The sequence below is a fragment of the Heterocephalus glaber genome, unplaced genomic scaffold (assembly GCF_053883595.1).
Source record: "Heterocephalus glaber isolate CG9 unplaced genomic scaffold, H.glaber_assembly_v1.0 deba00000470, whole genome shotgun sequence".
Classification (NCBI taxonomy): Eukaryota; Metazoa; Chordata; class Mammalia; order Rodentia; family Bathyergidae; genus Heterocephalus; species Heterocephalus glaber.
The window spans coordinates 11,454,344-11,581,024 of record NW_028258145.1 but is presented as its reverse complement, the minus strand read 5'-3'; the positions used below and the strand labels follow the sequence as shown (position 1 = coordinate 11,581,024).

Here is a 126,681-nt window from a genome sequence, read left to right as displayed (position 1 = left end):
AGAGGTAAAGCCCTGCAGAGTCCTGTCTGTCTGAGGCATTCCCTGTGGCCATAGAGCACAGCCTCCCTGCACACCTGGTCACAGCAACCCAGTCTTCCCATCAGCAGCCGCAGGTTCATGGGCTTGTCTTTAACATGCACTGTCTGTCTTTCAAAAAGCCTTGTGAAAATTAGACTTCTCCGAGTGCACAGAGACCATGTTCTCCCGACCTCACCCGGGACTGGCCCGTGGGCAGTGTTGTTATTCTTTTCATTCTTGGAATGGAGGTCACTTTGATGGGGAGAGATTTCTGCTCATTGTTTCCTTAGCTGGTGCTTCCTGGGTAGTTACCCGTTTCTTTGAGAAACTATTCACAAGGCTTTTGTTGGGACTCTTTTTTTTTTTTTTTTTTTTTTTTTGTACTTGGGATCTAACTCGGGTCCTTGTGCTTGCAAGGCAGGTGGTGGAACCACTGAGCTAAGTCCCCGGCCCAGTTGGGACTCTTTTTGTGAACTGTCCATTCATATTTTTGGCCTGTTTTTCTACTGGGATATTTATATTTTTCTTAGTTTATAAAAGTTTTCTATGTATTGTACACAATGATGTATCTACCTGTATATATTGTTCCTTAACTATCATTTGTCTCTTGGTTTTTGTATTTTTCACTTCTAGAATCCTAAATATTATTTGAAAATACATTTAAATATATCTTTTCCTTCCCTACCTTGTTTAGAAAAAAATAAGTATCTTCCAGAACTTAAATTGTACATATAATAATACCTGGATTTTCTATTAATATTTCTATTGTTTAATTAAAAAAATTAATTTAGGTCTTAAACCCAGTTGGAATTTATTGTCACATGTAGTATAAAATAGCATTCTTACTTAATTTTCTTTCATTTGGATTTGCAATATTGCTAGTGTAATGTATTAAATGATTCATTTTTCAAGGATTAAATTTAGCACCAATTTAAACATATCAGGTTCATCCATATTTAAATTTTTTTTCAATTCATGTACTTATTCCTGTGCCAACACCACAATTGCTATGGGTGAATAATGTGACATCTGGGAAGACAAAGGTCTTCCTTGGTTTCTTTTTCAGGAGGGAGAGGACGGATTGTGTGATGGCCTCAGGACTGTCACAATTCATCCACACAAGAGCCTAAAACCTCACTGGATGCCAGGTGAATGACATCTTTCTACTAAAAAAAAAATCAGATACCAACAAATCTCTCATTGTGGAAAATAAACAAGCACATAAATAAGCACAACCCTACTGGAAAAGGCTGGGGGAAGGATGGAGGGCCCACCTGCCTTGGAGCCTGTTCTCTGGGCTGCATCTCAGCTGTCAGATAGACCAGGAAGCAACTGGGAACAAAGGAAGGGACTTCTGGGACTAGATCCACCTTTAGGGGTAGACACTGGTCCAGGACCAGGATGTCCAGGATTGAACACAACAGGAAAAGGTAACCACATGACAGAGTTATACACAGCAAACTCACGGCATGGTCCCAGTAGTTTTCCACAACCCTTGGCTGACCCCAACTCTAATTGCCATGGGCATTGACTACACAGATTTGGCCTCTGTGAGCTCTGGACGCCATGACATTTCCTCCAAAGTTCATAAAAGGTAAAAAACTCCACCACTTGACAGAGGGGCTGACTCAAGCTGTTCACTGGCAGGAGTCACACCTCAGACCAAACCCACTATCCCATCCCAAGCACTAAGGCTTAAAACCCTCAGCACAGAGCCCCCTTGGGCTATGAGCTCTTCTCACTGGCCTGCTCCTACTCTGTGGGGGTGGATCTTGTCTTTTCTCTTTCAAATCAATCACTGATCCTACTGCAACCCTTGGGTGTCCTGCTCAATTCCTTGTTTAGGACATCAAGAACCTGGACAAGACCCCCACCCAGTAACAGGCTCACAGCCATCTGTCCTGTGTGTATCTGGTTCTTGCTTTCTTCCTTCCCTTCCTGAATTCTGTCTCCCATGAACTACTCCCAGTCAGAGAGCCAGAGTGAAGATGATGTGTACAAAGAAAACCCAAGAACAGTAACTAAAACCATGGGATCTGATGGAGGTGACAGGGTGTGGTCATGGGATACACACACCCATGTCTATTGTGTGTGTAGGTACACGCACACATCAACACACAATGTACATATTTGACCAAGTAACTTTCTTGATGCTAGCACCAAAGAGAAAAGTTGGAAAACAAAGGCCTAAAATTTTTCTTTCATTACTGATTGCACAAAATTTCTCTCTACCTGAGGTCTTGTCTTTTTTTTGGTACCAGGGATCGAACTCAAGGACCTTGCGCTTGTGCGGCAGGTGGCAGAACCACTGAGCTAAATCCCCAGCTGAGGTCTTGTCTTTGAGACAGTCTTACTATTTAGCCCAGGCTGGTCTTGAACTCATGATCTTCCTGCCTCAGCCTTGTAGGTGCTGTTTGTACCATCACACCTGGTTTGCAACAACAGTTATCATAAAATTAATCAAATGTGTTTATATCAATATAATAAATATTGGACAAAAAGTTGTAGCTCACTGGCAGGCAGAGCACTTGTATCTCAGTCCATCTCTCCTTTCAGATCTATTAATACTTCATTTACTGTGATCCTGTGCTCTGAGGTTGGTGCATTTACATCCTTTGATGAATTTATCCCTATATCATCATACAGTGACATTCTTTCCCTCTTTTTGTAATTTTTTATTTAAAGCCTGTTTCATCTGATGAAAGTATGGCTCTTCCAGTGCTTTGATTTCCATTTGTGAAGAATAACTTTTTCTATCTGTTCGTTTTTAGCCTACCTGTGTCCTCAGAAGTGAGGTAGGTCTCTTGTAGCCTATGGTTGGGTCTTTAAAAAAAAAGATTCCCCCACTCAAAGCCTTTTTATTGGAAATTTAAATTCACTTGTGATCTAAACAATTATTACTTTGTAGCTACTTAGTATGGTCATTTTGTTAATTGTTTTCTGTTCCTTTGTAGATTCTTTGTTTCTCTTGGTCTTTGGGGTTTTGTCAATTTCTGTAGTAGTGTGCTTGGAATCTTTTCTTTGTATCTTTGTGTATCTACTGAAGTTTTTCCTTTGTGGGTATCATGAAGCATGGAAAAAGCTTCTTAGAGGAATAGCAGGGTATTTATATCTGAGAACAATTTAGCGTCTATCATTTGTATAAACTGTACTTTTACTACCCCCTTTATTTTTTCTTGACAAATTTTGTATCTTTTAGTTTTTGTCCCTTAAAATAATTCAAAACTTTAAAGAATTTTGTCTTTAAAAAATTCATTAATTTTATTGGTACATTTTAGGTATACAATATGCTAACATTCATTATTGGGAATTTGTACCTTTACATAATATATCTTGGTTTTTATTTTTTTCCCCATTCCCCTGCCCTCCCTTCAACCCCTCCACTCTCCCTATTTACAAAGACTTTGTTTTCATTTTTTTCTTTTCTCATATTTATTCCTTTCCCTTCTTTCCTTTTCCCTACCCCTTCCACTTTGGACCTCTTCTTCCTATTTCACATTATCTATTCTACATTTTGATCCTTATTTACACTTTCAGCTTCTCACACCAGAGAAACTATTCAATATTTATACATGTGTGTCCTGTTTATTTCACTTAAGAGTATGGCCTCAATGTGCATCCACTTAGCTATAAATGTCTGTAGTTTCTCTTTCTTTTTGGCGGAGTAGTACTCCATTTTATTAAAAAAAATCTTTATCCAACCTCCAGTTGATGGGAAATTGGGCTGTTTCCAAGTTTTAGCTATTACAAACTGTGCTGCTATGAACATGGGTGCACATATATCACTGTAGTATGATTCTTTTAATTCTTTTGGGAAGATACTCAGCAGAGGAATAGCTGGGTCAAATGGGACCTCTAATCCTAAATTTTTGAGGTATCTCTATACTGATTTCCACAGGGGTTACACCAGTCTACACTCCCACGAACAGTGGAGAAGGGATTCTCTTTCCCCACACCCCCATCAGCATTTATTATTGGTTGATTTCTTTTCTTTTTTTTTTTTTTTTTGCGGAACCAGGGATCGAACTCAGGACCTTGTGCTTTCCAGGAAGGCGCTGGTGCCACTGAGCTAAATCTCTGGCCCAGGTTATTGGTTGATTTCTTTTTCTTTTTTTTGGGGTACCTGGATCGAACTCAGGACCTTGTGCTTTTGAGGCAGACGCTGGAACCACTGAGTTAAATCCCCAGCCCCTGGTTGATTTCTTGATAGCAGTCATTCTTTCTGGGGTGAGGTGGAATCTCAGCATTGTTTGCATTTGCATCTCTTGAATGACCAGTGATGTTGAACATTTTTTCATATATTTATTTGCTGTTTCTAATTCTTTGTCTGAGAAATGTCTGTTCATTTCAGATGGCCATTTTTGGATTGGGTCTTTAAATTTGGGAGGTCTGATTTTTTAAAGTTCTTTATATAATCTAGATAGTAGACCTTTGTCTGAGGAACAGCTGGTAAAATTTTTTTTCCCACATTGTGGGTTGTGGTTTCTCTTCCTGAGCAGAAGCTTTTTAGAAAGACGAGATCCCAGTTGTTGATTCTTTGTGCTAGTTCACATGTGACTGAAGCTTTGTTCATGAAATCTTTTCCTATTCCAATGTCTTCAAGAGTTCTACCTAACCTCTCTTATAGCCAGTTTAGTATTTCTGTTTTAATATTTAGATCTTTAATCCATTTTGATTTTAGTTTAGTGCACAGTGAGAGATATGGGTCTAGTTTTTTTTTTTTTGCATTAAATTCTTTTATTGGTACATTGTAGGCATACAACACAGTTACATTTCTCATTGGGAATTGTACCTTTACATAATGCATCTTGGTTCTTATTTTTTCCCCATTCCTAGCCTTCCCTTCACGCCCTCCACCCTTCCCTATTTACAAAGACTTTATTTCCATTTTTTCCATTTCTCATCATTTTTTCCTTTCCCTTCTTTCCTTTCCCCCACCCCTCCCACTACCCCTACCCCTTTGGACCTTTTCTTCCTATTTTACATTATCGATTATTCATTCTAATCATTGGTACATTTTAGGTATACAATATAATGACATTCATCATTGGAAATTTTCACCTTTACAGAGTCTCTCTTGGTTCTTATTTTTCACCTTTGCCCAGCCCTCCCTTCAACCCCTACATTCCTCCCTATTTAAAAGATTTTGTTCCTATTTTTCCATTTTCTCATATTAAGCCCATTCCCTTCTATCCTTTCCCCTAGCCCTCCCACTTCCTTCCCCTTTGCCCCTTTTCTTCCTATTTCGCATGACCTATTATACATTTAGTCCTTATTTACACTTTCAGTTTCTCACACCAGAGAAACTATGCAGTATATGTGTCCTATTTATTTCACAAGAGTATCGCCTCAATGTGCATCCACTTAGCTATAAATGTCTCTAATTTCTCATTTTTTATGGCTGAGTAGTATTCTATTAGATAAAAAAACCACATTTTCTTTTTCCAGTCTCCAGTTGATGGGCATTTGGGCTGTTTCCAAGTTTTAGCTATTACAAACTGTGCTGCTATGAACATGGGTGCACATATATCACCGTGGTATGAGTCTTTTAATTCTTTGGGAAGATCCCCAGCAGTGGAATAGTGGGGTCAAATGGGACTTCCAGTTCTAGTTCTTTGAGGCATCTCCATACTGATTTCCACAGTGCTTGCACCAGTCTACACTCCCACCAGCAGTGGAGCAGGGTTCCTCTTTCCCCACAGCCCCGCCAGCATTTGTTATTGGTTGATTTCATGATAGCAGCCATTCTTTCTGGAGTGAAGTGGAATCTCAGGGTTGTTTTCATTTGCATCTCTCGAATGACCAGTGACATTGAACATTTTTTCATGTATTTCTTTGCTATTTCTACTTCTTTATCTGAGAAATGTCTGTTCATTTCAGATGCCCATTTTTGGATTGGGTCTTTAAATTTGGGAAGTCTGATCTTTTTAAGTTCTTTATAGATTCGAGATAGTAGACCTTTGTCTGAGGAAGAGCAGGTGAAGGTTTTTTCCCACACTGTGGGTTGTCTCGTCACACTGCTGGTGGTTTCTCTTGCTGTGCAGAAGCTTTTTAATAAGAAGAGATCCCATTGTTGATTGTTTGTGCTAGTTCACAGGCAACTGAGGTTTTGTTCATAAAATCTTTTCCTACACTGATGTCTTCAAGGGTTCTACCTAACCTCTGTTCCAACTGGTTCAGAGTTTCTATTTTAATATTTAGATCTTTAATCCATTTTGATTTTAGTTTAGTGAATGGTGAGAGATACAGGTCTAGTTTTAATCTTTGGCAAGTTGAAGCCCAATTTTTCTAGCACTATTTATTAAAGAGGCTATCTTTCCTCCAGTGAGGGTGTTTGGCTCCTTTGTCAAAGATGAGATGGCTGAGTGTGTCTGGCATTGTTTCTGCATCTTCTAATCTGTTCCACTGGTCCTCAGGTCTGTTTCTTTGCCAGTACCATGCTGTTTTTATCACCATAGCTTTGTAGTATAGTTGCAGGTTGGGGATTGTGATACCTCCTGCCATGTCTCTGTTACCTAGAATTGCTTTTGCTATTCTGGGTCTCTTCTTGTTCCAAATGAATTTTTGGATTGTTTTCTTGAGGTCTATGAAGTATGCTGCTGGGATCTCAATTGGAATTGCATTAAATCTATATAGCAGTTTTGGAAGTATGGCCATTTTCACTATATTAATCCTTTCTACCCAGGAGCAGGGAATGTCTGTCCATTTTCTGATATCATCTTCAATCTCTCTTTTCAGAGTGCCATAGTTTTCAGAGAAGAGGTCTTTGATTCCTTTCATTAGGATGATTCCTAGGTATTTCAGTTTTTTGGATGCTATTGTGAAAGGAATTATTTGCCCTATTTCTCTCTCAGTGAGTCTGTCATTGGTGTAGAGGAAAGCTATTGATTTTTGTGTGTTGACCTTGTAACCAGCTACTTGACTGAATTTGGTTATTAAGTCTAGAAGACTTTTGGTGGAGTTCTTGGGGTCTTCTATATAGAGTATCATGTCATCTGCAAATAATGACAATTGGACTTCTTCATTACCTGTCTTTATTCCTTTTATTTCTTTCTCTTGTCTAATTGCTGTGGCTAATGTTTCCAGAACTATATTGAACAAGAGTGGTGATAGTGGACATCCTTGTCTTGTTCCTGATTTTAGTGTGAAGGATTTCAATTTTTGACCATATAGTATGATATTAGCTGTTAGGTTTTCATAGATGGCTTCTATGAGTTTGAGGTAGAGACCATCTATTCCAATTTTTTGTAGGGTTTTTATCATAAATGCATGTTGGATTTTGTCAAATGCTTTTTCTTCATCTATGGAGATAATCATATGGTTTTTGTCCTTGGCTCTATTGATATAGTGTATTACATTGATTGATTTTTGTATATTGTACCATCCCTGCATCCCTGGGATGAATCCCACTTGATCAGGGTGTATGATCTTCTTGATGATCTTCTGCATTCTGTTTGCCAGTATCTTATTAAGGATTTTTGCATCTATGTTCATTAGTGAGATTGGCCTATAGTTCTCTTTTTCAGTTGGGTCTTTCCCTGCTTTGGGGATCAAGGTGATGCTTGCTTCCAGGAATGAATTTGGGAGTACTGCTTCCCTTTCAATTTCATTGAAGAGTTTAAAGAGTAGTGGCACTAGTTCCTCTCTAAATGTCTTGTAGAATTCAACAATGAAGCCATCAGGGCCTGGTCTTTTCTTAGTTGATAAGATTTAAATTACATTTTGAATTTCATTGGTTGATATTGGGTTGTTTAGCATTTTTAGGTCTTCTTTGTTCAACTTTGGTAATTTATATGTATCTAGGAATCTGTCCATTCTGTGTTTTCCATCTTATTGGCATATAGGTTCTGGAAGTAGGTATTGATGATCATCTGGATTTCTGCTGGGTCTGTTGTAATTTCACCCTTTTCATTCCTAATTGCATGGATTTGGGCCTTTTCTTTCCTTTTTCTGATAAAGTTTGCTAAGGGTTTGTCAATTTTGTTGATTCTTTCGAAGTACCAACTCTTGGCTTCATTAATTTTTTTGTATTGTTCTCTTAGTCTCCATTGCATTGATTTCTCCTTTGATCTTTATAATTTCCTCCCTTGTATGAGCTTTGGGTTTGTCCTGCTTTTCTTTTTCTAGAAGCTTGAGGTTCAGCATCAGGTTGTTTAACTGGGCTCATTCTGTTTTCCTAATATGCATATTCATTGCTATGAATTTCCCTCATAAGACTGCTTTCATTGTATCCCATAGATTCCAATATGTTGTACTGTCATTGTCATTTAATTGAAGGAACTGTCTGATTTCTTCTTTAATTTCCTCTGTGACCCATTGGTTATTCAGAAGTGTGTTGTTCAATTTCCATGTGTTTATGAAAATTTTCCAGTTTCTTTTGCTATGGATCTCCAATTTCATCCCACTATGGTCTGATAATATACAGGGGATAACTTCGATTCCTTTGCACTTACTTAAACATGTTCTATGTGTGACTATGTGGTCTATTTCGGAGAATGACCCGTGTGCAGGTGAGAAGAATGTGTATTCTGATTTTGTGGGGTGGAACATGTTGTAAGTTAAAAACGGAGCGGAGTTGTGGGAGGACGCCCGAGGTTGTGACTGCGGGGCTCAGACTGTCCCCAAACGGGAGTTTCCAGACTGATTTATAGGCTGGCCGTTAATATCAGCCTTAGATTTACATTCCCTAGCCCAATGAATTCCTTTTTTACGTCTTGGACAGACGCCAGGGGGTTTTCGATTTCGCAGCTTGCCCGCAATGAAAGGCAGGGAAGGACAAAGGTGCTTAACGTGTCCAATCTGTTCGCAATTAAAACACTTTGGAGAGGGTTGATTTTTCTGTAAAGCAGAAGCAAAGGTCTCAGCCATGGCTTGGAACCTATGAGTGTCAGAAGTAATGTCCTGACAATCTTTAATATAATCCCAAACAGTTCCAGAATCTTTTATCGGGGCTATGGCCTTTTTGCATTCAGTATTGGCATTTTCAAAAGTGATTACCTTTTCTATTTGAGCACACACTTCATCTCCTGTAATTGTTCTTTGTAGGACTTTTGCAAGCCCGGCAATGAATTCAGTATAGGGTTTATTAGGTCCTTGAATTATTTTAGTAAAGGATCCAGCTGGCTCACCATCAGGTCGGACCTGGACCCAAGCCTTCAGACATATTTCCCTTAATTGTTCACGAATTTCTGGAGGCATATTAGCAATGTTATTAGGATTAGCCCATCCCCCATCGCCACGCAACATATCGAAAGTGATTGCGCGGACCTTAGCATTTTGATTAACAGCATTTTGTTGTGCCTTTTCACGAGCAAGCTCAGCCCACCACATAGAAAATTGTAAATATTCTGCAGGACACAACAAGGAACGGGCGAGTATAGCCCAGTCTTGAGGGGCCCAATTATCAAAATGACAAGCTAGACCAGAAAGAGCCTCGATCACAAAAGGGGATTGGGGACCATACAAAGATACGGCTTTTTTCATTCGTCCAATGTCGTCAATAGGAAGAGCTTCATATCTATTTTGAACCCCAGGGGGTCTAATAATAGGAAAAGCAAAAAGAGGATCCTCATCCTCGGTATCTGAATGCTCTTTTAAATTTAATCGAGACAAAAGAGAAACCAAATTCAGCCAGCGCGAAGATCGGCTTTTTACATTTGTTTTCTCCGAGGGTCAATAACTTACCTTGGGGAGTGTCTCTTCACTATCAGAGGTAAAAGAATCCTCCACAACCGGGGCAGACGGGAGTGGGGAAGCAATTTTGGTTTGTAAAACCTCAGCCTGTACTTGTTTAATCTTAGTTTTTTGTTCCTCAGGTAACTCATATTCATAAATGGATTGTCGAGCTGTGTCTTTTTAAGTTTTAAGAGGAACCCTCTCATCCTGATAGGGAGTAAGAACAGCCTTTACAATGGCCCATAAAGCCCAGAAATCTACAGGGATATTTTTACATTGGAGATAGGCTCGCTCCACATTTTGTTTAACTCTATGCCATACCTCCATATCAAAAGTACCTTCATCAGGAAACCAAGGATTATATTTCAATACAACACTCAAACAATGATCAATACGTTCTTGAGACATTTTTATTCCTTGCTGTTTCAAAAGGCAGTGAATTAAAGTAGAAAAGGGAGTAGACTTACCTTGTCCCATGACCCTGTGATATGTACTAACCTCAATAGGCGATAAGGCTGAAGTGCCCAAATTTTCAGGTATCGGGGTTCTCCACTCGCAGGGACCACTCTCCATGTCCCTGTTCGGGCGCCAATTGTTCGGCCTCGAGAAGATAGGGGCCGAACAACAGGAACACTCTGTAAACATCTGTTCAGTTCATTTATTCAAGAGTTCGATTGAGTTCTAGTATTTCATTACTTATTTTTTCTCCAGCTGATCTCTTTGTGACAGTGGGGTGTTGAGGTCCCCCACTACTATTGTATTAGTGCATATATGACTTTTCATGTCCATTAGTATTTGTTTTATATAGTTGGGTGCACTAGTGTTTGGTGCATAGATATTTATGATTGTCATCTTTTCCTCTTGGATTGTTCCCTTTGCAAGGATATAGTGTCCTTCTTTGTCTCTCTTAATCAGTGTTGGTTTGAAATCTACTTTATCTGCAAAGGGGATAGCTACTCCTGCTTTTTTTTGGGTTCCCGTTGCATGGAATATTGTTTTCCACCCTTGAACTTTCAGTCTATGAGTTTCCTTTTGAATCAAGTGTGTTTCTTGTATGCAGCATATCATTGGATTTTGCTTCTTGACCCATTCTGCCAGTCTATTTCTTTTGATTGGTGAATTGAGACCATTAACATTGATGGTTATAAGTGAAATGTATTGCCTTATCATTGTCATGACTTTTTCTTTTTGTTGGATTCTCCCCCTTTACATTTAATTTCTTGTCATGGCTAATTGGTTCATTCTGCTGTGCTTCCTGGGGTTGGAATCCTTATTTTCTGTTCCTAGAATATTGTCTAAAATTTTTTGGAGTGCTGGTTTGGTATTCATGAAGTTCCTAAGGTGCTCTTTGTCATGAAAGTATCTTATTTCTCCATCCATTTTGAAAGATAGTTTTGCAGGGTACATCAGTGTGGGTTGGAGGCTGTTTTCCTTTAGGGCTTGGAATATGTCACTCCAAGCTCTTCTTGCATTAATAGTTTGTGTTGAGAAGTCTGCTGTGATTCTGATGGGCTTTCCTTTGTATGTGATTTGTTTCTTTTCTTTAACTGCTTGTAGAACTTTGTTCTTCTGTTGAGTTTCTGGAATCTTAACAATTATATGCCTATGTGTAGATTTTTTTTTTGATCAAGGCTAGTTGCAGTCCTATATGCCTCACTTATCTGTATGTCAAGCTCTTTTCCCCTGCTTGGGAAGTTTTCTGCCATTACTTCTGTGAACAGTTTTTTTAATGTCATCTCCACTCTCTCCTGTTTCTTCACTGACTCCAATCAGTCTTTTGTTGTTCTTCTTTGCACTGTCTAGCCGCTGCTGGATTGATTTCTTGTGGTCCCTTACAATTTTGAAGCAATTTTTCTTTTCCTGGTCACTAATTGCAGTCTTATCTTCTATATCTGAAATTCTGTCCTCACATTGGCTCATTCTGCTGTGTAGACTTTCAATGGAGTTTTTGATCTCCTGGAAATCTATTTGCATCTGTTTTATGGATTCCATTTGTTTCCTATGTTGGGATTCCATCATGTTCCTCAGCTCCTCTCTAAATTTATTAATCATGTCTTGCACTAGGGGCACAATTTCTCCTTTTATCTGAGAAATTATTTCTGATTTCATTTTTTCCAGACCCTCTTTTGTTGCCAGTTCAGGGAGTCCAGGTTGTTGGTTGAGTATCAGAGTGTTCCATCTCATTTCCCTTTGGGGTTGCTGTAGATGATCTGGAAGTCTGGTTTTAAGACTTGTTTACATGTCTTCTCATTTCAACCTGGGGGAGTGGTGCTGTTGGCACCCACGCTGGTCACCTCCTCTGAGCTGGGAGCAGTGGGACTGTGGCTTAGAAGCCCCTTCTTCTGGGCTGGGTGTGGCAGGATGAATGGTGGCCTGGAAGGCCTTTCCTTTGAGCTGGGAGCGGCGGGATGGACTCCAGCCCAGAAGCCCAGTGGGATGGATGGCAGCCTGGAAGCTCCTTCCTCTGGGCTGGGAGCAGCGGGATGGATGGTAGTCCAGAAACCCCTTCCTCTAGGCTGTGAGCGGCAGAATGGATGGCAGCCCGGAAGCCCCTTCCTCTGAGCTCTGGTCTTTATATTTTTGAAGAGTGTTTAAAAGAATATAAAGCAAAATAAAAACAAAGGAAAATATGCAACAAACACTATATGTGCTCTGCAGTGTTTAAAATTTGTACCCTGTGCTCTCTGCATAAAATACTTCCTGATTCCTGCCTTAGGACATGTCATCCTGATATTTTTTTCCCCTAGATTAAAAAAAAAATGTCACCCAAATGTACTTGTCCCTTTTAATATTCAATAGAGTTGTGAAGTAGCAGTTTGGATACTACAGGGATACATTGAACTCTTCTTGTGATTTTGGGACACTGGCAAGATGTTTGAAGGAATGCACCTGCCTTAGACTTGAGCTAAACCCAGATGAATCTGTTCCTTTGTCTCTAGGAGAAGTTGCAGATGGCACTGGTAACTAGCATTTTCCTGGCCTCTGCCTCTTATAGTGAACAGTGATGCTTTCCCAACCTGGCCACTAGCTTTGTGTCAGACCCCTTCACAGCCCTCCACTGCCCCACTTCACCTTCCCCATGCCTCTCTGGCTCTGTCGAGGCTCTTCTGGTCTCTCTGCAGGTGACACTGGTCTGTCTTTGGCCCCTGACTGTGCTGTGCCTCTAGACTCTTGCCCCAAGGCTTCTTAGCCGCACCTGGGTACATTCACACTCAAAGGGTAAACCTTGGCCCATGGTGTCAACCTAGTACCTGAAGTATCCCACTTTGCTTCCTCTGAGGGGCAGCCTGATACGCTTTCAGGGTGGCTCCTGCAGGGCTGCTTGGGAGCCCTGCCATTATGGGCCCGTGAACCTCTCTGTGTCACCAAAGTGGCCCCTGCCTTCTGTTTCATGGGGTGGTACTTCTTTTTTGCTTGTTTGTTTTTTTTTGATACTGGGGATTGAACTCCAGACCTTGTGCTTGCAAGACAGGCAGTGGAACCACTGAGCTAAATCCCTGGCCCTTGGGTGGTACTTCTAATAACAATAGTTCATGTGCTTTCTATGTTAGAAACCCAGGCTCGGAGAGCAATGGAGGAAAAAGAGAGGATCCACTTCTTTGTTCTGGAATCAATCCAGCTCCTTGAAGTTTGGTGTGAGAACATTTGAGATATGGACCCTAATTTTTCCACATGCCATATGCCTGGGAATAGTTCACTATGCTAAACTTGAAATGTGTTGCTTTTTCCTGACATAATCCCTGAGGTCAAGAAATGAGAAAAACAAGTTAACCTCAGCCTAATCCAAATGAATCAACCATGTTACTGCCACTGTTTTTCCTGCCCTTTTTGGGAAATGTGTGGCCTGTTTCTCATATGGTTACTGAAGGACCATCTGTGATTATGAGAGAGAAGACCATCCCTCCATATGGAATTGGGCAACTATGGGTAAACTGTGTTATTAGGCAACTATGGGTTATTAGGTAACTATGCTCTTTGTAGAATGTACCCGAGTAGTGTGACAACTTCTATAATCTGTCACCAAAGGAGCTTAATGGACTCAGAAAGTCCTGCCAAAACTTGCCCCCGCCACCCCGCTGCTCTGCTTTGTTTAAATCCTGCTTGCTATATTCCTAGAGAAACTCCAATGAAAGTAAGTCTAGATGTAAAAAGAAGTGTATAGAGAAGCACAAATTTCTGTTTGGGGCTCTGACTGACAGGAGTCATTTGCTGAGCTGCCGCTTTTTGTTTCTATCTTCACGTTAAAAGTTGTCTGTGCAGGGGTCCTCACAGTTTCTTGTGTCAATTATGCTGCATAGTCCTGTTCCCTGCTCAAAGGAATCCTGATATGCTGGACTACTCAGATTTCTTCTCTCAAGAATTTGGACTTGGGTTCAGTTTCCACCTGCTGATAGCTCAGATAAGAACATACTTGTACTAAAGCTGAATTCATCTTTTTATAAACCAATGAATAGTTGGTATTACATTTTGCTTTGAGGATATACATTTTTGCTACTCTTCCGTTAAAAATTTTCCCAGGTGCGTTTCTTCAAACACCCTGCCCGTGTCCCAAAATCACAAGAAGAATTCAATGTCTCCCTCTAGTGTCCAAAGTGCTACTTCACAACTCACATTTGGGTTACATGGTAAGGTTTTTTTTCAAATTGTATTGTTACTATTAAAGAGACTTTCTGTTGAAGAATACCAAGCAGAAAAATAATCAGGACTAATTATAAGGATCCAACTTGATTAATTGAAAAATCCCTTATAATCGGGCACACAAATTAAGAAAAAGGAGGACTTCTGGGAAAATGGTGGAGTAGTAAAGAGCAACAAATCAGCCTCTCCAAGATTTGGAATCCAGACACTGGAAAATAACAATTTGGGGAAGAAAAGAAGGAGGGAGGTGGATCCCTGGAATCTAGAAAGGAGCTGATGGTAAAAGTGGAGCCTGCAGAGAAACTGAAGAGACAGACTTCAATGCAGAAAAAGGAAGTAGCAATCTGTATTTTCTCCCTGTCTCCTGGCTCCTGGCTCATGAGAAAGGGAGATTGAATGTACAGAGACACAGTGAAAGTGGGCAACTCCAGATGCTTTCAGGGAGAAATGCACCAGAGGAATGGAGCAGTGGATGCCTTGCACTACAACAGCTGGAGAATGGCTCCAGTTCAGTATCTGCCATGTCCCCTGGAGAGGGTGCTGGGTCGGAAACCATTTTAGGGAGGGGCCAACTGAACCTGGAACTCAGAGCAGCCTCAGGGCTCCCATGTTAAATTCCCAAGGTGACTAAGTAAGGGATAACCATGGGAGATATGCATGTTCAAGGAGCTGTGGCCAGGCCTGTAACAGTCAGCCAGCCAGAGTGTTATGAGCTAAACAACTCAGGTGCCATCCTCATGTCCAGAGGTTCAGCCTGAATTTTCCTGGTGATCCTTTGACCCACCCACCATCACTCAACCCAACAAGCCTGTGCATTTTGCCTCACCTCTGCACCCTACACCCTTCTCTTCCAACAAGTGGCCCCTCTCTCCTGACCCTAAATTAGCTCCAACTCTCCTCCATCTTCCTGGCAAGGGAAGCTCTATACCTTGCCTCTGACTTGGAAACTTTTTTGACCAGAAGGTCCTGTAAAGCATATTGAAGCTTGGAGCACTCATCCATCCCAATATGGACCAGGACTCAGCTCCCACATGGTGTCTGATAAAGGTAACTGTCCTGACAGCCAACCACAAGGGATTCTGTAGATCCAGCTAGGGTGGCCAATGTGGCTGGGTCAGGACATGCAGCCTTCAGCATCTGGGCCCATGTGCTTGGCGCTTTGAGGCCCTCAGATCACATGGCACAGAGCCTCCTTCCAGTCAGCAGCCATCTTACCTCACAGCATTTCCACAGCAACCTGAGGTCCCCCTATCCTCTGGAGCTCACCAGGTGGAGATTCAGCCCTCCACCCACTTCAACAGCACCCCAATCTGTGATTTTGCCTTTAGGGACACAATTTTGAGCATAGAGGTCAGCTGTCCACAGACAGTGATGACCCTTCTGCTGTCTCTATAAAAGAAAACCCATATGGCATCTACTCTGAAGTGAGGGCTGCTGGGCGCCATTGGCAAAGGCAGGGCCTGGGCTTTGGTTTCCAGTCACTGTTTCTCTCAGAATAGGATGAAGAGGCTGCATGGGCCTGAGTAAGAATGGATGAGGATGAATGTGTGCTTCTTTAGGGCATCATGAGATTAGCTGCACATTGTATTTTAATGTGTATATATTGACGATTGAACACTTTGCAAAATTAAAAAAAGTTTATGCATCGATATGTAAGAAAGGTATATGGAGTTATTAAAATATATATTTGTGATTCTCTTATATAAAAACTATTAAATTATCTTATATTAATACACTGAAATACTGTAAACTAAAAAATATAGGTTTCTTATATAGGAATAAATCTTGTATAGCAGTATGTAAAACCAGTATTTTTTTTTCATTAAGTTCATTGGTACATTTTAGGTATACAATACAGTTACATTCATCATGGGGAACTCGTACTTTTACATGATGTATCTTGGTTCTTATTTTTTCCCCATTCCCCTGGCCTCCCTTCAACCCCTCTACCCCTCTCTATTTACAAAGACTTTGTTTCCATTTTTTCCTTTTCTCATATTTTTTCTTTTCCTTCTTTCCTTTCCCCTATTTCCTTTCACTTCCCCTATCCCTTTATACACTTTCTTCCTATTTCACATTATCAATTATTCATTTTGATCCTTATTTACACTTTCAGTTTCTCACACCAGAAAAACTATTCCATATTTGCACATGAAAACCAGTATTTTGTATATTAAACTATTAATATGGCTCACTCTAGGTTCAACTCTGTTCAGGAGAGAGGTCTGTTGACATCTGTGGGTAGACAAAAGTAATTGGCTGCCTAGATGTAAATAATAAACCCACAGGACATTTTTGTTGAGCCAGCCCTCATGGTTCCTGGCTGGCCTCTGGAATCTCCCTGCTGTGCCTGATCAAAGTCTTTGTCAAGTCAGTCAACCATGAAGAATATTCTAGATCCAAAGAGAACTGACTGGAAGTGACTAGGTCAGCACCTGAGACAACTTGCCTGGCCCCCAGACGTCTTTAGACAGACTTGGCTCGGCCCTGTCCCCACAGCCTGGTTCAGTGTTACCTAGTACATTTTCAGAATTGCTCCTCCTCATCTGAAATTCTACCTTATGAAGGTCACCCCTGCCCCTGAGGCCATGCATGGTGATCTCCCTCTGGGGCAGGAAAGTTGGTTTTTATACTGAGGAATTGAGGAAAATTGAGAATTTGAGAATTGAGGAAAGAGAAGCTAGCTCCGCACAGAGAACTGTCACTCTGTCTCTTCCTGTTAAAGTCACCTGCCCAGGTAGGTGCCTCCAATAAGGACTGTGTCCAGTGCTCCTGAAGCACCTCCCTGGCTTGGACTGGCCCCATTCATGTCAGCAGAGATGAGGGGGCTCATGGGCCCTGGCCAGGATGGATGAGGGTGATGGAGTCCAGATGGGGCAATGTTCATATAAGATGTGTTCATATTTGTTTACTCATGAACTGGAACTTGTAGATCGATACATTTGTATAAGACAGCAATAGGGATTCACAAAATATGTTTGTTTGTAATTGTTCATATGTGTGGTCACATAAGAATGTTGCTATGATGAAGCCCCCAGAGAGATGGATGGAGATTCTCAGGAAGAGTTAATGCAAGGTTTTGTGTATGTTTGTATGGAGGGGTGAGCCTATGGTTAATTACTTTCCACCAACAGAAATACTGACATCTCTTTGAGGTCTGTGAGGATCAAACATGGCTGTTTGCCAAGTCGGCCCAAAGTGTCAGCACAGCACAGAGGACCTAGGAGAAATCAGGATTCTCCAGTGACCTGGAGGTGGGGTCCTGGTGGCCCAGCCTGGCGCTCCCCAAGGCTTTCTGCTGTAAGTGTCACAAGCCTGACCTGGTCCCCACATGCAACAAGCAGGCACCTCAGTCTGTGGCACTCCTCACCCTCCAGCAGTGGGAAAGGCCCAGCTGCCTCCTCTGACCTGGGAATGCTCATCAGTCACTCACTTTCTGGCCCTGAGGTTTTGTGAGCAGACTAAGTAGTTTCAGAAGTGTCCCAGGTCTCAGACATCAGCTCCCCAGCTGTGTCCTACCACAGTGACAAGGCAGACAGGCCTGAGGGGTCTTCTAGATCTAGGTAGGGATTCCAGGAGCTTGGCAGACCAGGAAGGTGTAGGTGGAGCATGTTGGTGACGTGCTTGTCTTCAGACAACTGACTTTAGACATACACAGTGCAGCCCTGTGTCCCTGCAGGACCCATCTTATGTCACTTGTGGCCACAATGCCTCCTAGGAAACCTGAGGCCCCTGTCACCTGCATTCCAGTGGAATCAGCCCCATTCCATGGGTATCCCCTTCGGAATGAGAGGCCAGATCCCAGAGCATGACGTTACCCTGGTTGTGTCCTGGTAGAGGGCTCTGGATTTGGGCCCTTCCGGTCAGTGGAAGAAGAAGGCTCCTTGAGCCCTGGTAAAGGCCTTGGACAAGGCGCATGTGGCAGGAAATAGGGCTTTCTTTAGTTAGGAAGATAGTCATAGTCTGTTTCATCCCAGTTTTTTATTGATAAGTTTATGTTTTGTGATATTTAAAAATATGTGTAGTGTGATAGATATGTATGTAGATTTATTAAAATACATATTTGTGTAGGTATTGATTCATGTGTTAAATTGACTTAAGGGCTTTTCTTTTTGTTTATATGATGAATCACTCAGACCTCAGATAGAGAGAGATACAAGTGTAATGGAGTAAGTTCCAGGATTGTGTGTAGGTGCATACATTAGGGGTCTGTGTATGTCTGTGTTCCACCACGTGTGTGTTGTCACCTGTGTGTAGATGTCACCAAGCATCAGACAAGGTTATAACGTGTGATCAAAATACAGGATGAGTGTTTAAATTCAAGACCTTTCTTATAGTAAAGACACATGGCCACTAATTCCACTCAGAATCTTCCCCACTGCTTAGCGCACCTGGAAGTGAGCATAAATGACACATTTGTCCCATTGCTCTTGCCACTTTCTGAAGTAGTGCTGAAGTCATTGCAAGAAAACAGATGGAAATGGAGATCATTATGTTGAGTGGAGTAAGCCAGACTTGGAAGGAAAACTATCACAGGTTCTCCCTAATGTGGACATCCATATGATGACAGGAGAATAGGAGGGAGACTATTATTAGACAGCAGGAAGAATAAGAGGAAGGGGAGGGCCCTGGGGGTGAGCAACAGAGGAACAAAGAGAGGACAGAGAATCTTGGGAACCAGGACCTGAGGATGCCAGGCACCAATACACGTTCAAGTCCAGTAAGAGCCTGGCAGAGCCCATACCTAGTGTATTCACAGCTGCACCCAGGGAGGGAGGTGTGGGAAGAGAGCAGCTTCTGTAACCACTTCTGACCCAGAGCTCAGCACCCTGTGGGCTGCAGGGCAGAGGGGGCTTCCTGGAGATCCTGGCCTCTGCTTCAGGAGACCCTGCAGGCCCCTCCTAAGTCTAAGTGCCTGCGACTCCCCTTCTTCCCTCTAACAGGTCAGACCTATCTTTTCTGTAAATAGGAGTTTAGATTTTTCCTCCAATCTACTACTTGGCTCCTGTTCATAACCATTAACAAATGAGAGTCAACATTAAAACTTAATTATGCAAAGCTTAATTTGTCACTTCTCAGTGTCTGCAGTGACAAGAGTTTCTCTTATTGCCCTAAAAATTGCTGTCTCCATGGTCCAGCTTGCAGTATGTGGGCTCCTGGATAATTAGTTCTGTCTGTGCAGGGCATTCTCTCCCCATCCTCTCCTGGCTGGAACGCGCTCAGTGGGAGATGTGGTTCAGGCAGCAGTGAAGTTGAAGACAAAAGTGATGATTCTGTACTATTTTCTCATTTTGTTATGTGTTTGAGACTATCAGAGATATTTACCTTGCAATGTGTAACAGTCTTGGAAGTATGTGCTGATGAGAGGAATTCCATAGTTCTGGGACAAAATTTTAATAAATTTGTTTCTTTTCACAAACGCTCTTTTTTTTTTGGTACCAGGGATCGAACTCAGGACCTTGCGCTTGCAAGGCAGGCACCGGAACCACTGAGCTAAATCCCCAGCCCATCACAAACACTCTTGTAAATGATCTCCCTGCCGTCTCTGGCTGGTGATGTTTTATAGTCCCACAGTCACACATGAGACACATTCAGAGGGAATCCACGGTTGCCTTCCCAAGAATCAAGCTTCCGAATTCACAGTGTGGAGAATTCTGGACACAAAGTGTGATGCTAAGGTTAAATTTTCTTGCCTACTGCCTCAGATGTTAAAGGTTGTATGTCCTCAGAGAAGAACTCGTGGAAAACATGACCAGTTTGGTGGAGAAAGTTTGACGCTGGACCTCTCTTAGCTCTCCACGGCTGTGACAAAATGCCTGGGAGTGATCCACTCAGAGAGGAAGGATTAATTCTGGATCATGGCTTCAAAGGTTTCAGTCCATGTTCAGAGGGCTCTGTTGTTTTCAGGCCTGTGGTGAGACAAGAAACCAAAACCTGTCAGGGAAGCACTGAGTCCTTTAGCTCCAGGCATGGCTTCTGAGCTGGGAGCTCCACAGGGTCTGGGCCCCCTGCTGCTGAGTCTTCCGCACCTCTGGGCTGGGCTGGCTCTGCTTACTGCCTGCATCTCTGCTGGGCAGGGGTTCCATGTTACTGGCATTTTCGACTCCCAGGAGTCTCCACCATAGCTTGGCTGCTCTCCTACAGTGACCCACATGGGCCTCTCAGGGGTTCAGGCAGGGTCTCTGATCCCCAGTGATGGTGGGTTGGGGTCAGAGATCACACAGTGGTTGGCTTGAGTCAGGGTAACCTGTTTGTTAAATTCACAAAATGAACATTGTATAATTTATGTGGTTGAACAGAGTAAATAGAACAGGAAATTATTCCCTAGGGACATCTTTCATAACTCTAAAAATTAAAGCTAGAGGAATCCATGAGAAATAAGTAAAACTGAAGTTGTGTTAGGGATGCTTAAATTAGTAGTTCTCAAAGGCTAATGAGTATAGTCAGGATTTAAGGCCCTGTTTCCAATGTCTTCAGGAAAGAATTCACCCCCCCCAACCTTTTTCTGCTTTAAATGGCCTTCATAACTTAGGCACTTTTGTGGGTCATTCATTAAAGGCTAACCAAGTGTTGATAACAAAGACTACTTATGTTTTAAAGTTGGTCTGTTGCAGCGTTCTTATGGTACTTTTAAAAATAAAATTTAACAAGGAGGTTAAATGCTAACCTCTTTGCTTCCTTCTAATTAAAAAAAAATTGTTTCTTTAAACAAGTTGAATTTCACCTGCAAACACACAGAAACTTAATCACGTGTGACTGATGGCTAAAATCAACATTTTAGATTCATCATGGGGACTCTATTCATTCTATTTAACACATCTCACTGTAAACATATACTAACAAAAATAACCAGAAAAATAAAACTACCTTTTATTCTTCTCGAAAAACAAAATCAACATTTTAAGGTAAATGCAGCTCACAACTTGAAGTGAAGAAACACAGCTTTGTACAACTAATGATTGAACAAGTGTAGATGTGTGTAACAAAAAGAATAAAACATGCAATGAAGTCCGAGGTCAACAACAGGACAGACAATGCCTCTTCCTTGGCATACCCCATCCTCCACCCTGGACAGAGGTTCAGTCTCGTGATTACGAGACACAGAACAAGGACAGGTGGCTCCACTCACCGTTCATGTTTGAGTGATCATTGCTGTTTTCTGTATTGAGTCCACAGCATTTGTGAGCTCAGAGCCCCTGAGTCAAGGGCCAACCTGAGCTCACTGTTGCAGCACACTGAAATCTTTGCAAGCAGTTACAAAATCAACTCACAAAAATCAGTAGTGTCCTATACACCAACAAGGAATTTGTGGAGAAAGAAATTAGGAAAACAGTTCCATTGACAACAGCTTCAAAGAAAAAAAATACTCAGGAATTAATCTAAACAAGGAAGCAGAAGATCCATAAGGAAAATTGTAGTGCTCTGAAAATGGAGATTGAAGAAGATAACCGAAAATGGATGCCTGCTTCGAAAGCACAAGGTCCCCAGTACAAAAAAAAAAAAAAAAAAAGGAAAGATATCCCCTGTTCCTAGACAGGCATAATCAATATTGTCAGATGACTATATCACCAAAAATGATACCTAGATTTTATAAAACTCCAATCAAAATAACAGTTCCTCTTTTTTCCACTCATTTTCCTATTGTGCTGTGTTCATCCTGTACAAACAAAACAGTCCTTCAGGAGTAGTACCCTGTGTTGCCAGAGGAGCCAAGCTGTAATCTTGGCAGCAATGAAGGGAACACTGTGGAGCTTCTCCTGAGCTTGGTGTGAGGCCAGACGAAGCCAGGGTGATCCTGAGCAGTGTGTGCAGGGTCGATCTGCTCTGGGCACTGCTCTAGTGCTCCCTGTGTGTGAAGTGGCTTAATCCTCCCAACTGGCCAAAGAGTGGCTTACCACAACACCAGCCGGAAGTGGAGTGGCAGAGTCCTGTGATCCCTGATGTACTCACGGAGAGGCTGAGGCACAGGAGAGAGAGAAGCTCCCCAAGGTCTAGGGCGGTATGTGGGGCGGCAGCCATGAGCCCAGCTATGGCTTCTCAATTAGGAGTGAAGTCTTAGAAGGAGAGAAACGTGATGGACTTGGTCAGCAAAGTAACTGCAGGTGTGGGTTGGCAAAGTTACCAGGGGGCCTTGGAAGGCACAGGATCCTCAGATACTGTCATGATTTTCAGAAGGAATTCTGTACATTTCTAAATGTAGGGTCTGAGCAGTAGAATGTATAAAGGGAAGATCAAAATCAGTGACTGGGAGGAAACAGAAGCCAAATAAGCAGACATTTGATGAAGAAACAGGTGAAGGGTGCAAGACCAGCAGTGCTGGCGCCATGTGCTCCCCACCCAGTTCTTCTGACAGGCACAGGTGTGTGTCCCATGTCCCACTAACTCCAGCTTTCTTTTCCTGGCAACACAGAGAGCCCCCCCCTCCCTGTGCATGCACATGCATGCATGTGTGCATGGACACATACACATACACTCGCTTATGCATGCAGGCATATGTACACACGGGCACACACACACATCGTAAAATGAATGGGGACTTCATAATTTGCCAAAGGCTGAGTGAGTTCTAGAAATGGACTTTCTGCTGCTGAGTTCTGGAGACAGGATGGTAGCTGAGCTAGGGGTACCTTGAGTAGGACCCTACCTCTCCCAGGTTGTCACTGGGCTGAGGAAGGATGGCTGGCTCTTGGGGCACCCTCCATGCCCTGCTTGTCTACGTCCTTCCTGGCTTCCTACAGAAGAAAGCAGCTCCCCTCAGGGACAGTGGCACTGCAGCATGGGCGGCAGCTGGGCAGACCATAGGCCTCCAGGGCAGCACATCTAGGTACTGGTGCAAAGTCCTCCGGGGCACTGAGCCAGCCCGACACAGGTCCTGCCTATCCTGTCCATGTGACTTTAAAAGGTCTGACAGACAGGAGCTTCCTGCCTGCATGGCTGGCTCACAGTGTTCCCAGGACTCCACTCTGGGCTCTCATCATCCAATGTTGGTTGGGTCCAGTGCAGCTCCCTGCATTCCTGAGCCTCCAGGTAAGGTCCACCAGCTTTGGCCAGGCTCCCCTATGGTCTCCCACTGGGGTACAAGGTAGCACGGGGAAAAGGTCCACATGGAACATAGAAAATGACCTTAAGGTTTATATTTAGGGGTAGAATTCTCTTTATGGGGTTCTCTGGTGAGAACACTTAACATCTACACCCTTGGTGATTTTCAAGGTACAATGTGATATCAGCTACAGTTGTCATGTTGTACAGTAGATTTCCTCAACTTACTCCTCTTGCCTACTGAAATTTTGGATCCTTTGACTGACATCTCCTATGCTCCCCATAACGATCATGCTTCTGTGAGCTCAGCTTGTGATTCCACCTGTGAGCAAGATCCTGTGTGTTGATGTCTCTGTGCTTGCTGGCCCCACTTATCACAGACTTGGAGAAGCTTCCATGCTTATTGGTGCTGACTGAGGATGAAGTCGTAGCATCTGGCATCTGGGACACCTGGAGGCAGTAAAGGCCAGCTCATTGTAGGAGCCCCGAGGTCCCCACAGTCACCAACATGACCACATTATAAGTCTCAGTTATTTGTATGTTAAGTTCTTTTCCTATGTTTGGAATGTTTTCTGCTATTACTTCTCTAAATAGGCTTTTTATGATATTTGTGTTGTCTTCTGATTTTTCACTAATTCCAATTGATATTGATTAATCTTTGCATACTCTATCAGCTGTTGGGTCCATTTTTCATGTTTGCTTCTTGTTTTTAAGGTATCTTTCATTAACTGATCACCATCAACAACCCTGTCTTGTAGGTCTAACACCCTGTCCTCACTTTGGTCACTTTTGCTGCCCATACTTTCAATAGAATTTTTAATGTCATAGATTTCTGTGTGGAACTTTTTTATGGATACTTCTTTTCTATACTGGGCATTTGTGTTTCGCATTCTTTCTTTAGCTCTGCTTAGTTGTTTATTAGTATCTTTTGTAGACTTACCAATTATTTATTTTGTTAGGGTCATTTGTTTTAGTTATCTCCTCTTTGAACTCAATGAGCACCTCAGTGATCTGTTTTGTTACCTACATTGTTATCTTTTTAGATATTTTGGCTGTGTGGCTTTTGATTTCCTCCCTCTTGATATCCCCCCTGGCTTGGCTCTGGGATAGTGGGAAGTTTGAGAGGAATTTTGTTGTCTTGTCTTCTCATATTTCTATTTTTTATTCTGCTGAGATTTGCAGGTTGATTATATTGGGTAGCTTTGTTGGTAGAGTGGAGACTTCTTAATTTAATGTTTACTTTTCAGAGATATCCTCTGGGCATGGCTATTGGGCTTTGCCTCTGTTCTAGGATCTAACCACATCTGCCTATTTGGGGGGGGTAGATTGCAGGTCATTTGGCCCAGTAACCAATTGTATGGGAAGAAATCATATTGTTCTTTAAGATGCCCAGGCAATGTAGATATTATCATACAGAGAAAACTAGTTGATAGCAATAAATATGTCACCTTGGCTCTAGTAGTAAAATCAGCAACAACAATAGCATCAAATACAAACTGCATATTGACAAACCCTAAGAGCCAATAATGTACCACATGTACCCAAAGAAAAGTGATGTACGATTACATTATAAGGACTAAGACACACTAGATTTTTTTTTGTTAAATTCTTTTATTGGTACATTTTAGGTATACAACACAATTACATTTCTCATTGGGAATTGTATCTTTACATAATGCATCTTGGTTCTTATTTTTTCCCCATTCCTAGCCCTCCCTTCACACCCTCCACCCTTCCCTATTTACAAAGACTTTATTTCCATTTCTCATCATTTTCCCTTTCCCTTCTTTCCTTTCCCCTGCTCCTCCCACTACCCCTTCCCCTTTGGACCTTTTCTTCCTACTTTACATTATCAATTATTCATTCTAATCATTGGTACATTTTAGGTATACAATATAATGACATTCATCATTGGAAATTTGCACCTTTACATAATCTCTCTTGGTTCTTATTTTTCACCCTTTCCCAGCCTTCTCTTCAACCTCTCCATTCCTCCCTATATACAAAGATTTTGTTCCTATTTTTCCATTTTCTCATATTAATCCCATTCCCTTTTATCCTTTCCCCTAGCCCTCCCACTTCCTTCCCCTTTGCCCCTTTTCTTCCTATTTCACATGACCTACTATACATTTTAGTCCTTATTTACACTTTCAGTTTCTCACACCAGAGAAACTATTTGGTATTTACACATGTGTGTCCTATTTATTTTACTTAAGAGTATTGCCTCAATGTGCATCCACTTAGCTATAAATGTCTCTAATTTCTCATTTTTTATGGCTGAGTAGTACTCCATTTTATAAAAAAACCCACGTTTTCTTTATCCAGTCTCCAGTTGATGGGCATTTGGGCTTTTCCAAGTTTTAGCTATAACAAACTGTGCTACTGTGAACATGGATGCACATATAACACTGTGGTATGATTCTTTTAATTCTTTGGGGAAGATCCCCAGCAGTGGAATAGCAGGGTCAAATGGGACTTCCAGTCCTAGTTCTTTGAGGTATCTCCATACTGATTTCCACAGTGCTTGCACCAGTCTACACTCCCACCAGCATTGGAGCAGGGTTCCTCTTTCCCCACAGCCCCAGAAGCATTTGTTATTGGTTGACTTCATGATAGCAGCCATTCTTTCTGGAATGAGGTGGAATCTCAGCATTGTTTTCATTTGCATCTCTCGAATGATCAGTGATGTTGAACATTTTTTCATATGTTTATTTGCTATTTCTACTTCTTTGTCTGAGAAATGTCTGTTCATTTCAGATGCCCATTTTCGGATTGGGTCTTTAAATTGGGAGGTCTGATCTTTTTAAGTTCTTTATAGATTTGAGATAGTAGACTTTTGTTGAGGAAGAGCAGGCGAAGATTTTTTTCCCACATTGTGGGTTGTCTCTTCACACTGCTGGTGGTTTCTCTTGCTGTGCAGAAGCTTTTTAATAAGAAGAGATCCCACTTGTTGATTGTTTGTGCTAGTTCACGGGCAACTGAGGTTTTGTTCATAAAATCTTTTCCTACACTGATGTCTTCAAGGGTTCTACCTAACCTCTGTTCAGAGTTTCTATTTTAATATTTAGATCTTTAATCCATTTTGATTTTAGTTTAGTGCATGGTGAGAGATATAGGTCTAGTTTTAATCTTTGGCAAGTTGAAGCCCAATTTTTCCAGCACCATTTATTAAAGAGGCTATCTTTCCTCCAGTGAGAGTGTTTGGCTTCTTTGTCGAAGGTGAGATGGCTGAGTGTGTTTGGCATTGTTTCTGCATCTTCTAATCTGTTCCACTGGTCCTCAAGCCTGTTTCTTTGGCAGTACCATGCTGTTTTTATCACCATAGCTTTGTAGTATAGTTGCAGGTTGGGGATTGTGATGCCCTCTGCCATGTCTCTGTTACCTAGAATTGCTTTTGCTATTCTGGGTCTCTTCTTGTTCCAAATGAATGTTTGGATAGTTTTCTCAAGGTCCATGAAGTATGCTGCTGGGATCTCAATTGGAATTGGATTAAATCTATATAGCAGTTTTGGAAGAACGGCCATTTTCACTATATTGATCCTTCCTACCCAGGAGCAGGGGATGTCTGTTCCTTTTCTGATATCATCTTCAATCTCTCTTTTCAGAGTTCTAGAGTTTTCAGAGAAGAGGTCTTTGATTTCTTTCATTAGATTGATTCCTAGGTATTTCAGTTTTTTGGATGCTATTGTGAAAGGAATTATTTGCCCTATTCCTCTCTCAGTGAGTCTGTCATTGGTGTAGAGGAAAGCTATTGATGTTTGTGTGTTGACCCTGTATTCAGCTATGTTACTGAATTTGGTTATTAAGTCTAGAAGACTTTTGGTGGAGTTCTTGGGGTCTTCTATATAGAATATCATGGCATCTGCAAATAATGACAATTTGACTTCTTCATTTCCTATCTTTATTCCTTTTATTTCTTTCTCTTGTCTAATTGCCATGACTAATGTTTCCAGAACTCTCTGAACTGGCAACAAAAGAGGATATGGGAAAAATGAAATCAGAAATAATTACTCAGATAACAACAAAGATTTTGCTCATGGTGCAAGACATGATTAATAAATCTAGAGAGGACACAGATTAAAAAAATAGGGGATCTGAGGAAGGTGATGGAATCCCAACACAGGAAACAAGTGGAATCCATAAAACAGATGCAAACAAATTTCCAGGAGATTAAAAACTCCATTGAAAGTCTGCACAGCACAATGAACCAATGTGAGGATAGAATTTCAGACATAGAAGAAAAGATTGCAATTAGTGACTAGGAAAAGAAAAATTGCTTTAAAATTGTAAAGGAATACGAGAAATCAATCCAGCAGCTGCTAGATGATGCAAAGAAGAATAACATAAGACTGATTGGAGTCAATGAAGAAACAGGAGAGAGTGCAGATGACATAAAAAAACTGTTCACAGAAGTGATGGCAGAAAACTTCCCAAGCAAGGGAAAAGAACTTGACATACAGATAAGTGAGGCATGTAGGACTCCAACTAGCCTTAATCAAAAAAAATGTACACATAGGCATATTATAGGATTCCAGAAATCCAACAGAAGAAAAAAATTCTACAAGCAGTGAGGGAAAAGAAACAAATCACTGACAAAGGAAAGCCCATCAGAATCACAGCAGACTTGTCATCACAAGGCTTTAAAAGATTACAAGATTGAATTATACACTTATTAGGGAGATGAAGTTAAAAGGTTAAAAGCCTTGTCATGACTTTTTCTTTTTGTTGGATTCTCCCCCTTTGCGTTTAGTTTGTCACACCCAATGGATTCATTCTGCTGGGTTTCCTGGGGTTGTGATACTCATTGTCTTTTCCTAGGGTATTGTCTAAAATTTTTTGGAGTGCTGGTTTGATATTCATGATGTTCCTGAGGTGCTCTTTATCATGAAAGTGTCTTATTTCTCCATCAATTTTGAAAGATAGTTTTGCAGGGTCCATCAATCTGGGTTGGAGGCTGTTTTCCTTCAGGGCTTGAAATACATCACTCCAAGCTCTTCTTGCCTTGAGGGTTTGCATTGAGAAGTCTGCTGTGATTCTGATGGGCTTTCCTTTGTATGTGATTTGTTTCTTTTCTCTCATTGCTTGTAAAATTTTGTTCTTCTGTTGGATTTCTGGAATCCTATTATATACCTATGCGTACATTTTTTTTGATTTAGGCTAGTTGGAGTCCTACATGCCTCACTTATCTGTATGTCAAGTTCTTTTCCCTTGCTTGGGAAGTTTTCTGCCATCACTCCTGTGAACAGTTTTTTTATGTCATCTGCACTCTCTCCTCTTTCTTCATTAACTCCAATCACTCTTATGTTATTCTTCTTTGCATCATCTAGCAGCTGCTGGACTGATTTCCCATGTTCCCTTACAATTTTAAAGCAATTTTTCTTTTCCTAGTCACTAATTGCAATCTTACCTTCTATCCTCACATTGGTTCATTCTGCTGTGCAGACTTTTGATGGAGTTTTTAATCTCTTGGAAATCTGTTTGTATCTGTTTTGTGGATTCCATTTGTTTCTTGTGTTGGGATTCCATCATGTTCCTCAGATCCTCTATTTTTTTTTTTATCTGTGCCCTCTCTAGATTTATTAATCATGTCTTGCACCATGAGCAAAATCTTTACTGTTTTCTGAGTAATTATTTCTGATTTCATTTTTCCCATATCCTCTTTTGTTTCCAGTTCAGAGAGTCCAGGTTGTTGAGTATCAGAGTGTTCCATCTCATTTCCCTTTGGGGTTACTGTAGGTGATCTGGAAGTCTGTTTTTGAGGCTTGTTTATGTGTTTCCTCATTTCCACGGGGGAGGGGGTGCTTCTGGCACCCCTGTGGCTCACCTTCTCTGCCCTAGGAGCTTGGGATGGCAGTGGGGTAGCTCCCTTCTGGGTGCTGGGACTGGCTGAGCGTCTCTGCCCTCCGAGGTTAATTTTTTATATACAGATATCAGATGTTCTAATGCTGTTTGCTGAAAACACTATCTCTTCCTCAGCTCTTGAATTGAGTTTATATTCTATAAAATGCAAATGCTAAATAATCTTTCAAAACTCAGTGGACCATATATGTGTGGTTCTATTTCTAGATTCTCTGTTTTATTCAAATGATCTATGTCTTTCCTTACACCAACACTGCCTTGATTATTGTAGCTTTAGAAGAAGTCTTAAAATTAGGTACTAAACGTCTTCCAACACTTTTTTTTTTTAACTTTTCTAGGTCCTTTGTACTCCTACATAACTTAAATTTCAATATCCAATTCTTCATTTATAGCAAGTATACATAGACCTGAATTTTTATATATACCTTGTGTTTTGTAATCCTGCTAAATTCAAATACAAGTTCTAGAGGCTCCTAGAGATTTCTTAGTATTTTCTCTGTAGATGATCATTTCATCTACATATAAAGATTTTGATTCTGCCATGCCAATCTTATCGTAGTTGTGTCATTTTATTGCCAGACTATTTTGCTGGGGGCTAGGTTTCAAAGTTTAATGGACAGATAAAGAGTAAGCATATCTGCCCTTGTTCCCCACCTTAAGGAGAAATCCTTGTATCTTCTCCATTCATATAAGGCATTTTCACTGGAAGTATGGAGTACATGTCTTTAATCTGTTGAGAAGGTCCTGTTCTATTTCTAATCTCCTGATACCGTTTACCATGAACAGCTGTAGAATTTAGCCCAATACTTTTTCTCCAACTACTGACAGGATCATATGGCTTTTTCCTTTCCTCTGTTAAAATGATGACTTTTGGGGGTGGATCTTCCAATGCTGAACCAACACTGCCATCCCTATAACAAAACCACTTTCTACATACTGCCAGATCTGACTTCTAATAGTTTGTTTTGTTAAACAAATTTCTATCTATGTTCATACTTTTTTCTTTTATTATCTTTATCCAGTTTTAGGATTAGCACAATGTTGAGTTCCTAAAATGAGAGGAGAAATGTTCCTTCTTTTTTCTGCCTTAATAGTTTGATATAATTTATCAGATAAAATATTTATGAGCCTGCTGTTGTCATATAGGTAGGTTTTCAAGCTAGGAATATACTTTCTTTAATAGGTGCTATTCAAATTTTATATTTCCTCCAGAGTTAGCTTCATTAATTTGTCTTCCAAGCTACTTCTTAGAAGTTGTCAAATTTATTTCAAAACAGATTTTTGAAATATGCTTTCTATATCCTTTTAAATTCTATAAAATCTGTGGTAATGTCTCCTAGATCTTGATATTATAATTTAAAAAATGTATAACTGATGTTGTGTAACAGGAAGTAAAGGTCTAAAGGAGCAGGGGACATGGGAGGGGTAGGGGAAAGGAAAAAAGGGGAAAGAAAAAACTTTGAGAAAAGGAAAAAATTGGAAACAGTTCCTCTCTAAATGTCTTGTACAATTCAACATTGAAGCCATCAGGGCCCGGGCTTTTCTTAGTTGATAAGTTTTTAATTACATTTCCAATTTCATTGGTTGATATTGGGTTGTTCAGAATTTTTAGGTCTTCATTCAACTTTGGTAATTCATATGTATCTAGGAATCTGTCCATTTCTTCTGTTTTGTCCATCTTATTGAAGTATAGTTTCTGGAAGTAGGTATTAATGATCCTCTGGATTTCTGCTGGGTCTGTTGTCATTTCACCCTTTTCATTCCTAATTGCATGGCTTTGGGCCTTTTCTTTCCTTTTCATGACAAGGTTGGCTAAGGGTTTGTCAATTTTGTTGATTCTTTCAAAGAACCAACTCTTGGCTTCATTGATTTTATGTATCGTTCTCTTAGTCTCCATTGCATTGATTTCTCCTCTGATCTTTATAACTTCCTCCCTTTTATGAGCTCTGGGGTTGTCCTGCTCTTCTTTTTCTAGAAGCTTGAGGTTCAACATTAGGTTGTTTAATTGGGCTCGTTCTGTTTTCCTAATATGCATATTCACTGCTATGAATTTCCCTCATAAGACAGCTTTCATTGTGTCCCAGAGATTCTGATATGTTGTATTGTCATTGTCATTTACTTGAAGGAGCTGTCTGATTTCTTATTTAATTTCCTCTGTGACCCATTGGTTATTCAGAAGTGTGTTGTTGAATTTCCACGTGTTTATGAAATTTTTTGAGTTTCTTTTGCTATGGATCTCCAATTTCATCACACTATGGTCTGATAATATACAGGGGATAGCTTCAGTTCCTTTGCACTTACTTAAACATGTTCTATGTGTGAGTATGTGGTCTGTTTTGGAGAATGACCCATGTGCAGGTGAGAAGAATGTGTATTCTGATTTTGTGGGGTGGAAGACTCTGTGAACATCTGTTCAGTTCATTTGTTCAAGAGTTTGATTGAATTCTAGTATTTCATTATATATTTTTTGTCTAGTTGATCTATCTATTTGTGACAGTGGGGTGTTGAGGTCCCCCACTACAATTGTATTAGTGCATATATGACTTTTCATGTCCATTAGTATTTGTTTTATATAGTTGGATGCACTAGTGTTTGGTGCACAAATATTTATGATTGTTATCTCTTCCTCTTGGATTGTACCCTTTACAAGGATGTAGTGTCCTTCTTCGTCTCTCTTAATCAGTGTTGGTTTGAAATCTACTTGATCTGAAAAGAGGATAGCTACTCCTGCTTTTTTTTGGGTTCCTGTGGCATGGAGTATTGTTTTCGACTCTTTAACTTTCAGTCTATGAGTTTCCTTTTGAATTAAGTGTGTTTCTTGTATGCAGCATATTGTTGGATTTTGCTTCTGGATCCATTCTGCCGGTCTATTTTGTTTGATTGGTGAATTGAGACCATTAACATTGATGGTTATAACTGAAACATATTGACTTGTCATTGCCATGACTTTTTCTTTTTGTTGGGTTCTCCCCCTTTACATTTAATTTCTTGTCATGCCAGATGGGTTCATTCTGCTTTGCTTCCTGGGGTTGTGATCCTCAATGTCTGTTCCTAGGATATTGTGTGAAATTTTTTTGGAGTGCTGGTTTGGTATTCACAACGTTCCTAAGTTGCTCTTTGTCATGAAAGTGTCTTATTTCTCCATCAATTTTGAAAGATAGTTTTGCAGGGTACATCAGTCTGAGTTGGCGGCTGTTTTCTTTTAGGGCTTGGAATGTGTCACTCCAAGCTCTTCTTGCCTTGATGGTTTGTGTTGAGAAGTCTGCTGTGATTCTGATGGGCTTTCCTTTGTATGTGATTTGTTTCTTTTCTCTGACTGCTTGTAGAACTTTGTTCTTCTGTTGAGTTTCTGGAATCTTAACAATTATATGCCTATGTGTAGATTTTTTGATCAAGGCTATTTGGAGTCCTATATGCCTCACTTATCTGTATGTGAAGTTCTTTCCCCCTGCTTGGGAAGTTTTCTGCCATTACTTCTGTGAACAGTTTTTTTAATGTCATCTCTACTCTCTCCAGTTCTTCACTGACTCCAATCAGTCTTATGTTATTCTTCTTTGCATCATCTAGCAGCTGGTGGATTGATTTCTTGTGGTCCCTTACAATTTTGAAGCAATTTTTCTTTTCCTGGTCACTAATTGTAATCTTATCTTCTATATCTGAAATTCTGTCCTCACATTGGCTTGTTCTGCTGTGTAGACTTTGAATGGAGTTTTTGATTTCCTGGAAATCTATTTGCATCTGTTTTATGGATTCCATTTGTTTCTTATGTTGGGATTCCATCATGTTCCTGAACTCCTCTCTAGATTTATTAATCATGTCTTGCACTAGGGGCACAATTTCTCCTGTTATCTGAGAAATTATTTCTGATTTCATTTTTTCCAAATCTCCTTTTGTTGCCAGTTCAGTGGGTCCAGGTCATTGAGTATCAGAGTGTTCCATCTCATTTCCCTTTGGGGTTGCTGTAGGTGATCTGGAAGTCTGTTTTTGAGACTTGTTTATGTGTGTTCTCATTTTGACTGGGGGGCGGGGGGGTGCTGTTGGCGCCAGTGTGAATCTCCTCCTCTGAGCTGGGAGAGGTGGGACAGGGGCCAGGAGCGCTGGTAGGGATGGTGGCCCAGAAGCCCCTTCCTCTGGGCAGGGAGTGGCGGGACAGAAGGCGTCCCAAAAGCCCTTTCCTCTGGGCTGGGAGCAGCGGGAGTGATGGTGGCCAGGAAGCCCCTTCCTCTGGACCAGGAGCAGTGGGACAGTGGCTCAGAAGCCCCTACCTCTGGCCCAGATGCAGTGGGACAGATGGCAGCCTGGAAGCCCCTTCCTCTGGGCCAAGTGGCAGGAGGGATCAATTGACCTGCAGTAAATATCTAGTCAACTGAACAACATTAGCTCCACTATCAATAAAGCAGTGTTCAATCAAATAAGATATAATGAACTATTTATAGAATCATAAAGCTTAATGGTTATATTAATAAGGATAGAAATTTGAAGGAATGGTTGTATAAAAAAAAGAATTTGAATAATTTAGTGATGGAATATGAGAAGTTAGTATAAGTGAGATAGAGCCTTATATTAAGAAGTAAATTAGGGGCCAGGGATTTAGCTCAGTGGTTTCACCACCTGCTATGCAAGCACAAAGACCCGAGTTCAATCCCTGGTACCAAAAAAAAAAAAAAAAAAAGATTTTGGGCCGGGGATTTAGCTCAGTGGTTTTGCCGCCTGCTGTGCAAGCGCAAGGACCCGAGTTTGATACCCGGTACCAAAAAAAAAAAAAAGATTCAGAAGTAAATTAGGAATATTGGATAAAAGTAACAGAAAAAACCAATAAGGAAAAGGAGAAATAAAAAATGGAGAGTAAGCTATGAAAAAGAGGAAAAAATGATATGGGAACAAATTAAGAAGAAAGTGAGAAAGAAAAAATAAAAAATGACCAAATCAAATAAACAATGATCATTTAAAAAATGGAAAAAGAAAATAGAAGGTAAAACATGAAACACAACCAAAAAAGAAAAAAAAAATAGAAGAGAAAAAAAAATGGCTCCAAATTTTTTCTGTAATTTCAAATGTGTGGCTTCCTTCCCAGGCCTACTGTCCTGGAATAACATGGATTCAATACAGACTGATATATTTATTTATTTATTTATTTCCATTAAGTTTATTTGTACATTTTAGGTATAAAATATAGTTACATTCATCATTGTGATCTTGTACCTTTACATTATGTATCTTGGTTCTTATTTTTTCCCCATTTCCCTTCCTTCCCTTCATCCCCTCCACCCTTCCCTATTTACAAAGTCTTTGCTTCCATTTTTTTCCTTTTCTCATATTTTTTCTTTTCCCTTTGTTCCCTCTCCTTACTCCTCCCACTTCCTCTACTCCTTCAGAACTTTTCTTCCTATTACACAATATCAATTGTACATTAAAAAAATTACAATATCAAGATGTAGAGGACATTACCACAGATTTTACAGAATTTAAAAGGATAAAGAAAGTATATTACAAAAATCTTTTTTGAAACAAATTTGACAACTTCTAAGAAGCACCTTGGAAGACAAATTAATGAAAATGACTCTGGAGGAAATATAAAATTTGAATAGCACCTATTAGAGAAAGTATATTCCTAGCTTGAAAACCTACCTAAATGACAACAACAGGCTCATATACATTTTAGCTGATAAATTATATCAAACATTTAAAGCAGAAAAAAGAAGGAACACTTCTCCCCTCATTTTAGGAACTCAACATTGTGCTAATCCTAAAACTGGATAAAGATAATAGGAGAAAAAATATGAACATAGATAGAAATTTGTTTAACAAAACAAACTATTAGAAGTCAGATCTGGCAGTATGTAGAAAGTGGTTTTGTTATAAGGATGGCAGTGTTGGTTCAGCATTGGAAGATCCACCCCCAAAAGTCATCATTTTAACAGAGGAAAGGAAAAAGCCATATGATCCTGTCAGTAGTTGGAGAAAAAGTATTGGACTAAATTCTACAGCTGTTCATGGTAAAAGCTATCAGGAGACTAGAAGTAGAACAGAATCTTCTCAACAGCTAAAAGACATATACTCCATACTTCCAGTGAAAATGCCTTATATGAATGGAGAAGATACAATGTTTTCTCCTTAAGGTGGGGAACAAAGGCAGATATGCCTACTCTTCATCTGTCCATTAAACTTTGAAACCTAGTCCCCAGCAAAATAGTCTGGCAATAAAATGACACAATTAGGATAGGATTGGCAAGGTAGAAGTAAAATCTTTATATGTAGATGAAATGATCATATCCACAGAGAAAATACTAAGAAATCTCTAGGAGCCTCTAGAACTTGTATTTGAATTTAACCAGATTAGAAAACACAAGGTATATATAAAAATTCAGGTCCATGTATACTTGCTACAAATGAAAAATTGGATATTGAAATTTAATTGTTATGTAGGTGTACAAAGGACCCAGAAAAGTAAAAGGAAAAAAAAACAGTGTTGGAAGATTTTTAGTACCTAATTTTAAGACTTCCTCTAAAGCTACAGTAATCAAGGCAGTGTTGGTGTAAGGAAAGACATAGAGATCATTGGAATAAAACAGAGAATCTAGGACTAGAACCACACATGTATGGTCCAATAAGTTTTGAAAGATTATTTAACATTAACATTTTATAGAATATAAACTCGTTTCAAGATCAGAGGAAAAGATAGTGTTTTCAGCAAATGGCACTAGAACACCTGGTATCTGCATATAAAAAATTAATCTCAACCCTTTATTTCCATACATAAAAATAACTTGAAAGGATCTATGAACCTGAATATGAAAGATTAAAAGTATAAAACTTTAAGAAGAAATTATAAGGGAAAATGTTTATGAATTTAGGGTAGGGAAGAACTTCCTAGGATACAAAAAACATGATGTATAAAAGAAAAAAATTGATAAATGAACTTTAGAACTTTAAATGACATCGTTCAAATGAAAAGTAGTCCTTACTCAGACCATATTTACAATATATATAACCTATGACCAGACTATATAAAGAACGCTTACAGCTCATTAATAGACAATCCAATGAAAAAGTAGATACAGGAAAATGATAAATAGCCAGTACAGCTCAAGGAAAGGTGTGCAACACTAGAATCAGAAAAATACTAATCAGTACAATAACAAGATTGAATTATACACTCATTAGGGGGATGAAGTTAAAAGTTCTTAAAGTCTTGTCATGACTTTTCCTTTTGTTGGATTCTCCCCCTTTGCGTTTAATTTGTCATGCCCAATGGATTCATTCTGCTGGGCTTCCTTCGGTTGTGATCCTCCTTGTCTTTTCCTAGGATATTGTCTAAAATTTTTGGAGTGCTGGTTTGGTATTCATGAAATTCCTAAGGTGCTCTTTATCATGAAAGTATATTATTTCTCCATCAATTTTGAGAAAGTTTTGCAGGGTACATCAATCTGGGTTGGAAGCTATTTTCCTTTAGGGCTTGAAATATGTGACTCCAAGCTCCTCTTGCCTTGAGGGTTTGCACTGAGAAGTCTGCTGTGATTCTGATGGCCATTCCTTTGTATGTGAGGTGTTTCTTTTCTCTCAGTGCTTGTAGAATTTTGTTCTTCTGTTGGGTTTCTGGAATCCTAACTATTATATATGTGTAGATTTTTTCTTTGATGAAGACTAGTTGGAGTCCGATATGCCCCACTTATCTGTACATCAAGTTCTTTTCCCCTCCTTGGGAAGTTTTCTGCCATCACTTCTGTGAACAGATTTTTTATGTCATCTGCACCCTCTCCTGTTTCTTCATTGACTCCAATCAGTCTTATGTTATTCTTCTTTGCATTGTCTAGCAGCTGCTGGATAGGTTTCTCATGGTCCCTTACAATTCTGAAGCAATTTTTCTTTTCCTGGTCACTAATTGCAATCTTTTCTTCTATATCTGAAATTCTGTCCTCACATTGGCTCATTCTGCTGTGTAGACTTTCAATGGAGTTTTTAATCTTCTGGAAATCTATTTGCATCTGTTCTATGGATTCCATTTGTTTGCTGTGTTGGGATTCCATCACGTTCCTCAGGTCCTCTATTTTTTTAAATCTGTGTCCTCTCTAGATTTATTTATCATGTCTTGCACTATGGGCACAATCTCTGCTGTTATCTGAGAAATTATTTCTGATTTCATTTTTGCCAGATCCTCTTTTGTTGCCAGTTCAGGGAGTCCAGTTGCTTTGAGTATCAGATTTTTTCATCTCATTTCCTTTTGGGGTTGCTGTAGGTGATCCAGAAGTCTGTTTTTGAGGCTTGTTTACGTGTCTGCTCATTTCCATGGGTGGGGGGGTTGTGCTGCTGGCATCCGCGTGGCTCACCTCCTCTGCCCTGGGAGCAGTGGAATGGTGGTCCATGACTATGTAATATTAAAACAAGGATTATTACTATAAATAAAAGAAAATATTTCATAAGAAAGAGGTCAATTCATTAAGATAAAAAAATCCTAAATGTTTATATACCTAGTAACAAAGTATCCAAATATTTAAAGTAAACACCATAAAAATTGAAAGGAAAAATGAATACTTCCACAATTTTCATAAAGATTTCAATACTTTTCATTCAGTAATGCCAAAACAAGTAGACCAAAAAATTAGTAAGTATACAGAGCATTCTATCCCACAGCACCAGACTCTACATATTGTTCAAGTGTACATGGAACATTTAAAATATAGACAGTAATATAGAGATTGAAACAACTTCTCAAATCTAAAAGGATTGAAATTATTCAGAACGTGTTCTTTGGCTACAACAAAGTTAAATTAAAAATCGTTCATAGAAAAATATACAGGTATCCAAAAATATATGGAAATTAAACAAGAAAATTGTAAATAGCATGTGACTCTCTAGGAAATTAGAAATACCACAAATTGAATCATGAAAGCACAGCACATTAGAATTTCTGAAAGGTAAATAAGTAGAACCCAAAGAGAATTTTTTTCTATAAAATTTTACTCCGAGTGTGTGTATGTGTTGTGTATGAAAGACTTAAATCATCTAATTGTCCAACTTTAGAAACTCAAAAGAATAGAGAAAATTAAACCCAATTTGGAAACTTCTTCAACATAATAAGAGACATCTATGAAAAATTCGTATGATTTAATCATTTAGTGGTAAAAATCACAGCTGTGGAAAATACAAAGAACTTTAACAAAAACTAACATAATGAGTAAATTTACAAGGTCACAAAAGGATACACAATTAATGTGCAAAATTATTGTTTTTAATATTCTTTTCTGTTTTTTTTTGTACCAGGGATTGAACTCAGGACCTTGGGCTTGTGAGGCAGTCATCAGAACTACTGAGCTAAATCCCCAGGGTTGTTTTTAATATTCTTGCGACAAATAATTGCAACTTGAATTTCTAAAATAGATAAAGAAATAGCATCTGAAAACATGGAATACTAAGAAATAAATTTAACAAAATCCTTTCATGAATACACTACTGGGAGAAATTTTAAGACAGAAGCATACCACTTCCATGATCAAAAGAATTTTGTTAAGGTATCAGTTCTTCCAAAAGTGATCGACAGATTCAGTGTAACCCCAATCACAAACTAGAAAACTGATTCTGAGTTTTTTTTGAAAACAAAATTGTCCTAGAATAGATATAATATTTTGATACAGTAAAATGAAGCTGGAGGCATTGCAGTATCTGATTTTAAGGTGTATTTAGTTTTGGCATCCTCAACCATACAGTGTTGGCTAAGGGTAGACAGAGAGGCTAGAGTCTTATACCAAACACAAAAATGTTAAGGTGAGGTGCATCAGAAACTTCAACACAAAAACTAAACTTATAAAACTTATAGGAATATTCATACAAGAATATCTTCAAACCTTAGATAGGTCAACACTTTTTAAATAAAAAAAACTACAAAAGAAAATTTTGATAAAATGGACTTCATCAAAATTAAATTCCATTCTTCTAGAAACCCCATTAACAAAATAGAAAAATATGTTTAACCTGACTTAAACATTACACAATGTACATATGTATCAAACATCACATGATACCCATTAATATGTATAACTGTTCTTTTATGATAGTAATTAGTTTAAACAATAAATATGAATAATTTTAAAAGAAAATAGATATTGCAAAGACTGAGAGAAAAATTCAAAATACATATATTTGACACACACACATATATATGTTACAAATAAAAAACCCTCAGTTTTTATTTTTATTTATTTTTCTGGTACTGGGGATTGAACTCAGGACCTTGTGCTTGCAAGGTAGGTGTGGCACCACTGAGTTAAATCCCTGGCCCAACTTAGTTTTTAAAAAGTGTCCAAAAGGTATAAAAAACTCATCCAAAAAACTATACTAATAAGCAGTAAGCACAGAAGAAGGTGCTCAACATCATTCATCATAGAAACTTGTAAATGAAAACTGTGATGAAATTGCAACCCCATACCTATTAAATGGTCAAAAGACTGAAATGCTATGAGTTGGTAGGAAAATGAAGCAATTGAAGCTGCCACCTCAGGGTGGGGAAGTGAATGGTTCACTAACTGTGAAAGCAGTTCAATCATGTCTTATAAAGTTAAACATCCCTTTACCATACATACTCCCAGCACCTCCACTCCCTAAAGGTTTATCCAAGAAAATTACAATATATGTTTACCCAAAACATGTATATGAATGTTCCTTGCAGCTTTATTCAAATAGCACAAAACCAGGATACATCCTAAATTTCTGTCAGTTATATGAATGAATAAGCAAATGCAGTACCTCCATCAAACCAAGAACAGTAAGGCTGGGGAATTAGCTCAGTGGTTCTGCCACCAGCCTCACAAGCGCAAGGTCCCGAGTTTGATCCCCAGTGCCAAAAAACCCCCCAAAACCCAAAACAAAAACCAAAAAAACCCCACACAACTAAATACAGTAGTTCTCAGCAATAAAAAGAAATGAACAAAAACACACGATAATGTGGAAAACCCTGAAATCATTGTAATGCCTGAAAGAAATAAGTCACATGAATACAAACCATTACATGAAACTGTTACATTTGCATGATATTGTAGAGTGTGTAGGATTAATTCACGTTGACAGGAAATAGGTCAGTGGTTGCTGGTGGCTGGAAGTGGAGAAGACAATCTAGAAGAGACAAGAGCCTCCGACTGGGGCCACGGGTGTGGTTTCATGGCTGCCAAAATTCATCAAACTACATATTTAAAATTGGTCAATTCTATTCCAAATAACATTTTCCGCAAGGAAGCTACTTTCAAAGTGTCTCTCAGTCTATAATATTGGTAAAAGTAAAAGCAAAGAAAAACTTATTTACCAGTATTGAAGACAACTTTTGTTTTCCATCTCCTACCCCAAAAAGAAGTTATTAAGAAAAAGAATGTAGAGCAATTATAGTTCTTCCTAGTTTACGAGGAAAGTTCTTCTTTACACAAGATCTAGCTATTAAATAGAGGGTGGGATTAGAAAATTTATGATTTGTAGTCCGCAACAAAAATTAGATCAGGCAGGATCACTAGTGGATCCTGATATAATTAGATGAAATCAGGGAAACTGGCTAGTCACATGGTATCAAAATGCCACCATACAGTCCAATTCCTAGCAGCAAATGAAATGTGTGCTTTTACAGTGTGAATTCTGGTGCTCACATAATAAATCAGTGATCACACTTTGAATCCCTCATAGTGAGGCCATCAGACATAACATAGCTCTTGGATGATGAAAAATAGTATATGTGCTGCTGAAGCAAGCAAAGCATGATGAAAAATAAAGGGCAGAGCATCCCCTGAGGAGTCTTCTTGCCAAGGATATCTTAGCTGATCCTAATCAAAGCCTGAGTTCCAGAGTACAGAAAGGAGAGGGGAGAGGAGAGAGGAGTCAGTGGACATACTACAGGGAAATACTCAGACACCCAGAGAGCAGGGCACTCTATGAGACAGTTGGCCATTTGTTCAGAGCTCAACATCCCAGAGGGAGAATATGAAAGCATGAGCTCAGGCTGGGGGAGATGAACTTTGATTGGGGGAAAAGCTGTAAATGACAGTACATAGAGCAATTGGAGAAAATTCAGTATAAACTCAGTACTTTATGATAATAAGGAGTCACTGTAAATTAGATGGGATGAGAATCATGTGGGAAAGATGGTGGGAGTGGGCCATTTGGGGAGATGCATGCTGGTGATGTAGAAATGGTGTGTTGTCAGAAAGTTACCTAAAATGGTTCAGTCAGACAGGGGAGAAGATGGGTGATAGACTAGACCAGGAAGATGGAAGATTGACAAATAGAGACACAGACATAGATCTGAGATAGATGAGAAGATGATAATAGATGGTACATTAGATAGTTAATTGATAGGTACACAGTTACAAACAGACTCATAGATGCAAACAGATTCATAGATACAAACAGATTCATTGATACATGGATTCATTCATAGACTGATTGATAAATACAGGCATAGTTTTGAAAAGATCAGAAGGTGATAATAGAAGATACATTAAATAGATGATCAGTAATATATTTGAGACATTAAGAGAAAAGATGATAAATGATAGGATTAGACAGATACATATTCATAGATACATAGATACATAAATGCATAGAAAGATAGATATGGTAGATTAGAAAGAAACAGGTGACACATTAGCAGGTAGATACAGATGATAGACTGGACAGACAGATGACAGATAGATGATAGATATATACTGTATATATGAGATAGTAGAGATAATAAAGTTAATAGGGTAAAATACTGTTAAAGCTTGAAATATTTGAAAGCTCTTTGTGCTTTGTTTTCATGTTTTCTCTATACTTAAAAGACATTTCTAGGTAAATGGATGCACCTTGAGAACATACTCTTAAGTGTAATAAATTGAATACACATGTGTAAATATTGCATTGTCTCTCTGGTGTGAGAAATGAAAGTGAAAATAAGGACCAATAAATAATTAATATTGTGAAATAGGAAGAAATTTCATTCAAAATTATACAGAATGTGAGATACTTTGTCAATACTTGAAATGTTTTATGCAAAAAGGTATAATATTATTAGGAAATGAGCTGAGAGATAGATTAACAAATAAAAATATATTCTTTTAAGATCATGATACACAATATACTTACCATGGTTATTCTCTAATAATTTTAGTAATGAAAATTATTTTTTCATGGAACACCTTTTATATTTTCTTTATTAATAACTACTTGTAATACATTAAATAAAAAATTTTTAAAAAAGCTGTCCTATGGTAGACATAATTCTAGATTGGTCCCTGAAGAAATTCCGCCCTAATTTTTAGATCTATGACAATAATGAGCTATGATGTCTGTGATATGTTATCTTATTTAGCAAAGAGATTTTGGAGAAGTGAAGTTACTAATCAGGAAAAAAAACCCTTTTGTAACAAGTGTTGGGAAAAGTGCTCCAAGTCCTACAGCAGGAAATTCTGCAGCACCTCACACTAAGGGAAGGTGCAGTTTTACAGAAGTTTCCTTTTCTGCTCTCTACATGAGTCTACTTTCAAAGCATTGTCTCATGTTACTGCTTTCTGCACAATATGCAGTCACTTAGGATGAAAAGCCACTGACTATGATGAAAGGAATATTTCTACTGTTTTCAGGTACAACCTGGATGTGTGAGATTCTAGACATGATTCAAAATGACGGTGATGAGGTAAAATGCAGACGCACCATTTCCTCAGAAAGAGTTCCCTTCCTTGAACTGAAATTTCCCCGTAAGGAGAGATCTGGTAAGCAGAACAGGATTGGACAGCTTGGACCATGACCTGCCAGGGCCATGCACCATGTTTTGTCCAGGACCCCAGGGCTGGCTTGACTGCCCTCTATCTTCCCCAGGTCAACTTTTCCTGAGTCAAGGAGTCCAGCCCTGGGTGTGGGCCCAGAGCTTCTGGTGCTCCTGGCTTGTGGCCTTTGGCTTCTAAATGAGTTCATCTTTCCATTTCCTCTCTCTCTTCCCTGGTCGACTGATGGAGAGGACCCTCTCTTCTTTCCTGCTCCCTATTTGAATCAGTGATATGAACCACTTTTCTGAGTGATAAGAAGAAATAGAGACTCTTCCCTGTATTTCTAGGTTTGGAGAAAGCTCTTGCGATGCCCTCTCTGAGAATTGTGGCCACACACATTCCTTCACACTTGCTGCCGCAGTTTTTCTGGAAGCAGAACTGCAAGGTAAGGGTGCTGGTTTTCCACACTTCTCATGGCTTTCAAGGGAATGATGTGAGTGAGGTTGTCTTGCAAAGTAATGTGAGTTATTTTTCTTAAAATCAAGGATGACATACATTGAAATCTTGTCCACCTGTGTCTTCGGTTTCTCTGTCTCCTCTGAGTCGTTTCACAATGGCTCCTTGGTCAGTTTCTCCAGAAACAGAATCTGTGTTGATGCAAATCAGAGCATGGATGAGGCTGAAGGGAAAGGAAACTTCTTGCTTTGTTCTGCCACTTGCTAGAAGGTGTTCTGGCCTCAGAGGGGAACATGTAGGATCTGCCCTCAACAAGTCTTCCAGATCTCCAAAATCTACACAACAAGCCATGTTAAAAACTTGCATCACTTTCATTGTCCCTGTCCCCATAGCTGATCTCTAAGAAAGTCCAGTTGACCCTTGAGCAACTTTCATATCTCCACATTGCACCACCTCACCTTCCACTGTACCCATTGGGCACTTTTCTTTTGTGAAAGAGAAAGATAATCAAGATCCATGTAAACTAAGTTATGGCACAGGGCTGGCAGAAGTATAGATCAAAAGATGTCCCACTATGAGTTAGACATGCCTGATATTCCTTGGTTTACTGTTGATAAGGAACTTCAAAGATTCAGGGAAATGGGAATGCCTGAGGTAGGACTGTGGAGGTATATTGCTGGCCTTGCTAGATAAAAGCAAATTTTTTTCTGGTGGTCCTTATGAATATGTATGGAGCAGACATTTGTCAAATCAATAGCTGCATGCCAATTACCAGGAGATGTGTTAATCTGCTCAAGCAAGGAAATTGCATCTGGTGCAGCAGTTACAAATGGGGTCATCATTTGATTCAGTTTATAGTAATCCATTGTCATTCTCCAAAACCCATCCATCTTCTGCACAGGTCACATAAGAGAATTAAATTGGGATGTGATTAAATTGGGATTAAATTAATTTCATCTTTCAAGTCCTAGATAGTGGCAGTAATCTTTACAAGTCCTCCCGGGATGTGATATTGTTTTTGGTTTACTATTTTCCCAGATGAAGCCAACTCTAGTGGCTTCCATTTGATCTTATCAGCCATGATACTCCTTCACCCTACAGGTTATGGAACCAATGTGAGGATTCTGCCAAATACTAAGTATATCTATCCCAATTATGCATTCTGGAACTGGGAAAATAACTACAGGATGGATTTGGGGACCTACTGGATGCATTGTGTGTCAGACCTTTGCTAAAACTCCACTGATTACCTGACCTTCACAGGCCTATAGTTCTTACTGGAGGGCCACATAGCTGTTTTGGACCCCCTGGAACCAGCATTAGTTCAGGACCAGTATCCAGTAGTTTCTGAAATGTCTGATCATTTTCCTTCCCACAGTGTACAGTTACCCTGGTAAAAGGCCTTATATCCCTTTGGGGAAGGATTAGAGAAAGACTGACAGTATAACTTTTTGGTAGTATACCAGGGTCTTTCCTCAAGAGGACCCACACATCCCTTCATTCAAGGGGTTCTGGGTTTGTAAACTGGTTCAAATCTGGGAATGGTTGAGGGGCCATGATTCTCTGTTGCTATGATTTGAGGTAGATTTGTGCTCATTTCTTCTTAAACCTTTCCAATTATATAAATCTAATAAAAATTTAATAGACTTCCTGCCTATTTAACTCTTGGGAACACCATATGGCTAATTAGCCAACACCCAGGTCTACATATGTCAGACCATAATGATCATTTCTCTGCTTCTGCTATCCATTATGATAAGTATGTGGACCTTATGTTTGGTGGTTGAGTGCTTCCACTTGACCCCAGAAACTCTGGAATCCAATTAAACCCATTGCCCTTGAGTTTTCCTATTGACTTTGGTGCCCACTGTAAGGTCTGGCATAGAGAGGAGAGCAGTGATGGGGTCTTCAGGGATGCTGGTATTCCCCTTATGAATCTGTTTTTCAAGGTGTTGGTGAAGGGCACATTTTCCATATTGTTCCATTGTAGAAAATTAAGTTTAACATGACAAATCCACTCTAGCATTCCCATTTCCCTAAATCTTTGAATCTCCTTATCAACAGTAAACCAAAGAATATCAGGGATATCTAACTCATTTATAGTGGGCCATCTTTTGATCTATACTTCTGCCAACCAGCCAAATAAACTATTAAAACTCCTTTAACTCCACTAGCTACAACATTAAATTTTGGAATCTTTATTTAACTGGCCCATATAGGCAAACTCAACCTAATCCAGGTGTATGTTTTTGCCACCATTATCCCACACCCGTACATGTTTCTCAAGACTCTGCTTACTGGAGTTAGAAAACTCAAGAAGTTCTTTGGGAGTATAATGGACTTCATCACAGATCACATTGTGTACCTCACTTTTAGGAGCTTTCTGAGCTTTGAGCATAGTTATAGGCTGTGTTAGATACTTTTCTCTCATTGCTGAGATAAAATAACCAGCACCCAAAGGTAAAGGAGAAAGGGTTTATTTAGCTCACAATTTGTAGAGGTTTCAGTCCATAATCAGCTGGCCCCAAGGCAGAATGGCACATGGCAGAGGGGCATTGCAGAAGAGAAACAGTTCATGGTATCCACACTGTAGCAAAAGCAACAAGGAAAACTTAATCACATTTTTCTGACCCTTGTTTCTTATTCTGACCACTGGGATTAGGGTGATGCCAAACCATCACTCATACATAGTGGTTTAGAAACCACACACCCTTGATCCCAGCGCCACACATTCTAGATTCAGCCATCTACCAAACAGCCCTACTTCATTTGCATAAGGTTTTGGGGCGATATCTAAACACAAGCCACAACATAGGCCGAGAGGCAAAAATGAGTGGTGAGGGTGTGTCCTAAGGAGTGTCAGCATTATAATGTGTAGTGATTGTACCAGGTAACACAGGATTAGTTTCCTTAGGTACCAGAGAAGAGGTCAACACCATAGGGAGTATGTAGGGATGGGTGATTCCACCACTGTAGGTGGGGAAGACTCTTCCTCTGGCAAAATAGTTTTATTATGATTTAGGAACTCAAGATCCCCAGGGTTGTCAGGATTCTCCCAAACACCTGCATCCTAATGTATGGGATCCCATTTTTCTCCAATCAGCACCCTCACTTTTACTTTAGATAGTCTTCAAGGCTGAGTGCTAAATTTATGCTGCATTTCAGTCAACCGAATCATGAGGGCCTGTGTTTGAGTTTCTGCAATCAGCCCTGTGATTAAAGGAGAGAAGATTCTATTTCAGGAAAACTGGGGATACTTTATGTATGTTTGAATCTTTAAGCTCATTATTTTCCTTAAAATTTAGAAGATTTCATGTTTTTTCATGTTTGGAGCTCATGATTTTCTTTTACTAGTTTGTCCAGAGATGCTAAGAGCAACCAGGAAGTATCATTATATTTCTTGCTCTGACAAAAATATTCAAAAGTGTATATAGAGCCACTAAATACTTTTCATCTCACAAGTGGTGAATTAATATAATCAAATGGATTTACTTTGTGTATTACTTTAAGCAGTTCACACCATGGACTATCAGTTCTCCATACATTATCACATGAGAGATCATGGTAGCTTTATGTCTCATCAAACTAGAGAGCTGACTACAGGACCCACTAAAAGCATTTAAAAATTCATCCTTGCAATTCTGTTTCTCTAGAGCCACTCTTGGTACCAAATTCTGTTTCAGTTAGAATTCAGTGGAGGAATAGATTTAATATAAAACGTATTTATGTATGATTTACAAGATGGGCTTAAGAAGACCACCTTCAGAGTCAGGTGTGGAAGAATGCAAAAGGGCTACCTATGTGATGAAGAATTGGAGAAGTCCATAAAAATGCAAAGACTTGAACCTCACTTCAGAGCCCCATGAAAGTCCATATCAGGAAGCCAAAGGGTCTACATTAGAAGGCTGAAGAGTCTGTGCTAGAAGCCTGGAGATAAATATCCAAAAATGATGGCAAAGAGTGGAACTCCTCCAAAGAAGCAGAAACAAGACTTCCTTTTTCTTTCCCCTTTTATCTCATTCAGGGTATCAGTCTATTGGTTGCTGCCATCACCTAGGGTAAGTGTTCCCTTTTGAGCAAATCAGTCATCCACCAGAACAGTGCTAAACCAACCTGCTAGCCATTTCCTGTTTAAATTGGTGCCACAATTAAGTATCATACTCCTCCACATTCTTGAGCTCTCAGTGCCTTCCTCACTCAGGGAAGGAGAGCACCACTGCTCTCTTTAGCCAAGTCTACCACTGGGTAGAGTTCAGTAAGATGACATGTAGGAAGATACTTTCTCCTTCCCCAGTTCTTCTCCAAATGGGAACTGGAAAATTCTTTTTTTTTTTTTTCTTTTGAGACAGGGTCTCATTTTGTCGTTCAGGCTGGTCCTGAACTCATTATGTAGCCCAGGCTGGGCTCGAACTTGTGGCAATCCTGCCTCAGTCTCCTGAGTGCTAGGATTACAGGCTTGTGCCACCACACCTGGCTGGGAGCTGGGAAAGTCTTATTCTCCTGTTCAGACATGGCTGAGACTCCTTCCCTAATGCCCCAGAATCTCCAGTACTTTCATCCCATGGAGCTGCTCAGCAAGTCCTACCCATTTCAGCCACGAATTTCACTCATCTTTCCCAGGGTCAGTGACAATGCTAAGGATGGGCACTTGCTGTTGTTTTTGGACTCCCTTTGGGCATCAGAGTTGCAGGGTCAGATAGGCTCCATTTATCTCTTCGGTATCTTAACTAGTTGATTGATAATGTAAGAAGCACACATACATATTGAGAGAAGTGCTATACAATAAGACAGGCCCTTGCCTTGCCTCCATTTTTCCCCCCCACAATATGTTTTGTTTTGGAAATGTAAGTTTGTGCTGCTGGGCTCCTGCCCACTGTATCAAAGTGGTTTATGGCTGCTTGAACTCTGTGACCTTTCAGGAATGTTCTGTTAAACTCTGCTCCCTCACAGGAAGGTTCTGTTAAATTCCGCCCCCTAGGAATGTTCTATAACTCCTCCCCTCTGCTTCAGGAATATTCTGTAACTCCACCCCCTGTTTCATTGAGCATGCTCACACAGCATGTGTTTCAGGAATATTCTGTAACTCTGTCCTCTGCTTCAGGTATGTTATGTAACTCTGCCCCCTGCTTCAATGAGCATGCTTACATGGCATACGTTTCAGAAATGTTCTGTAACTCCACCCCCTGCTTCATTGAACATGCTAGCCTACCCTGTAGATCCTTATATAAGGAGGCTCTCATTTCTGGTAGAGTGCTCAGACTCCTCTGAACCCACCAGGGCTTGCCGGTGTAATAAAGGTTTTTTTCCACTCTTCTACTGACCATCTGATTCTCAAGTCTTCAGATTATGAGAGATGTGTCCCAGAGCTACTACACTGAGCTGTAAAACTCAGCTGTGTCTCAGGCTGTGGCACTTGGCCCCAACACTGAGCTGAAACACTTGGCGATAGCACTGAGCTGCTCTGCTCTGCCCTGCCACAACAGTATAAACTATGGTTGCTGCATCAGATAGCTTCTTGAGCATTTCCCCTCTTCTTATTGTGCCTCTTCTGGCCTCTCTTCTGCTTGGTTTCAGATCATCTATGTGGCCTGAAATCCTAAAGACTGCCTGATGTCCTACTACCACTTCCACAGGATGACCTCCCTGCTGCAGGATCCTGAGAGGTGGGAGGACTTCTGTGAGGACTTCATGTCTGGAAAGTGGAAGTGGAAACTGACTTCCTGGTGCACTGTCTTCTGCAGCTTCCTTGGTAGAATCTCAATGGAGGATCTGGAGTCTGGAGGAGAATGGTGGTGAATGGTGCTGAATTCCATCCTGAGTGACCAGATCCGGTCTTGGAGATGCAGAGCTGGGGAGGTCAGGTAGAAGGGACTTTTCTCCAAAGCTGGATGTAAACATAAGGCCAGGTTATCTGAGGGTGTCAGGGTGAAGCAAAGGTTAAAAAGCCTCAAATCCTGGATGTGACTTTCAATCAAATTCAAAAATAAAAGGAGGAGACTTATTTCCCATCAAAGACAAGGGCAGGGCATGAGACAGGCTCCTGCTAGCTCGGTCTAACACCATTTCTGAACAGCAGTCACAAGAGTCACACACAACTCACAACAGAGTGACTTCCTCATAGGTTATGTAGTCTTGTCCCCATCACTGAGTGACATGAGACTGTGTTCATGCAGAGAAGGTTTCAGAGCTTTAGAGCCAGAGGGAGAGGAAGTGAGGGAAAGAAAAGGAGCCAGCTTCTGCCTGACTCCTGTCCAGCCTTGCCTTATGTAGCTTTATGTGCCCACAGGGCTGGTTTATAGGGCTCCATTATTCTACCAAACACTAAGCATGTGTTTCTGTGGGGATTTTGTACACGTGGTAAACATCTACAGTGGATGTTAGCATGGGACACTGCCGTCCATAACATGGGGGCCTCCTCCAGGCAGTTGAAGGTCTTAACAGCAAAAGCTGAGGTGTCCCAGGGAAGAAGGAATTCTGCTTCAAGACCAAACATAAATCCTACCTGAGTTTCAGCCTGACTTAAATCTTTTATTTGCCAGGCCTCACAATTGCAAAACCCAATTCATCAAAATAAATCATATATGTGCATGTATAGATCTGTGTACACACACACACATGCACACACTTGCACACACTACTGGTTCTCTTGTTGGTTCTGCATCTCTCCATAACCCTTAACATCCCATGGGTCAGTCTGCAGGCCACAGACCAGGCATCCAACCAACTTCATGCACACATCCACACTTATTGACTCCAAAGAGCATTTCACCTACTGCTGTGTGGTCTGTGAATTTCACCTCTAGGCAATGATGGACATTTTCCCCCTTCAGACAATGCTTGATGCATATCTCCTTCATAAGATGCTCCCAGCCTTGCAGACCCTTGATAGAGGTTCCTGCTGTGTTTGTGACAACTTCCTAGGACCAAGCCACAGGGCCACCCAGAGGTCCCATCTATCAGGGATGCAAGCAAGCCTGTGATAGACTAGAAACATGGTCTGGGCTCCTTTGGGTTTCCATCCATTTCCATAACAACAAGTGGGAGGAACACTGATCTGTTGTTTACTCCACAGACAAAACCCTCAAGTGATAATAAAAGTTCTGTAGGGCACCTCTCTTTCTGTGGCTGCCATACCCCTGCCAGGCCTGCACCCTTACTGTGGGGTAAGAGCCCCAGGAGGACCCAAGGACCTGGCTGCCTAGTCAGAGGTTGAATCTGGAAGTGAGGATTGCTTACAGGGAATAGGGGAAGAGTTTTGGCCCTTCAGTGGTTGAAGGTGATTCCCAAGGCACTGTATTTGTGGCTAAGATCACATACAGTAAGTTTCTTACGTGAATCACTGCTTCCAACTTAAGGTTGAACAGCATTTTTCAGGGGAAAATTATTTCCCTATTCCTCAGGAAAGTGAATAAAAGTTACTGAAGCTTATTGCAAAGGAACCCAAAATGACCTCCGTGCCTCTGGCCATGGCACTGTGGACTAATAGTGCCCCTGCCTCTTTCAGTGGCTTATAGGTCCTGGTATGACCATGTGAAAGGGTGGTGGGAAGCAAAGAACAAACACCAGATCCTCTACCTTTTCTATGAGGACTTGAAGAAGTTAAGGGGTGCTGAGCACCAGGGGTCAGCCGGCAGAGCCTTTTGACGGTGCTGTTCTGCAGATTGCTTTGAGCTGTCTTAGTCTTTTCCTCCATCTGCTAAGGCCAATTTTCTCTTGGTTAGAATCCAAAACCTGAGATCTGCAAGATCCTGAAGTTTTTGGGGAAAACTCTGTCAGAGGACACCATAAACAAGATCATCCACGACACCTCCTTTGATATGATGAAGGAAAATCCCTTCACCAATTGAACCACTCTTCCATCCTACATTTTCAATTACACCACCTCTCCATTCCTGAGGAAAGGTTGGTGACCTATCTTCTGTCTAATGCAACTCTACACACTATTCTGCCTTGTAAGTCAAAACAACAGTAAACTTCATTTTAAGGAAGAAATGGTCCCATTCAAAGTAGAACTTTGTTCCCTCCTCACCTGCAGCACGGTAAAACCTAAAGCCACTGGTTCTCAAAGTCCAGCATAACCAGAGCCCCAGAGGACTTCCTGACAGCCCCTCCTGAGAGCTGACTCAGTAGGTCAGAGAGGGTCCAAGGATATGCATTTTAATCAATTCTCAGGTGATGCTGGCACTTCCAGCCTCTTTAAGAACAGAGTCCATTGTAAATTTGAAAATGCAATTCAACCTTGCCTTGTCTTGAAGTCTCTTGCCTTCTCCGGGTGCCCTGGAAATGCTTTTCTTTGGCCCATTACTGGTTTTGTTCAGAGCTCTAGTCCACCACTTAGCACATGGCTGTGTAATTATTTGCCATCATGACTATCTCCACAGTACATCTTTAACTTAGAAAATATTGTGACCAGTTTTGTGCACTAGTGCCTAGCAGAGAACCTCATACCTCAGAGGAAAAAATGAGCATCTGTGTAGAGACAGTGAATGACTGGGGGAATCTTCATGTTAGCAGGACAGACAGACAGAGAAATAGGCAAAGTTAAAGGCAAGAAGCATGCAGGGAGCTCTTCTAGTGGGTACCAAACACCATTCCACCACCCTGAACCAAAATCATCTTCAAAAGCCCAGATGCATTGAGTCCATTCCTAAAGATTCTAATCTGTTGGTTGTGAGTTAGAACCTGGAATTCTATGTTATTATCAAACATTGGATGAGTTTTCTTGCAGAGAGGTGGGCAGTGGGTAGATATAAAGCAGTTGGAAAATTTAGAGGAATGGTCCATTTGTTTTGCATAGGTTAAACTACCAGATACAATCATTTGAAGATCACTGGGATCCAAACAACATTTATGAGGAACTAAGTGTCATTAATTTCACCCACCCTCACTCAACTGCTTTGTAAAGACAAATCACTGTGCCTCAGGGAACCAATGTAAGTAGAGTGAAGAAGTCCATTATAGTAACTACTTGTAGACTGTGGGTGAGGTGTATCAGAGTCCTCAGTGGACAGAAAGTAGAGCAGTCCAACCCAGTGAGTCATTTGAAAGAGAATTTGAAAGAGAAAGCCTGAGTTTGCCATGTATTTTGTGATTTAAAGGTCAGGGGTAGAAGTGTCCATTGTTAGGTAGTTGAGATGGATTAGATGGGATAGTTAGATAGTTAGATGGATTGGGAAGAGAAATTATCTACGGTGGGGCGGTCAGGTGGAGTAGCTTAGATACCATCCATGTTGGAAAGGTCAGATGCAATAGGGCATATGTATTACCCATGGTGGTAAAATCAGAATGGAATGGACCTGGATGTCATCTATATTGGGAAGGTCAGATGGAGTAAGGCTTAGGTACCATCCATGTTGAGATGGTTAGATGGAGTGGGCCTAGGTGCCATTCACAGTGGGAAGGTCAGATGGAGTGGAGCTGAAGGACCAACCATGTTGAGAAGGTAGGTGGAAAGGGGTGAGCATCTGTTCGTGAATTTCTTTGCTGTCCTTCAGGAATTCCTGGAGACTGGAAGAACCATTTTACTGTGGCTATGAATGAGAACTTTGATAAGCACTATAAGAAGAAAATGGCAGGAACCATGCTGACCTTTCGCACAGAAATCTGAGAAGGAAAAAAGGAGTCTATGCCAATTACCTGCTTGCTGGTCTATGCTGAGTGTCCTGCCTACTACTCTATGCCAGGTATCCTAACTAGCAGTCCACACTAAATACCCTGCCTGCTCCTCTGTGCTGAATACTCTGCCTGCTCATCTATGGAGGAAGAGCTGAAAGCAAAGCTTATTAGCAGTCAATATTTCTCTCCCAGGTACTCAGCTAATCTGGTATAGTGCTAAAACATGATTAATTACCAGTCATCCTGTTACTGTACTAAAGTATGAGAAGTGAAGAGCTACAGTTGGGCATCATGGGATTTTTGAAAATACAAGAATACTTGATTGCATGCTACAAATAAAGGAAAGAGAAGCAATTATATGATGTGTTCACACATGTAATCTAACATGGAGACCACACAGAAGTAAGAGACAAATGTCACAAGCTCCATTATTGAGAGCATAGGCCCTGCTGAGGCATGCAGCATTTATGTACGGACAGTCATTGATGGTAGCATCCACTATGGGCAGGAAAAGCAGGCTTATGACTCCCCTCCTCCCACAGGCACATTAAGTAGCTCCTATTACCCAGGCCTCCATCCTCTTTCCAAATAATGGCTTCTGTCCCACCTCTTATCAACACATAATTTCTAGAGAAACACTTAGTACAAAGATAGAAAGTCTGACAATCACCACCCTTAGTGGTGTCAGAACCTCTGGCCAGGCTGATTAGGAAGGAACACATGCACAGAGCAGTTCACAAAGTCCTGCACATGGACCCATTGCTGAGTTCTGTCTTCAGTTCCTCTTGGGGGAACTCTCTGCAGTTTCTGATAGGACAGCCAGGACCTGAGGTCAGGCTTTCAATATGATTTTTTAATCTCCTGGATTTCTAATTGAAATCTTTACATGCACTCTAATTGTTTGGTGACCTGATCATTCATGGTTTGTATTGTTTCTGTTTAGCTTTCTATTAGTGTCTTCTGCCCTTGATCTTAGCCAAAAGGCCAAGAAGTGATCTATTAGTATCTTCTGAAGCTCCTGCATCTTTTTGGTAATTACTTATATTATATATTTTGTTCTATCTTCTCTAATCCTGCTGAGTATCTCTGAGCTGTTTTCTAGCCTTCACTGCTAAGCTTTCGAGTAATTCTTCTATGTAGCTTATACCATTCTGACTCTTGGTGCCCCCTGAATTGGCTTCAGAGGAGTTGGGGCTTTTGGGAGGCATTTTATTACTTTTTCTTCCCATGTTTCTATTGTTTTTGTTCATTTATTTGTTTATTTAGTTTTGTGGTGAGGCTTGTGGGTGCTTATAGTCTAAAGACTTTGATGCTCATTTAGAGATCTCCTCAGTTGCTTTTCAGTGATGTACTGTGGACATGGCTAATTATAATACTTTTCCACAGTCCCAAGATTTGACCACTTTTGTTATGAAAGTGTAGTTATTTTTTGATATAGTGTAGTTAGTCCAGTGACCAAGTTCTCTGGCAATGTGCTCTAGTATTGTTAATGTTTCAAAGGCAGTCTGAGTGTTGGGTTACAGAGAAATAATGACAAATATGTCACCTTGTTAACATCAAGTGAAACAGCTAAGAAGTATTGCCTGAGATAAATTAGATGTTAACATACCATAAGAACCAGTTTATGTACCACCCTTATTTCTATAGAAGAAACCGTTGATTATGATGTAAACATTAAAGCAACCCGGGTATTGACTTGCAGCTGAAATGTGCTAAATGCAACAGCTATATCTCTGCTAATGGTAGAAAAGAATTCAACGTAATTTTACAGAGTTAACTGCCAAAAGATTAATGCAGTTTTATGGTTATACTGTTCAAGATTTAGGGTTTGGGAATGGGGAAATCAAAAGGAAAACTTTGGAAGCTTAAACTCTATTATATGAGGAGAAGAGAGAAGTGGTACAAAGAATCTTATTGGGGAGTAGAAGGATGTCTATATAATTGGGTAAAAGTATGACAAAGTACTGTGAAGAAATAGAAGATAAAGGAAAAGAGGAACAAAAGAGAAAGAAATTATACAGAGAGTAAAAGTAAGAGAGAAGTAATTGAGGGGAGAATATTTAAAAGGGAGAAGAGAAAAAAATAGAGAAATAAAAAAAGAAAACAGATTAGAAGCAAGGCTGAAGGACTAAGGAAGATTATCCAAGCATTAGGAAACTGGTGAAGAAGACAGGAGGTAGGAAAGAAGAAACAAAAAAAGAACAACAAACAAACAAACAAACAACCTAAATCCAATGTTCACACTCTCAATAAAACATAAAAGCAAACAATCAAAAATAAAAGCAACTGAAAAAAAAGAAATTTCGCTGTGATTTCATGCCTTTGGTTATCTTCTGGGCTCTACAGTTTTGTGGCAGTGTCCAATTCCAGGCACAACTTGCTTTTACAAGTAGACAAAAGAAGTAGTCAGAGCCCAGATCATTGCTGAGTACCACCAGCAAGCAGGCAGTAGGATTAGGGTGAGTTGCTGGTTCTGGGACTTTCAAATCCACAGAAGTTCAGGCCTCTGGTCATGGGGGAGGTGCCTGAATTGTTTAGCTTAGAACAGTCTCTAAGTGTCTCTTGCTGGCCTGACCATAGCTCCCTGACCATAGCTCCCTGACCATAAATGTCTCCTGTGGTTGTCCCTCACTTAGTCACTGTGGGAGTTTAACACTGGGAGCCTTGAGATGAAGCCAACCAATGACTACTCTGAGTCTCAGGTTCAGTTGGTCCCTTCCTAGTGGCATCTGATCCAGTTGGCATCTGACTAGGCAACCTCTCCAAGGAATATGGCAGATACTTAATCTGGAGCCAGTCTCCAGATGTTATTGTGCACAGAATTTGCTGCTGCATTCCACTGGTATGTTTCTCCCTTGAAGGCCTCTAGGTGAATGTCACCTACATTCACTTGTGTCTCTGTAGATTTGATCTTCCTTTCTCATGAGCCAAAAGGCAGGAATCATGGAATAAGGCGCATTGACATTTCCTCTTTCTGTATTGTGTTCTGTCTCTTCAATTTCTCTATAGGCTCCAATTTTCCTTTCAGATCCTTCCTAGGTCCCAGGGATCCACCTCCCTCCTTTTCTTTCCCAAGTTGTTATTCGCCAGGGTCTGGATTCTGAATCTTAGAGAGGCTGATTTGTTGCTGCTTACTGCTCTGCCATCTTCCCAGAAGTCCTCCTACAGCCTTTGGTATAAATTAATTTGGAAATGTTTGGAATGCAGGCTAGTGAAGCTTTACATGGGTGATTCTAGTCAGAGTTCAAAAGTCTATAATGCTGATAGGAATGTGGACAGTAAAGACCATGCTCAGGAGGTTTCAGTTCAGAACTAGTACTCCACTGGCAATACTAGTACTCCAAACTAGAGGGCATGTGTGTTACATATTGGTAGAAAACTTGTCCACATTTTGCCCATGTACTGGTACTTTGAGACTGGACTTGTTGATCTTGCACAAAAAATTTCAAGGTAGCCCAATGTTCAGGCTGTGGCATGGATACTGGTAGGTACTTTTTAGCCATATTTATAGTGAGAATCAGGAGCAAAAAGAGCCAAAGGTGTGAAAGTTTGCAGTTTCATTAAGAAAGGAGGAGACTGCAATTTTGTGGAGTGTAAAGATCAAGTACTTTGCCTCAGGACAATAGGAATGATGACTTGAAGACATCTCAGGAATTGGTTATACTCCACCCATCACTGGCTGAAGGGTGTAAAAGGGTAAACTCCCTTGAAATACTTTCCTTTCAGGAGAAATGTTGCCCAGGAGACCTCCTCTTTCACAGCTATCTAGGGAAGTTATCCTTTATTTCAGACATCTAGGCACTCTGACATCTCTGGAGCCATCATCTAAGGGGGCCATGCTATTCCTTGAGCTGGTGGAAGACTTTGGCATCATCCATGTGATGCTGACTTTTCAGGTTTACAAAATACAAGAGTTGGGTCAAGGAGGTTTCCACCGAGATTTCAGAAGGCGGCCCAGGAGACCAGGCAGTGTGTGTGTCTGAGAGAGCAGTGTGTGAATTTGTGAGAGTGAAGCCAAAGGTGCATTGAGACCTCAGGCAGTTGGGGAAATGAGGAATGTGAAACATCTGCTGAGCAAAGCCACAGGTAGTGAGCAGAGCCACTTGAGAGAAAGGCCATGTGGACTGCAACTAGCCAGGCCATGGGGTGTAGCCGCTTAAGCTTAAGGAACTCACATCTTGCAACCACCTGCCCCAGGTGCTGGGTATGTATGGGTATACATCTACAGGATTTAGTGTTTGCCCTGCTCCATGTCCATTTCTTTCTATTATTCCATTCCCCCATCCCCCCATTTTTTTTTGGTACTGGGAATTGAACTCAAGACCTTGTGCTTGCAAGGCAGGTGTGGCACCACTGAGCTAAATCCCCAGGCCCCATTTCTCCCTTTCTGATTGGTAATGTTTACCTCATGCCATTGTGTGTTTGAAATATTTAATTTTTTAAAAAGAGGTTCAGAGTTCTGCGTTTCTCTTGAGTCTCAGAGGAGACTTTGGATTTGGAATTTTCAGCAATGCTGCAACCGCTAAGACTGGTGACTCTTAGAGATGGATTAAATGCATTTTGCATAATGAGATGGACATGAGCCTTTTCTGGGCCAGGGGTGGAATGTTGTGGTTTAGATCTGAAATGTCCCATAAAAGTCTCATCTATTGAGAGATGGGCTTGGAAGGTGATTGGTCATGGGATACTATACTCACCAGTGGATTCATCTGTTGATGAGTTCAGTACCAGAATGTGCTGTTAGGAGGTATGGCCTGGTTGGAAATGGGTCACTGAGGTTGTGACCTGGAGTGGTGTGTTCTTGTCCTTGGCTCTTCTCTTCTCTGTTTTCTGCCTGCCATGGGTTGAACAGCTTTTCTCTGGCATGCTCTTCTATCATGGTCTTTCTGCCTTGAACCAGTCAAGCACAGATTGAATCCACTGGAAACTGTGAGCCAATTTAAACCTCTCCTCCTTAAATGTGGGTGGCAGGTGTTTTGTCCCAGTGATAGAAAAGTGACTAAGTCACCCTGATTTTCCTTTTCTAGTCCTGCCCCCTTCTTCCTCTGCCTTCAAGGCAGTCACTATTATGATTCTAACACAGTAGATCACATTATTTTTCTTTGAACTTTTAATATGATCCTGGTTTTTATATTCTTTTGTATCTGCCATCTTTCATTGGATTTGTTCCTGTGATTGAGCCAAGGTTTTGAATGCAGTTGTATATCATCCTTTCTGATTGATTAATAGAATTCCACAGCATAAACAAATCATACAGACACTCCTCATTTAATGACCAAGTTCTGTTCCCATGACTAGATTGGTGAATGAATTAGTTGTTAAATGAGGAATTGTATATAATTCAGACAAAGAAACTGTCAAAGGAAACTAACTTGATGAATTTGCTTTTATTTGGATAATTCTTACATGCAGTACTATCATGTATAACAGATCATAAAACTACAGTACTGTGCTGTACAGTACAATCAGCAAAAATTACATGTACTATACTGTAGAAGAGGCCTCCATAAGGCCACATTGCTGCTCATGTTTCTGTAAATCCAAATGTAGATTTTAAGTTCAAGTGGTGAGTTGCAAGTCCAAACAGCACACCTAGGTTGTATGTCCAGAGTTGTTACACAGATAGGCTGTTAAATGAGGAATATCTGTACAGTGGACCCTCAAGTTATGACTGGGTTGACATAAGAACAACTTGAGTTATAACTGGAATGTTAGTTTTAACTTATGATCAAAGTCTTGAGTTATGACCTGAATGCTGGCCACTTGTGCTTCCAGATGGTCTCAGACACAGATTTAACATTTAAAAAAGTTCTGAAAGGAACATTACAACATCCTTTCCTGTGTAAGGTTAATTGAGAAATCCCGGGCCAATGTCTCTCTAAGGACACTGAGATCTGCCTGTATACAGGAGAGAGACTTTGAAGGTTGTGTAGAGCCTGAGCCTTCACTTGACCAACTTGAGTTACAAACAGCCCTTGTGAACAAATTGAGCTCATAAATCAAGGATCTACTGTACTTTGTTTTTTTTTCTGCATTTAGCTGTTGAAGGGCATTTGGTTACTTTCTAATTTTAGGCCATCAGAAAGTACTGTTGTGCACATTCTGGTATATGTGGCTTCTGTGAACATATGTGAATGATTTTATTGGATTGGCACAGATGGTTAGAGGACATGAGTTACATGCAGCTTTAGTAGCCATTATCATAAGGCTAGGCCAGTTTATAAACCCTGAAGCAATGTACAAGAGCCTTGTTATAGTGTCTTTCCATTGTATCCTTTCTTGTGGTTGTCTAATTGTGCTATGTTGAGGTTCTGATTTTATTTCCACAATAACTAATGAAGTCAAGCACCTTTTCAATGTTGAAATTCATTTTTTGTTTTTCCTACTTGTTGATTTGTACACATTCTTTATATATTCTGGATGCAAATTCATTATGAGTTATAATTATTGCAAATATGTTCAACTCCACAAGTCTAAGATTTTACTATTTTAATTGTCCTTTGACAGATCAATTGTGGTCTGATTTGTCAGTACATCTTTAAAGACTAGAGTTCTTCTGTCCTGCATAAGAACTCTTTGCTTCTTCTGAGATTATGAGGATGTTCTCCTACATTTCTCCTAATACAGTATTACCTCTCTTCATGACTCCTTCTGTTCATGAACAATTCTGTTTGCAAAGAGAAGCATTCAGCAGAATTTTGCTTCTGTTTGTGAACTCCACATCTGGTGATGAACATGACTGTGGCCATCTTCTCCACACAAACACCAACAAAGCCATCTTCCCCAGATCTGTGGAAAGAATTAAGTTCATGAATTGAGGCACTGCTGTAGTTTAATTGCTTCACTTTTCAGATTCAGGACTCCTGTACATCTAGAATTTAATTTTTATTCATTTGTAAAGCAGGAGTCAATGCTTATTTTCTTCCATACGTATATCCAATCTTCCAAGAATTATTTGAAGAGACCATTCTTTCCTTATCGCACTACCATTTATCTCTATCACAAGTCTAAAGGTCTATTTCTGGATTTTATATTTTAGTCTGCTAGTCAACTTTCTTTTTTTAAAACTAAATATTAAATTTTAATCTGCTGGAAGATAAAGTAAGTTAGGTTTGTACTAGTTTATATTCCCAGCATCAAAGAAGAAGGGTTACTTTTTCTCCTGCAGCCTTGACAGCATTTGTTGTTACCTGATTTCTTGACGGCCATTCTTTCTGCAGTAAGACGGAATCTTAGTATTGTTTTCACTTGTGTTTCTCTAATGGCCAGAGATGTTGAACACTTTTTCATGTATTTATTGACCATCTGTACTTCTGAGAAGTGTCTGTTCATTTCAGTTGCCCATTTTTTAGACAGGATCTTTTATTTTGGGGGGGGGTCTTGTGTTTTTGAGTTCTTTATATATTCTAGATATTAGTCCTCTGTGCAAGAAATAGCTGGCAAAAAATTTTCCCCATTTTGTAGGTTGTTTCTTCACTCTGTTGGTTGTTTCTTTTACTGTGCAGAAGCTTTTTCATTTGATGTGATCCCATTTGTTGATTCTTGGTGTTATGTCTTGTGCCACAGAGGTTCTCTCCAGAAAGTCCTTGCCTAGGCCTATGTCTTCAAGAGCTGTACCTCTAAAGAAAACTTCAGGAATATGTGGTTTACAAGAGAGATCTATAAAGCATTTTGTGAGAGCCAACCTGACTCCATTTGTATAAAGTAGAGTAATTCCAGGTTATCAACTTCCCCTTCCCTCTTGGGAGTCCCCTCAGTTAATGCCTCAATTTTCTTTTTTATGACTTAGATTATATAATCTTTTTTTTTTTTTTTTGGTACCAGGGATTGAACTCAGAACCTTGTGCTTGAGAGGCAGGCAGAGGAACCACTGAGTTGAATCCCCAGCCAGAGTATACAATCTTAATTACTATAGCTTTAGAATAGATCTTGATATCTGGTAGGATAAGTCTTTGGCATAATTCTTCATAATTATCTTGACTATTTTGGGCTTTTTGCATCTTCACAGAAAATTTAGAATCATGTTGATAAGTTGCACACATATACACAGTTTTTCTGGGGATTGGGTTGGGATTCCATACATAGAACTTGGAATCTCTATGTTAATTTGGCAAGAATTTAAATTTTTGCATATCAAGTCTTCCAAAACACAAACACGAAGTATTCTTCTATTCAAATTTCTTTAATTTATAACAATAATATTATAGGGATATCTTACATGATAGCTTTTGTTTGATTTATTTCTGGATATTTACTATATTTTTTTATAAATGAAAAGTAAGGTTTATTTGTCTTGAAACAGTTTGAACGTTATAGGCTTTTCTTATTAAAATAGAAACTTTCTCCCTTTTTATTAGTATATGTTTGTGATACATAAAGCATTCATCATGGGAAATGGTTGCATGTACATATCACATCTTGAGCATTTTTACTTCTCCCCTCCCTCTTCTCTCCCTCCATCCTCAGATGCCCTTCCCATCTCCACAAAGTCTATCTCCATTTCCTAAACTAGAAACTTAAAAACATTAAAATATAAGTTCTGAGCCACTTGTCTGAGAGAACTTTCATGTTATAATCAGAGGCCTTACCTTGGGCGGGTGTTTGTGGGCAAGGAGGGAAGAATGAGTCATCCTGTGTGTGTGTGTGTGTGGGGGGGCATGGTCCACACATCTCCTTCCACTGCCCCATGTGTTTCCAAGTGCTCCAAGAAGATTTCTGAATTTGTATTTTTGGTTTCTGAAATGTGTATTCATTCTATGTAGTTTTGGCTTCCAAGAATACAATTACTTGTGTGTGTGGACTTGTTTTAGAACCCTTTTACATGTATATATTAATTGTAATAATGGATATAAATTCTTTTGGATTTTCTACACATATAATTGCTTCAAATAATGATGGATTTATTTTTTTTCTCACTTATAACTTTTATTTTTTCATTTTATTCACATAGTTTCATCTTCCATATCCAAGCCCAGGAAATCTTTCTGAAGTGGGTGTCACAGTTGGGATCTGGACTAACCCCCAGGGCTCTTAGTTGAAGGTGTAGTCCCAGCCTGTGGTGCTACTGGGAGGGCATGGAGCCTTTAGGAAATGGCCTGGTGGGAGGAAGCAAGGTCATTGGAGGTGTGCCCAGTTGAAGGAAGTGAGGTCACTGGGGATGTGCCTAGCAGGAGGAAGTGACATCTTTGGGGGATGTATCCTTGAAGGGAATATGGGTACCCAGTTGTTCCTGTCTTTCTCTGCTTCCTGGCTGTCATGAGATGAAGAACTTTCCTCTCCCAGTGTTTTCATCATGTCTTGCTGCCTCACTTGCTTGTCACAGGTCCAAAAGAAAGGGGTCAATGACAATGGACTAAAAGCTCTGAAGCCAGGAGCCAAAATTTGCCTTTTCTCCATGTGTTCATTCTTTTAGGTATTTGTTATAATGACAAAAAGGATGATAGGCATTCTTGTCTTGACTTCAATCTCAATCTTTCACCAGTAGAGACTAAAAATGAAACTTAAATAATATCTACCAATTTAAGTAAGTTTCCTTGTGTTCACAATTTGGTGAGGTTCTTTTAAAAAAATCAATAATAAACATTGAATTTTATCCCAAGTTTTCTCTTCATCTATAATAATTGATATTTAAATGTTGTTGGATTTGTTCATTAATTTAAAAAGGGTTTCTAACATTAGCCATAGCAATTAGACAAGAGGAAGAAACAAAAGGAATAAAGATAGGAAAGGAAGAAGTGAAACTGTCAATATTTGCTGATGATATGATACTTTACATAGAAGACCCCCAAAACTCAGTCAAACGTCTTCTAGACCTAAATGACAGATTCAGTAGAGTAGCTGGATACAAGGTTAACACTCAAAAAACAATAGCCTTTTTATATGCAAATAGCAGACCCATTGAGATAGAAATTCGGGAAATAATTCCTTTTACAATAGCATCCAAAAAAATGAAATAGCTAGGAATCAACCTAACAAAGGAAGCAAAAGAACTCTACACTGAAAACTACAGCATTCTGAAGAAGGAGATTGAAGAGGATATAAGAAAATGGAGAGATATCCCTTGTTCCTGGGTAGGAAGAACCAATATAGTGAAAATGGCCATACTTCCAAAACTACTATATAGATTCAATGCAATGCCAATTGAAATTCCAACAATATACTTCACAGAACTAGAGAAAACAATCCAAAAATTCATTTGGAAACAGAAGAAACCTAGAATAGCAAAAGCAATTCTAGGAAACAGAGACATGGCTGGGGGCATCACAATCCCCAACTTGAAACTCTACTACAAAGCTACTGTGATAAAAACAGCATGGTACTGGGAAAGAAACAGACCCGAATATCAGTGGAATAGATTAGAAGATGCAGAAACAACTCCAGACATACTCAGTCACCTTCTCTTTGACAAGGGAGCCAACCACCCTCATTGGAGGAAAGATAGCCTATTTAATAAATGGTGTTGGAAAAACTGGATTTCAACCTGTTAGAAATTAAAACTAGACCCATACCTATCACCATGCACTAAACTAAGATTGAAGTGGATTAAAGATCTAAATATTAAGTCAGAAACACTAAACTTTCTGGAAGATAAGTTAGGTAGAACTCTTGATGACATTGGCATAGGAAAAGACTTTATGAACAAATCTTCAGTAGCACAGGAGCTAGCACAAAGAATCAACAACTGGGATCTCATCATATTAAAAAGCTTCTGCACTGCAAGAGAAACTACCAACAGAGCTAAGAGACAACCTACAATGTGGGAAGTAATATTTAGCAGCTGTAGCTCAGACAAAGGTCTACTATCAAGAATATATAAAGAACTGCAAAAAATCAGACCTCCCAAATTCAAAGACCCAATTCAAAAATGGGCATCCAAAATGAACAGACATTTCTCAGACAAAGAAGTAAAAACAGCAAGTAAATATATGAAAAAACATTCAACATCACTGGTCATTCGAGAGATGCAGATGAAAACAACACTGAGATTCCACCTCACCCCACAAAGAATGGCTGCTATCAAGAAATCAACCAATAACAAATGCTGGTGGGGGTGTGGAGAGAAAGGAACCCTTCTCTATTGTTGGTGGGAATGGAGATTGGTGCAACCATTGTGGAAATCAGTATGGCAATACCTCAAAGAACTAAGACTACAGGTCCCATTTGACCCAGCTATTCCCCTACTGGGAATCTTCCTCAATTAAAAGTATCATACCACAGCGATATATGTGCACCCATGTTAATAGCAGCACAGTTTGTAATAGCTAAAGCTTGGAAACAGCCCAAGTGCCCATCGACTGGAAACTGGATAAAGATGTGGTTTTTCTATAAAATGGAGTACTACTCAGCCATAAGGAATGAGAAACTAGAGACATTTATAGCTAAATGGATGCATATTGACGGCATGCTCTTAAGTGAAATAAATAGGACATACATGTAAATATCGAATAGTTTCTCTAGTGTGAGAAATTGAAAGTTTAAATAAGGATGAAAACAATTAAAATGAATAATTGAAAATTTGAAATAAGAAAAGGACCAAGAGTTAGGGGATGATGGGAGGGGAAGGGGAAAGGGAAGAAGGAAAAGGAAAAATTATGAGAAAGAAAAAAAATGGAATCAAACTCTGTGTAAATAGGGAAGGATGGAGGGGGTAAAGGGTGCACAGGTAATGGGAGAAAAAATAAAAACTAAGATGCATCATGTTGTGGTACAAACACCCAATGATAAATGTAAATGTATTTTATACCTAAAATGTACCAATAAATATATATATTAAAAAAAAGATACCCTAAATGACAACTGGTTGGGGCAGATTTAGTGACCATTTAAGACATAATAAAATATATATTGAGCTGGATAATCCATTTAGAATATTTTTCATTCCAAATAATTGCTTGGACAATGTATATGTATATAATTTCAGAAACAAATACGTTTCTAAATTTTGTCATAATTTGTTATTGCAGGTTGTGTGGAAAACTAAAATTTGGTTATGGTTTCTTGTTTTCTGTATTTCAGAAGCTGGAAAGTGAGTATTCCAAATATTAAGCTAGGAACTCATTGATAAACTCCTTAATCATGTTTTTCATACGTAACTTTTGTGCTTAACATGCTAATTCTAGGACCATTGCTTATTTCATTGTCTGTGAATGAAATATTCTTGAGGATGAGGGGAATTTCCTGCACACAAGTGAGAATGTATGCCAAACTTTCATCTCTGCTTCATAAAACTAAAGGCTGGAAAGCTATGTGCCCAGATATGATTCCAACCCAAATGTTAGCATTTTGAACTATTTATCTGACACTCTATTATGTTTGTAATTACAAAAGTAGAATTAATTTTCTGGCTTAAAATTTTCTTTTCTTTTATTAAATTTTATATATGTAGGTACACGTAGACTATTTACAGGTGAGGTTTCTGAACCAATCAATTTTTATTCTTTCTATTGGTTAAAAATACTCAAACATAGATAACTTAGAATGAAGAATCTGGGAAAATTACTCATTTGTTTGACTTCTTGGGAGAAATTGCACCTCATGGAATGAGAAGAAGGTAAAAAGTACTGAGGATAATATATAAAAATAAAGTGAGCTGCCAGCATCAACCTTCCAGTTTATATTAGTTAAGCTTTCATTTTATAAAGTATTTTCTGAGGAACAATTTTCTCTAGGAAACTTCAAAAACAAATAATGAACAAATAGAAATCAAAACAAGACAAAAAGATGTTATGGTCAAATCAATTTTCAGAAACTGCACATTAAATTTCCCATTAGAGATTCAAACATAAGAAGGTCACATTAGAAGGTCTCGAAAGCCTGGCAGAAAAGAAACTCACATTGCTTTAACTCAACATTTTCCAAATATTTTATCATCATGGAACACCTTTTTCTTATAACAACTATTAATATCTTGAGGCACAAATGTTTCTCTGGAAACTTGGGAAATGCTCAGAGACAGCAAAAATGTCTTAATATCCTGAGTACTTAAAAGTAACTCTTCCATAATGAACCTTCATGGATTCTGATTATTTAGGAACACATTTATTTTAAAGTTGTCAAAATTTTACCCCTGGAGTATAAAAGTATTGACTGAAATTATTATGCATGCAGAGCAACCCAAGAGAATACTTTTAACAAGTGCAATTAAGTCAGATGCATGAATTAATTTCAAACAACAAACTATTTTTGGAAAAGGAGCATTTTGAAAAAGAAATGTCAAATATATCATAGTAACTTTAACTAATAAGTATCCTAGATTGATTCTGGGAAATATAATAGATTTGTAAGAAAATTTAGACCACCCACTTTAAATCAGTAAGAGATATGTGTGGTTTAGCTTTGCCTAAAGAACCTGTGGCTTTTTCTTAGATACTCTAATGGAGTGATAGTTAGAATTAAAATGTTCAGGTACACAAACATTGGGACTTCATTTCAATAATTATTTAATTCATACTGATTAGCATTTATTGAGTGGCTGCCATGTGCCATTTCTCTGTGCTCGGTTTTATTTCCCGTGCTTGTTTGACTTTCCATTCGCTCATTTCATCCTGATGTCAATGCCCAGAGTAGTTACTTTAGGCATAGGGAAGAAAGCTGGACTAATTGGCTTGAAAGAGTCATAGTTAATAAATAGTAGAGTGAAAATACAGACCCAGGTGTTTCTGCACCACTTCCAGGGCGGGGTACGCAGGGTCATTTTATTGCTCTAAAAATCCCATCACATGAGAAGTCTCTGGGCATTGTTGCTTAGAATGTGTGTTCCAGAGACAAACTGACTATTTGAAAATCACATGTCCATGGTTCTAGTTTCTCTATTATCCCAACTTCGGGTCAATTCTATACTCAGCTTTGTAAGAACCAATACTATTCAGAGCTGAGCCATATATTAAATTATAAATAATTCTTATTGTAAAAATAAAATAAAATAAAAAAGGTTTCTTTTATATATAAAAGAGATGACCAATAATTTTCATTCTTTAAATAGCTTTGCCCAGGTTTCATATAAAAGTTATGTTAGCCTTATGGAATAAGCTGTGAAGACCCTCTCCTCTTTTCTTTGTGATTTTATGTTTACAAGATGCTATTTTTTCTTTAAGTGTCATAAAAAGTCATCATTGAAAACTTCAGGGGTTTCGATCCCTGGCACACACAAAAAAAGAAAACTTCAGGGTTGGTATATATATAGAAAAACTTTTCAGGAGCAGATTCAATGAAGGACATAACACCAATTTTGTCATAAAGGCACAGAAATATGGATGTATAATACTCACATTTATTACTTAGAATATTTCCACTGTTGAACTATAAATTTTAATTTTATGAGTTTTATTATATAAATAATGGGTACTTAACAGAAAAAAATAAAATAAAGTATTAAGTTTTTAATATTTTTAAAAATTTATATATTAATTGGTACATTTTAGGTATACAATACATTTACATTTATCATTGGGTGTTTGTACCTGAACATGATGTATCTTAGTTCTTATTTTTTTCCCCATTACCTACATGCCCTTCACCCCCAACACCCTTCCCTATTTACATAGACTTTGTTTCCATTTTTTTTTCTTTCTCATACTTTTTCCTTTTCCCCTTCCCCTCCCACCACCCCTCCACCTTTGGACCTTTTCCTATTTCAAATTATCAATTATTTGTTTTAATCATTTTCATCTTTATTTACACTTTCAGTTTCTCAGACTAGAGATACTATTCAGTATTTACACATGTGTGTCCTATTTATTTCACTTAAGAGTATGGCCTCAATATGCATCCGTTTAGCTGTAAATGACTCTAGTTTCTCATTCTTTATGGCTGAGTAGTACTCCATTTTATAGAAAAACTACATCTTCTTTATCCAGTTTCCAGTTGAGGGGCACTTGGGCTGTTTCCAAACCTTAGCTATTACAAACTGTGTCGCTATAAACATGGGCGCACATATATCGCTGTGGTATGATTCTTTTAATTCTTTGGGGTAAATTTTTAATATTTATTGAGTTCATAAAAAAGCATCACAGTTTTCAACATCAACTGTTTTTTGGTGTATAAAGTCTAAAAAATAACAGAAATGAATTCCTATATGAACTACAATGAAAATACCAATAGAACGCTACAAGAAAATCTTGACTTCAATTATCACACCTAAGGCAGTCTTCACATATGACAATAGCATGTTCTATACACATGTATCACTTACACTCACAGCACATGTATTTTGTTTTCCTGGTGTTTTTGTAGGACATACTTGACATCTTGCTGGTCTTACTGTTTTGTCAGGAGGTTCTTATTATATTATACAATGTGTAGTTAGCAGGAAGATAAAATAAAGTATTAAATTATTAATATGTATTGCATGAATTATTAATGTGTATTGCATGTTTAGAATAAACATCAACATTTTTTCCATTAAGTTTATTGGTACATGTTAGGTATTCAATACAGTCACACTCATCCTTGGGATCTTGTACCTTTACATGATGCATCTTGGTTCTTATTTTTTTCCCCATTCCCCTGCCTTCCTTTCACCTCCTCCACCCTTCCCTATTTACAGACTTTGTTTCCATTTTTTTCCTTTTCTCATATTTTTTTCTTTTCCCTTCTTTCCTTTCCCCTACCCCTCTCACTTCCTCTACTCCTTTAGACCTTTTCTTCCTATTTCACAATATCAAGTATACATTTTGATCCTTATTTACACTTTTAGTTTTTCACACCAGAGAAACCATTCAGTATTTACACATGTGTGTCCTATTTATTTCACTTAAGAGTATGGCCTCAATGTGCATCCACTTAGCTATTAATGTTTCTAGTTTGTCATTCTTTATGGCTGAGTAGTACTCCATATTATATAAAAAAACCACATCTTCTTTATCCAGTCTCCAGTTGATGGGCAATTGGGCTGTTTCCAAGCTTTAGCTATTACAAACTGTTGCCGCTATAAACATGAGTGCACATATATCATTGTGGTATGATTCTTTTAATTCTTTTGGGAAGATACCCAGCAGAGAAATAGCTGGGTTAAATGGGACTTTTAATCCTAGTTGTTTGAGGTATCTGCATATTGATTTCCACAGTAGTTGCACCAGACTGCACTCCCACCAACAGTGAAGAAGGGTTCCTTTCTCCCCACACCCTGCTACCATTTGTTATTTGTTGATTACTTGATAGTGGCCATTCTTTCTGGGGTGAGGTGGAATCTCAGTGTTGTTTTCATCTGCATCTCTCAAATGACCAGTGGTGTTGAATGTTTTTTCATATATTTATTTGCTGCTTTTACTTCTTTGTCTGAGAAATGTCTGTTCATTTTGGATGCCCATTTTTGAATTGGGTCTTTATATTTGGGGCAGTGTCTGATTTTTTAAAGTTCTTTGTATATTCTAGATAGTAGACCTTTGTCTGAGGAACAGCTGGCAAAATTTTTTCCCACATTGTAGGTTGTCTCTTAGCTCTGTTGGTAGTTTCTCTTGCAGTGCAGAAGCTTTTTAATGAGATGAGATCCCAGTTGTTGATTGTTTGTGCTAGTTCCCGTGGTACTGAGGATTTGTTCATAAAGTCTTTTCCTATGCCAATGTCTTCTAGAGTTCTACCTAACTTATCTTCCCACAAGTTTAGTATTTCTGTTTTAATATTTAGATCTTTAATCCACTTCAACATCAACATTTTCATATCAGCTATTTACTTGCTTAGAAAACCTAAAAGATAACATCATAAATAAATACCTATGTGAACTATGATGTAAATAGAAACAAAAATCTACCACAGAAATAATCTTTGCTTTAATTGTCACACTCAAGGCCATCTTCACACATGACAACTGCACGTTCCATGCACACATCTTGCTTACACTGACAGCACATGTGTTTACTTTCCTTTCCTGTGTGGCAGGCTATTCTTGTCACTTCTTTTGTGTTTCTCTTTTGTCAGGAGCTTCCTACTCTATTGTACAATGTGCACTTAGTAGGAAAAGAAGATATCAATAGACTAAAACATCAAATATGTAATGAGTGCTTAGAATAGACATCAATATTTTCACATCAACTGTTTACTTGCTTACAAAACCTAAATGATAACATCAGAAATAAAAACCTATGTGAACTACAATGTAAATACAAACAAATGTCTACCACAGAAATTATGTTTGTTTCAACTGTCACATCCAAGGCAGTCTTCACACATGAAAACTGCATGTTTCATACACAAGTATCAGTTACACTGATAGCACATGTTTTATTTTCCTGTCCTTTTTTGTAAGGCACAGTTGACATCTTTTTTGCTTTCCTGTTGTAGTAGGTCTTTTGGATGGTGTGCCTGCCTGTTCACCTGTCAGCTCACCAGTGTGCTCCACGATTTTTTTTTGCATAGTTCCCTGGGAAGTAACATTTTGTTTTTTCTCTGTTGTAAATGATCTCTTATGATTTCCAGTCTCAAACCTCTCAGAAAATCTCTCTGTGGTATTTTGCACTTGTTATTTTCTTTGTACACTATGAAACTATGTATGCCACACATGTTTAAGATCAAGTAAAAGACAACCATTGGCCAATGCTTTGTGTTTCAAGTGACATCATAGATGCCATATAACTCATCAACAACATCTATTCCACTTTTGGTTTTGTTGTAGAAAGTTACCATCTCAGGCTTCTGTTTGTTGAGGTTTCTCTATCAATATTTCCATCATGGTGCAATGTTAGCATCAGCAGTACCACTTTGATTTTCTTGGCCATATACAAAGCCAATGTTATATCTTTCTAAAATCCAAAGATTGTACTAAACAATTCTCTGTTTTGAAATTGCAACATTTCATTTGGAATTTTGGCTTTGTTCTGTGTATAGTTCCTAGTCTGGTCAATTTGTACTCTGTTAGCAAAAGTAACATCAATTGGAAACTGGTAAACCAATCGTTGAATGTCACATTCTGATTAATTTGGGAGATGGGAACAACAAGTCTGTTAACATCATTCAGTTTATTACTATACAAATAAGTACCTGGTAGCTGAGTTCTGGGATACATTGCTAATTTGAAAATATAATAAGTCTTCACATCTCCAAGGGCATACATTTTTATGGCATTTTTTTATCCATCACTTTTCCATAAGTCTTTTACATTTCTGTGATTACCATGAGAATCCCTGCCAAGTACAGCAGACCCATGAATGCTTTCAGTTCAGCTAGTGAAGTGTCATAATACATACATTTTTGAAAATGGCTATTGGTACATACAGAATGTTTTACTTGTATTTCACCCTTTATGTATTTCACAACATCTTGTAGCATTTCATCTGTTACAATTTCTACATTTTTTTTTTTTTTTTTGTTACCAGGGATTGAACTCAGGACCTTGCACCTGCAAAGCAGGCGGCAGAACCACTGAACTAAATCCCCGGCCCCATTACAATTTCTAATACGAATAGCAGTACAGGCACTCTGTCCAATAGGTTTCACCCCTGCCAAGATTCTCACTGTAGTTTTGGACCTAGTTCTAATAATGGATCATTCCATTGGTTGTGTAAATTTTTTCCAACATTTTGACTGGTCAAATATGTGCTTACATTGCTGTTTTCCTTGTAATCTGAATCAAGAAGGTCTGCATTTCCTGTGTCTGTATCAGTTGATTCTTGCTCCATTTCACTGTCACAGGAACTTTGGCTCACATGGCCAATGTCAAAGTCATTATCATCTTCATCCTCCATGCATCAGTAATCTGTTGATTGACTTTTGACCTCTCAAACTTGCAAATCTAGTTCTTCATAGTCCATTATACAGAATTGGGCTACTTCTTCCAGAAAAAAACTTAAAAAAAACCCTAATCCTAAATATAGAAATTTAGCAATGTGCACTTTGTAAGTAAAACTCACCTGTTGCTGTTTTGGAGCTCCTGTATACACCTTGCTGTTTGTCTGCCAAATGAGTGAGTGCACAGATGGGTTTTCTGCTTTCCATAGATGCAGCTACTGTGAGTCACACTCACATTCCATTATAATAAATGTTTTGATAACAGAAAAGTGGTGTGGGTGTATTTTAGCCCCTGTGATGCTCAGGTAAACACATGTAAAACCTGTTAGATGCAGCATTATGTGGATAAAAATCCCAGTTTGACACTTTTGCACAAGTGTACATACCTTGCCATTCATTTATCATACCAAATGAGTAAGCACAAAGATTGCTTCCTGTATCCTCTAGGTGCAACTACTGAGATGCACAGCTGGCTACTATTGTGCTAAAATACAACTTTATAGTAGAAAAGTGTGGGATGGGTTGTTGTAACCTAATGTTATGCTCTTTGGGATTATTAAACAGGAAAATTCAGACTTTGCATTTCTTCTTGACCTTTCTTTCCACTGCAAAGCTACAGTAATCATGGTTGTATGATGTAGGCATCAAGAAGAACAAACAGACAAGGAAACAGAATAAAAAAATCCACAAACAGACCACACCCCTGGTGAGGTTTATGAAAAGAATTTTATCCATTTAAATTGTACCCATTTAACCTGTTTGGGTTTCTCAGAAGAAGCTTCTCCTCTACACTGTGTATGTACTCATTTGATTTATGTTTGAATTCCACTCTCCACTTCCCCGGACATCACAAGATGGTGGAAGCAGCAGCCTCACGTGCCTGTTACCCTGGTGGTACCCATGGACTCAGCTCCACAGTGTTCTTGGCCTGGCTGGCAGTAGGCCAGTCCCCCATGCAGGAACAGAAGAGGCCCCTGAGGGCCTAGATTCTTGGCAGCTTCCCAGTGGCCTCAGATTCCTCTTTCTTGGTGTCATGTGGTCTGGAACATGGCTGAAGAAAGTCCTCGTGGGGCCAAGGACTTGCCAATTGGCACAAGAGACCTTAGCTCCACATTCCAGGTCTCATGGCAGCACATCTGGCAGCAAGGTCAGATTCACATGGGAACTCCTAGCTATCAGGTAGCCTGGGACATGTGGCTTTCCTTTTCCAAACTCTTCAGCCAGGAACAGAGTGACATGGAGGGGCAAAGAGCCATTCCAAGATGCGTAATCTTTCTGCCTTTTGCCTACAAAATGGGCAGAGGAATGCTTACTTTTTATCTTATCCAATTTACAAGAGATGCAGAAGCTTATCCAGAATGATTAAAGAATTCTTATTTTCTGGCAGAAGAGACCAAATTACCGACTCCTCCATCAAATCAATTATTCACTAAATAACTGGATCAACCACACAGCTAAAGACAATTGGAGTTTAGAACTTCAGACACTGGAGCTTAGATTTTGCTAAGGGTGGGACAGAGTGAGGTCAGAGTGAGGTGCCTGGATTCTGGAGGGGCAGCTCAGAGGGGGTGAGACATCAGGGAAGAGAAGAATAGCAGGGCACTGGGAGGAGGAGCAGGAAGAGCTCACAGGGACTTTTGCACGTTGACCATTGGTTGTATTTTGCGGCATGAAAGACAGTGAGGAAAGACATCACCATCTGGGGCACAGGGCCTTGTTTGAGCACATCTCAATCCAGGCTTGCAATCTGCAATAAACACTCACAGAAGTGCAGCTCACAGACAAAGGAGCACATAGCCTGTGGTGTGCAGATGTTTGCACAGCTGGCACATCTGCAGGGCAACACACGTCACCAAAGTCTAGCAGCCTCCAGCCCCAAAGTGAAGCTACTGTTCTGGATTTTCACATTGTAGGTAGAGTTCTAGTTTTGAGCTGGAGGCAAATGGACAGATGGGTGATAAGTTTCATGTTTGGCTTCTTTCACCCAGTTCACATGTGGAGATTCAGTGATGTTGTGTTTACTTATAGCCTGCTCATTCTTATTGCTACACTATATCCCATGGTGTGGCTTTGCCACAGTGTAGTTATTCTGTCTGTGCAAACTGGCTTGTGATCTGTTTTAATTTACTGCCTCCTACAGGAGTGCTCCAGAGCGCTCACAAACGTTGCCCTATAATTGAGGGCACATGGTATTCATGATAGAGTTAGTTTTGGCCCTTCCACTCTAACAGAATAGCACAGATTGGGCAGTTTAGAGACAATAGGATTTTATTTGGCCAGAAAGTCCAAGACTGCGGAGCTTTGTCTGGTGGAGGTCTCCCTGCTGCATCCTAGCAAGGCCTACAGCAGCTCCTAGCAAGAACACCTCCTAGCTCCAGCCCTTCCTTGCTTAGCTGTGCATGGGATGCCTGGGAGCCCTCGTGGCCCACACTGAGCCCCTCCTCCAACACTACTGAGGTTTCCAAAACATGAACTTGGGGGCCTACTCAAGCCCCAGCAAGGGCACTGGTAGGTATGAAAGTGCTGGTTGCAGGACAGGTGGATTTCTGCCCTAGGGGTCTGGCCCATTTCCCACAGTGGTTAATCACTCCCCCTGCCCCCTAATTTTGAGAAACTGGTATTTTTCATCTTTTTCATTTTGACCATTTTGTGGGTGGTGATGATGTTTCATGGTGCTAGGGATGTGCTTTGCATGCATGAAGTCCTGAGTTCAAGCCCCAGCATGCATACATAAATAATAGGTAAATAACTTTAAAAAGTAAATAAATGCAAGCTGCTGTTTCTGTTTTCTGCTCTTTAACAGTTGTGAGTAAAGCTCAGGCTGGAAAGTCTTCATTTCTGTGATCTTTCTGACAGTTCAGGCCTCTGTGACAACCCCTTCTCTGCCCCCAGCATGGAGGAAAGAGGCCTGGGATGCCTGCTGGGAACTTGAGGTTGGGCCCAGGGGTTGCCAATGGAAGGCTTTACTTCCAGTGAGCCTTTACAGTCCTCAGTATAATGAAAAATATCTTTTTCTGCCTGTCTTGGGCTCACTGGCCCCAGAAAGGTTTACCAGAGGAAAGCAGACTGCCATCCTGTGCAGCATATGTCACACAGGAGGACACTCAGGGCGGGACCAAGTGTGGCCCACTCAGCATCTATCAATGGGTTTGTAGCCAGGACCCATGTGTTAGTTTTCTCTCATTGCTGAGACAAAATACCCAACGTCCAAAGTTAAAGTAGAAAGGGTTTATTCAGCTCACATTTTGTAGAGATTTCAGTCCATAATCAACTGGCTCCAAAGCAGGCATGGGAAACAGGCATCACAGAAGAGAAATAACACGGCATGCACAAAGTAGCAAAAGCAACAAGGTGACCTTAATAGCATCTTTCTGCCCCTTTTATCCCATCCAGACTACTGGGTTTAGGGTGGTGTCAAACCAATCATTCCCCTGTAGTGGTTTAGTGACCACACACCCTTAATCTCAGGACCACACATTCCAGTTTCAGTCACTTCTGAAAAAGACTGCATGAGGCTTTGGGGGGACATCAAGACACAAGCCATAACAACAGGAAGGGGGTTCAGGCTTCAGGGAAGCAGACAGGGGGAGCTAGTGGTAGAGGCTAGTGTGTAGGGTCTCCTCTGGGCCCACGTCTGTCCATCACATGGAAGAACACCTCCTGGGCAGGCTCTTAGGGAAGTTCTCTTTCTCCTGGCTCCCACTGTGGTGCAGTGAGTCTTCATTCTGCACCCGTTGAGTCTCTGCCTCCAGCTTAGAATGATCCTTACACCAAAGAGGCACAAATATCGGAGAATCCTGGCACCTCAGATGTAAGTCCAATTCCAGAAGGGTAAGGTACTACTGTGTGACAAATCATTGAGCTCCCATTGTGCCAGAGTCCTGGGAATCCTGGAGTCACCTTGCTTCTTAGCTGGTACTGTCTTAGGGACTTGGGGACCGGCAAATTTCCACCAAGCCACCCAGAGGCCTCTACATTTAACAATGTTCCTTGTCATGTTATTTGATGGTGAAATTAAAATGACTTTGATGCCTAAGTGTGGGAAATGGTAGAATTCAGCTATCTAGTTATAAGAATAGATCACAAGAAGTTTGTTAACTAAGAGAATTAAGTCTTTTCTGGGAAATTCCACAAGTCTGTTTGTTAAAAGAATGCTAGAAAACTTTGAGACCTTGTAAAAGTCTCACAGGAGAAAAACAGGTTTTCCTAGTTTTCTTATTTACCATTTTCCAGGATCAGAGGACCGTGACCCAGTGACTCTATTGGTGGTAAGAGAGATACGACTCACTATGCACATCAGTGATGTTTATGGTGGGCCAGTGGGCTTGATTTTTGGCTAAAGTTGTCCTGCTCTCTTGATATTATCTGATAAGAAGAGGGCTGCAGTGTGCTCTTTTTTGTATGTGATTGGTGAATGGAAACAGGGGACTTGTAAATTCACCTGTAGCTTTTATGAGTCACTTAAAGTCACTGGTTATCATCAGAGGTTAAAATCAGAAAGACAATAGCCAGAATAACTAAGCTGCTTTCCTACATGTATAAAAGCCTTGCTTCTTCCCTTTGTGATTGTTGAGCAGTGCCAGAGGAATTAAACTGCTGTTCATCCCCCAGGCTGTCTCCTTTTCTTTCTTTAAAAGTCAGCACTTTCTGGGGTTCCAGGTCTCCCTCAAGAGAGAACAATGACACCTAAGAATTTAGGCAATTTGAGAGAAGATGGGCCAGTCCCAGCACCCAGAAGGAAGCTCCCCCACTGCCATCCCACTCTCCTAGGGCAGAGAAGGTGGGCCAGTCCCAGCACCAGGAAGGAAGCTCCCCCACCACCACCCCACACTCCTAGGGCAGAGAAGGTGAGCCATGCAGGTGCCAGAAGCACACTCTCCCACCCCCATGGAAATGAGAAGACATGTAAACAAGCCTCAAAAACAGACTTCCAGATCACCTACAATAACCCCAAAGGGAAACGTGATGGAACAATCTGATACTCAACCACCTGGACTCTCTGAACTGGAAACAAAAGAGGATATGGGAAAAATGAAATCAGAAATAATTACTCAGATAACAGCAAAGAATGTGCTTATAGTGCAAGACATGATTAATAAATCTAGAGAGGACACAGATAAAAAAAATAGAGCATCTGAGGAACATGATGGAATCCCAACATAGGAAACAAATGGAATCCATAAAACAGATGTAACCAGATTTCCAGGAGATTAAAAACTCCATCAAAAGTCTGCACAGCAGAATGAACCAATGTGAGGATAGAATTTCACATATAGAAGATAAGAGTGCAATTAGTGAGGAGGAAAAGAAAAATTGCTTTAAAATTGTAAGGGAACATGAGAAATCAATCCAGCAGCTGCTAGATGATGCAAAGAAGAATGACATAAGACTGATTGGAGTCAATGAAAAAAGAGGAGAGAGTACAGATGACACAAAAAACTGTTCACAGAAGTGATGGCAGAAAACTTCCCAAGGAGGGGAAAAGAACTTGACATACAGATAAGTGAGGCATATAAGACTCCAACTAGCCTTGATCAAAAAAAATCTACAAATAGGCGTATAATAGGATTCCAGAAATCCAACAGAAGAACAAAATTCTACAAGCAGTGAGAGAAAAGAAACAAATCACATACAAAGGAAAGCCCATCAGAATCACAGCAGACTTCTCAATGCAAACCCTAAAGGCAAGAAGAGCTTGGACTGATGTATTTTAGGAAAACAGCCTCCAACCCAGATTGATGGACCCTGCAAAACTATCTTTCAAAATGGATGGAGAAATAAGATACTTTCATGATAAAGGGCACCTCAGGAACTTCATGAATACCCAACTGGCACTCCAAAAAATTTTAGTCAATACCCTAGGAAAGTACAATGAGGATCACAACCCCAGGAAACCCAACAGAATGAATCCATTGGGTGTGACAGATTAAATGCAAAGGGGGAGAATCCAACAAAAAGAAAAAGTCATGACAAGGCTTTAAGAACTTTTAACTTCATCTCCCTAATGAGTGTATAATTCAATTTTGTTATTGTACTGATTAGTATTTTTCTGATTCTAGAGTTGCACACCTTTCCTTGTGCTGTACTGGTTATCATCTTTTTATGTCTACTTTTTAATTGGGTTGTCTATTAATGAGCTGTAAGAGTTCTTTATATATTCTGGTCATAGGTTATATGCATTGTAAATATGGTCTGTTTAAGGACTACTTTTCATTTTAATGATGTTGTTTAAAGTTCTAAATTTTGATGGAATCTCATTTATGATTTTTTTCCTTTATACATCATTTTTTTTTTATCCCAGGTACTTCTTGCCTACCCTAAATTCATAAACATTTTCCCTTATAATTTCTTCTTAAAGTTTTATACTTTTAGGCTTTCATATTTAGGTTTATAGATCCCTTCAAGTTATTTTCATGTATGGAAATAAAGGGTTGAGGTTAATTTTTTATATACAGAATAAAAAAGAATTTAGGCAATTTTTCCCACATGTTGAGTGGGCAGGACCCATGAAGGGTCAGCTCCTCTCCCAGGGCTCATTTTGTTGCACAGGTAGGGATGGGAAGTGTGACCAGCTGGGGTCAGGCTTGGGGGCAGAAGATGGATTCTCCAGGTGAGGGACCTCTCCTTCCTTACTGATGGATCTCATTCCTGGAACCCCCCAGACCAGCTCCCATGAATTCCCAGGGCTAACGTCTTCCTAGTTCCCCATCAGCTGCCCTGGGTGGAGTTGTGCCCTGCAATTGTGAATATGCCTAGGTTTCAGTGTGCATCTTGAATACTAAGCCCAGCCACATGCCAGGGCTGTTCTCCCAACCTTGGCCTGATGCTGGTACCAGACCCTTGTCCCCCTGGCCCGGCCCTATGGGTTTCTACCTTAACTCCCTCCCACCTTCTCCGAGCTCTTTACCTGGTCTTTTGTAAGAACTTCATTTTGGGGTAAAACTATAATTCTGTGCTATAAATTATAGGATCATACTCAGTCAGATTTGATACTCATCATGGTCAAGGGTCCTAGGTTTGGGATCAGACTAACTTGATTTTGCATCTTGATTCTGCTTCTCCTCCCATGAATGACCTTGGTGTGGAAAAGCTCTTCTTTGTGTATCATCTGTTGCCTATTGTGAGCCTGTTAGTAAAGAATGCCTTATGGTGTTACAGTGAGGATTAAATGATGATAAATGCAGAGGCCTTATCATAGTGTCAGGTGTAGAAGAAGCATTTTACAAATGTCACTTGTTATTTTGATGACTATGTCACCTCTTCTAAGCCAGACACTGGAAGCTGCATCCCGAGAAGCCATGGCCTGCAGTTTGTCTTCCCTTCCTGCTCAGCATGGGCAGAGCAGCTGGCTAGCTGCAAAGCATCCTCCATTTAGGAGCAGCCTGCCTTTGTTCACTTGCACTGGCTGCATCTGACAACCCTGGCCAACCAGGCAGATCCCAGTGCATGGTGGAGGAGCAGTGTCATTCGGTGTGAAGTCTTTCCTGGGACACGAGCTCTGGAGAAAGCCCAGAGCTTTGGGGCCGCTGGTGCAGAATCCTCATCTCACCATTGCTGTGGTTTGGATAAGTATCCCCCAATCCCACTGTGGAAGGCCCAATCCCACTGTGGAAGGCTCAATCCAAGCCTAGGTGCTACTAGGGGAGGAGTCTTTGGGAGGGGTCCCAATGGGGGGAGGTCAGGTCACAGGGTCCTCAGTGGAAGCTGGCATCCATCTGGCCTCTTCCTCTTTCTGGCTGCTCTGCATTGTGCTCCCCACAGGCCCCCAAGACCATGGACTGAACCTCTGAAACCATGACTCAAAATGCAACTTCTCCCTTATATGTTGATCAGCACCTGAGCACTGTCTTAGGAAACTTGTTCTATGTGCTTCTTAATGCCAGGAAATAGCTATTATTCATTTCTTAAAGCTTTTATTTTATACCAAATAGCAAGTGAATAACCAAGAGAATATGGCTCAATATATAGCAGACAGGCTAATGTTTGATTAATAATCAGATTCACATTGGAAGTATATTTAGAAGACCTGTCCTTGCAGAATTTTGCCCAGATTCCTTGTAAATATTGAATTTCTTTTTTATTGGTATATGTCTGCAATATATAATATTTTCATTTGCTTTGAAGAGTTGATATATATATGTATATATATAAAATCATAATAATTTTTCATACTTTTCTCCCTGCCCCCCCATCCTCTTCATTTCCAAAAAGAAGTCTACCTTCTTGTTTCCTACCATCTCTCCTTTATTTTACTCTTAAATTTATTTATCTCTTTGGTCTCTAATATAATAGAAACCACATGATAGTTAAATTTCTGTGTCTGATTTATTTCATCCAACATTATGATCTCAAGATCTATTCATTTTCTTGCAAATCACATGAATCCATCCTTCTTCGTGGCTGAATAATATTCCACTGTGTAGAAAAACCACATTTTCATCATTCATTCACCTGTTGCTGGATTTCTAGGCTGTTTTCATTATTTATCTATTGTGAGTAATGTTGCTATAAATGTGGGTATGTGTACATCAGTATGATATGATGAATTTAACTCTTTGGGGAATACACCCAGGAGTCATACATCTGGGTCAAATGGAATGTCTTTTAGTTTTTGAAGAATCTCCATACTGATGTCCACAGTGGTTGTACTAGTTTACATTTCCACCAACAATGTAGGAGGGTTCCTAGCCAACATTTGCTGATTTTGGAGCCCTTGATGACAGCCATTCTGCCCAGAGTAAGGTGGAATTTCTGAGTTGTTTTGGTTTACATTTCCCTGGTGGCCAAAGGTGCTGAACATTTTTCATGTCTATTTCAGCCATTTGTACTTCCTTGGAGAACAGCCAATTCATTTCCATTGCCCATTTTTTTTTTATTGGGTCATTTATTTTTTGTGGTTTAATTTTTGGAAGTTCTTTATATAATTCTAGATATTAGTCATCTATTGGAAGAGTAGCTGGCAAAAAGTTTTTCCCTATTCTTCAGGTTGTCTCTTTGCTCTGTTTCCTTCACCGCACAGAAGCTTTTTAATTTGATGCTACACTATTTGTTAATTCTTGACCTTTTTTATGCTGATGGAGTTCTGTTCAGGAAATCCTGGGCCCAGTTTCATTCTTCTGCACACACAGATGACCAGTTTTCCCAGCACCATTTGGTAAAGAGGCTAGTTTTTTCTCCAGCATACATTTTTGGTTCCTTTGTCAAAGACCAGTCGGCTGAAAGGAGGGCGGGTCATTTCTGTGCCTTCTGTTCTATTCTGTTGGTCCACCTGTCTCTATTTCTGCCAGTGCCATACTGTTTCTGTCACTGTAGCTTTGTAGTATAGCTTGAAGTCTGGGGTTGGGATTTCTCCTGCTGTGCTGTTTTTGGCCTAGGATTGTTTTGCTATTGTTGGTCTCTTCTGGTTCTATATAAATGGTTAGATTGTTTTTTCTAGTACTGGAAAGAATGTTGTTGGTATTTTAATAGGAATTTTATATATTGCTTTTGGCAATCTGGGCATTTTAAAGATACTGATTCTGCCTATCCAGGAACAGGGCTATCTTTCATTTTCTAACATCCTCTTCAATCCCTTTTTTCACAGTACTACAGTTTTTGTTATAAGGGTCTTTCACCTCCCACTTATATGACTTTTAAAGGTATTTGAATGGGATTGTTTTTCTGATTTCTTTCTTGTGAGTTCATTGTTGGTGCACAGGAATGTTATTGATTTTTGTTTGTATCCTGTCATGTTGCTGAATTTATGGTGAGTTTTTTGGGTCTTCTATGTAAAGGATCATTTCATGTGCAAACCAAGATAATTGATTTCTTTCTGTTCTATTTTCATATCTCTTTTACTTCTCTCTTTTGCCAGATTGCTCTGGCTAAAGATTTGTGTACTGTATTGAGCAGAAGTGGTGAGAATGGCTCAGTCCCAAGTACCACAAAAACAGAAACAAAACTCAAAATTTCCAAATGGCTGCTACCAATTTTAAATCAAATCTATATGTAAATCTATGTAGACAATATTTACATATTTAATAACCTATAGATATTAATAGAAATGTATATATAAGTACACTAAGAAGAAGTACAACTAGTATACTCAGAAATACTAGTCCCGCAGTGGAATTATGGATGACTTTAAAATTTTTCTATTTTCTAGATTTCTAAATTTTCTCCAGATACCTAATTTTACACATAATGCTTTGTTTCTGGGACTGAACCCAGGGTCTTGCAGGTGCTATACAAACAGTCCATCCCTGTGCTATCCCTCCTGTGGTGCTTAGTTTAAATAATTTTCTAAAGTGTGATTTTAATTATTTTATGGTATTGCATTATTTTAGTTATGATCTATTAAGCAATTCTCTACTTAAAAAATTATAAGCAGCACTTTAACAAGCCCACTAGTTAGTTATATCTTTAGAATAAATTTATGAAAATGTAATTAATGAATTAATAGTGTTATAAGGATTATTTATTTTTTAAAAAGTTTCCATCATAGCTGGGCATAGTGGCACATATTTTTAATCCTAGGAGGTTGAGGCAGGAGAATCATCTCAAGTTTGAGGCCAGCCTACATAGTGAGTTCAAGCTCAGCCTGAAGTACTTAGTGAGACCCTGTCTCAAAAAACAAAACAAAAACGTTTCCATTGTTTTAGTCATAATTTGTTAACCCATTCTCTGTTTTAAGAAATTTGTAGGAAGTACTCTACCAAACCCCTTAATTTTAGAATATAATTCCATGTGTGATGCATTCCTGGAACTGTCATTCGTTAGACATGTAACTCCAGGGTTAAAGAGTGAGTGGAGTGTGCACCCTAAGCCCTATCTGTTGATGCAAGAGCACTGCCCTTGTTTCATCTGCATTCATCGCAAATACTTTCATATGCACTGGCGATGAAAGGTGTCAGAAGATGTGAGAACTTGACAGATTGTTCCAGGCAGAATGTTTTCTTCCTGACAGAAGGCTTGCTCCCCATGCCTGTCTGCACTGTTGAATGGGGGGGAGGGCGCCTGTTCTGTTTGACTTCACCCCTCTTGAAGTCTTGAATGGTCACAACCTGTGAGGCAGAGGACAGAAGGCTCTCGCCCTGGCCTTCCCAGTGTGTCTGTCATGGTGCAGATGAGGGGTCTAACTGTGTGGCTTTTAAACCCCAGAACACACGAATGTAAATAGTTTTGAGGGAGCTCTCTCTTCTCCTACTAATACCACTCACAAGTTACCAGGTCAGTAGCATTCTTGCAAGTATTGATTTTCGATGGCCATAGACCCATTCCTGTGCACCTGCCTGGTAGGGAGAAATGGTGCATAGCTTGGTCATTGAGTTTGCTATTGTCCTTTTTACCATTATTACCTTAGAGCATCTGAAGGTTGAGCTAGAGAACAGCATTAAAATCAATGCCAGAAAAAGAATTCCTGCCGTACCTTAGGTTTTACAATATTAGAAGAATCTAGACTGCTCCCTCCTTCCGGGGAGGATGCCTGATAACAGAGGGTGTGCAGCCAGCTAGGTCCCTGGAGACTGCTGATCCCTGGGGGCTATCAGAGGGAGGGAGGCTTTATTGCTGGAGTCGTCTTTGGAAAGGAGCAGTTTTGAGACTGGGCTCCTCTCCTGCTCCTCCTTCCCCCTTTCTTCCTCTTCCTTCTTCCATTTCTGGCCTTATTCTCTTGTTTCCTACTTTTCTCCTACTTCTTTTATCTTTTCTTCCTTTCCCCTTTTTCTTTGTTGCAGTTTTAGATGTATGACAAAAGTAATACATGTTAATTATAAAAAGTTAAAAAATATAGAAAACCATAAAGATAAAATTACCAAAATATCTATAATCCTATTTCACAGATGAATGCTTGATGTTTGGTGGGAAAGCATTGCACATGGGTGTGTGTGCATGGGGCATGTGTGTGTCATTAACCAAGGTGACCATCGCTGCCTTCTGAAGAATAAGAACCATCAAAAAGGTATTTATTTTTATTTTTTTGTAATCCAGGAGACAGAAGCCCAGGGTGCTCTAACACTGCACTACATCCCCAGCACTTTTTATTTCTTAACTTGAGGTCAAGCAGCTTATTCTTGAGTAGTAATTGTCTTTTAAGATATAGTAAATGGAAAGCACTCTTGTTCTTTATAAAAATGAGCCAGGCACAGAAAGACAAATGCTGTATTTTCTTACTCATTCATGGAAGCTGAACATGCAGGTCTATTTAGAAGAGAGTAGTGATTAGCAAAGGCAGGAGGGTGTAGGGGGAGAGGGAGGGGGAGTCAGACATCGGGTCCCCAAGGGACACACAGACAGGAGAAATATGCTTTAGTGTTCAGCATGGTGGAGGGACTATAGTAGGCAACAACTTTTATATATTTCATAAAGAATTAAAGGAGAGGAGTTGAAAGGTTCCAAACACAAATACCAATAAATGCTAAAGGAGAAAGAAAGGCTAATTACCCCGATTTAAACATTATTATATTATGGGTATATTATATGTTAGTAGATGTTTCCAATTATCACACACCATACCCCATAAATATGTACAAATATCCAACTAACAATAAATAATAAAATATATATATAAATAAATTTTAAAAATTGACTCAATTTCAGAAGCTGTTCCCTGGGGGTGCCTTGGGTGTTCCTGTGGTGGAGCTGGGGCAGGGAGCTTGTGTGTGGGAAGACGGCTCTGTGCCCCTTTAGTCCCTCCCCTGTCCCCACCGTATGGTATGGCTGAGGGAAAGGTGCGAGGGAGCAGTAGGTGGCTGAGGGTATGTGCAATATGTCCGGAGAGGTTTGCTTAGAGCCTCCCTGGAGCCACCAAAACCACTCTTAGCTGCTGGAGCCCCTGTGTCCCCAGGAGGCTGCCCAGGACAGTGTTACCTCCACTGGGAAGGAGGCCCCCACAGGACACAGGGCAACCACCTCCCTGGCCCTGCAGGGTCCCTTGGGAGCCTGGGTCTGCACTGGGCGCTGCCCTTGGTGACATCCTGCACTGTAGGACAGAAGGACATGGGGACAAAGCCCAGCAGCATGTAAGGAGCCACCTGAATCGCAGCACACCAGCTCCTGTGGTGACTTCGCTCGGGCTTACTGCTCCTTTCACTGTAACCCCCAGCAGCAAGCAGCAAGGCTCCTCTCCCAGACTCAGTGAAGCTGCTCTCAGAGCCTTTGTTCTCTTCTCTCAGTAGATGGCGGTGTTTGGAATGAATAGGCTTCTGTGTGGCCTGTGAGGAAAGTGGAATAGGAAAAGACTTCTGTGTCTGCAGCGAAATCCATATCATGAGCTCCCAAACCTCACAGCCAGAGACAAGCAGGGCAGGGGCCTGAGCTCCAGTAAGCACTGTCCTGTGAGGGACAGCTCGGCCTCGTAGGAACCTGTGAAGTTTCTAGTAGCAACACTGAAAGAGGTAAAATGAACGGTGGAATTAAAAGTACCAAAGTGTTTCATTTTAACTTAATATCAAAAATACTAAAATGTCAACACCCAGTCAGTATAAGAATTACCAATGAAATACTTTGCCTTCAGCTGAGCCGTGTGCCCTTTCCTCCCTACCCAGTCAGCGACAGTGCCAGGCACACTGCCAGTCCCAAGACTGCTTCCCTTTGCCTCCCTCTTCTCCTGAAGGTATCTACCAATACCACTTCTGGTCCTCCAGGAAAGACTGCAGCTGGGGATCTGGGATAAGTGTTAGGAAAGTTTTGTCATCTACTAAGTGAAGGACCCTAGTTAACAAGACAGACTCCATATTGCTGCTAGACCCACCTGCCTGTCCCTTAGATGAACTCAGAAGGAGGAAGCTTAGAAACCTCCTCCCCTTAAAAGGTCCCTTTAGAAATAACAATTAATCAACTGTTGTTTTACAAATGTTCTAACAGCAGGACGTTCCGCTTCTGTACCTTTTGCTTGCTTTACTAGTTCTATCCCATGGGGGGCCTAGAAAGTGTTGGCCTCAAAGGTGTATAAAACATGTTTGTCAACCCCCAGTCGAGGCTCGAGTCCAATGCTCGGCTCAGGTCCCGGCTGGTAATAAACTCCTGTGTGGATTTACTATCGGTCTCTGGTTGGTTCTTTCTCACTGGGTCTAACACTAAGTGCTGAATTTCTTCTACACACCAGGCACTATTCTAACACATAAAACTCATCCCTCTATTTCTAAACAAGACCAGTGTTAAGCCAGAAGTTAGGAGAGACGTTGTCCTCCACCTGTTTTGCTTCCTCAGCCTTCCCAGTGCACAAGTGTGGAGCTTCCGACTTCCTCTGGAAGTGTGCCCAGCAGAAGGAGAGTCAGGAGGAGGTGCCCACAGCCACAGGAGTGTCGTGATGGGGGAGTGGCATCTAAGCTGACTCACAGCTGGTGCTAGGAGCCAGAATGGCAGAGTCTTCAGGGGGTGTGGTAGGGTGAGGCTCCTCAGGCAGGGCCCTAGAAGGCATCCGCCTGAGGCATGAGTGTGGCAGGTCTAGAGAACCACATGGCCACGGTTTCTGGAATCCAGGAACAACAACCAAGAGACAGGGAAGGTCAGATCTTCAGAGGCCTGTGCTTCATGCTAAGAGTTTAATTCAATACTGAAAGTCAACAGATGGACAAAGGACCCTTACCAGGAGGAAGACGCAGGCAGCTTTCTATCTCCGAGAACGAACCCCTCAGTAGGAGAAGGATTGAGGGGAGGATGAGGTAGTGAACCCTGCCTTATGGTTGCAGCAGAGGCCACAGGTGGAGTCAGAACCAAGTTCCAGAAAGGTTTGGCAGTGGCATCAGTGGGACTGTGTGGAAGGAGACCTGGGAAGCAAGGAGGGAGCATCACACTGCTCATCTGACACTTTTATAGCCTGGGAGCTGCATCTTGCAGAACAAGGACACAGACTTATGACCTCCCAGTGCCCAGCTTGTGTTGGGGCTTGGGAAGGGCTGTGTGCATAGTAGAGTTAAACACTGCCTGGGTGACACAGAAAGGTGACAGAGGACATGGTTTCCAGGAGGAGGATGGGGTGTGCTCTGAGCTAACATCCAGGGCTCTGCAGAGCCTCATGTGTTGAGGGACACAGGCATAGAGCTCAGAGCTGGGTGTCAGAGGCCTCCAGAAGCCACTGGCACAGGAGCAGATGTAGCATGGGTAGGGAAGGGAGTGGGAGTTCTCTCCCAGAAACCCTCAGCAGTGGAGGGAGAAGGGAGTTCTCTGAAGGAGAGAGCGCAGGAAAGTCACCAGGGATCTGAGGACCGAGGCAAGGTCAGTTCCTCCACGTCCATATTCTTTGACCCCATGCCTCCTCCTCTCAGAGCACTGTCTCTGTACGCTTGGCTAGTTCCCCCATCACAGATGGTGTGAGTGCAGTCTTATGGTCATTGGCATGGGGACCTCTGTCCTCTTCTCTCTCAGTGACTCTCTGCCACTCTGGCTGACAGTGAAACACTCTCTCTCTCTCTCTCTGTCTCTCTCTGTCTCTCTCTGTCTCTCTGTCTCTCCCTGTTGCTGTGGTCCCTGAAGTTTCTATTACATAACAGAAATTGGTCTGACACAGGCAGTGGAAGCACATTTTACTGCAAACCAGGTCTCCATGGCTGTCTCTAGTTTGTCTGTCTAATCGGCCTGTTGGGATGGTTTTGATAGCTTGTCATTGTTAATGACACCAGCTTTTTCTCTTCTGAATTGTTTCCCATACCACTAAAACAAAACAAGTGAAACCTGTGGTCCTTAGAAAGCCTCTGACACCACCCTGTCCCTGCCCAGTGAGGACCCACACTGGACCAGGTAGGAAGCAAGTACTGTAGTGGGGGACAGGCTGGAGGTCTGCACCCAGTCCACACAGCCAGCCCTAAACCCCCTAGAAGATGGTATGGATCCAGCAGAGCTGACTTCGGCTTGTGACCCCTCATTTCAGTTTTTATAGCCTCAGCATCTAAAAAAGATTAATGAGTTAAATGTTTAAGTCCTCAGAACATTGGTCCATAGTAAGTGCTAGAGAGGGGCTGGATGGATATAAATAATCTGCTGCATAGACTTTATTTAATGGATTGGAAAATCTCCTCTCGGCCCTCTGATGGAAGGGATCAGATCATTCCAGATCTTCAGGCTGAATGACTAGGACAGGAGCTTGGGAAGGACCTGGCACGTGTCCAGCTCGACCTGCTCCTTGATGCAGAGGAGGAAGTGGAGCCCACACAGGGTCAGGCCTGATGCTGAGGCCAATACTGTGGCCCTGGGACTTGCAAAGAGAAAGGGCTTCGCTGTAGTCTCCTGACCAGCAGACAGGAGTCATCTGGGATCTGTCTTGCAGAGGCTGGAAGGAATGACTGATGTGGCCAGTCACTGGTGTCTTGGTGGAAGCGTCCCCACCCTGCTCAGAGGCCAGGTGGACCTGAGATGGCTGTGGCTCCTCCTGCAGCTGTGGCCCGCAGGCTCAAATCCCTCAGATCCAGGCCCAAGAGGCGCTGTCTCCTTCCTCAGGTTCTTGTCACTGCAGAATTCTAGTTCAGCCGGACTCTCAAGGTCCTTTCTGGTTAGTGCTAGGGCTCTGCACCTGTGTCCTGGGGAGGCAGCCTGGACGGTGTGGGGAGCAGGAATCTGCCGCTTTGTGACTGGCTTTACTACTTATCACTCCACCTGGGTCCCTCGAGGGCAGCTAGTGTTTCTGGTGACAGGTCGAATGCCCATGGAGAGCACAGCCTCCTGTGTTCTTTTGGTGAAATCAGTGCACAGACAGGGCCACATTCCTAAATCTGGGAGTAGCAGGGCCATGAGTGAGAGCAGCAACAGTGACCACAGCTGTCTCAGAAAGGGTGCCTGGCCCGCTCATGTCGCTGTGGAGCTAGGGCAGAACCCAGCCATAGTGCATGGAAGACATGTTTCTCAGGAAGGCCCAGGTCCAGGAGGACACCCAGGAGGCTGGGCTGGTCCTGTTCCCTGCAGGGGTCATGGAAGGTGCTGGGGGGCAGGGGATGCCACATCTGCCTCTTCCACCTTTGCTGCTCAGGAGCATGGGCTCTCACCCCAGGTGTGGGCAGAGGGGAAGATGTGAGTGCTTACTAGCCTCGGAAGGTGTTATGGCTTGTGTTTAGATGTCCCCTTAAAGCCTCATGTGGATGAGGTGGGACTTTATTTTTCAGAGCAGGCTGAATCTGGAATGTGTGATGCTGGGATTAAGGGGCATGTGATTACTAAACCAGTACACGTGAGTAAATGGTTTAGCACCACCCTAATCCTGGGAGCCTGGATGGGATAAAAGAAGCAGAAAGACTCAGTGAAAATCTCGTTACCTTTGCTACCTGTGCATGCCATATTAATTGTGCTCTGCCATGCCTACTTGTCATCCCTGCCTTGGAGTCGGCTTATTATGAACTGAAACCTCTACAAACTGTAAGCCAAATAAACCCTTTCCCTTCTAACTTCGGGTGTTGGGTGTTTTGTCTCAGCAATGACAGAAAAGTAACTAACACAAGACAAGAGGGCTTTATCTTTGAGTTCTCATATATGTCTTTAAGAATGCTTCCTGACCACTTCCATAGCTCACTGTTCTTTAAAGAGCTAAATGTAAGAAGTATAAATAAATTAAAAAGCAAAATAAAAGGGAAACAGGGAGATAGATCTTTTGCAAATCAAAAGGGGACTGAGAGATGGAGGGAAGGGAGAGAGAAAGGGAAAGGACATAAAAAGAATGAAGATGTGTCATGTCCATGGACCAACTCCTCACGAAGAATGTGATCACTATGTACTGCAAAAATAAAAATTAAAAAATTATATTGCTTATCATAAAATGGCTACTTTTATTTCTAGAGAACTAGAATGTTCTATACATTTTTATCTTTCTGTCTGACTTTAAACAAAGCCAATACCTCCTGAGAGAGAAACTGACCTTTTGTGTGTCTCCATCTTGTTCTCCTTACATTCAGAGCAGAAAGAACAATGTTAAGATAGGCATATGCTGGCTGCCTTTAAAAAAAAAAAATCAAACCACTTTCCTAAAACCCTAAAAGCAGACACAAGGAGAGAATTTTCTTGCCAGTGTAGGTTGTATGTTTAATTTGGCAGGGAGTTGAATTATTGATGCTGTATTTCTTTTTTCTTAATTTTGTAATACCTCCTGTCAACTTGGCCTCACTGTGGGTTTTCATCCTGATTTCACAATTTATTTTCACCCATGACCACAATTAATAATTTAAAGTCTGCATTACATGTTATCAATCTCCTGGAGATTTTTCAAGGCAGCGTTGATGGAGATTAGGCTGTTGGTGCTCCAGGATGTTTACCATGGAAATCACAGGGGCACTATTTTTCTGAATCATAGGTGCACAAGCTCTGTGTCAGTGTGATTTCTCAGCCCATGTTGATGCAAGACTAGGTACAGATTGTTTTTGGCCCCTTGGGTTCAGCCATGTTTATTATGATACAGTCAGCAGAGGGACTTGTGAGAGGCCTGGTGCTGTGAGATTTCCACTGTGGCTTGTCAGGTGCCTGGGCAAAGCCTTTGTAATCTGAGCGAACTTGGTCCAGGACAGAACCAGGTGTTGGGTGGGAAGGGCTGACAGCTGAGAATGAATGTTTGTCCTTTTCTTAGGGGCTGGCGTAGGTGAGAGGCCTGGAAATTGGGAACTTTTTTTTTTTCCTTCATTTTAGTAGGCTTCAGGAAAAATACTTTTCCTTAATATTAAAGTTCCTAAGTTTGATGTAGTTCAACCTGATAGTTCTGTATAAGGAAAGAGTTTAAATTATTAAATTTTCCTTAGTTGAATTTACAGAGGCCAAGAAATTGCCAGTAATCTCCTTCTTCACTTTAGCACTTGCTCCAGTGGCTATGTGTGGTTTGGAGTCTGTGGCTGTCTTCCAGTGCAGGGGATGGCCCACCCCAGAGAGCTGGGCTCACAGGAGCAGGAGAGTCCTCTGAAGGGAACACCTGCCGGTGACTCACTGAGGAATTCAGCCAAGTCGGAACTGACCACATGAAAATGATAGTTCTCATTTTTCCACTCTGAAGTGGCATCAAGGACATGACTCAGAACAGGGAAGAAAATACCCTTTTAGCCATTTTTCTCATTAATTTGCAATAATGAACATTTCATTTTCATGCATTTCATCTGGGAAAGGCCCCCATGTTGTGAAATCACACATTTTGTTGAGGTCACCGCTGTGACCCTAGACCCTGTACCGTGCTCAGCCTGACGACTCTTGCATTGGTTGGATGCATATGCAAGTTGACCCGTCAGACTCTGTGGGATGACTTGATCTTACGCTCATGACCTCTTTACACTAGAAGTGTTTCCTCTGGCTCAACTATCTGCTCCTCTGCCTGTGTCTGTGCTCTAAACCCCACCCATCACACTTTCTTCTTTCTCCAGGGTTGTACCCAAGCGTGTCTGGGGTTCCCTCCACCTTCTCTTCCTCTAATGATAGCTCTTTCCTTTCTCTCTAGAATGAAGCCCTCCAGGTGGAGACTTCACCACCTGCCCTATGCCTCTGCCTTCTCTGAGTCTCCTTGGTCTTAGAGGCCTTGGACCTTGAAATGTTAGAATCAGAGAGCGACTTTGAAATGCTGCCCTTGAATCTCTTCAGTGCTCAGAAGGGGAAATCAAGGACTAAAGCCGCCATGGTGGCATGGGCCCTGCTGACATGAAAAGGATCTTTCTCTGAGGCACTGCTGAGAATCTGTGGAGAGCTGGGGCCTGTAGGCACTTCCTCGGCACTGACAACTGAGGCAGAAGTGAGGAGACAGGAATGGGGTGGCCTTGCAGTAGGAAGAAGGTCTAAGAGCACAGACACATGTCCACACATCTGGTGCTTCCCAGGGCACAGGGTACAACACTGTGATAATGAGAGTTGGAGAGCACCAGTGACAATCATCTCCATTGCTGCTGAGAGCTGCCAGGGAACTTGGGGTCCCTGCTTTCTATACTGAACACATGTTTTCATCCCTTCTGTGTTAGTTGTCTTTCTAGCACTGTGATAAAATGCCAGAGACAATCAACATATTAGGAGGAAAGGTTTATTGTGGCTCCTGGAAGAGGTTCCAGGCCATGGCTGGTGGTGCACTTCTCTGGAGCTGTCATGAGGCTTCCCATTATGGTGGGAATGGATGGTGGGAAAACAGCTCACCTCAGGCAAGGAACTAGAGAGAGAGGAAGAGAGCATGAGGGTCCCGGTATTCCTTCCAAGGGCAGCCATGATGACCTTCTGATATCCCTTCAAGGTCACACTCAGAGACCTCACTTCTGCCACTAGCCCCCGTGTAAAAGGTTTGACCACCTTGCAGTAGTGGCATGGCATGGGACCAAGCCTTTAATGTGTGGCTTCAGGGAGACATTCACTTCCTACTTTTCATTCTATGAACTATTTGGCATGGAGGATGTGGCTTCCACTAGTTGGATTCTAGTATTTTGAAAAATACAAAAAAAATTTTCTGAAATCAGAAGATTTGCACTTTGCTCCTTTTATATTTGGAATCAATTGAATGTTTGAGCTGAACAAAAGGTTATGTAATTTGCTCCAGAGTTTTTCTAGGGGTAAAAATACGGTGAGAAAAACGAAGCACCTAAGAATTAATGTGCGACGGAAGCCTCAGTCCTACAGCCAAGAGTTCTGCTGGTTAATGACACCATCTGCTCAAAACTTCATATCTTGAAAATTTTTCTTACTCAAAAAGCATTTTTGGGAAGCATGGTGGTGCATCCCAGCTACTCTCTCGGCTGAGGCAGGAGGACTGCAAGTTTGAGGTCAGCCTGGGCAACTCAGACAGATTCTGTCTTAACATAAAAAATAAAAAGGGTGAGGATATAGCTCAGTGGTACAATGTCTATGGATTCAATCCCCAATATTAGAAAAAAACACATTTTCATAGTTTTCCACATTTTTTTCTAAGCTAGGTATTCAGCATGCATTTAAATCTGACCTTAAGATCTTCCGCTAAGTTTTACTTTTGTTTTTATGAGAAGAAATTAAAATAATTTGAACACATTTAGATCCACTATCTAATAAACCATGCTTTTGAAAAAACTGGTCTTGGTACCTTGGTTTCCACTACTTGCAGGTCCACACACTGTGTGATCTCACTGTCCATAAGCAGAGGCTGACAGGCAGGAAGACACCATGTGTGCGTGTGTTGCATACAGCTCTGCAGGCCCCCAAGAACCTCTGCTGGATTAAAGAACCTGGCTTTCTGAGTCCAGAAACAACTTCTACTTGTCCTGAAGAGTTGAAGTTCTTACCTCCGGGAAGATGTTAGGATCCATCTGTGTGGGCACGGTAACCCCCAAGTTTGGGAATCAGGTGTGTTTTAGGTTATGTCTGACCATTTTTCCTACCTGACCCCCAGTGTCTTTAACCCTATGATGTGTAGAACATCAGCATCCCCCACTCGACAGCCCTGGATGTTTCTGTCTGCAGTCAAGAAGCTGAATGAACATCTGCAGAGAGACCATCTGGATAAGGATCGGGCACACACTTGCTGAGGACATGGAGCACGTACAAGTGTCTTCTCTGCTACTGAGCAGCAGAGCCACCCTGGACAGGTCATGTGTCTCTTCAGTCTGAGCTTGTTTGGTGCTCCCCTGGGCCCTACCCTGAGTTGAAAATGGGCTGATTCATCTGGTTTATGGATTTAAAGAGCTCTGGAAAACAACTGAGTTAGGCTGAATACCATCACCCTCTTCTTCGATAGTGAAAACCTTAGACCTAGCATCGTAGAAGTTGTTTTAAGCTGCTACTAAATTTGTGCTGAGTAGTTTTGCAACAACAGAAGACTAATACAGTGTTCTTGAGGATAACACAGAAAGCATTGGGTTAAAATACAATTGGCAGAAGGACACACTGGTTAAATGAGATATTTGACATTTTAGATTGATATGGATGGTACAATTTTGCTTTTGAGGCAATGGCTCAAGTACTGTTTATTAAAAAATTAGGACTGCAGGGCTAAGCACTAGGAGAAAACTTTATGATCCATTATAGAAGTTTATAAAAAGCACACTAAAAATGCCATAATACTGAAAACAATTTCAAATGATAAATGAAGATTTTTCAATACTTTTTTTGAGATAGGGTCTTGCTATGTAGCTCAGGCTGGTCTTGAACTCAGGGGAATCTTCCTGCCTCTGTCTCCTGAGTGCTGGTCTTATAGGCATTCACCACCATGCCTAGTGTAATCTTTTGTATACTTCTTTTTAAAAAATAATTAATTATATTGGTACATTTAAGGTATACAATATAATGACATTCATCATTGGAAATTTGCACCTACATAATCCATCCGGGTTCTTATTTTTTTCCCCTTGCCCTGCCCTCCCTTTAACCCCTCCACACCTCCCTATCTACAAAGACTTTGTTTCCATTTTTTCTTTTTCTCATATTAATTCCATTCCCTTCTTTCCTTTCCCTTACACCTCCCAATTCCCCTTCCCCTTTGCTCCTTTTCTTCCTATTTCACATTATCTATTATACCTTTTAGTCCTTATTTACATTTTCAGTTTCTCACACTAGAGAAACTATTTGATATTTACACATGTGCGTCCTATTTATTTCACTTAAGAGTATTGCCTCAATGTGAATCCATTTAAGTATTAATGTCTCCAGTTTCTCATTCTTTATGGCTGTGTAATACTCCATTATATAAAAAACCCCACATTTTCTTTATCCAGTCTACAGTTGATGGACAATTGGGTTGTTTCTAAGTTTTAGCTATCATGAATTGTGCTGCCATGAAGATGGGTGCACATATATCACTGTGATATGATTCTTTTACTTCTTTGGGGAAGATACCCGCAGGGGAATAGCTGGGTCAAATGGGACTTCCAGTCCTAGTTCTTTGAGGTATCTCTATACTGATTTCCACAGTGGTTTCAACAGTTTACATTCCCACCAGCAGTGGAACAGTGTTCCTGTTTCCCCACAGCCCCAACAGCATTTGTTATTGGTTGATTTCATGATGGCAGTCATTATTTCTGGGGTGAGGTGGAATCTCAGCATTGTTTGCATTTGCATCTCTCAAATGACCAGTGATGTTGAACATTTTTTCATATGTTTATTTGCTATCTCTACTTCTTTGTGTGAGAAATGTCTGTTCATTTCAAATGCCCATTTTTGGATTGGGTCTTTAAATTTGGGAGGTCTGATTTTTTTAAGTTCTTTATAGATTCTAGATAGTAGACCTCTGTCTGAGGGACAGCTGGTGAAAATTTTTCCCACATTGTGGGTTGTCTCCTCACACTGCTGGTGGTTTCTCTTGCTGTGCAGAAGCTTTTCAGAAAGAAGAGATCCTAGTTGATTGTTTGTGCTAGTTCACAGGGAACTGAGGTTTTGTTCATAAAATCTTTTCCTACCCCAATGTCTTCAAGAGTTCTACCTAACCTCTGTTCCAACCGGTTCAGAGTTTCTGTTTTAATATTTAGATCTTTAATCCATTTCAATTTTAGTTTAGTGCATGGCGAGAGATATAGGTCTAGTTTTAGTCTTTGGCAAGTTGAAACCCAATTTTTCCAGCACCATTTATTAAAGGGGGGCTATCTTTCCTCCAGTGAGTGTGTTTGGCTTTTTTGTCAAAGATGAGGTGGCTGAGTGTGTCTGGAGTTCTTTCTTCATCTTCTAATCTGTTCCACTGGTCCTCAGGTCTGTTTCTTTGCCAGCACCATGCTGTTTTTGTCATAGTAGCTTTGTAGTATAGTTTCAAGATGGGGGTTGTAATACCCCCTGTCATGGCTCTGTTACCTGGAATTGCTTTTGCTATTCTAGGTCTCTTCTTGTTCCAAGAGAATTTTTGGATTGTTTTCTCAAGGTCCATGAAGTCTGCTGCTGGAACTTCAATTGGGATTGCATTGAATCTATATAGCAGTTTTGGAAGTATGGCCATTTTTACTATGTTGATCCTTGCTAACCAGGAGCAGGGGATGTCTTTCCATTTTCTGATATCATCCTCAATCTCTCTGTTCAGAGTGTTATGTTTCAGAGAAGTGATCTTTGATTTATTTTGTTAAGTTGATTCCTAGGTATTGCAGTGTTTTGGATGCTATTGTGAAAGGAGTTGTTTGCCCTAATTCACTCTGTGAGTCTGTTTTCATGTAGAGAAAAGCTATTGATTTTTGTGTGTTGACCTTGTATCCAGATACTTTACTGAATTTGGTTATTAAATCTAGAAGACTTTAGGTGGAGTTCTTGGGGTCTTCTATATAGAGTATCATGTCATCTGCAAATAATGACAATTTGACCTCTTCGTTTCCTATTTTTATTCCTTTTACTTCTTTCTCTCATGTAATTTCCATGGTTAATATTTCTGAAACTACAGTGAACAGGAGTGTTGATAGTGGACATCCTTGTCTTATTCCTGATTTTAGTGTGAAGGATTTCAGTGTTTGACCATTTAGTATGATAATAGCTGTTGATTTTTCATAGATGGCTTGTATCAGATCGAGGTAGAGACCATCTATTCCAATCTTTTATAGGGGTTTTATCATAAATGCATGTTGGATTTTGTTGAATGCATTTTCTGCATATGTCGAAATGATCATGTGTTTTTTGTTCTTGGCTCTATTAATCTAATGTATTACATTGATTCATTTCTGTATGTTGAATCATCCCAGCATCCCTGGGATGAATCCCACTTGGTCAGGGTGTATATGATCTTCTTGATGACCCTCTGTATTCTGTTTGCCAGTATCTTGGTGAGGATTTTTGCATCTATGTTCATTAGGGAGATTGGCCTATAGTTCTCTTTTTGGGTTGGGTCTTTTCCTGGCTTTGGAATCAAAGTAACACTTGCTTCCAGGAATGAATTTGGTAGTATTGCTTCCCTTTCAATTTCATTAAAGAGTTCACAAGGTAGTTACAGTAGTTCCTCTCTAAATGTCTTGTAGAATTCAGCGGTGAAGCCTTCAGGACCTGGGCTTTTCTTAGTTGGTAAGTTTTTAATTATGTTTTCAATTTCATTAGTTGATATTGGGTCATTTAGAATTTTTAGGTCATCTTCATTCAACTTTGGTAACTCAGACATATCTAGGAATCTGTCCATTTCTTCTGTGTTTTCCATCTTTTTGGCATATAGGTTCTGGAAGTAGGTATTGATGATCCTCTGGATATCTGTTGGGTCCATTGTAATTTCACCCTTTTCATTCCTAATTGCATGAATTTGGGCCTTTTCTTTCCTTTTTCTGATAAGTTTGGCTAAGAGTTTGTCAATTTTGTTTATTCTTTTGAAGAACCGACTCTTGGCTTCATTGATTTTTTATATTATTATCTTAGTCTCCATTGCATTGATTTCTCCTCTGATCTTTATAATTTCCTCCCTTGTATGAGCTTTGGATTTGTCCTGCCCTTCTTTTTTTAGAAGCTTGAGGTTCAGTATCAGGTTGTGTAATTGAGCTCGCTCTGTTTTCCTAATGTGAGTATTCACTGCTGTGAATTTCCCTTGTAAGACTGCTTTCATCGTGTCACATAGATTCAGATATGTTGTATTGGCATTGTCATTTAGTTGTAGGAACTGTCTGATTTCTTCCTGTTCTTTTTTTTTTTGGTACTGGGGATCAAACTCGGGTCCTTGCCCTTGCGCAGCAGGCAGCAAAACCCCTGAGCTAAATCTCCGGCCCTTGATTTCTTCTTTAATTTCCTCTGTGACCCATTGGTTATTCAGAAGTTTGTTGTGCAGTTTCCATGTGTTTATTCTTGCAGTTTCTTTTGCTATTGATCTCCAATTTCATCAAAATATGGTTTGACAAGATCCTGGGGATAACTTCAATTCCTTTGCATTTATTTAAACATGTTCTATGAAGGAGTATGTGGTCTACTTCAGAGATCAACCCATGTACAGCTGAGAAGAATGTGTATTCTGATTTTGTGGGGTGGAACACTCTGTAAACATCTGTCAAATTCATTTGTTCAAGAGTTTGATTGAGTTCTAGAATTTTGTTGTTTATTTTTTGTCTAGTTGATCTATCTGTTTGTGAGAGTGGGGCATTAAGTTCCCTCACTACTATTGTATTAGTGCTTATATGATTTTTCATGTGTTAGTATTTGTTTTATATAGTTGGGAGCACTGTTGTTTGGTGCATGTATATTAATGATTGTAATTTCTTCCTTTTGGATTGTTCCCTTGGCTTGAAATCCACTTGATCTGCAAAGAGGACAGCTACTCCTGTTTTTTTTTTTTTGGGTTCATGTTGCATGGAGTATTATTTTCCACCTTTTAACTTTCAGTCTCTGAGTTTCTTTTTTTTTAAATTTGTCCTCTTATTTATTGAATCATAAGAGTTTCCCATCTATTCTTTTTTTTCCCCATTAAGTTTATTGGTACATTTTTGGTATAAAATACAGTTACATTCATCATTGAGATCTTGTACCTTTGCATGAGTATCTTGGTTCTTATTTTTTTCCCCTTCCCTTGCCTTCCCTTCACCCCCTTCAACCCTCCCTATTTGCAAAGACCTTGTTTCCATTTTTTGCCTCTTCTCATATTTTTTCCTTTCCCTTTTGTCCCTTCCCCTACCCCTCCCAATTCTCCTGCTCTTTTAGACCTTTTCTTCCTGTTACACAGTATCAGTTATACAATTTTTAAATTACAATATTAAGATCTAGGAGACATTACCACAGATTTTACAGAATTTAAAAGGATATAGAAAGCATATTACAAAAATCTTTTTTGAAATAAATTTGACAACTTCTAAGAAGTACCTTGGAAGACAAATTAATGAAACTAACTCTGGAGGAAATATAAAATTTGAATAGCACCTATTAAAGAAAGTATATTCCTAGCTTGAAAACCCACCTATATGACAACAGCAGGCTCATAAATATTTTATCTGATAAATTATATCAAACAATTAAGGCAGAAAAGAAGGAACACTTCTCCCCTCATTTTAGGAAATCAACATTGTGCTAATCCTAAAACTGGATAAAGATAATAGAAGAAAAAAGTATGAACATAGATAGAAATTTGTTTAACAAAACAAACTATTAGAAGTCAGATCTGGCAGTATGTAGAAAGTGGTTTTGATATAGGGATGGCAGTGTTGGTTCAGCATTGGAAGATCCACCCCCAAAAGTCATCATTTTAACAGAGGAAAGGAAAAAGCCATATGATCCTGTCAGTAGTTGGAGAAAAAGTATTGGACTAAATTCTACAGCTGTTCATGGTAAAAGCTATCAGGAGACTAGAAGTAGAACAGAATCTTCTCAACAGCTAAAAGACATATACTCCATACTTCCAGTGAAAATGCCTTATATGAATGGAGAAGATACAATGTTTTCTCCTTAAGGTGGGGAACAAGAGCAGATATGCTTACTCTTTATCTGTCCATTAAACTTTGAAACCTAGTCCCCAGCAAAATAGTCTGGCAATAAAATGACACAACTAGGATAGGATTGGCATGGCAGAAGCAAAATCTTTATATGTAGATGAAATGATCATATCTACAGAGAAAATACTAAGAAATCTCTAGGAGCCCCTAGAACTTGTACTTGAATTTAGCAAGATTAGAAAACACAAGGTATATATAAAAATTCAGGTCTGTGTATACTTGCTATAAATGAAGAACTGGATATTGAAATTTTAAAGTTATGTAGGAGTACAAAGGACCTAGGAAAGTTAAAAACAAAAACAAAAACAGTGTTGGAAGATGTTTAGTACCTAATTTTAAGACTTCTTCTAAAGCTACAGTAATCAAGGCAGTGTTGGTGTAAGGAAAGACATATAGATCATTGGAATAAAACAGAGAATCTAGAAATAGAACTATGCATATATGGTCCACTGAGTTTTGAAAGATTATTTAACATTAGCATTTTATAGAATATAAACTCAATTCAAGAGCAGAGGAAGAGATAGTGTTTTCAGCAAATGGCACTAGAACACCTGGTATCTGTATATAAAAAATTAACTTCAACCCTTTTTCTCCATACATGAAAATAACTTGAAGGGATCTATGAACCTAAATGTGAAAGCCTAAAAGTGTAAAACTTTAAGAAGAAATTATAAGGGAAAATATTTATGAATTCAGGGTAGGCAAGAACTACCTAGGATACAAAAAACATGATGTAGAAATGAAAAAAATTGATAAATGAGATTCCATCAAAATTTAGAACTTTAAATGGCATCACTAAAATGAAAAGTAGTCCTGAAACAGACCATATTTACAATACATATAATCTATTACCAGAATATATAAAGAATTCTTAGAGCTCATTAATAGACAACCCAATTAAAATGTAGACATAAGAAGATGATAAATAGCCAGTATAGCACAAGGAATGGTGTGCAACTCTACAATTAGAAAAATACTAATCAGTACAATAATAAGATTGAATTACACACTCATTAGGGAGATGAAGTTCAAAGTTTTAAAAGCCTTGTGATGACTTTTTCTTTTTGTTGGATTCTCCCCCTTTGCGTTTAATTTGTCATGCCCAGTGGGTTCATTCTGCTGGGTTTCCTGGGGTTGTGATCCTCATTGTCTTTTCCTAGGGTATTGTCTAAAATTTTTTGGAGTGCCGGTTTGGTATTCATGAAGTTCCTGAGGTGCTCTTTATCATGAAAGTATCTTATTTCTCCATCAATTTTTGAAAGATAGTTTTGCAGGGTCCATCAATCTGTGTTGGAGGCTGTTTTCCTTTAGGGCTTGAAATACATCAGTCCAAGCTCTTCTTGCCTTGAGGGTTTGCATTGAGAAGTCTGCTGTGATTCTGATGGGCTTTCCTTTGTATGTGATTTGTTTCTTTTCTCTAACTGCTTGTAGAATTTTGTTCTTTGGTTGGATTTCTGGAATCCTAACTATTATATGCCTATGTGTAGATTTTTTTTTGATTAAGGCTAGCTGGAGTCCTATATGCCTCACTTATCTGTATGTCAGGTTCTTTTCCCCTCCTTGGGACGTTTTCTGCCATCACTTCTGTGAACAGTTTTTTATGTCATCTGCACACTCTCTTCCTTCTTCATTGACTCCAATCAGTCTTATGTTATTCTTCTTTGCATCATCTAGCAGCTGCTGGATTGATTTCCCATGTTCCCTTACAATTTTAAAGCAATTTTTCTTTTCCTCCTCACTAATTGCATTCTTATCTTCTATATCTGAAATTCTATCCTCACATTGGTTCATCAGACTTTCGGTGGAGTTTTAATCTCTTGGAAATCTGTTTGCATCTGTTTTATGGATTCTATTTGTTTCCTATGTTGGAATTCCATCATGTTCCTCAGATGCTCTATTTTTTTATCTGTGTCCTCTCTAGATTTATTAATCATGTCTTGCACCATGAGCAAAATCTTTGCTGTTATCTGAGTAATTATTTCTGATTTCATTTTTCCCATATCCTCTTTTGTTTCCAGTTCAGAGAGTCCAGGTGGTTGAGTATGAGAGTGTTCCATCTCATTTCCCTTTGGGGTTGCTGTAGGTGATCCAGAAGTCTGTTTTTGAGACTTGTTTATGTGTCTTCTTATTTCCACGGGGGTGGGGGTTGTTTCTGGCACCTGCATGGCTCACCTTCTCTGCTCTAGGAGCTTGGGATGGTGGTGGGAGAGCTTCCTTCTGGGTTCTGGGACTGGCTGAGCTTCTCTGCCCTAGGAGCCTGGTATGGAGGCAGGGAGCTTCCTTCCAGGTGCTGGGACTGGCTGAGCTTCACTGCCCTAGGAGCCTGGGATGGAGGCGGGGAGCTTCCTTCCAGGTGCTGGGACAGGCTGAGCTCTATGAGTTTCTTTTTGAATTAAGTGTGTTTGTTGTATGCAGTATATTGTTGGATCTTGCTTTTTGACCAATTCTGACAGTCTATTTCTTTTGATTGGTGAATTGAGACCATTAACATTGATGGTCATAATTGATATGTATTGACTTATGCTTGTCATGACTATTTCTTTTTGTTGGATTCTCCCCCTTTGTGTTTAATTTCTTGTTGTGCCCAGTGGATTCATTCTGGTGGGCTTCCTGGAGTTGTGATCCTTGTTGTCTTTTCCTAGGATATTGTTTAAAATGTTTTGGAGTGCTGCTTTGGTATTTGTGAAGTTGAAGGTGATCTTTCTGATGAAGGTATCTTATTTCCCCATCAATTTTGAAAGATAGTTTTGCAGGGTACATCAATTTGGATTGGAGGTTCTTTTCCTTTAGGGCTTCAAATGCATCACTCCATGCTCTTCTTGACTTGCGGGTTTGTGTTGAGAGGTCTGCTGTGATTCTGATTGGGTTTCCTTTGTATGTGATTTGTTTCTTTTCTCTAACTGCTTGTAGAAGTTTGGTCTTCTGTTGCATTTCTGGAATCTGAACTATTATTATATGCCTATGTGTATATATTTTTTGATCAAGGCTAATTGGAGTCCTATATGCCTCACTTATCTCTATGTCGAAGTTTTTTCCATTATTTGTGAAGTTTTCTGCCATTACTTCTGTGAACAGTTTTTTAAAATGTCATTTGCACTCTCTGCTGTTTCTTCCTTGAATCCAATCACTCTGATGTTATTCTTCTTTGCATCGTCTAGCAGCTGCTGGATTGATTCCTCATGGTCCCTTACTATTTTTAAGAAATTTTCATTTTCTTGCTCACTAATTGCAACCCTATTTTCTATATCTGAAATTCTATTCTTGCTTTGGCTAATTCTGCTGTGTAAACTTTCAATGAAGTTTTTTATGTCCTGGAAATCTGTTTGCATCTGTTTTATGGATTCTATTTGTTCCATATGTTGGGATTCCATCATATTCCTCAGGTCCTCTATTTTTTTATGTGTCTGCTCTAGATTTACTAATCATGTCTTGTATTATGGGCACAATCTCTGCTGTTATCTGAGAAATTATTTCTGATTTCATTTTTTCCAGGGCCCCTTTTGTTGCCAGATCCAGGAGTCCAGGTGGTTGAGTATCAGATTGTTCCATCTTATTGCCTTTTGGGGTTCCCTTAGGTGATCTGGAAGTGTAGTTTGGGGACTTATTTATGTGTCTTCTCATTTCAACAGATGAAGCTTGGTGTCTTTGATTTTTTTTTCCCTTAAATTCTTTTATTTGTACATTTTAGGTATACAGTATGTTTACATTTATCATTGACTGCTTGTACCTGTACATGATGTATCTTGGTTCTTATTTTTTCCCCACTACCTGTGTGCCCCTTCACTCCCTCCACCATTCCCTATTAACATAGACTTTGTTTCCATTTTTTTCTTTTCTCATAATTTTTCTTTCCCTTCTTTCCTTTCCTCTTCCCCTCCTAATGCCCCTACAACTTCGGGCCATTTCTTCCTATTTCAAATTATCAATTATTCATTTTAATCATTTTAATCCTTATTTACACTTTCAGTTTCTCACACTAGAGAAACTATTTGGTATTTACACATGTGTGTACTATTTATTTCACTTAAGAGTATGGCCTCAATATGCATCCATTTACCTATAAATGTCTCTGGTTTCTTGTTTTTTATTGCTGAGTAGTACTCCATTTTATTAAAAAAACACATTTTCTTTATTTAGTCTCCAGTTGATGGGAAATTGGGCTGTTTCCAAGTTTTAGCTATTACAAACTGTGCTACTATGGACATGGGTGTGCATATATCACTGTGGTATGATTCTTTTACTTCTTTGGGGAAGATACCCGCAGGGGAATAGCTGGGTCAAATGGGACCTCTAGCCCTAGTTTTTGAGGTATCCCCATAGTGTTTTCCACAGTAGTTGCACCAGTCTGCATTCCCACCAACAATGGAGAAGGGTTCCTTTCTCCCCATGCCCCTGCTAGCATTTGTTATTGGTTAATTTCTTAATAGCAGCCAATCTTTCTGGGGTGAGGTGGAATCTCAGGGTTGTTTTCATCTGCATCTCTTGAATAACCAGTGATGTTGGACATTTTTTCATATATTTATTTGGTGTTTTTACTTCTTTGAGAAATGTGTGTTCATTTTGGATGCCCATTTTTGAATTGGGTCTTTGAATTTGGTGCATCTGATTTTTTTCAGTTCTTTATATATCCTAGATAGTAGTCCTTTGTCTGAGGCACAGCTGCTAAAAATTTTTTCCCACATTGTAGGTTGTCTCTTAGCTTTGTTGGTGGTTTCTCTTGTGGTGCAGAAGCTTTTTAATAAGATGAGATCCCAGTTGTTGATCCTTTGTGCTAGTTTCTGTGCTACTGAGGTTTTGTTCATAAAGTCTTTTCCTATGCCAGTGTCTTCAAGAATTCTACCTAACTTATCTTTCAGCAAGTTTACTGTTTCTGTCTTAATATTTAGATCTTTAATCCACTTTGATCTTACTTTAGTGCATGGTGATAGATACGGGTCTAGGTTTAATCTTTGGCAGGTTGAAATCCAGTTTTTCCAACACCATTTATTTATTTATTTATGTATTTATTTATTTATTGGTACCGGGGATCAAACTCGGGTCCTTATTAAATAGTCCATCTTTCTTTCAATGAGGGTGGTTGTCCCCTTTGTCAAAGACAAGGCAGCTGAGTGTGTTTGGAGTTGTTTCTGGATCTTCTAATCTATTCCACTGATCCTTGGGTCTGTTTCTTTGCCAGTACCATGCTGTTTTTATCACAGTAGCTTTGTAGTAGTTTCAAGTTGGGGATTGTGATACCCCCAGCCATGTCTCTGTTTCCTAGAATTGCTTTTGCTATTCTAGGTTTCTTCTGGTTCAAAATGAATTTTTGGATTATTTTCTTTAGTTCTGTGAAGTATATTGTTGGAATTTCAATTGGCATTGCATTAAATCTATATAGTAGTTTTGGAAGTATGGCTATTTTCACTGTATTGGTTCTTCTTACCCAGGAACAAGGGATATCTTTCCATTTTCTTATATCCTCCTCAATCTGCTTTTTCAGAGTGCTGTAGTTTTCAGTGTAGACATCTTTTGCTTCCTTTGTTAGATTGATTCCTAGATATTTCATGTTTTTGGATGGTAATGTAAAAGGAATTATTTCCAAAATTTCTCTCTCAGTGAGTCTGTTATTTGTGTACAAGAAGGCTATTGTTTTTTGAGTGTTGACCTTATATCCAGTTACTCTACTGAATCTGTCAATTCAGTCTAGAAGTCTTGTGGCAGGGATTTTTGGGTCTTCCATGTAAAGTATCATATCATCAGCAAATAATGACAGTTTCATTTCTTCCTTTCCTATCTTTATTCCTTTTATTTCTTTCTCTTGTCTAATTGCTGTGGCAAATGTTTCCAGAACTATATTGAACAGGAGTGGTGATAGTGGGCATCCTTCTTGTTCCTTATTTTTGTTTGAAAGTTTTCAGTTTTTGACCATTTAGTATGATGTTGGCCATTGGTTTTTCTTTGATAGCCTTAATCAGGCTGAGATAAAGACCTTCTATTCCAATTTTCTGCAGGGTTTTTATCATGAATGTGTCTTGGATTTTCTCGAATGCCTTTTCTGCATCTATTGAGATGATCATATGGTTTTTGTCCTTGACTCTGTTAATATAGTGTATACATTTATTGATTTATGAATGTTCAACCTTCCTTGCATCCCTGGGATAAATCCAATTTGGTCAGGGTGTATGGTCTTCTTGATGACCCTCTGTATTCTTTTTGCCAGTATCTTGTTGAGGATTTTTGTGCTATGTTCATTAGGGAAATTGGCCTGTATTTCTCTTTTAAGTTGGGTCTTTCCCTGGTTTTGGAATCAAAGTAACACATGCTGCCAAGAAAGAATTTGGAAGCCTTGCTTCCCTTTCAATTTTCTTGATAAGTTTAAAGAGTAATGGTGATAGTACTTCCTTAAATGTCTTGTAGAATTCAGCAGTGAAGCCATCAGGACCTGGGCTTTTCTTTGTTGGTAAATTTTTTATTACATTTTCAATTTCACTCATTGTAATTGGGGTGTTTAGAATTTCTATACATTCTTTATTTAACTTTGGCAATTTGTATGCATCTAGGAATCTGTCCATTTCTTCTGTGTTTTCCATTTTAATAGAGTATGTGCTCTTGAAGTAGGTATTGATGATTCTCTGTATTTCTGTTGGGTCTTTTGTGACTTCCTCTTTTTCATTCTTAATTGCATGGATCTGAGCCTTTTCTTTCCTTTTTTTGATAAGGTTAGCTAAAGGTTTATCAATTTTATTTATTGTTTTGAAAAACCAACTCTTTGATTCATTGATTTTTTGTATCATTCTCTTAGTCTCCATTGCATTGATTTCTGCTCTGACCTTTATAATTTCCTCTCTTGTAGGAGTTTTGGGCTCGTTATGCTCTTCTTTTTCTAGGAGCTTGAGGTTCTGCATTTGGTTTTTTATTTGAGTTCTCTCTGTTTTCCTAATATTGGCATTTGCTGTTATGAATTTCCCTCATAGAACTGCTTTCATTGTGTTCCATAGATTCCTGTTTGTTGTACTGGCATTATCATTTACTTCTAGAAACTGTCTAATTTCTTCTTTAATTTCCTCTGTGACCCATTGGTTCTTCAGGAGGGTGTTATTCAATTTCCACGAGTTTGTGATGGTTTTATGGTTTCTTATGTTATTGATCTCCAATTTTATTGCACTACAGTCTGATAATATACAGGGCATAAATTCAATTCTTTTACATTTACTTTGACATATCCTATGAGCTAGCATATTTTTGAGACTGACCTGTGTGCAGCCAAAAAGAATGTGTATTCTGATTTTGTGGGGTGGACCACTCTGTAAACATCTGTTAAGTCAATTTGTTCAATAGCTTGGTTCAGTTCTTGAATTTTGTTGTTAATTTTTTGTCTAGATGATCTGTCTATTTGTGATAGTGGGGAATTGAGGTCCCCCACCACAACCTTATTGTGCTTATTTGGTTTTTCATGTCCATTAATATTTGTTTTGCATAGTTGGGGGCATTCCTATTTGGTGCATATATATTTAGGATAGTCATCTCTTCCTCTTGGATTGTTCCCTTCACAAGGATGTAGTGACCATCTTTGTTCCTCTGAATTAGTTTTGGTTTGAAGTCTACTTTGTCTGCAAATAAGATTGGTACCCCTGCTTTTTTCTGGGTTCCCATATGGAGAACTATTTTCCATCCTTTAACTTTCAGTCTATGAATTTCTTTTTGAGTTTGCTGTGTTTCTTGTATACAGAATATTGCTAGATTTTCCTCCTTAATCCATTCTGCCAGTGTATTTCTTTTGATTGGTGAATTGAGGCCATTAACATTGATATTTATAATTGAGAGATATTGACTCACCCTTGTCATGATGTTTTACTCTTGTTGGCTCTTTTATTTCTATTTTTTCACCTTTCCCTTTAGTTTCTTACCTTGCCTGGTGGGTTCCCTCTGTTGGGCCTCCTGGAGTTGTGACCTTCATTGTCTTTTTGCAGGATATTGCTTAGAATTGTTTGGAGTGCTGGTTTGTTGTTCATGAAATTTCTCAGGTGTTCTTTTTTGTGGAAGTATCTAATTTCCCCATTGATTTTGAAAAATAATTTTCCAGTATACAACAGTCTAGGTTGAAAGTTATTTTCTTTTAAGGCTTGAAATAGTTCACTCCAGGCTTTCCTTAATTTGAGGGTTTGTGTTGAGAAGTCTGCCATGATTCTGATGGGCTTTCCTTTGTAGGTGATTTGTTTCTTTTCTCTAACTGCCTGTAGGATTTTGTTCTTCTGGTGCATTTCTGGGATCTTGACTGTTATACGTCTAAGTGTAGATTTTATTTTTGATTATGGCTAGTTGGAGTTGTATATGCCTCACTTGTCTGTATTTCCAATTCTCCACCTCTGTCTGGGAAGTTTTCTACTATTAATTCTGTGAACAGTTTTTTTTTAATGTCAATTGCACTTTCTCCTGTTTTTTCGTGAACTCCTCTGAGTTTTATGTTATTCTTCTTTGCATCATCTAGCAGCTGCTGGATTGATTTCTTGTGGTCCTTTACTATGTTTAAGAAATCTCTGTTTTCTTGGTCCTTAACTGCAATCCTGTCTTCTATATCTGATATTCTGTCTTCAGATTCCCTTAATCTGTTGTGCATGCTTTCAATGGAGTTTTTAATCTCCTGAATATCTGTTTGAATCTGTTTCATGGATTCCATTTCTTTCTTATGTTGGGCAACCCTGGTTTCCATATCTTTCTTATGCTGGGGATTCATGGCTTCCAGCATGTTTCTGAGCTCATCTATTTTTTAAATCTGTTTCTGTTCTAGAGCCTCTAATCATGTCTTTCACTCTGCTCACCATGTCTGTAGTTATGTGGGAGATTATTTCTGTTTCAAATTTTACTAGAGCCTCATTCATCTGTTTTGTTACTTCCTGTGTTACCAGTTAAGGGTGTCCAGGTGTTTGATTATCAGACTTTTCCACCTTGTTTCCCCCAGAATTTGCCTTTTGTGGCATGGAAGTCTGAGTTTGTGTCTCACTTAAATGTCTCTACATTTTTGTTTTTGCTACTGTCCTTGGTTTAGTTCCTGGGTTGATACTTTGAAGTTGCTTATTGTAAGTATCTTTGTTCATGTATTTAGAACACTTACAGAATGGTTGCTTCTCAGAGGTCTCTTGCAGATATAGCTGGTCTTTAGGTTTTGAGTCTCTAATGACTCTGAGGCTATCTCATTTTCATTATACTAGGAAGGACAACTGATTAGATCAACCATGACACTTTACCCCAGTGATACAATCAGCAACACAATGCCATCAAGTAACTCTTAGAAAATGACAATTTGTGGTAGTTATTAATCTATCACCTTTAACTGTGTGAATTAAATCATAATCAAGAACCAAGTCAACATATGTTTATAGTGAATAAACTCTTCAATATATCAACTTTACCCTTTGAAATGGGGAGTTAGAATGAGTTGGGGAGGGAGGCATAGGTAGGTAGAAGGATAGGGGAAGGTTAGCAGTGAGGCCTGAGGACACAGGTGAGAGAAGGAATGAGAAGTGAAGAAAAATTAAGAAGAAATATGAATTAGGGCCAGAACAGGAACACAAATGTAGATGAAGAACAATGTGGGACAGCAAGAGAGTGAGGGAGAGAGAGAGAGAAAGAAAAGAGAAAAGAAGGAAAAAAGAGAAAAGGAAAAATTTTAAAAGAGTAGAAAAAGAAGAAAAAAAAATAAAAGCAAAAAAAGTGGTAATTTTGAAAATAAATGAAAGATAAAAAATGAAAGGTCTCCTTCAGGGTATGTCTCTGCTGTCATAATAGACAACATGGGCAGCAGTTTGCAGTTATAAGTCAATGAGTCTCAGTAAGCCTATAACAGACCCTTGAGATTCAGGCAGATTTCTGGCTGCAAGTCCCAAGTTGAGCTCCCTGTCCTCCTGCAGGGTTGAACTCTGCAAGTTTCTATTGCAGGTTCCAGCTGCCTTTCCCTTGATGATAGTCCAGGTTGTGATGGGAGGTGATGATCCCTCCATCTTACCAAGTATGGTGGTCTGGTGTGCCTTTATTGCAGAGAGTCTCTTCACTTTTCCAGTGGGCTTCAGTTTTCATTGGGGAACCTGAGAGTGGCCCTCTCTCTGTTGTTCACTTCTGCAGCTCAGAACAATGGCCTTTATGTCCCCCCATGCCTCTGTAGTGTGGGACCAGGTAGGGTGGTCCCAAGAGGTCAGAGGTAGGGTGGGGGGTGGGGGGCATGGCCCATTGTTGCAGGTGCCCGTGGGGCTATGCTGGTGGCTGGTGGGCATGCCCCAGGGCATCCTCACCCTCTCCTGGTAGCAAGTGGGCATGGCGATCTGGACTGAGTGGGGCTCCAGTCAGCCTGGGACTGCTCTGGTGTGCTGGTATGCTGGTGGCTGGTGGATGTGCCCAGGGGGTCCTCACCCTCCTGGTGTGTCTTTGTTGAGGTGACCTTTTGGTCACCTGGTGGTCTTGAATTCTCAACAAGCCACCAAGTAGCCTTTTCTCTGTTGCTCACCAGTACACCAATTCCTAGGTTCAGAGTGGTGGCCTTCTAGATCCCTGAACTGACCTGTTGTTGGGTGGGCTTCTGGCTGGGGCCTGAGCACAGTTGGGATGTTATCTAGGTGTGCTTCTTGCTGGGGCCCCTATGTAGCTATGGACTGGGAGGGCCTTTCGTTGGGGGCTGTGGACCCCAGTTTCTGTTGTCTGCATAGGCTTTGGCTAGGGTCTCCTTGCACTTATCAATGGTATTGGGGCAAGCCTCTGAGTACTGCTTTTGTGCTTGTACAGCTCTTCTCTCAGGCTGGTCCCTGGCTCTGGCCAATGGTATGGAGAGCCTCTGGCTAAAGCCTGTGTTCCTGTGTAGCCCTTTCTCTGTGGGCCTTTGGCTTGGGTGGGTGTGCCGAGCCTCTGGGGTTGGGGTGGACCCCTGGCTGGAATTCTTCTGCAGCTACACCGGTCTGAGGCACAAAGCTTCTCCTTGGGATCTGCAGGCACTCATTGTTGGAAAGGAGGGCTTTTTTATATACTTCTTGAAAGGTAAGAAAAATACAAAATCACTTCTGGTTCTTGGTATAGGTGAAGGCCATCAAAATTTGAGAAGAGTTAGACATAAAGGATACATGTGTCTTATTGTCAAAGGGAACTCTTGAGTGTACAGAGTGGATTTCCCCAGTCCCAGTCCTGTTGAAATTGAGCTTGGAGTTTGATGAATAAAGCAGATTATGGGGGAGGGGTGAGCATATAGTCATTTTGAGTTTTGTTTTGACGCACACATTGTCATTGTTATTTCATGCTACTTATATTTCTTTATGAAACTACTACTACTCAAGCATTACCTGGAGGAAAGATGACCTCTCATCCATAAAAATGTCATTATGCTGATGATTTGGATGCCAACATTGAGTTTTTGGTTCAAGGTTTAAATGTGAATTTTGCAATACAAACAAGATGAATAATTTATACCTCAAAAACAAAGGGCAATGTTTCATTATTATGGTTTGTGCATATTTAATCCTGATAGACATTTCACTTCCTAAGAATTTGTCAAATCTATGTATATATAAGCATAGATAAATTTTTAATTTAAATGTTGATATACTCTATAATACCAAAGTTGCAGAATTATAATTAGATTATTAAAAATTCAATTTCTATGTTGCTAAAATAGTGGATTCCAGAACTCTAGCTAGGATTACTCCAGTTACAATTACTCTTGGAAATCCCAGGGGCCATCAAATACCCCACAGAGAATTCTGAAGTGCTACTGGGGAAAGATCTAGAAACTTTAAATCCTTATTACTTGAGTGAAGTAAATATCCTGTCCTCAGCTCACATTTGTAAATCCCATGACTTTTCTTGTTCCCTTTCATCATCATGTGTATCAGTTGCTGACCAGACCAGTTTTTCTGCAGCCCTGTTGTGGGCAGTCCAAAGCCTAGCTCTGCTGTATTCTGCTCCTGGCCACCTGTTCCCTCCAGCCCTGGATTGAGCCAATTAGGAGGCCACACAGAAAGACACGAATGGAACCAGAGGTGGCGATTCACCCAGTGAGGATCATTCTGAACCCTGGGGAGGTTGTGCTGCCTTGACTGAAGCATGAAGGAAAGGGCCTCAAGGTAGAAGAACAAGATGGATGCCCCCGGATTCTGAGAATCATCACAAGATGCCTCAAGCTGAAGCTTCTGAGACATGGGGTGGTTTCCATGCAAGAATCCACAGTCAGTGCTGACTGGCTCAGTCCTGAGATTGGAGAATGGATAGCTTCCATCAGTGCTGGGTCAGGGGTAGACCTTCACTGCAGATACCCAAGTCAGCTTTTTCAATGACTTAATCATTGATTGTTAAAGAAGTGGTCAAGCATTGTGTGAAGAATTACTCACAGTCTGTGTCAGTCTGTCTCTGTCTCTGTCTTGACCTCTCTGTACACACAGAGGCAAATTTATTTCTGAAACATGTAAGGGTGATTCATATACCTCCGGCTTTGGTCCCTTGGCACTTCAAGGTATATTTCCTAAGATAGAGATATTATCTTATTTAAAAATAATGCAGCTATTGAATTGGTAAATTTTACTTTGATATTTTTTATCTAACCTACTGCTTCTCTTCCCATCTCTTCAGGTTATCCAGCAGTGTTCTTTATAAGTGTTTCTCCCTTCCATCTGGCCCAGAATGGAATGGGCATTGTGCTGAGTTTTTTCTCCTTAGCCTTCTTGGCCCAGATGACTTCTGCAGCCTTTGTTTGCCTTTGAAAACATTGATATCCTTGAGGACCCTGACCTGTCATCTTTTTTAAAAATAGCATTATTCTCACTTTGGGCTGTCTGATGATTCCTTGGTATTAGACACAAGTTTTATGTTCTGGTCACGAATACTGTGTCACCTTGTTGTGTCCTTCCAAGAGTCTCACAGTGGAGTCAGGTGATGTCTCTGTGCTATAGCTGGGCTGTGCTGATGTTGGGTCAACCCCGTGTGCCTGGGCTGCTGTCCCTGTTGTTTTATCAACATAAATCTGAGTTGCTATTTTTTTTATTTTATTTTGTTGATGTGGTTAAAACCTATAATCATCCCAAATAAACTTAGCTGGTTGATTCAATCAGCTGAGAGACCTCAGAGCAGAGGAGCAGAGGCTTTCCTGAAGGACAAGTTCCTTCTCAGGATGCTGTGCTCCTCCTCTGAGAGCCCGTCCTGCCCTCCCAACTGCACATATGACTTGCTGCTCAGCACAATTGTATCAGACAAGTTCTCATGATAAATCCCTTTATATGCATTTCCTATGGGTTTTGTTTCTCTGACTAAACCCCAAATGCTACAGATTAAAATCTGTATTAGTTTCCCTTTGCTGCTATAAAGAATTAACATGAATTTAGTGGTTTTAAGCAATACAAGATTAGCATTTGGTGTTCAGGACTGGATTCCTCAAAAGGTTCTGAGAGGCTCCCTTTCCATGTTTTTTTGGCTTGTGGAGTCCACTGCATTTAGTAGTCCACAGCCCCACAATTCTGACATCTGCCTCCCTCCTCAGCCTCCTCCTCTGACTCTGAGAGCTCCTGACACCTCTTTCCCTTATAAAGACACTTAGGGCTGCTCTGGGCCCACTTAGACCATCAGGAAAACCCCTCCACTTCAAGGTCCTTAGCAAAGTCGCTTCTGCCACATCAGTTGATAAATTTATGGGACCTGAGCATGGGGAAGTAGTCATCTTTGAGGAGGAGTCATGGTCTTATCCACCATAATCTGCCCCTGGCTCCCAAAGAGTCATATCTGTGCTGCTCATATGTGCAAAATATACATCCTCCAGAAGTCTTGACTCATTATAGCACTGAATCAGAGTCTAGTTTATGTCCCATTAGCTCAGAACTGCTGAATCTCATCCACTAAAGTACCTGCCTTTGTTATGGGTGAGGCCCCAGGAATAGTTCATCTTGGGGCAAAATTGCTCTTTGTCTTTGGACCTTTGAAACTAGAAAACAAATTATCTGCATCCACAGTACAAAGGAAGGGCAGGCTTAGTATAAAAATCATAGATATTTGTGTTAATTACTTTTCTCTCATTGCTGAGACAAAATACCTGACACCCAAAGTTAAAAGGGAAGGGGTTATTTGGCTTACAGTTCATAGAGGTTTCAGTCCATAGTCAGCTGACTCTAAGACAGGGATGGCAAACAGACATTGCAGAGGAGAAACAACATGGCATGCACAAGGTAGCAAAGGCAACAAGAGACCTTAAGAATCTTTCTGTCCCTTTGATCTTATTCAGACTACCAAGATTAGAGTGGTGCCAAACTAATCACTCATGTGTAGTGGTTTAGTAATCACACTCCCTTAATGCTAGCATCACATATTCCAGATTCAACTATCTCTGAAAAAGAAAGCCCCACCTCATCTGCATGAGGCTTTGAGAGGGGGGCATCTAAACACAAACCATAACAGTATTTAAATTCAAAAAGACAGAATGGGATAGAAATCGGGACTCCCCAGCCACCGCTGACATCCAGCTGGGCCTTTGATGAGGAGTTTCAAGCTGGGAACAACCCCTGTAGCTCTTGGATCCTTCTCTAGTCTCAGCCTTTTCCCAGAAAGGGTAGTTCAGGCTCCCCACTGGATATTTTGTCAGTCTGTTTCTGGTCTGAGGGCTATAGTGGTCCAACATTCTTCACTATTGTTGTATTTTCTCCATCCCTGTCCATCCCCGTGGCAGTGTTTCTGTTGGTACCATGGGCTCAAGACACCATGGGCTTCTGGTGCCTGTGTCAGGGATTCACTCGATCAGATGAGAGAGATTTCCTCAAAGACCTTCCTGAGCAGCCCTGTAGCTACCTACAAACTCTGCTCAGAGACCAGAGGCCACCTGTAGAGAGCAGCCCAATATTTTCAGAATCACGTGCATGACTGAACCCTCTCATCTCTTCATCTTCCCAGGCACAGGTTGTTCAAAGTTTTCTTTTCAGGACATCTTTCCTGAGAGTGAATTTCCTAACTTAACATCTTTTTACAAATCCCCATCACCTTGTTCCTTTTTGCATAACAATTCTTCACTTGTCTATTTCTTTTTTTCACATTTACTATGATGCTGGCCCTTCAGCATAGAGCTTTGAAATATCTTTGGCATCCAAGTTTGTGATTTCCAGTTTGTGCTTTCCATGTGACTGCACGACACTGTTCTGCTGCACTTCCTGCCTCAGCATAGGCAGCCTTCCCTCCTATTCCCAGGGCCATGCTTCTCCCCTAATTCTGAGACTTTATCTGAAGCACCTTTAGCCTCCATCTTTGGCCCACAATCTCTTAGGACAGTGGAAGTGTCTGCAGGATCATGTGGGCTTCTCAGCTACTCACCTCATGTCTTTTGGAATTATCAGCAGCAGAGCTGTTGAGATCTAGGCTTCACTAATGTCTGTCCAAGATGATCTGGAGTTTTTCTATCAAACTCTTCAAAATTCTCCCAGTCTCTGCTCATTGCTCAGTTGCAAAGCCATTTCCACCTTTGTGGGTTGGTATTGATGCAGTGGCTTCCCACATCCACTCACCAAAATCTATTATTTTCCTATTGCTGTTTTTAACTTTACCACAATTTTGGTGGCTTAAAACAACACAATTTATTATACTAATGGTTCAGAAGTCTGAAAGCTTTGGTAGCTTCATGTTCCTTCTGTCAGCCTAACTGTGTTTACTTGAGTGACTTGGGGGCCATCTAGGGGGGTAGTAAAGCCACTTAAGGATATGCTGGGTGGGTCATGGAGGTGTGACCATGTGGATGATAGCTGGGGCCTGGCCCCTTGCTTTCTGGTGCTGTCCCCAGCTTTGTTTCCTGGACACCATGAACTAAGCATCTTTGATTCTCCGTGCCTTTTTGCCATGATGTTCGTGCCTTGGAGCCAGCTGGTCATGAACTAAAACCTCTGAAATCATGAGCCAGACATGTTAAACCTCCCATAGGATGGCTGACTAACACAGATCTAACTCTGTGATTGGTCTCTGGATTATTATGCATGATGACCATGCAAAAATGTTCAAGATGACAGATTCATAATTTGTTAATTAAAAGTGAATCATTTGTCTTTCCTGTGTCACCATTTAAGTGAGAACATTTGTATGAATATTTAACCCAGTTAAAGTCCCTCTTGGCTGCCTCTCCTTTTGTCTAACTTTTACTGTGTAAATAAAATCATTTCAAAGTTGATAGGAGCATCAAGTCTGTTGAGGAGTTATACATCAACCTTTGGGGAGCTTTAATTTAATTGACAAATTGGAGCTAATTCAGCTCATTCAGGTGCCCCCATGGCTGCCATGACCAAGGGGAAGCTGCTCAGTCATGGGAAGAAGGCTGCAGCCAGACTATGGCCAGACTGGCAGGGTGGGAAGTGTTCTTCTCTAACTTTCAGGAAGTGTGTAGTTTTCCAAGGCCCAGTCCACCTGGCTTGAGGCCTGGGGTGGCACCATCCAGGTTCTGTGGTACCCACATGTGTGTGAGGCAGGTACCTGCTGCAGAAGTGTTGCCATCTCAACAAAGAGGAACGTGGTTTCTCCCAGCCCTAAATTATTCCTTAACTTAGGCCCAAGGCTCACCTGACTCATAGCTTCACAAGTTCAGGGGCATCAGGCAGAAACAAATATCTATAGCACAGAAGGCAGATGGAACTCTGCATGTTCCTCACCTCCATTTTCAAGTACTACTGTAGAAAGACAGGGCATCCCTTTCCCAAGGATAGACTAATTTTCCATGTAGACTGAATGAGATTTCAGTCTCAGGCTGACTCAGAGCCCACACAGCACTGAACAGGAATATGAGGTGCCCTTTGCCCTACTGTTTCAGCTTTGTGGGGACTTGGGATGTGCCCAGCACTGCTCGGGCACTGGGTTCACTTGAGTTTCAGAGCTCCAAGCACAGCTTGCTACCTACAGCTGCAGAGCCTAGAGCAAGCCACTGGCAAGTGAAAAGAACTTGAACTCATTGTTTCAGAACAAGATATCATCTACTTGTCATACCCGAAGTTGTAACCAAGAGGGCAAAATAAATCTTTAAAATGAGGACTTCTTCTTTCAGAGACAGGTCGCTCCAATGAATGGATAGAATTTACAGCTGTTGCTGGCCCAGGGAGTTGCATCCAGTTTCACCTCCACAGGGAGGGAAGAAACTGAATGTAGTGTGGTGGAGCATCAAACAATGCAGACATGTCCTCGTCCACTGTCTCCTCATCCTTCTCCACTCTTCCTTACTGTACAATCTTATGCACTCTTGAACACAGTGAGATGCTGATCTGAAACTGGGAGTAGTCCCTCCACCTCCTGTGCAGCTGGATTTTCTCTTTTTCACTAAAGATCGCCTTCTGTGTTCTTGGGGAAGCTGAGTACTCTGTTTTGTTTTGCTATGTTTTTAGCCCTTCACCAAAACAACAAGAAAGAACAGAGACAAACCCTCTGTATGGCTGTGCATGAGGCCAGGTGGAGCAGGGCTGGTGCTTTGCCCAGGCTCCCCAGCGTGACCTTTGCTAACCTTCATTCATGTGACCAGCCAGGGAAGGTGCTTCTCTGTACTCCCAGGGGAGTTTCTCCTCCATTGTCTTGCACTTGCATCTCACTAAGAGCTACTTTGGCACAAATTCAGAGTAGGCAGAGGAAGCATTTTGCATCAACTGGATGATTTTAGGTCCCCAGCCCAGTCTTGCTGCCCGAGAACAAAGGGATGGTGCTGAGAAGGACAGTGGCCTCACTGAGAGCTGGGGACTGGGTTTCTGCCATGCTGAGCTGCATTGCAGTCAGCGCTTCTGAGGCTTTCTGTGCCCACTCTGCATGCACAACTCTGACTAGGACGTGGTGGGTGTGTTTCAAGTGCCACCATCTTTGGATGAGAAGGAAACAAAAGAAAAAGGTGTGCATGGTATACACAGTGTCTGTGCTGGGTCCTTGTGGATTTCACAGTGGCACATAAAGATACATGTAAGTCACCACTGAATATTGCCAAATGGGAGGAGTCAGAGGGGTTGTGCTCCCATTTTCTTGTACAATCTCCTCTCCGAAGCTCTCGCCCCTCCCAGTGCTGACACACTACTGACGCGGACACACTGGGGATGGTGGAAGCCTGCAGTCAGGCTGGCTCTTGCTAGTTTGGAGCGTGCAGCACGATGGCCAGTGACAGCCCCAGAACTGTCCCTTTGTCTAGATGCAGTGCAGCATAAAGACTAAAAGAATAAGGGTGGGGACCTGTCTCCACATGTCACACTTTAGCTGTGAATCCTGGACCTTAGCAGTCAAACGTTCTGGGGCTCAGTATCACCAAACATCTGACTGGGGGAAATGACACTGATCACTGAGGATTAAAGGTGACAGCATGTGCCAGGTGAGACAATACTCACAGGGACCGATTGCCCTATAAAGGGCAGCAGATCTTCTCTGTCAGAACTGGACGCTTTCTCCTATAGAGTGGCCTCAGGTTCATAATGGGTTCTTGTCTTTCTCACTGACAAATCCTCCGTGAGAACCAACCCCTGTCAGAGAAGGATGTTGCTGATGAGGTCCACAGGGCCCTCTGGCTCTGCTGTGTCCCTCCCCGGTCCTGGTTGAGTCATTGTCTTCTGTGACTCAGAAGCAGGCAGGAGAGTGGAAGTAGGATTTGGACCTTGAGGTCGCAATATAAAACTAATGAATTCTGAGTTTCTTTAATCAAATCCTTTCTCCGAGGCACTGGGAAATGGAATATGAGGAAATGAGTATTGAAGCAGTGGAGGTATGACTTGGACAGCCTCTTTCTGCTCGGTGTGGACTAGATTGACAGAGGCTGAGGTACTGCTCTGTCTATGTATGGGGGGTCATGGCACCTACCCTGGGGCTGCTCCATGTCGGACTGCATGCTGGACAGACTCCAGCTCTAAGCACGTAAAATTCCCCACCTTTCCTCCACTCAAATCCGAATATCTCATATTTTTAACTTTAAATTTTAAAAAATTCTTATTTGTACATGTTTGGACCTGTACATAACAGAACTTAATTCTTTTTACATCCTTTTCTCTTCCCTCCCTCCCCCACCTTCCATCTCATAGTCCCCTTCCCATATGCCAAAGATCTGTCTCCCTGTTTCCTTTCATCTGTCTCTCATTTTGCTCTTTAATTTGTTTATGCTTTGAGTTTCTTATAGAAGAGAAACCTTGTGATATTTAAGCTTGTGTGTCTGATTTATTTCATGTAACATTATGGTCTCAAGGTGCATCTATTTTCCCACAAATGGCTCAAGTTTATTTTTTTATGGCAGAGAAATACTCCAGTGTATGTAAATCCCTCATTCTCTTTATCCACTCTTCTGTTGATAGTCATATAGGCCACTTCCGAGATTTAGTTATTATGAATTGTGCTGGTGTAAGCATGGGTGTGCATGCTTCACTGTAATATGTCTTTAACTCTTTTGGGAAGACATCTAGATAGTGAACAGCTGGGTCAAATAGAATTATTCTAACTTTAGTTTTTTTGAGCTATTTTCAAATTGATTTCCCACCAACGACATAGAATGATTTTTTTCCCCACAGCCTCTCCAATATTTGCTATTATTTGATTTTCTGATGATTTCCATTTTTTCTGGAGTATGATGGAATCTTGGGAATGTTTTAATTTGCATTTCTAATGGTCAGAGATGTTGAACATTTTCTCAGGTATTTGTTGGACATTTGTATTTCTTCTGAGAAGTGTCTATTCATTTCAGGTACCCATTTTTTTCTTTTCATTAAGTTTATCGGTACATTTTAGGTATACAATGCAGTTACATTGATCATTGGGATCTTGTACCTTTACATGACATATCTTGGTTCTTATTTTTTTCCCAACCCCCTGCCCACCCTTCAGCCCCTCTACCCTACCCTATTTACAAAGCCTTTGTTTCCATTTTTTTCCTTTTCTCATATTTTTTTCCTTTTCTCATATTTTTTTCCCTTCTATCCTTTCCCCTACCTCTCCCACTTCCCCTACTCCTTTAGGCCTTTTCTTCCTATTTCACAATATCAATTATACATTTTGATCCTACTTACACTTTTAGTTTTTCACACCAGAGAAACTATTCAGTATTTACATATGTGTGTCCTATTTATTTCACTTAAGCGTACGGCCTCAATGTGCATCCACTTAGCTATAAATGTCTCTAGTTTCTCATTTTTTATGGCTGAGTAGTACTCCATTTTATAAAAAAAACCACATCTTCTTTATCCCGTCTCCAGTTGATGGGCACTTGGGCTGTTTCCAAGAGTTAGCTATTACAAACTATGCTGCTATGAATATGGATGTGCATATATCACTGTGGTATGATTCTTTTACTTCTTTGGGGAAGATAACTAGCAGGGGAATAGCTGGGTCAAATGGGACTTCCAATTCTAGTTGTTTGAGGTATCTGCCTATTGATTTCCACAGTGGTTGCACCAGTCTGCAATCCCACCAACAATGGAGAAGGGTTCCTTTTTCCCCACAACCTTGCCATCATTTGTTATTGGTTGATTTCTTGATAGCAGCCATACTTTCTGGGGTGAGGTGGATATTTATTTTGAGGATTTTTGAGTTCTTTATCTATTCTAGATATTAGTCCTCTGTCTGAAGAGTAACTGGCAAGTTTTTCCCATTCTGTAGGTCATCTCTTCTCTGGAATCAGGAAATATGAGGCATATATATTTGAGTCTCCAAGGCCAGTTGGTGTTCAAGGAGAGCACTAGGCTCCTGGCTCTCTGGCACCATACTGTCATGACCAGGCTCCCGACTCTCCCCATCCTGCTCCTGTGTCTTCTTGCTACTTCTCCTGCTTGGTGATGGTAGGTGCTCTCCCAAAGGCCTGTCAGCTCCTGAAGGTGTAGGTTTTGTTCCTCTTAGCTATAGGTATCTTCCTTCTTGAGCAGGCATGCTCTGCTCTGTCCTGGTCCATTAGAACCACCCTGAGCTGCAGTGCCTGCCCTGTCAGAGAGCTTTGCTACCAGAGAACAGCATAGGAAAAACAGTAAAAGGGCACAGAGCTAGCCAAGTGGGTGTGACTGACTAGAGACATAGGTCCCTCAGTAGACCTATGGGTCATCATGTATGGGATGGCTGAGGAGTTAAGGAGACATAGACAGCTTGGTGAGAACCAGTCTTACATCAGTGAACCCAACTGTTATGGTCTGATGTGCCAAGGGTCTTGTTACCTGTGTGTTTTAACAGAAGCATTAAAGTCCTCCCACTCAGCATGAATGCAACACTTCCTGCTCTTCACTTCTGGAAGTGCCTCTCTGAGTGACCTGGATGAGTCTCTGTGCCTCGGTTTCCTCATCTGGGCCTCATGAGGGTTTCTACTTCACAGGGCTATTGTTAGAATGATGTGAGATGGCATGGGAACCTTAAAACAGTGCTGATAGTCTTATTTTTTAAAATGTAAAATCTAGTTCCTTAAATTGGAATTAAAATTCCCAGAATTCTGTACTAAATTTAACAAGGAGCCTCCTCACTTGGCCTCAGATTCACTCCATTGGGTTGTGGACCTGCTGTGGCACTGGCTTCTTCTCATTCTGAGTTCCTGCAGGAAGGGGGTGGAGGACGATGGTGCTGGACATGCCCATCCATTCCTGTGACTCCAGCAGCCCTATGGAGGTTGGTCCCATTTCCCAACTGTCTAGAGGGGTCACTGAGGTGCAATTAGGTCTCAGTTCCACATCTTTCTCATCCTAAAATCCAATCTCCTTGCACTGCTTGTGATTTCAGGACTCTTACCTGGCATTTTGACTTCTGGAAAAAGTGGAAAAATAAAGCCAGACCTTATCTTGTGTCTTTAGTATTGTTTTCCTCCCGGTTAGAGATTTCTGAGCAGCCAGATTCCCGTTGTGCGCATTTCTAGAGTGCTTAGTCTGAGCTAGCAGCCAGCCTTTTTTATTCAATTCATCACTACTCTTGAGGAGTGGTTTCTTTAACAATAAAATTTGATATTTCAGAGATTTACAATGTCCTTGAACCCCTTCCCATGGAACATTTCTTCTTAAAGATGTCAACTTGTCTATTCAGTGTTTCCTCATGGAAACAAATAACAAATATGGATACATCAGCGCAGTTGGGTCTCTGTGGCTAGCTAGAAGCAAATTAAACATTATATTTTAAAAAAAAGTCCAAATCTAACCTAAATTTAACTTTGAAAGGTTTTATATATATAAAATATAGGTTGAGCATCCGTAATCTAAAATCTAATCTTTTCCAAAAATCTGAGACTTTTAGATGTGGCAAGATGCACATGTGGGACATTTTACACCATGGAAGTTTGTTTCCTGTACAAAATTCCAACTGGACTGCATGCCTACCCTCTTTCCCCTGTTGGCTTGGTACCTGCAATGGGACTTGAGTTTGGGAGGAGGGCCCAGCTTGGTGTCCTCCTACTTCTCTTTTCTCTGAGCCAGTCCACTTGGAGGGTGGCTGCTCCAGCTTCCTCCCTGGCCTGTGTGTGTGGGGTATGTGTTTAACTCAGCTCTTGACATACTGTGTCTTCCATCCCAGGTTTGATCAGTCATGACCTTCTCTGACCAACACTCAGTTAGCTGCAAGCCCGGTGGACAGCATGGTCTCATCAAGCTTCTTAGGGCAACGCCGCGTGTGGATGGCTCAGGACCCTTTCCTCACCCACAGCACTGACCGTCTGGAGAACACTGCATAAATGGTCTTTGCAAGGTGATCTCAGAGCTATTGAGAGAGCTTCAGAAAATTTTTAGTTTGCAATGAAATAATTCACACCTTGAGTTCACCAGCAGTTTTTATTCCCTCGGAGTTCTGTCCTATGCTTGTTTCAGAGAAATCCTAGTATCATGAGGATGGATCAAAAATGTTGAGTAGCAGTTTCCTGAGCACTTCGGATGCCTCCCTCTTCTACTTGGAAGCGCAGGGGCCCTGTGGCTTGGAGAATGAGTGCTGAAGAAGCAGAGGTCTAGAGAGGAGAAGGAAGGGGGTTCAAGGCCCTGTTGTACCTAATGCATGGCATTGAGTGATCAGTCAACAACTTTGGCCTCTGTCCCCAGAGGAAGATGCACACAGTGACTGCTGGTGGGGTGAACACAGTGATGTCCCTACACATCTGTGTGTGTACTGATCAGAAGGGTGTCACTTTTCTATTTGTCTTTTTACACATGAAAAGAAGTGTCCCTTGCACGTGGTTTTCTGCTGTGAAATCTTTACTCGACTTATTGTGCCACCTATAAGATGAAAACTTTGAATTAAATGGTCTTTAAGATGACTGTAGATTTACAGTAATGAGAGGAAATAAAGCATCTCGCTACATTCCAGGTATTTATTTCGAGTGGTAAAATAAAGAACATCTCACACAAGATCTCTAAATCATGGAGTAAAGCATTTTGTTCAATAATATTCTTCTCTCCATAAATTTAATACAAAAAGTGAACATACTTGTGGGAGAACAAATACTTGTTCAAGTTAATGAGCTTGTGGGCTTCAGCTCATCCATGAACCATATTTAGTGTATCTGTGTCATTTCTGACAGTGTCCAGGATGAGCCGGGCTTGTGGCCAGTGACTAAATTGCTGGGGTTCCACACCACTGGAGCAAAGCTCTTTTAACAAGATGATCTGTCATCCCTTGAGTTTTGTTTTGACAGTTACAGACAGTGATAGTGTCATGTCTAGCATTGGAATGCTCTATTTTGATCCCAAAATGAATTCTCATATTTGTTATCCATGAAAAATGAGACATATAAATAGGCAGTACTTCAATCAAAAGTTTTGGGGTGTTCAGCCCTACTGTTCCCTGCTCAGGATGGAAGATCAGAGTCTGCAAGAGTCTACTCTGGATTTATGGGGAGCCCCAGTCTAGAACAGGATTTTTTTTAAAGAGATAAGTGATAGAATAATAAACACCCCACAGTTTGTTCCTTTTATAATAATAATTTTGTTATATTCTCTATTATGGAAACTATTCCATTTGGTTTTGATTTGAAAAAACTTTCTCATTATGGCTAAATTGGCCCAGCATGCCATACATAGGAAGAGGCAAATGTTTTTAAATATCTAAATGGGTTTTTTGGCAATGGATTCCTTTTAGTTTAATTCAGTGCATCCATTGGTTTAATTAAGGTCAATTTATCACAAAAGTATTCTGGTCTGGGTCCCAGCTCAAGAGAGTTAGAGAAATTAAAATAAGAAGGCAGTGACTCCAAAACTGATGGGTCACGAACTTCCAGAGCAGCCAAGAACATTCCCAGAATTCCTGGTTAGGATCGAGAGCCTTCTGCAAGCACCCTGGCTAGCCTGCCTCCACATGCGTGAGCAAGTCAGTGCCAACCACCACCCATGTCCATGGGTGGATGTTTGCATTGTCCAGGGCTCTCCCCGTGGTCCCCAGTCAGGAGGAGGCAAAGCACTAGTTAGCAGTTGTCTCTGCCCTATTCACCTGAGACTTGGGAAATCTCTGTCAGTTTTGTGGGTGGGGGCAAGCTCTTGGCTTTCTCTAATGCAGACTGAATCCTGAGAATGCCACTTGTGGGGTGGCAGAATCAGTTTTATAACTTGCACTTTAATTGATTTCAAACTTTATTGTGAGTCTACACCAAGAATAAAAGTCATGCCTCACTCACTACTGCATTTGCTGAAAACAAATACTGCTGTGAACTTCCATTGAAGAAACCCATTTACACTTTTTGCTTTTCTTGAGAAATTTGTTTTTCCTACATTCCACAAGAAGCATTGTGTAACTGACCACTCCTCAGGCTAATAGCTCAGGCTAATAGGAGGCACATGACAGTTAAAAGTTGTTGATTTACTTAAATTATTTTCTTTGATTTTCTAGCAATTTTTATATTTTAATGTATTTTTACATTATAGTATTATTTCATAGTAGGTATTTTGGCAAACAGACTGCTTATATAGTTTCTGGTGATATTCATTTTGACTAGACTGCATGTATGGGAATATGTTTTTATTATGAATTACCTCTGAGACTTTTGGAAACAGGTGAGATGAAAATATAAATATACAAATGAAAAAGAAATCTAAAGTAGGAAATGATCAGTGTCAAGCAGGCTCAGTCCGTCTGAGGAAGATACAGAACAAGGGACAAGTAGAGGCCCATACCCTGTGGCCTCAGAATTTATAAGTTATAAATCAAGCCAATAAACACACATGTGATGTATGTACACACACACAATATACTTTTATATGTATGCTCTCTTAACAACAGATCTATAACTGGAAGTTCACAAGACATCAAAGGGAACTGAATTTAGTGATTGTCTGGGAAGTTGCTGCGATCAGAGCAAGAAAAGTGATGGAGCACTTGCATTCGGAATTGAATGTTTTCACAAGCTGTTTAATAGCTTAAATAATATGAAATAAAATGATCCAATTTCCCCAAGGGCTGGGGAGTGGGCTTCAGGTTTGAGGGTCTAGTCAGCATTACCCAGACAGCATTATCTCCACTGCCCTGGGCCCACTCCTGGGTCTTTCTGCCTTTCCCTTTCTGGGCATCTCAGAGACAGGGTTGTCTGCTCTGTACATCTGAATTCCCTGCTGTCAGCAGCACCATTCTCTGCACAGTCCTCCTGGGTCTTCGGCTACTAGTGTGAGCCAAGGTGGGGGCTTCTTTCCTCGTGGCCATGAGCTCAGTGGTTCCCAGCCACCCAGTCTGCTTCCACGGGTTTGTAATGAGAACAAAGCAGTTTTTGGACTCAGGAGGCTGCAGACAAATGGATTGCTACTGATTCACATTGTCTCCTGTCTCCTGGACTCCTAGAACTAGAGAGGCTGGGGGTTGTTCTCATTGTTTAATGGCATCATACTTAATGTGTTCTATGTAGACTTTACACAGATAAAGCCTTCTCAACACACTTGGCCACTTGTGGCCCAGATGTGTTCTGGACAAGTGGGAAATAAAGCTTAATATGTGTGAAACATGTACAGCATCTAGGGGCAGGGGTCTTGGATTGATAGAGTAATCTGATTTCTTTCTTTCAGCGGAGACACCTATTCCATCAAGGGAGATATGCAAAATGGGAGGTGAGGAGGTCTTCTCTGGATAAAACTCAGTAAACAAAACTTTGCTTCATTAGTTTAAGAACATGGACATCAAATGGTCATTGATGAATGTGTGTGGTGCCTACTTGATTAAGGCATAGCCACATCTCCTTCCATTGGACAAATTGTTTAGAGCAAGCTGTCCACCAGATCTATTCCAGCACTCTGGGAAATGGCCGTTTCCTGTCAACACATCTTTCAGAAAGAAATCCATACCCGGTCCAGTGTGGGAGCACTGAGCAGCTGCTGTCCAGCACAGTTGTTTACTGTCACAGCCTAGACAAAATGAAGCCATGCCACACACTTTCTAATTACTCTGCTCCTGTTAGCTAGCATTTTATTCATTAAAGGTCTATTTGGAAAGTAAACATGAGCAACCCTAGTGCCCTGATACTGAGACACCCTTCCCTGCAAGGACAAACCTGTACTCCAAATGCTCTGCAGACAGGAAACCAAGAGGCATAATTCTGATTCATCTCCACCAAATCCCCCTCCACTCAGTCCCATAATGTAATTAACATTGCTGGTCTCATGGCTCTTTTTAAGGGAATTAGAAGCCATGAGTCATTTGGGTATCATTGGAACAAATTCTCCTAATGCAAAATGACTCAATCTCAGAGATTGCTATCTGGCAGCATTCCGAGATATTGAGACCTGACAGCCAGCACTTAATCTGATTTAGGGCCTCTTAAAATATTCTTCAAACTTGGCTAAACATTGTTCTGGTAAAAAAAGATTGAGAATTATTCCAAGAGTCAACTGTGGTCTGAGCTGCCTCAGCTTTGTTATTGATTCCTTTTAATAATTGCATTTAATTTGGAAATCTATGGACAAAGATGCTGAGGAATAAATATGACCATGTCAAGTAAAATAAGACTGAGTGTATGGAACAAAGACAATATAAAAATAGAAATCTTTATTGAAGAGATATGCTGCTGTTCCACTTCAGGGTTCTTAATGTCAGGATTCAGCCTATTAATCTATTTAAGGACATTTTCATGGTGGTTTTAATAACACTGGAAGTAGAATTTTAACAAGCATCACTATGGTGTCCTAGGGAGTATTGAGGAAGCCATCAGCATGGTAAGCTTTTCATATGTGATGCATTTCTGATTGGGTATGAGCCACAGCACTCCTTTTATTTCTTCCCAAGTTGAAGAAATGCAGTGCGACAGCAAGATGGCACAAGGTTCACTTCTGTAGAACAGGGCATGGGGTGAAGTTTATAAAACAGTCAAATGGGAATGACAATGAAAAAATGGCTGAGTCTCCAGTCATCCTCATTCACTGTACATCAATTCTTAGTATGACTTGTAAACTGATTTCTTTGCATCACAAGTTATGTTTCCACATTCACTAGGGTTTATAATTCCACAGCCATGAGTTGAGAACCTACTATATGTGGGCTTCCCTATTCCACATAAGCTCATCTCCTACAGACCCTGGAGTCAGGCTTAAGTCCTTTTATCCTTTACCAGGGAAGACTTCTGTCTTCTGATGTAGTAGCCACTGAAAGAACTAGCATGCAAAGCAATTCTTGTTATGGCAAAGCTCTTTTACTAACTATTGTTTAGGAACAGGTGAACTAACATCTATCCCACATATCCTACCTGTTAAAACATCTGGTATTTACTTGGGCACAAAAAAAGATAGTTAAAAACTCCAAGCCAGTGATCTCTTTCTACTGGCTTTTGGGCAAAGTCCTCAAAGACCTGAACTGTTACAGAAAGGTATTTGGAAGGAAATTAATAC

At 40.4% G+C, this 126,681-nt stretch overlaps 1 long non-coding RNA gene and 1 pseudogene across 2 annotated transcripts; one reads left to right on the top strand and one right to left on the bottom strand.

The window, feature by feature from the left end:
• Nucleotides 1-19,722: 19,722 nt before the first annotated feature.
• Nucleotides 19,723-22,566, bottom strand: LOC147829764 (uncharacterized). Its single transcript, XR_015448499.1, has 2 exons — nt 21,461-22,566; nt 19,723-20,578 (listed from the first exon to the last, which is right to left on the bottom strand). It is a non-coding gene; the product is annotated as an uncharacterized LOC147829764 (long non-coding RNA).
• A 693-nt stretch (nt 22,567-23,259) lies between these two features.
• Nucleotides 23,260-77,592, top strand: LOC101723797 (sulfotransferase 1C3-like; annotated as a pseudogene). Its single transcript, XR_015448498.1, has 7 exons — nt 23,260-23,358; nt 42,825-42,953; nt 43,295-43,392; nt 48,978-49,102; nt 50,918-51,011; nt 51,125-51,305; nt 52,898-77,592. The product of XR_015448498.1 is annotated as a sulfotransferase 1C3-like (transcript).
• The last annotated feature ends 49,089 nt before the right edge of the window (nt 77,593-126,681 follow it).